A 127,359-nucleotide genomic window follows, 5' to 3' on the forward strand; every position below is an offset into this window, starting at 1 on the left:
GCTAGCCAGGCACATTGGCTCATGACTGTAATCCCAGCTACTTGGGAGGCTGAGGCAGGGGAATCACTTGAGGCCAGGAGTTTGAGACCAGCCTGGGCAACATAGTGAGATTCCCATCTCAAAAAAATTAGCCTGGTGTGATGGTGCATGCCTGTAGTCCCAGCTACTCAGAAGGCTAGGGCAGGAGGATCACTTGAGCACAGGAGTTTGAGGCTGCAGTGAACCCGCATCTCCAAAACACAAAAAGAAAGACAACTTTTTTCTGGGTGGGTAGACTTTCTTCTGAAGCAAAAGACAGGAAAGCACACAAGTCTCAAGGGCTCAGCGGGGTGAGTCCTCCCACCTGTGAAGCCGGCACTTGAGAAACAGAACATCCCCCGGAACTGGGAAGCCCGGGATGCCTGCTCCAGACACAATGATCCCCCCAGGGCACCACCCACCTGGGGCAGGAGTTCGTCTTTTTCACAAGTTTCTTACTAATATTTTAGCAAATACAAAGCAAATATTGGATTCCACACTGCACCCACCACCCCTGCCAGCCCCCAGAGCAGTACCCAGAGCTCACCTGTTCTTGATGGGGCCCCGAAAGGAGGGGTCGTATTTGACTGGCTTCCCTGAGGGACATGGGAAGAGGTGTGGAGAATGAGTCTCTCTCTGCATATCTTGTCCTGCTGAGTCCTCCTAGCCCCGGGATCCTACCCAAGCCTCAGGTGTTTGGAGGGACATGGGCTAGAGCAGGACTGGCAGGAGGGGAAAACTGGGGAGTCGGAAAGGTAGGATCCAGGCCTGGTCAGCAGCTCAGCAGCTCCCTGGGAACTCCACCCAGGCGGCCACGGGGAGGGGAAGGAAGGCCTTTATAGTTTCCGGCTCACATCTCAAGGCAGTCAGTCTGGGAAATGGCCTTGGTCCCCTGCCCTACCCTGGCATGGTTCTCCTGAGTCTCCCTGTAGCTGGGATGTGGGACTCCCAGTGGCTCTCACACCCTCGTTCTCATCCCTCTCTCCTCCGTAATCCCTCCCCAGGGATCACACAGACCCACAGACCCTCAGGGAGGTCATAGTTTCTTCCCACGTCTGTCCCAGGCCCTGCCTTACACTCTGGCTCAAGGCTATGGGGAAAGAAACTGGAGACAAAGGTGTGAACCCCAGCAGGGCCTGGGGAGGGAAGCAGCCCTGTACATCCTCACTCCGGTGGGACCTCAGTCCCCTGGCCACAGTGTGCTCCGGGCTCTGGGCCAGCAGTCAGAGTGACACCTGAGCCCAGCTGCGGAGATTGCAGGCACGTTGAGTTCCTGGTCCTCCCTGAGTACACACACACGGAGGAGGAGGGCCAGGCAGTCAGGGTTCCTTGTGGGCACTGAGGAGGGAGGGCCGAGGGTTGGGCAGGAGTCTGGGAAGGGGCGGGTGGGGTCTGCTCTCCCCAGGTGCCCTGGACTCTGTCCCTCCATGACTTATGGACAATGATTGACCTGAAGCCGCTCCAGGAAGTCTACTTGGGAGTCCTCACTGCCCACTCCCCTATAGCCCTAAGGGATTCAAGCCTCTCCTCGAGAACGACCCTCATGTGGGTTCCTTCCCCTTCAGTGCAGAAACCCAGGGGGGCCTCTGCAGGTGAGTCCCAGCCTTCGCTGCCCATGGGGATCTGGACGCCGGCCCCTAGCTCCTTCTCTCCTCAGAACCCCAGCCCCTTTTCCTCGCAGGTTCTGGAAACAGGCTTCCTGCTGTTTCTCCCCTCAGGCCTCACCCTTCACAGGAACCCCAGGGGCCCTGTCCCTATTCCTCAAAGTACTCCAAGACCAGCTCCTGCTCCTAGCTCCTCACAGAGACCCCTAGGCAGGACCCCAGCCCCCTTTCCACAAAGACCTTCACCCCAACTCCTCACAGGGATGCCCAGCAGAACCCACTCCCTCTGCTACTTCTCCCGGAGAGCCTGGCAGGTGGAGGCCAGCCCACTCAGGGTCCCCTGACTCCTCAAGGGAGCCGGCAGGCTACAAGCAGCTTTCCCCGTCAGGGACCCAGACTCTAGGCTGAATCTCCTCCTCCTTACAGGGGCCCTAGCCTCACCCAGACTCTGCAGCCCAGGACACTCCCAGCCTCCAGCCCCATTCTGCTCAGGGCCCCAACCTGCCACCTTTCATCTCGGCTTTGTTTCCTAGGGCCCTGCCCTTGGGGACCCAGAGTCCAGGCCTGAAATCTCTCCCTCCTCCCAAGGACCTCAGCCCCAAACCTCGGAAGCACCAACTTCACTCCCCACGGGCTCTCCAGCAACAGCCCCAGCCCCCAAGCCCCATCCTTCTCCCAGGATCCTGACTCCCTCCCTCCATGGCTCCCGGTTCCCGGGCCCTCCCCTCAGGGACACAGGACTCTCCTTAGTTCCTCTCCCTGGAGCCAGCCCTAGCCACCATTCCCATAGCACCCATCCTCCCCTCCCTCCACAGGGTCCTGGGCCTTGCCCGGGTCTCACCATAGGCTTCATCATCCTTGTCCTGCTGTTTTCCCCCCATGGTTCAGTCTCCAGAGTGATTGGAGCCCTGGAGACCTGGCGTCTCACCTGCTGCCTGTCCCGCCCTCCTACACGTCACAGCCCCACCCCCGCCTGTGGTCCCCGACACACTCTAGTTCCTTCTTCTCAACTTTTGCCCAGTGGGTTGGGGAGCTGGAGCCTGGGACTGGGGCTCAGGGCTATTTCCCGGGGGCACTACGGACCACAGTGAATGACCTGGCATGCTCTGATAAGAAAACACTTTATAATCTCACTAACTACCTTAACTGCCATACACTCACAACACGCTTCCGCCAAAGATTAAAGTGTGGAAATCGGACCTGTATTTTTTTTTTTGAGATGGAGTTTCACTCTTGTTGCCCAGGCTGGAGTGCAGTGGCTTGATCTTGGCTCACCACAACCTCTGCCTCCTGGGTTCAGCGGTTCTGCCTCAGCCTCTCGAGTAGCTGGGATTACAGGTGCCCGCCACCACGCCCAGCAAGTTTTTTGTATTTTGAGTATAGATGGGGTTTCACCATGTTGGACAGGACGGTCTTGAACTCCTGACCTCAGGTTTCTCCTGCTTCAGCCTCCTAAAGTGCTGGGATTATAGGCGTGCGCCACTGCGCCTGGGAAATGGGATCTTCATAGCGGGCTCCCACAACCCCCTACCTCCCCGCCCCACACTGGGCAGCCGTCACACCAGCCACACCCATCCAGCCTGCTTCCCATCCTATTCTGGCCCTTGGACCCATATTCCCTCTAGCAGAGTGTGCTTTCTCCCCACCCCAACACAAAAATAGCAGTTTATTACCAAACCCAACATTTATTGAGAACAAAAGGAACCAGCTGGCATAGAGGCCCGACTTCAATTCATCAAACTTCAACTGAGGATGGGAACGGGGGGTGGCCAGCCCTGAAGTTGCCCTCCCAGGGAGGAACCAGCTCTGGGAGGGAGGGGCTGTCAGACCTCCAGGGCCTGGCTGGGATCTCTGGTCAGGAATGTGTGAAGGGGTGGTAGGGAGAAAAGATGGCAGCACCCCCAGGCAAGGGCTGCGAGCAGCTGGTGGCAGAGGAGGCGGCTGAGCTGTGGCCGTCCATGCTGGGGAGGGAGGGTGTGGTCCGTTCTCATGTGTTGACAGGGGGCAGGGAGCTGAGCTCGGGCAGCAGCTCGGGGTGTGGGTCCAGGCGGGCCAGACGGCTCTGCTCCAGGGCAATGGCTTCGGCTGAGTGCTTGCACTTCTCAGAGCCACACTGGCAGGTGAAATATTTGCTTTTGATGTCCCAGAAGCGGTCGCCATAGTCAAACCTGTCAGAGGAAAACAGGAGCTTGTGGGAGCTGGACCCAGCCACCAAGAGCCCACCTGGAAGACCCTGTGGATCCTACTCCCTAAGAGGGACCCCGCACCCAACCTATCTTCTCCAGATGGGATCTCAGCCCTTGTCTGTTCTATGGACTTGCAGCATCAGCACTGCCTGGGGACTTGTTAGAAATGCAGAATCCTGGGTCCCATTCCAAGCCTACTGATTCAGAATCTCGCTGGGAGGCACAGGACCGTTTCACCAAGTCCTCCAGGAGATATTTATGTACACTGAAGTCTGAGAAGCTCTGCACTGCTCCATGCCTGGACACCAGGTACACGCCAGCCTTCAGGTCCCAGGTTTGCTGCATCTCCACCCCCTGGCAGAGCCCCTAGAGACCCCTAGAGTCTCACCCTAGCTCCTCCCCAGTCCGGATGTCTCGGGAACTGAAGAAGGCGATGCGTGGAAATCGCAGGTCTTGGTGCAGCATGAAGACCCGGACGGGAATGATGTTGGGGTCACACAGGTGGTTGATGAAGCGGCTGATGTTGCCATAGTAACGGGCATCAATGCAGTACACCTCTCCATCCTGGGGTGGGGGGACGGCACTCTTCACATCTCCCCCCGCCCTGCTTCCCTGATCGCCCTCCCCACCCACTGACTCCCCAGTACCTCATCCCCAGGTTTCCATTTACTGACTTCCCAGGAGCTCCTGCAAGCCAGCCCTAGGGAGCAGCAGGATAAGGGGGGGTCTCCTGCTCACCTTGTTGTCCAAGTCGAAGAGGTAAGAATCATCCTCTCTCACATCAGCCTCAGCATCAGAGATCAGCTCCCCGACATACCTGTGGGACAGGAACCCACGGTTCTGAAGGTGAGTGTGGGCTATTAGGAGGCGGCTTAGGCCCCATCTCTCCTCACAAGCCTGTGGAATCTGGAATAGGCAGGGCTGGCAGGTGTGGGGAAGGGAAGGCCTGGAGTAGCAGTGGTGGGCAAGTGAAAGGGCAGCATTCCAGCCTTGACAGAGGAAGCCTTCAGTCAGCACAGAGAGACCACAGGCTCTGTGGTTAAGGGGATTAGTGTGTAGGGGCAGTTGGCCTGGGTGGGAAGTTCAGGTTTGGATACAGAGAGGTTTGTGTACTAGGAACCACCCGGCAGGAATGGGCGATATGGGACAGAAGAGGGGCCAGGACTGCAGGAAGAGCCAGAGGTATAGGAGTGGCAAAGAACTCAAGGCATGAGTCAGGGCAAGAGCACCCATATCTGGACACCAGAGGGAGGAGAGGAGCCGGCTATCTAAGGAGGGGTGAGCAGACACTGGGAGATTAAGACACATGGAGAGGACGTGGGGTGGGGAGTGACTGTCAAGGGACAGCTTCAGCAGAGCAGGAAGGGCAAAGGCCGATTTTGCCAGGGACAGGCAGTGAGTGGATGGTGGGGAAACTGAGGCCCAGCAGGAAGGGGCTGCTTGCTAGAGAAGTTGAGAGATGACATGATGGAGAGAAACTGGATGGTCTCTTGAACAGGCAAGTATGGTTAGAGGACTATCTTTTTTAAAGGCCAGAGGACGGTTGGGCGCGGTGGCTCAAGCTTGTAATTCCAGCATTTTGGGAGGCCGAGGCAGGCGGATCATCTGATGTCAGGAGTTCGAGACCAGCCTGACTAACATGGTGAAACCCTGTTTCTACTAAAAATACAAAAAATTAGCCAGGTGTGGTGGCACGTGCCTGTAATACCAGCTACTTGGGAGGCTGAGGCAGAAGAATCGCCGGAACCTGGGGAGGTGGAGACTGCAGTGAGTCAAGATTGTGCCACTGCACTCCAGCTTGGGCAACAAGAGTTGAAACTCCGTCTCAAAAAATAAATAAAATAAAATAAAAAATAAAGGCCAAAGGAGACCAAGGTAAGACTGAGGGTCATGGGATGGGAGCCAAGAGAAAGCGGGGAATTACAGATGCTGGGCAGAGAACTGATGGAGAGGGACAGGCCCCCGAGGAGGTGGACGGAAAGGTAGCTGTTATCACCTCCACTCTACAGACAAGAAAAATGAGGCTCACAGAAGTTAAGTAACTTGGCCAAGGACATCCAGAAGCAGAGAGGGGCTCAAATCCAAGTCTGTTTGTCTCCCAAACTGGCACTTTCTCCAGCTAGGAAGGGCGAGGAGGGGGTAGAGGGGAAGGTAGAGGTGGAGGGAGGGAAGACCTGTGGTCTGGGCAGAGTGGAGGCAGGTGCCATTCTCAGCTGCGGGGATGGGGGTCAGAGGAGGCTGGCTAGAGAGTGGCCAGGTGGAGACATGTGACTCATCAGGGCAGGGGGATGAGAGGGAGGCCTGGCAGTCAGCAGTGGCCATGTATCTCCTTCCCACCAGGTGTCAAGGTGCTCCTGGTGACTTACTCGCAGATGAAGGTCCCCTGTGGGATGGTCTGCAGGGCGCGGACCCCCCAGCCCATTTTGGCTGTTCGGTAGAGCTGTAGCCGCACCCTGGGGGTAGGAGAGAGGGCGCTGTTGGGTGGAGGCCCTGGAAAAGCCCCAGGAGCAGGGAGGAAAGGGTGAGGTGGGGAGAGGGTGGGCTGTGGTGCAGGGCCTCACTTGATACCACTCTGTACCACCCGGTTCTTGCAGTTTCTCCAGCAGGAGCACGCCTGGTTACACTCGAAAATCAGCGGGGGCTCAATCTTGTTAAATTCCTGGAGCAATCGCCCATCCTAGGGTGTGGAGGGGAGGACAGTGGTTTCTCCTTGGGGGCCACCTCAGCTGCCCGCCCAGGAACCCCAAGACTCTACAGAAAAATCCACTGCTGAACCCAACCCAGAGACAGAGAAGATGGGGTTGGGGAGGTCACACAGGCTCTGAGATCCAAGAGCAGGAAATGCAGGAGCATCATCCCTGATTTGCATAGACCTGGGCACACGCCCATCGCTATCCCAGCCATGTCCCAGGATTCCCAGGCCTTGCCCAGTCCTCTCAGTCACTTCCCCCACAGGGTAGGTGAAGGACAAGGTCCCAGGGAGCTGGCCTGTTGGAGGCTGGCTCCTCTGAAGGAGGGGCTGGGTGTCTGTGGCCAAGGCAAGGGGCACGCACCTTGTCATACCAGCACCGGATGCTGAGCTGGCCGCACAGGCAGTTGGAGCTGGAGCAGTCGTCCACACACGTGCAGTGCTGGGGCGAGGAGGCAGGGGTCAGCTCAACCCCACGATGGGTCTGGGTTCCTCTACTCTCGGTGCCCCGACCCCCTAACCACTGTCCTCTCTTTGGGGTCCATGTGTTACCCAGGAAAAGGCTCCCTCCCTGGGGTGGATGCGACCCCACACCAGGGCTCCCTTTCAGCCAACCCTTCCTAGGCCAGGTGCCTCTGTTGGTTTGAAGCTTGTCTAACTATACTTGGCAGCTCTCAGTGTCCTTTTGGGGAGGCCCCGGCCCCCTACTCACCTGCAGGTGGGTGATGTTGCGGTCGATGTTCATGGTGGACGTCTCACAGTTTTCCGAGATGTACTTGTAATCCTCGGGGCAGGACTCCCCGTCCACGCCATTGACACAGGGAATGGGCACGTTCTCATAGCCCCGAGCCACGTCCCTGCAGAAGACGGGGATAAGGTGATGGGAGGCTGGAACAGGGGGTGAGGAGCTACTCCAGGTACAGGGAGACAGTTGGGGAGGTTCCTGGGGCTGGGGGCAGGGGAGTAAGGTTGCCAGGTAAGATGCAGGACAGCCAGTTAACGTGGAATTTTAGATAAAGAAGAAATAGCTTTTTAGTACACTATGTCCCAAAAATTACACAAGACATTCTCGCGCTAAAAAAGTATGCATCTGTGCATCTGAAATTCCAGTTTAACGGGGTGTCTTCTATTTTTACTTGCTATATCTGGCAACCCCAGTGGGGAGGGGGCCTGTGGGTGGTTCTGGGGATTCAGTGGTACATGGGGAGGGGTTGGGGAATGTTGTGAGGATGCAACGGAGCCTGGGGAGGCTGGGTGGGGAGGTGGCCTTGGGTGCAGAGAGGGGCCCGGGGCTCACCGGCAGATGATCTTCTCCGTGCGGATGGCCCGATTTCCCACCCCGAGTCGGAGCTTGCGGTTGAGTTGAAGCGCAAACCACACATCGGAGCGCTCGGGAGTCAGGTCCCATGCTGTGTCCCCCTCCTTGTTCCGCAGCTCAGGGTTGGCCCCACGTGACAGGAATAACCTGAAGAGGGGACAAGATGCCCAATGTGGGGTCTGAGGCTGCAAGAAGTGGGGGCAGGGGCATCAAGGGCGGGGCAGGGGCTCACAGCACGCAGTCATGGTAGCTCTCCCGAGCTGCGATGTGCAGGGGCGTGTCCCCATGGTAGTTGACAGCATGGAGGTCGCAGCGCGCGTTCAGAAGGACTTCGGCGATGGCGGCGCTGCCCGTGAAGGAGGCCCAGTGCAGGCAGATGTTCTCCTCCTGTGGAGATAGGAGGGGAACAGATCAGGTGCAGGCGGCTGGGCCCTTGAATCCAGCCTCCACCTTGCTCAGGGGCCTGGGGCTGCCCTACCTCAACCAAACTCTCACTCACGTTGTCAGTGAGGGTGACGTCGGCGCCCCGCGTCAGTAGCATGCGGATCACCTCGATGTGCTTGTGCTCTGCAGCCCAGATGATGGGCGTCCACCCCCCACTGTCCTGTGGGTGGGAAGGGAGTGAGGGTGGGGGCAGCTGGGCCTGCTCACCAAAGCTGCAAATGGTCAAGACTGGCTATGTGTGTGAATCCCAGCTCCACCATTCACGAGCTGTGGGACCCGGGGTAAGTCACTTAACGTCTCTGGGTCATAGTTTCTTCATCTAAAAAATGGGACTAGTAGTGCCTACTGCCTGATGCCAGAGAGAAAATAAAGTGAGTAATTGTTGTCTTTCCAAAAAACACAGCCAGGAGCTGGTCACGGAGGCGCGTGCCTGTAGTCCCGGCTACTCATGTGACTGAGATGGGAGTGTCGCTTGAGCCCAGGATTTCGAGAATGCAGTGAACTATGACTGTCTGTGAATTGCTACTGTACTTCAGCCTGGGTGACACAGCAAGACTCTGTCTTTTAAAACAAAAAACAAACAAAAATTTCCTAAGTCTGCCCACTCACAAGTCCTAGAAGCAGTGACAACCCAGTAATAATAAAGACTCCGAGGTCCATAGACTGTATTCTCTAAAAAATGTTTCTGGCCGGCGCAGTGGCCAGATTATGCCTGTAATCTCAGCACGTTGGGAGGCGGAGGTGGGTGGATCATGAGGTCAGGAGTTCAAGATCAGCCTGGCCAATATGGTGAAAATCCATCTCTACTAAAAATACAAAAATTAGCTGGGCACGGTGGCTGGCACCTGTAATCCCAGCTACTCAGGAGGCTGAGGCAGGAGAATCACTTGAACCCAGGAGGTGGAGGTTGCAGTGAGCCAAGATCACGCAATTGCACTCCAGCCTGGGCAACAGAGCAAGACTCCATCTCAAAAAAAAAAAAGAAAAGAAAAAAAAAAGTTTCCCATAAAGGAAGCAGAGTTTCTTAGAGAAATGGTGGATGCTGAGTCAGGGGCAGGAAATGTGCTGAAAGGTCAGGATGCTCTCAAAGGCCACTGGGCCACTGGGTCATGTCACGGCCACAGAGGCCTCTTGAAGGGGCTTCTAGATAATGATGGAATAATTCAAAGACTGAGAAGAATGCCAATAAATGACGAAAACACATCCAATGTATGACAACCCGAGAGTTAAAAAAGCCTCACTGGACACTTTCAGGGATGAAGGCAGGAACTGATTATTCTGAAACTTGATCAAGAGAAAGAAGCAAGAAAAAGAAAAGAATGAAGAGAAATACAAATGAGGAAGAAAGCAAGGGGGACAGACACAAGCAGCCTGAGGCAGAGTGAAAGGGCCAGAGGTCAGATGTAGAAAGGGGGCCCAAAGTCTGAGGCCGAGCCAAGGAACTCAGGCACCAGGGAGCCGGAGGGGCTGCGCTGGGTGGGCCACTGACCTGGGCGTTGACATCCACCTGTCCTGTGCTCAGCAGCAGACTGACCATCTCCAAGTTCCCGATTTTGGCTGCGTGGTGGAGGCAGGTGGAGCCGTCCTCCTCCTGAGGGAGACATGGGCAAATGAGTCTCCGGCTGGCACCCCAAACCTGGTCCCTGACTCTGGGGGCCACGCCCTGCTGCCTGCGTGCACACCTTGCTATAGACACAGCCACCACGCTGCACCATGTAACGGGCCACCTCCAGGTGGTTGTTCACCACGGCCTCCATCAGTGGCGTCCGCTGCTGTTTGTCCACTGCGTTTATGTTGGCTCCAGCCTGTGAGGGGGCAGGAGGGCTGGCACCAGGGAGGCATGGGGCAGGGGAGGGGCCTAAGGGCCTGGTGAATGAGGCATGGGGCCGGGCCCGTGCTGACCTGCAGCAGCACATGGCAGATCTCCACGGAGCCCTTCTGGGCGGCTGCATGCAGGGGCGTGCGCTTGCTCTGCTGGTCGCTCTGGAAGTTGGGGTCCAGGTTGTCCACTGCGGGGAGAGCCCGCCACACCGGGAGAGGGAGGGACAAGTGGTAAGCAAGCTAGGGGCAGGTGGCACTTCTTTCAGGAAGGCTTCTCAGAGCCCCAAGTTGGGTCAGGGCCCCTCCTGGCATTCTCTGAGCTTGCCTCCACCACGGCATTTATCAGAATAAGGAGTCAAAGGCATCAGCTCTGCCTGAATTCAAACCCTGCCTTACTTCTCAGTACTGCTGTGCACTGTGCAAGGTCCCTAACCTCCCTGTGTAAGCCAAGGCTAACAAGTATAAGCACTCAGAACAGGACCCAGCACCTACGAGTCACCACCGTCCCCATCGTCGCGGGTTATGTGTGTCTTCTCCCCACCGCACTAAGTCCTTCAGGGCAAGGGCTGTATCCTTCATGACTCCTCCTGGCCCTGTGCCCAGTGCCTGGTATACACATGGAACTTGGTCAAGGTCTGCTGAACGAATAGGTGGCACTCACACAGCATCAGGATCACCTTCTGCAGCTCGCCCTGCTTCACGGACAGGTACAATTGCCGAGGGTGGAAACGGAGCTTCTTCCGCCTGCCAAGGGAGCATGGGAGTGGGGAGAGAAGGGGAGCTCCTCAGATTCCAGCATCAGCCTTGACACTGCTCCTCTGGCCTCAGCCCCAGTCGCTGAACAACTCCCCACTCACCTCTCTGACTCCTGGATGACCAGGGCCTTTTCCAGGGCCTCCCGGCCTGGCCCCAGCGGCAGCCCCACGGCTGAAAGGCAGCCCCCATTGGGCAGGGTCAGGGAGGGCCCTGAGCTGTCGATGGTGTCAGCCAGGGGATCGCAGGGTGGGCGCCGGGGCTCCCCATGCCCTCGCATCCGGGCACTGTGGAATAAGGAGCTCATGTCCAGGAGCAATAGTGATGGGGCAGGGGACAGACAGTAGAGAAGGGGGAGGCCAGTACCTGGGCTGAGAAGTGTCTGCTCTCCCGGGGGCATCCTGGGACAGCGGCGGGGGTGCAGGAGCTGCAGCACCAGCTGGTGGGGTCACCCCATCGCCCCGGGGGATGGTCACCTCTTGAGCTTCAGAAGCATCCTCCCCACAGTGGGGACAGAAGACCATCCCATTTAGCTGAGACACACAGGCCTTGTGGAAGCGGTGGGCCACCCGGAAGTCAGGGTGGCATTCCAGGAAGGTGCCCTGGGGACAGGGAAACGACATGGTCAGGTTGCTGGGGCCCCCTCTGCCATGGGGCATGCTACCTGTCTGCCCCACTGGTCACTCACCGCCGTGCAGAAGTAGCCGCAGCCCGGGCAGCAGTGGTGTTTGACCATGCGGGCACGGTGGGTCTCACAGAGCACCATCAGGGCCACGCGGCTGGATGGCCTCATGGTCTCCCGCTTGAGGATGGCGGCATTGCAGCCTGACAGCTGTGTGCGGTGAGGATGGGTGAGAAGAGAGGGTGAGGCTGGGGCCCGGGACTGGACGCCCTGGCACCTCTCCCACCAGCCCACGGCCCCACCTCTCCGTCCACACTCTCGGTGGCCATGCACTTGTGCCCCGCCCTCTCGCTGATGCGGTCGATTTTGGGTGCCTCCATGCGGCAGCTGCACAGGGGCAACTCCTCAAACCCTCGCTCTGTCTCCAGCGAAGATGTGTCATTGGACACCCCTTGGACGGAGGAAAAGAGGAGCTGAGGGAGGCCCTGAACCTCACCCATTGGGACCCCTGGCGGGTCCTCTCACTCCCTCCCTACCTCACCCCCATGCCCCAGAACCCCTAAAGCCTGGCCATGGACATCCCGGCTCTGGCGTGGTTCCCCTCCTTCCCTTTCCCTCCTGCCCTGAGGTCGCCCCCTAGTGGCTCCCTGTCCCGGCAATTGGCAATTACCAGCGTGGTTGGGGGAGAGGGTCCCCTCGCTGGGCAGCTCCAGGGACCCCAGAGGGACCTCCATGTACTCACTGGGGCCTGAGGAGCCCACACCATTCACTCCTGACACAGAGACAGAGAGAGTGAGAGTGCGAGCTCACAGGTGCCTGGGCGCGTGGGTACATGCAGGTGGACATGCGAGAGCGTGTGTGCGTGCACACACACTGGGGGCTGGGTGGGGGCTGGAGGAGGGCACCCAAAAGCAGCAGAGCCTCCTTACCTCGTGGCTCCTTGGCCCGCGGAGGCTCCCGCTTGCGCCGTTTCCGAGATGGCTTCACCCATGGGCTGTCTTTTCGCCACTTCTTCTTGGCCTTGCGCCGGCCACTGGAACCACTCTGGGAAGGGGAGGAGGAGGAGTTATGAACCGTCACCCCAAGGGGGCCCCCCAACACCTTCAGGACCAGACCTCCAACCCACAGTCTCCCACTCCTCTGGAGATATCAGCCTCCGTCTCTTACCCTATCTGACTGATTCCCTGACTCCTCATCTTCCTCTTCTTCTTCCTCTTCTTCCTCCTCTTCCTCTTCTTCTTCTTCCTCCTCTTCTTCCTCCTCCTCTTCACTTAGTTGTTCAGTTAGAGCTTCAACTTCAGACTGGGAGAGAGGCAGAACAGGACATATCCAATCCCCAGGACTCAGACAATGAGATGGATGAAAAAAACCACCACCACCATTGCCCCCCGCCACTACCCACAGATGGCTGCTGGGGAGGATGAGTGTGGGTATGAGAGGAGACAAAGGTCCACATAAAGAGAGGGTGCATGGACTATTACACAGTAGTGAAAAGGTGCCACAGTTATAGACAGCAATGTACACAGATCTTGGTAATGTGATATTAAGTTAAAAAACAAAAAGCAAGTACCAGAAGATAAACATAGTTTGATCTCCCTTTTATGATGTTCATAAACAGGTAAGACCACCAATGGTTGCTAAAAACACTAGACACGAAGCTCATGAGAAACTTTATATGAAAGGTTCAGGCTGACATCACCTGAACCCACTGGTCAATCTTATCACTAAGAAAAATGAACAGATGAGATGTTCCATGCATCCTGATGTGATGTGGCCAGAAGCACTTGCACCCACTGTCAAGTCTCTTGGCACCTGAAGTCAATTTCGCCTCTAGATCTACCAGTTTACAAGAAATATGGGCAGAGAGGATGTGTCAATCTCCACCCAATCAGCCAACGTCATATAGAATGTGAAAAATTCTATACGACAACTGACCTAGTTTCTTTGACAAATGGCAAGAAAAAAATGCCTTTCTTATTTATTTATTGAGTTTCGCTCTTGTTGCCCAGGCTGCAGTGCAATAGTGTGATCTCAGCTCACTGCAACCTCCACCTCTGGGTTCAAGCAATTGTCCTGCCTCAGCCTCCCGAGTAGCTGGGATTACAGATGTCTGCGACCACACCCAGCTAATTTTTGTATTTTTATTAGAGATGGGTTTTCACCATGTTGGCCAGGCTGGTCTCAAACTCCTGACCTCAGGTGATCCACCTGCCTCCCAAAGTGCCGGGATTACAAGTGTGAGCCACCACGCCTGGGCAGAAAATTTTTTTTTTTGAAGATAGGGAAACCAGGCAGGTGTAGTGGCTCATGCTTGTAATCCCAGTGCTTTGGGAGGCCGAGGTGGGCAGATCACAAGACCAGGAGTTTGAGACCAGCTTGGCCAACGTAGTGAAATCCCATCTCTACTAAAAATACAAAAAATGAGCTAGGTGTAGTGGCGGGTGCCTGTAATTCCAGCTACTTGGGAGACTGAGACAGGAGAATTGCTTGAACTCAGGAGGTGGAGCTTGCAGTGAGCCAAGATCGTGCCACTGTACTCCAGCCTGGGCAACAATGTGAGACTCCATCTCAAAAAACAAAAACAAACAAACAAAAAGAAGATGGGGAAACCTAAATACCAAGAGAGACCTAAGATAATTTTTTTTTTTTTGAGACAGTGTTTTGCTCGTTGCCCAGGCTGGAGTGCAATGGCACGATCTTGGCTCACTTGCAACCTCCGCCTTCCAGGTTCAAGTGATTCTCCTGCCTCAGCATCCTGAATAGCCGGGATTACAGGCATGCACCACCATGCCCGGCTAATTTTGTATTTTTTTCAGTAGAGACGGGGTTTCTCCATGTTGGTCAGGCTGGTCTCAAACTCCTGACCTCACGTGATCTGTCCGCCTCAGCCTCCCAAAGTGCTGGGATTACAGGTGTGAGCCACTGCGCCCAGCCGACCTAAGATAAATGTTAATCAAATCAAGGTGCGGGCCTTATTTGGATCTTGACAAAAACCCATTTATGAGAGCTGAGGAAATGTGAAGACTGACAGGATATTTGATGGTATTAAGAAATCAGTAAATTTTTTTTTTTTTTTTTTTTTTGAGACGGAGTCTTGCTCTGTCGCCCAGGCTGGAGTACAGTGGCCGGATCTCAGGCCCACTGCAGCCCCCGCCCCCCGGGTTTACGCCATTCTCCTGCCTCAGCCTCCCGAGTAGCTGGGACTACAGGCGCCCGCCACCTCGCCCGGCTAGATTTTTTTTTGTATTTTTTAGTAGAGACGGGGTTTCACCATGTTAGCCAGGATGGTCTCGATCTCCTGACCTCGTGATCCGCCCGTCTCGGCCTCCCAAAGTGCTGGGATTACAGGCTTGAGCCACCGCGCCCGGCCAAAATCAGTAAATTTTTTTATGGGTGAAAACAGTAGTGTAGCCATGTTGAACGACAAAAAGAGTCCTTATATTTACATATATATGGAAATACGTTTAGGTAAAATGATATGAGGTCTGGGACTTGCTTTAAAATAACCTAGTAGGTGTGTGTGTTGGGAGAGGTACAGATGGGTCAAAATGGGCTGTGTACTGATAATGGCTGGAGCTGTGTGATGGGTACACGGGGATTTCCTATTCTACTCTTTTGATAATGCTTGCAAGTTTTCATGATAAAACGTTAAATAAAAGGCAAAACTAGACAGACTAAACATTCTACTGTGTAGGCAAACACATAAAACCAAAGAGCAACGAATAAGCAAATAAATGATAATTGAATGCTTTTGAATTTTATATAAACAGCATAATGTATGTTAAAAAAAGTGCTTTCTGGTCATTTCCTTTTTTGTTTTCTTTTTTTAAACAGTACATGTCTGTTAAATGATCACTTCATTAGCTGATAAAAAAAATAGTAAATCCAATGTGCAGGGTGGTGGTCACCTTTGTGGATGAAATGGGCAGAGCGTACACTGAAAATGAGTTGCAGCTGGGCATGGTGGCTCACGCCTGTAATCCCAGCACTCTGGGAGGCCGAGGTGGGTGGATCAACTAAAGTCAGGAGTTAAGAGACCAGCCTGGCCCACATGGGGAAACCCCGTCTCTACTAAAAATACAAAAATTATCCGGGCGTGGTGGCAGGTGCCTGTAATCCCAGCGACTTGGGAGGCTGAGGCAGGAGAATCGCTTTAACCCTGGAGACAGAGGTTGCAGTGAGCCCAGATTGTGATACTCCACTCCAGCCTGGGAGACAGAGCGAGACTCCGTCTCCCCCTCCCAAAAAAGAGTTACAGACAGCATGGGGCAATGACTTAGTGGATATTCAGCAGGTAAAAAGGACAGAAAGGAGAAAAACAGGGAAGAAGGAAGACTGGACAGTAAACCCCAGCCCTGGGGGAGCACTGGCGGGGAGGGCGGACCAGCTCTGCCTCACCTTGCTGTCGGAGTCCACGCGCTCATCCACAGAGTAGGAATCATAGTAGAGACTGAAGTCATCACCCACCACCGTCTCCCACTCCTCCAGGGACCCGGGGTCCCCTTTTGCCAGGGTCACTTCTGAACGCCGGGCAGAACCTAACTCCTCCGACTGGAAAAAGATCAGAAAAATTGAGGCCACTGACACCCTGCCCATTTCTATTGAGGATGGGATGCAGACCCACTTCTGAGCCTCCCTCAGAGCAGCCCCCCAGGGGTAGAGGCTCTGCCTCTGCTGCTCACCAGGCCACCTCCTGAGGTCAGCTTCCTCCTTTTGACCACATCTGGAAGAAGAGAGAATGGTGTGGGGTCTATCACTGAAACCTTCAGAACAGGCCACATCAAGCCACCGGGGGTGGGGGATAGGACTGACCTGAGGTCACCTTTCCCAGTGAGTGGACGTCGTCACTCATGCGGAAATGCTGTACTTCAGGGGGCCGCTTCTCAGGGACCGGGGGCTGTGGGCCGAGAGGGAGCACACTGAGGATCAGAGAGCACCTACAGTTTTGCCGGGGTTAGCCTGGAGCCCCAGGCGGGGGTGGGGTAGTGAGCCACACCTCCAAATGCCATGGGAGGCTCCAGTAGCCACAAAGTGGCAACCATGGGTGCTATTTCCTCAGAGGAAGAGTGGTAAGCACACTAACACTCACTTACCTCTGCAACTGTGCAGAGCAGGCCCTTCTCCATTTTACAGATGAGAAAACAAAGCTGAACAAAGTTAAAAGGACTTTTATACGTGGCCATGTACACAGTAGGACTACTCACAACAGCTGAGTGCGAAGCAACGCAAGTGCCACTGACAGATGAATGGCTAAGCAAAATGTGGCATTTATACGCAATGGAATGACATTCAGCCATTAAAAGGAAAGATGTACTTTTTTTAAGAGATAAGGTCTCATTATGTTACCCAGGCTGGAGTGCAGTGGCATGACCGTGGCTCACTTCGGCCTCGAACTGGGCTGAAGCCATCCTCCTGCCTCCGCTTCCCGGGAAGCTGGGATTACAGGCACATGTCACAATGCCCAACTAATGTCTTCTTAATTTTTTTTCGGTAGAAAAGAGGTCTTGCCATTTTGCCCAGGCTGGTCTTGAACTCCTGGTGTCAAGCAATCCTCCCCGGAAAGTACAGGCTTACAGGTGTGAGTCACTGGGCCTGGCCTTTGAAAAATTCTTTTAAACCGCTTTTAGAGATGGGCTCTTGGTATGCTGCCCAGGTGAAAGGAAAGAAATTCTGACATGCTACAACATAGATGAACCTTAAGGACATTATGCTAAGTGAAATAAGCCAGTCACAAAAGGATAAATACTGTATGATTATACTTAGATGAGGTACTTAGTCAAATTTACAGAGAAAGAAAGGACAATGGTCCTTGCCAAGGGCTAGGGGGTGGAGGGAATGGAGAACTACTTTTTAATGGATACAGAGTTTCAGTTTTACAAGATGAGTTATGGTGACTGATGATTGCACATGATAGAAGTATTTAATACCATTAAATTATACACTTAAAAATGTTTTTTATTTTATTTTTTAATTTTTAGATGGAGTCTTACTCTGTCGCCCATGCTGGAGTGCAGTGGCGCGATCTCAGCTCACTGCAGCCTCCATCTCCCAGGTTTAAGCATTTCTCTCACCTTTGCCTCCCGAGTAGCTGGAACTACAGGAACACGCCACCACGCCCTGCTAATTTTTGTATTTTTTTTTAGACGGAGTTTTGCTCTTGTTGTCCAGGCTGGAGTGCAATGGCAGGATCTCGGCTAACTACAACCTCCGCCTCCTGGGTTCAACCGATTCTCCTGCCTCAGCCTCCCAAGTAGCAGGGGGTTACAGTCATGTACCACCATGCTCGGCTAATTTTGTATTTTTAACAGAGATGGGGTTTCACCATGTCTGTCAGGCTGGTCTCGAACTCCTGACCTCAGGTGATCCACCTGCCTTGGCCTCCCAAAGTGCTGGAATTACAGGCGTGAGCCACCCCGCCTGGCCTAATTTTTGTATTTTTAGTAGAGACAGGGCTTCACTATGTTGGCCAGGCTGGTCTTGAACTCCTGATCTCAGGTGATCCTCCCACCTCGGCCTCCAAAGTGCTGGGATTAGAGGTGTGAGCCACTGCACATGGCCTAAAAATGTTTTTTAGATGGTAAATTTTATGTGACACTAGTCCCCTCTTATCCAGTTTATCAGCAGTGATGGTGGCATATTGTTAGAATTGTGCTATTTTATTTTGAGTCTCGCTCTGTTGCCCAGGTTGAACTGCAGTGGCGTGATCTTGGCTCACTGCAAGTGATTCTCCTGCCTCAGCCTCTTGAGTAGCTGGGATTACAGGTGCACACCACCATGCCTGGCTAATTTATTATTATCATTATTATTTTAGTTAGAGACAGGGTTTGGCCATGTTGACCAGGCTGGTCTCGAACTCCTGACCTCAAGTGATTGCTGGCCTTGGCCTCTGAAAGTGTTGAGATTATAGGCAAGTCACGCCCAGCCTATTGTTATAATCATGCTATTATGTTGTTATTGTTGTTAACCTCTCACTGTACCTAATTTATAAATTCAGTTTTTCTTTTCTTCCCTATTTTTTACAAAATGAACTGCAACTATAAAAATTAACGTTTATCATAGTGAGAAAGGAAAAGTAGCTCATAGCAATCTGTGCTATGTGAAGCAGGCAAAATTTATCTGGCTCAGAGAGAAGTGAGTATGGAACGTTAGGGCCCATGCCTGGAGGCAACTGCTTAAAGGCATTTTGTACCTGACTAGGGTGCTGCTTCACCCATTATCTTCATGTGCATAGTATCTGTGAGACAAAGAACAATGTATAGCAGATCTATAGCTTGTTATTCTAATGTAAACTTCTGGTAAACAATTTAGGAACTGCCTCTTCTTTTCCTTTATGTTTTATATTTTCAATATTTTTTAAAATTTTTATTATTATTATTTTTTCTTTTTGTGGCTCCTTCCAGAGCAGGGCTAACTCCTAGGCAGTGTGCCCAGAGTCAGCCTGTTTTGTTTTCAATATCTTCATGTCATCCAATCTTCTTTTCCTTTAAAAACCTACTTGTGGGCTGGTTGTGGTGGCTTGCACCTGTAATCCCAGCACTTTGTGAGGCCAAGGCAGGAAGATTGCTGAAGCCCAGCAGTTTGAGACCAGCCTAGGCAACATAGTGAAACTGTCTTCAAAACCAAAACACAACAAACAAACAAACAAACAAACAAAAAACCCTATTTGTAACTGCTGCTAATCAGAGTGTATTTTCTTTTTTTTTTTTTTTTTTTTTTCTGAGACGGAGTCTTGCTCTGTCGCCTGGGCTGGAGTACAGTGGCCGGATCTCAGCTCACTGCAAGCTCCGCCTCCCGGGTTCACGCCATTCTCCTGCCTCAGCCTCCCGAGTAGCTGGGACTACAGGCGCCCGCCACCTCGCCCGGCTAGTTTTTTTGTATTTTTTAGTAGAGACGGGGTTTCACAGTGTTAGCCAGGATGGTCTCGGTCTCCTGACCTCGTGATCCGCCCATCTCGGCCTCCCAAAGTGCTGGGATTACAGGCTTGAGCCACCGCGCCCGGCCCAGAGTGTATTTTCAGGGCAACTTGAATCTTTGCTCCTGAAGGCTGTCCTCAAAACCTGCTCAAATATATACTACTTAATGTTAAGTTTGCCTCAGTTTTTTCTTTAGGTCAACAATTGGTATGACCCAGTAACCCTAGAACTTGGTCATAAATCTTCCGGGCCTCTGGGGCCCTTGCCACTTCCCTCCTCTATTATTTCTGTGGCCCTCATCTCCTTTCCCACTGGGATTCCCAGGAAAAACTTTACAAATAGAGCAATGACAGTTGAGTTCCCCAAGGGCTTGCTTTGAGGTAGAAACGAAGAGTGGTTTGAAATTCCCTTACCTTGTCATTATCATAAGAGTAATTAAGACATTAACTATATAATTGACTCTTTAACATCAAACTCTCACCACCCAAGAATGTAAACTGCAGGAAGAGAGGAACCTGTCTGTTGGTTCACAGATTAAGCACAGCCTAATATTTGATACACAGTAGCCCCTTGTTTAAATATGTGAATGAGTAAATAGAGTAGAAGCCTTAAGTGAAACTGTAAAAGAGCTCACCAAAGGTTTATGGTTGATTATCCCATCTCTCCCATCCCACTCACCTGTCCATTTCCTGGTTTGGACATGGTTTTGCGGGCTCGGTGGACCTTGGGCTGTCCCTCTGGGCTAGTGGTGGCTGGAGGGGGTTCAGGCCCCGCTGCTGCAGCTCCCTGGGCTCCCGGCATACTCAGCAGCCTCATAGCCAAACTCTGGACAGATGGAGGTGATTTTCCCGCCCCTGTCATTGACATCTTGGCCCGGCTAGGACACGAACCCCCCTTGCTGGGGGAAGAGGGGAATGACTTTGTGGCATGGCCTAAAAAACAGGCAAGCAGAAGGCAAGATAAGAAGGAAGGCAGAGTCAGAAATTTCCCACCCACCCCCCAGGCTACCCAGCCTCTCACCCAGCAGGATCCGGCCCCCATGGAGGTCCCCATCTCCCTCAAGATTCTCGGATTCATCCCCAATGAGTGGTGTAGCCCCTACAGGGGTGTCAGCCCCCTCATCGCCAACAGTGACAGTGACAGAGGCTGGAGATGAGGGGCCAGCAGGCTCCAGGGAGTCGGGGGTGGCCTTGGGCAGGGTCTCTTCACTACGAGGGGTGTCCCCCAAAGAGCCATGAACTGTAGAGGAAGAGAAAAAGTTCAGAGCTAAGGGCTCCGGAGATCCTGTGTTTAGGGAAGGTGACGGTCCAATTGGGGCCCGTTTTAGCTGCACTCACCTCTCTCGGTGGCTCCTCTGGTTTCCTTCTCCAGCAGCAGCGCCCCCATCTCAGCGGGGGCCTCCCCCTGGGAGGGGAGACAAGGGACAGGAGGGCTGGTCAGCCCAGTAGAGAGTTGGGGGGTCCAGGATGCCTGGGCCCTGGGAAGAGAGAGTAGGCTCCGGGGCCTACCTCTTCCTCTATGGGGCCCCCCCCTTCCGCGGCCTCGGCTGCCCGGAGGGGCCGCACGACCCCTCCCCCGGGCCCGCATCAACCCCCTCCCTCTCGGTAGACCCCGCATCTCTGGGGCCGAGAGAAGAGGAGGGGGAGGGGGCGGGGCCTCCGTGCCCCGGCCCCGCCCCCTCCTCCCGGCTGCACGCGCCGCTCCCCCTTTGTCCCCCAGGCCGCGGGGACCCCGGGCACCAACCCCTCCAGCACCCGCTGCCCCCCAGCCCGGTGGACGGCCCCTCGTGCCCCTCACGCGTGCTCCTGGGGCCCCGGCGCCCGCCGCCCACTCAGGGGCAGCCGGCGGCTGCACGCGCGCCTCCGTGCCCACTCCCCCCACCTCCCACCCCCTGGTCCCCTCATCCGCCCCCGGTGCTGGCCCCCCGGATTGCTGGACGTCCCGCCCGGGCCCCCCGGCCCCGTTGCCCCCCCGGAGCATTGCACGGGCGCGCGCTTCCCCCGGGCGCGCGCGCGGGCATGCACCCGCCTCTCCCCCTCCCCTTCCGCACCTCGGCGGCCGCCGCCGCTGCAGCTCCCGCCGCCGCCGCCATCGCCGCTTGCGCGGGGGGCCGAGCCGGCGCGCGGCCGCCCCGGGTCACGTGGGCGAGGGAGGGAGGGCGAGGAGGAGCCTTAAAGGAGCCGCTACACGCTTTCTGGCCATTTTCCCCTGACAGCGGCTTCGGAGATGGCTGTGACTGTCCTAAGCTGGGAGCTGCAAGGGAGAATTCCTGTCATTCCTGGCCTCAGCTCTGCAGGGACCGAGGGCGAGGCACGCCTGGGCCCAGGTGTGGCGTCTCTGTCCCCATCTGGTTTTAGGTAACAAGCGGAGCTTCTGAACCTCCCGGCTCTCTGCAGCGGCTGTATTTCCTCTGGCCTGCTTGGGCTTTTCCCGCCTCTGGTTGCTTTTCTGCCTTTCTAGTTTTGGGGTTACCAGATAGAAGGCTCGGCCTCAGTTTTGGCCTCGCCTTTCTAACGAGCAAGAAGAGGGCGATAGGGACGCGGAGGACACCTTTGTTCTTGGCTGCTTCTAGCATATTGCTTCTTCTCCCCTGGAGCAGCGTGCCCTTTTGAAAACCTGTGGCTAAATGTCTCTTCTGTTTATATCAGGCGTGTTACACCTCCACACGCATTAGGGATCCAGGTAAGCCCAGCGGCCCGAACGTCATTACTGACTGGTGACACTGCAGTAAGTAAACCTTTTTTGCCCAACACTTCATAAGCACAGTCAGGTGCTCCGTGGGTCATAGCCTAGCGGACACTTTAAGTATAAATGAGGTACACCAAGATAGACAACCTCGATAGCTGTATTTAGGGTACCATCCTTTTAGGTATTACGTTTTGGTCGAGTTAGAAAATATCTGTATGATTTCACACGCAGTGTTTGACACAGGCAGGTGGGGTACCTGAGGCCAATTCAAGGCCTTCTGGGAACTGTAGTTCTCTTTGGTTAACTATTCCAGTGCTTTCTGGGAATTGTAGTTTTCCCTGCACCTTAATCCAAACTTACCTGTTTTTTTTTTTTTTTTTTTTTTTTTACTTTCCTGAAGACATGAACCATTTACCCCAGACAAAATATGACCAACACAGACTCCTGCTTACAATTTCCGTGGGCAGGTTGGCCACCTGTAGCTCATCCCTAGCACTGATCTAAGTCCCTCAAATAGAGTTCATGTGCATCCCCATGACTGCCATCACTTGTACCGTGAAGTACCTGGCTAAGTGTTGAGATTGCAGAACTGGTGGAAGGCTGGGGGCAGGGACTTGGGGGAGTCCCTGACCAGAGGAGCTCACTTGTCACACTCGTCTCCTATGTTTAGGGCTGGGCTCCTTCAGGCAAGGGACATGCATGAGTTGTGACCTCTAGGTATTAAGAATGCAGCGTCACAGGGAGAGGCTGTCTAGGGCAGGATAGTCATGTACAGGCAGTTGCCAGAGTGTAAAGAAAAAAAAGTTTTTTGTTTTTTTTTTGTTTTTTATTTTGTGGAAAACAAAAGCAGAAAAACTAAAACCCCAAACTCCAGAAAAAATCCTAAAAAATATGTTTTTTCTTAAAAAATACTGTATGTCTCTACTCCTCTCCCTCCCTCCCAACAGCCCTTCTTGTGTTCTTTCTTTTCTAAGTGCCCTACCCCCCCACCCCCATGACTATCCATTGTTCTTGCTATTGTACCACTTCCCAATATCTACCCAGGATGCGCACCCCATGTTCTCTTACCTGGCGTCTTACTTTGTTCTCCCTCAAATTTCAGCAAGCCTCATACTCGCAGTCCCATTTCCCCAGCATGCAAGAACTATCTCCCCCTTCCTTTTCTGGGACTCAATAATCTTTTCCCCTTACCACTCCCTCACCCCAGGTCTATTCTAAGCAGGAGCATGTCCTCCTGCCAAATTCCCTCCCTGTACCCACCCACCCACCCTTCTTATCTCGAGAAATGTCAGAACCTTTCCCTGGGCAGCCTTAGCCAGAAGTAAAACATTTTTGTCTTCCCTTGTTCTATAGGACCCTTTTCCCTCCCTCCACATACACATGCACCTGTAAGAGAAGGAAATCTTTCTCTGGGACCCTGTATTTCCCTGGCCTACTCCAAGAACTCTGTCCCCAGCTCCAGCTTCTTGCACTCTGAGGAGCAACAGTCTTCTCTCCAAGGAATCATCTTCCCTCTCTCAGGATGTGTGCATCTGCTCAGCCTCCTACTCTTACCTTTCTGCCCCAGATCCCCCACCCCCCAATTCTCCTGGGCCAAAGAGCCCTTTTCCCACCCAGCCCAGGGACCCCAGCCTCCTGGCCTCCACGCCTGCGCGGCTAGCGGATGAGGACGTTGATCTCGGCCACACTGGCCTCCAGCACGTTCTCGGCCGTGGTCTTGCCGTGTTGCTCCTTGAGGTGCCGCCTAATGGCAGGCTTGTGGGCGAAGCGCACGTCGCAGTAGGAACAGCGGTAGGGCCGCGCTCCCGAGTGCAGGTTGAGGTGGTCGTGCAGGGTGGACTTCTGTGTGAAGCACTTGCCGCAGATTCCGCACGAGTGTGACTTGACACCACGATGCACGTTCATGTGGCGGTTGAGGTTGCTGCTGTGGTTGAACTGCTTGCCACAGCGAGGGCACATGAAGATGAAGTGCTGCGCCCGCATGTGGAAGACCAGCTTCTCCACGCCCTGGAACACTTCCGGGCACTTGGTGCATTTGATGTTCTTTAAGGGGTTTCCACCCGAGAATCCCCCAGGCAGGGGTCCCCGGCTGCCCCCCGCCCCCAGGCTGCCCCCCGCCCCCCGGGCAGCCATGGCCACCGCTGCTGCTTCCACCAGGCCCGAGGTGGCCCCCACGCTGGCCCGGCCTCCAGGAATCAACAGCAGGCCCTCCCCTTCTGCGTCCTCAGACAGGCTATAGCAGGCCTTCACCACACCCTGTGGTGGGGCTACAGTGCTGGGGGGCACGCTGCTCTGGGCCAGCTCCCCAAGGTGGCCACCCACGGAGCCTCCAATGCCCAGACCCCCTCCCAGGCCTCCAGGGGGTTTGAGCCGGTGTGCCACCTCCAGGGCCGACTCCACCTTGACGATGCAGATGTCAGACACGTCCTCATCCTCATCCTCATCCTCTTCCTCCGCTTTCAGCTCCAAGTCCTCATCCAGTGGGAACTCCAGCTTCACTGGCCGCAGGAGTGGAGGGGGTAGAGGAGGTGGGGGTGGGGGCTTCGGGGCTGGCTTTGGGGTCCTGGCTGGAGGGAGGAGGGACTTGGTGGCGCTGACGCTGCTCACAAGGCTAGCCTCACTGACCCCATCCTCTTTGAGGCCTATTTTGGGCTCAATGAACTGGCTGAGAGCATTCCGGCATTTCTCCACCACGTGCTCCATCTGTAGGTAGGAGGCGGCTGTCAGGTAGTTGACGATGTCCCTAACAGCGAATTCCAGGGCGCCCGTGTAGCAGGAGAGGAGCAGGTCAGCCACGATGCGTGCACTGTGCATCAGGGAGACCTGCAGCTCCGAGCTGGGGTTCAGCAGGAACTGGTCCCGCAGGAACGGTGAGCAGGCGGCCAAGATGACCTTGTGGCCTCGAAACTTGAGGCTGTCAGCCACAATGGTCACGTCGCAGAACCGCTCCTCTGCTCGGAGCTGGTTCATGTTCCGTAGCGTAGCGGCCTCGTGGCCAGGCAGCTGGAAGCGCAGGACTTCCACCCCAGAGGCCATTGTGGCGGGGGTGGGCAACCCTGGTTGGGAAGGAAACCGGTCAGAGACAAAGGTCTGTGGTTCTCCGAAGCCAAGGCTCCAGGACCCTCGCCCCCATTCTTGCCCAGCCCCCCGGCATCCGATCTCCCGGTCTTCAGATCTCTTCCTCAGTTTCCCCAACCCTGGGGAGGCGCTGTCCCTCTGAGAGGAGGGAGGCGTGGTTCTCGGGGGCGGGGCAGCGGCGTCCACACCCCCCAGCCCAGCAGCCCGCTAGGATGGGGCGAGCCCGCGCGCCCACGGTGGAAGGACGGAGAAAAGGGGGGGCAGAGGCCTGGGGCTCTGGACGCCGAGGTGGCCCCGGTTGTAGACTCTTCTCACCCCGCCCCCTTTACCGGCTGCCTCATTCCTCCGCCCCCCCTTACACGTTTGCACGCGCTTTTCACGTCCTCCCCCCGCTGCCTGCACGCACCGTGCACGCCCTGCCCCCACGCTCAGAGCTCCGTGGCACGCCCCCCCAGCCCCACGACCCTGAGTGCACGCTCCTCTCACCTGGCCCGGTTCCGCGCGCTGTTTTTTTAATCCCCTATTTTCCCCACCCCCCCGGGCCGGCAGCGCCCCCCACACACGGGCAGGGCCTGGGCAGCGCGCAGGCGCGGGGGTGCACGGGGTGCGCGCGCGGGGCCGGCTCCGCGTGGGCGTAAGGGGGGAGGGGCGGGGGCGGCTCGTGCCGTGTGTTCCAGGCCCCGCGCGCGCGGCGGCGGCTTCGGCTAGGACTCGGGGAGGAGGAAGAGGGGAGGGAATTAAAGGAGCAGGATCCCCCCTTCCCGACCCCCCTTTCTTCACCAGCACCCCCACGCGGTTAAAGGGCCGGACGGCCTTGCCTCCTCTTTGGCCGGGATTATTTGTCCGCCAGAGCGGAAATACGTTCCACACCCCCCTCTTTCTCGCTCCCCCTCCTCTGTGCCTCCAGGCCCCGCGACCAGTCTGCGCGTGCGTGCCAAGTGCCGCGCGGAGGCCCGCTCACTCGGGCCCGCCTCCCAATTCCGGCTGCCCATGGCGCTACCCGCTCCGCGTCCCCGCGCGCCCCGCCTGCGCCGCATCCCGCAGCGCGCGCGCGCACCCGTTCTCTAGGCTGCCGGCGCTGCCACCTGCTCCCGGGGTGGTGCGTCTCCGGTCCAGCTGTGCAGAGCGCTGCCCTCGGTGCATCAGCGGCACCTCTCTGGGGCCCAACCGACCTGTGGCTAACAGAGCTGTTGGTAGTTATTGCCCACGCCTGCCTCCGCTGCTGAGTGTGTTCACAGTTGCTCCAGCCACATTTCCAGGCTTTTCCAACTCTTGTAAAGCTAGTAACCGCCTCAGCCCTTCAGGCCTGAAATATGAATTCACTTGCCACAAAACCAGACGATCCAGTGCCCTCAACTCTCCTTAACTCCATGTCAGTCCTTTAAAATCACACCCGCGCTCCCCTCCATTCTCAGGATTAATCCCAACCTCTTGCCAAGACAGTCGCCCTCCACTTGTGCTATCCGTGACCTTGCCCATTTCACCTTTAGTATATAATTAACCCTAGGACTAATTTTAATGATGTGATTTATGTTAGTTTGATTCTACTCTAATCTTCCACTGCACCGTCCCCCTTATTCCTCACCTCTCCTCCAAACTGACAAGGTCCAGCTCTACACAAAACTTCCCTTCAATACTGCGCCCGGGTCTTCTCTTTCTCTTGTCTCTTTCCGACTAAGTTACAGTCTCCACAGCTTCAGCGACAGCACTTAGGCGCATCTTGAAGGCTGTTCCTCTCCCTTCCCCTTCTCACCTGATACTTACACTCACTTCCGTACCTATCCAAGTCTGTGTGAAGATGCCACTGTTTCCTGCCAATTGGATTTCTTTTTTACGTCCTTCAGGAGAATAGTGAGTTTTCCTTACGTTTCAATTCTGATGAAGTTTCTTATAATGTGTTCAATATCTGGTTTCCCCATGAGACTATAAACTTCTTGGTTGCAGGAATTATGTTGTGGGTTATGTTTTGCAAAAAAAAAAAAAAAAAAAAAAAAAAAATCAAGCAATAGGGCGGGTGTGGTGGCTCACACCTGTAATCCCAGCACTGTGGGAGGCCAAGGCAGGTGGATCATTTGAGGTCGGGAGTTCGAGACCAGCCTGGCCAACATGGTGAAACCCTGTCTCTACTAAATATACAAAAATTAGCCGGACGCGGTGGCAGGTGCCTGTAATCCCAGCTACTGGGGAGGCTGAGGCAGGAGAATCGCTTGAACCTGGGAGGTGGAGGTTTCAGTGAGCCTAGATTGCGCCATTGCACTCCAGCCTGGGCGACAGAGCAAGACTGCTCGAAACAAAACAAAACAAAAAACCAAAAAAGGTCATGCAGTAAATGATTGTTGAAGTAATTCCTTTGGCTCAGCCAGCATCCACCCATAAAAAGTTTGTGCTTGAGCTGAAACTGAATTCTGGAACTCAAGGGATGCTGTTTGGCAGGAGGGCGGAGGCAGCGTAGACGGCGTTTAGGTGGTACCTTGACTCTGCCTTTTTCTTTTAAATTATCTGATTTTTATGCCCGTACCCAGTTCCCTCTATGGAATCTAAGAGTCTGTTCTAAACTGCTGTCTTTGTAGTTAGGCCATGTAGATTTGAGGAAGAACACATGATTTTGTGTCAGACGCACCTAGGCTTAAAGCCACATTCCTAGGAGTTTCTGAGCCTACTCTGGCTCAGAAGGCTGCCAGATTCACAAATCATTTTTAAAAACTAAAGCCATATTCCTGTACTAACTGAGGCCCATTGGGCAAGTTACTTAATTCTCTTAATCACAGTGTCCTTATCTTTGTCTCCCCCTCCCATCCTTAGCTCATCCGAAAGCATTTTTATCTTGAAGGCCCTGATCCCTTACAGGGCTAGTGTGAGGTTTAAATAGCCTGGCATGCAGTAGATGCTGAGTAAACAATAGCTCTGTTCCTCTTTTCCTAATTTGGGAGACGGACTATGAAATTTTCAAAAGAATTTTCATTATTTATTTAGCTGGAGTTTTGCTCTTGTCACCTGGGCTGGAGTGCAATGGCATGATCTTGGCTCACTGCAACCTCCGCCTCCCAGGTTCAAGCGATTCTCCTGCCTCAGCCTCCCAAGTAGCTGGGATTACAGGCACCCACCACCATACCCAGCTTATTTTCGTATTTTTAGTAGAGACCAGGTTTCACCATGTTGGCCAGACTGGTCTCGAACTCCTAACCTCGGGTGATCTGCCTGGCTCAGCCTCCCAAAGTGTTGGGATTACAGGCATGAGCCACTGCGCCTGACCCAAAATAACATTAAAACTTCTGTTTTTCTCTCTCATCTCTTCTTTTCTGCATTGCCAAACTTCTCAGAAGAATAGTTCACATTTCATTGAGAACAGAAATACATAAAGCTGTCAAGTTAAGAATTAGGGTTGGTAAAATTTTGTTTCCTATCCCTTTCTTGCTACTTTTCATTTCTGGGAATGTGGATGGGACAGGGAGCCTAATCTCAGTCCATGGATTAAGACAGGTAGTCCTTGGTGGCAGGTGGAGTTGAGAGCCAATGAATCCTTCAAGTGTCCAGCCCACCCAGTTACAGCTCTGCATAAAGACAAGCAGAGGTGCACAAGCTGTCATTTAGATCCTTGTCCCTTCTTCACCAACTTCTGCCAGTATAAAACCAGGGGCTCTCCTGTCCTTAGCTTGCAGTACCAAATGCCTTGGTGTGGTGTCAAGAACAGATACATTTAGGAGATACATGTAGGATTCTTGGGTCAGGCTCATTCCTATAATCCCAGCACTTTGGGAGGCTGAGGCAGGAGGATCCCTTGAGCCCAGGAGTTTGAGACCGGTCTGGGCAACATAGCAAGACCCCATCTCTACAAATAATAAGAAAATTAGGAGGGCATGATGGTGTGTATATGCTTGTGATCCCAGCTACACGAGAGGCTGAGGTGGGAGGACTGCTTAAGCCCAGGCAGTTGAGGCTGCAGTGAACCATGATAGTGCCACTGTGATCCAGCCTGGGCAACAGAGTGAGACCCTGTCCCCTGTCTTTTTTTTTTTTTTTTTTTTTTTGAGACAGAGTCTCGCTCTGTCGCCTGGGCTGGAGTGCAGTGGCCGGATCTCAGCTCACTGCAAGCTCCACCTCCCGGGTTTACACCATTCTCCTGCCTCAGCCTCCCGAGTAGCTGGGACTACAGGCGCCCGCCACCTCGCCCAGCTAGTTTTTTGTATTTTTTAGTAGAGACAGAGTTTCACCGTGTTAGCCAGGATGGTCTCGATCTTCTGACCTCGTGACCCGCCCATCTTGGCCTCCCAAAGTGCTGGGATTACAGGCTTGAACCACCGCGCCCGGCCGACCCTGTCTTTAAAAAAATAAAAAATTAGGATTCTTAGTGAACTTTAGAAATAAAATCTGGGCTGGGCACTGTGGCTCATGCCTGTAATCCCAGCACTTTGGGAGGTTGAGGTGGGAGGATCACTTGAGGCCAGGAGTTTGAGACTGGCCTGGGCAACAAAGCGAGACACCTGTCTCGAAAATAATAAAATAACAAATAAAAGCAAATACATTTTTAAAAGGAAACAAAATTTGACTAGGGATGCAAAGAACAACTAGGAGACAGAAGGTCCAGGTTGCAGTCCATCTTCAGGTCATCAAGGCTCCCCAGGTTTCAGTATTCTCTTTAACAAAATGGAGGGATTACTCTCTGAAGTATTTGCCAGTCCTGTGAGTCCATAACAGCTTACTTTGAAAAGGGGTGTGTATGTTTGTGGGCGTGTCTGAGAGAAGCTAGTTCACAGCTTAGAGCACTACCCTTGGCTACTCATAGAGGTAAGGAGTGGCCTTGGTAATCCAAAACCGTAGCAAACATCAGACATTTCTCTGAGACATTTAAAGTATTTTAGGCTGTGGGCTTAGTTTTTACAACGATGCTTAGCACGCACTAGAATAACCATATTCCCTGAGTAACCTATAGGAAAGGAAGAGGTAAGTCAGTCTGGACTTTTAAATCCATAGGCTGATGAAACCGTCTTGCATTACAACAAAACCTCCAACTTCTTTCTCTTTCTCCTTTGATCTGCACTCAGCTCTGCCCTCAGGGCAGGAACCCTGGTGAAAACTGCAGGAAGTTTTGGCAATGTTGGGAGGGACTCACTGCTTGGGGAAAGAAGCCATGTGAAAACAAAGTGCCCGCACCACTACCATCCATTTGCAAAACCACCTTTTCTGAACTCCCATCCATCCCCTTGACTGATCCTCAATGCTGGCTCCTCCTTCCTCGGAGCTCATTATCCCTAGCTCTTCGGAGCCCTCTCCCAGCCTCAACCTGCCCCCAGACAAGCTCTTCCCTCCCTCTTCTACCTCAGAGGGAATTTACTCCCTGCAGCCCACCACCTTTGCCATCGTCCAAGTCCTCCACACACCCTTGTTGACTCTGCCCAGCTCCAGGTCTGTCTGGGGAAATGGAGGCAGATTCTCCCAGCACCTTGTGAATTCCAGACAGAAAAAGACTCTTCCACTTCTCACCAAACATTGTATCCTCTGAGCCTCACCAAGTCTGCTCTGCTACCCTCTGTCATCCTTGCTGCTTGAGCAACTGATTTTCCGGCCTGTGATACCTGGACCAGGTTGTCCTCCCCAGGCCTGCCTGTGTCCCTGCAAATGACCTAATCCATATCCCAAGTTTCTAAAAAAATTGTTCATTTTATTTTATTTTTTTCATAGAGTCATTCGTGAGAGCAGAAATACAAAAAGCTGTCAAGTTAGGAATTAGAGTTTGTAGGACTGGGTGCAGTGGCTCACACCTGTAATCACAGCACTTTGGGAGGCTGACGTGGCTGGATCATTTGAGGTCAGAAGTTCGAGAACAGCCTGGCCAACGTGGTGAAACCCAGTCTCTACTAAAAATACAAAAATAAAAAATAAAAAAATTAGCTGGGCGTGGTGGTGCATGCCTGTAATCCCAGCTACTCAGGAGGCTGAGGCAGGAGAATCGCTTGAACCTGGGAGGTGGAGGTTGTAGTGAGTTGAGATCACGCCACTGCACTCCAGCCTCGGCAATAAGAGTGAAACTCCGTCTTAAAAAAAAAAAAAGGAAAGAAATAGAGTTTGTAAAATTTTGTTTACAAACTCAAAATTCAAAGTTCAAAATTCAAAATGTAGTTTTGTTCAAAATTCAAAAAGTATAAGTACAATTCGAAATTCAAATTGTAAAGTTTTGTTCAAAATTTAAAATGTATAAGAGGGTATAAGGGTGGGTGTGGTGGCTCATACCTGTAAACTCAGCACTTCTGGGAAGCCAAGGGAAGAGGATAACTTGAAACCAGCCTGGGCAACAAGGCAAAACGCAGTCTCAGCAAAAAAAAAAAAAAAAAAAAAAGCTGCGGGAAGTGGTGCAGCCTGTGGTCACAGCTATTGGAGAGGCTGAGGTGGGAGGACTGCTTCAGCCCGGGGAGGAGAAGGCTGCATTGAGCCTTGTTCGTACTGCTGCACTCCAGCTTGGGTGACAGTGCAAGACCCTGTTAAAAAAAATGTGATTTCTGGCCGGGCGCGGTGGCTCAAGCCTGTAATCCTAGCACCTTGGGAGGCCGAGACGGGTGGATCACAAGGTCAGGAGATCGAGACCACCCTGGCTAATATGGTGAAACCCCGTCTCTACTAAAGAATACAAAAAACTAGCCGGGCGACGAGGCGGGCGCCTGTAGTCCCAGCTACTTGGGAGGCGGAGGCAGGAGAATGGCCTAAACCCGGGAGGCGGAGCTTGCAGTGAGCTGAGATCCGGCCACCGCACTCCAGCCTGGGCGACAGAGCCAGACTCCGTCTCCTAAAAAAAAAAAAAAAAAAAATGTGATTTCTATTGCTTAGGCTGGAGTACAGTGGTGCAAGCCAGGCTCACTGCGGCCTCGACTTCCCTGGGCAATTTTTTTTTTTTTTTTTTAGATGGAGTCTTGCTCTGTCGCCAGGCTGGGGTACAGTGGCACAATCTCGGCTCACTGCAACCTCCATCTCCAAGGTTCAAGCGATTCTCCTGCCTCAGCCTCCGGAGTAGCTGGGACTACAGGCGCACACAACCACTCCCGGCTAATTTTTTTTTTTTTTTTTTTTTTGAGATGGAGTTGTGCTCCTGTTGCCCAGGCTGGAGTGCAGTGGCGTGATCTCAGCTCACTGTAACCTCTGCCTCCCAGGTTCAAGCAATTCTTCTGCCTCAGCCTCCTGAGTAGCTAGGATTACAGGCGTCTGCCACCACGCCCAGCTAATTTTTTGTATTTTTAGTACAGACGGGGTTTCATCATGTTGGCGAGGCTGGTCTCAAACTCCTGACCTCATGATCCGCCCACCTCGGCCTCCCAAAGTGCTGAGATTACAGGCGTGAGCCAATGCAACCAGCCTTTTTTTTTTTTTTTTTTAATTAAAAGTGGCAAGACTGGGTCTTTCCATGTTGCCCAGGTTGATCTTGAATTCTTGGGTTCAAGTGATACTCCTGCCTTGGCCTCCGAAAGTGTTGAGACTACAGGCATGAGCCACCATGCTTGGCCCAAATAAATCTTTTATAAAAGTTAGAGTCAATGGATACAGCAAATTTCATTGTTGTCTTATTTTAAGAAATTGTTGGCCGGGCGCGGTGACTCACTCCTGTAATCCCAGCACTTTGGGAGGCTGAGGTGGGTGGATCACCTGAGGTCAGCAGTTCGAGGCCAGCCATGGTGAAACCCGATCTCTACAAAAACACAAAAATTAGCTGGATGTGGTGGGGATGCCTGTAATCCCATCTACTCAGGAGGCTGAGGCAGAAGAATCGCTTGAACACGGGAGATGGAGGTTGTAATGAGCCGAGATTGCACCACTGCATTCCAGCCTGGGCGACAGAGTGAGATTTCATCTCAAAAAAAAAAAAAAAAAAAAAAAAATTGTTCCAGACATCCCAACCTTCAGCAACCACCACCCTAATCAGTCAGTAGCTATTGATATCAAGATAAAATCCTCCACGAGCAAAAATATTACAACTCACTGAAGACTCAGAAGACTGTTAGCATTTTTTAGCAATAAAGTATTTTAAAATTAAGATTACATACATTGTTTTTAGACATATGCTATTGCACACTGAATAGACTACAGTACAGTGTAAATATAACTTTTGTGCAAAAAGTTGTTGATATGACTGACTTTATTGAGGTGATCTGGAACCAAGCCCAAAATATCTCTGAGGTATGACCGTGTATGCTTCATTTGCTTATTGTAGTAGTTTCAGTATCTATGCAGTTGTAGATGTTCCCAGACAGTTTAGTTTTGTCTGTTTGACCATCACACAGATGAATCACACTGTACATGTTCTGGGGCTGGCCTTTTCACTCAACATTATGGTTTTATTGACTTGTGTAGCTGTAATTCATTCATTGTTTTTTAATTGATGCTTATAATACTAGAATTTGTTTGTATACCAATTTTCAGTTCTTTTGGGTATATACCTAGGAGTGGAACTGCTGGATTATGTGACAATTATGTGTTAAATTTTAAATTTTTATTTTTATTATTTTTTAGACAGGGTCTCTGTTGACCAGACTGGAATCCAGTAGTGTGATCTTGGCTCACTGCAACCTCCGCCTCCCAGGCTCAAGCAATCCTTCAGCCTTAGCCTCCCGAGTAGCTAGGACTACAAGTGTGCACGGCCATGCCTGGCTAATTTTTGTATTTTTGTAGAAGCAGGGTTTCACCATGTTGCCCAGGCTGGTTTGAAACTCCTGAGCTCAAGGTATCCGCCTGCCTTGGCTTCCCAAAGTGTTGAGATTATAGGCGTTAGCAATGGCACCTGCCCCCGACCTTTTTTTTTTTTTTCGTAGAGATGAAGTCTTGCTGTGTTTCCCAGGCTGGTCTCGAACTCCTAGGCTCAAGCGATCCTCCACCCTTAGCTTCCCAAATTCCTCTCAGCCTGGGATCACAGGCATGAGCCACTGTGTCCACCCTATATGTTAAACCTTTCGAGGAACTGCCAAACTGTTTTCCACAGCAGCTGCACCATTTTATGTTCCCACCAGGACACTGTACACAAGCTTCAATTTCTCCATATCCTTGGCAACAGTTGTTATTTTCTGTTTTTTTTTTTTTTTTTAATAGACATTCTAGTTGATATGAAGTCGTACTCATTATAGTTTTATTTTCTTTCTTTCTTTATTTTTTTTTTTTTTGAGGCGGAGTCTCGCTCTGTCGCCCAGGCTGGAGTGCTGTGGCGCGATCTCGGCTCACTGCAAGCTCCACCTCCTGGGTTCACGCCATTCTCCTGCCTCAGCCTCCCGAGTATAGCTGGGACTACAGGCCCCTGCCACCACGACCAGCTAATTTTTTGTATTTTTAGTAGAGATGGGGTTTCACCGTGTTAGCCAGGATGATCTCGATCTCCTGACCTTGTGATCCACCCACCTCGGCCTCCGAAAGTGCCGGGATTACAAGCGTGAGCCACCGCGCCCGGCCTATAGTTTTATTTTCATTTACTTAATGACTAATGATGTTGAGCATCTTTTCATGTCCTTGTTGACCATTTGTGTGTCTTCTCTGGAGAAATATCTATTCAAGTTCTTTGCTCATTTTTTTTTTTTTTTTGACAGGGTCTTATTCTGTTGCCCAGGCTGGAATGCACAATCATGACTCACTGCAGCCTTGACCTCCCCGGCCACAGATGATCCTCCCACCTCCGCCTCTAGAGTAGCTAGGACTACAGGAACACACCATCACGTCCAGCTAATTTTTGTTATTTTTTGTAGAGACAGGGTTTTGCCATGTTGCTCAGGCTTAGAAGGCTTTAAAGCACGAAATACATTACATTAGGATAATGTCTTGGGGGTAGAAATAGAAGTATGAAAATAAGAATTTAGAAGAAATAGAACAATGTGAAATTTCTGACTGTTAAAGAAGATTGCAATAACATACTTTAAAAGTGAATCATGGGCCCAGCATGGTGGCTCATGTCTATAATCCCAGCACTTTGGGAGGCCAAGGCAGGTGAATCATTTGAGGTCAGGAGTTCAAGACCAGCCTGGCCAACATGGTGAAACCCCCGTCTCTACTAAAAATACAAAAATTAGCGGGGCATGGTGGCGTGTGCCTGTAATCCCAGCTACTCGGGAGGCTGAGGCAGGAGAATCTCTTGAACCTGGGAGGCAGAGGTTGCAGTGAGCCGAGATCGTGCCACTGCACTCCAGCCTGGGCGACAGAGCAAGACTCCGTCTTAAAAATAAAATAAAAAATAAATAAATAAAATGAATTGGGCTGGGTGTGGTGGCTCATGTCTGTAATCCCAGCACTTTGGGAGGCCGAAGTGGGTAGATCACCTGAAGTCAGGAGTTCAAGACCAGCCTGAGCAACAAGGTGAAACCCTGTCTCTACTAAAAATACAAAAATTAGCCAGACGTGGTGGCAGGCGCCTGTAATCCCAGCTACTTGGGAGGCTGAGGCAGGAGAATCGCTTGAACCTGGGAGGCAGAGGTTGCGGTGAGCTAAAACGGCACAACTGCACTCCAGCCTAGGAGATGGAGCGAGACTGTTGTCTCAAAAAATAAACAAATAAATAAAATAAAATGAATCATGAAGGGAATGATTAAAAAGTGAAATAATACTTTTTAAAAAAGATCCATGTTTACAACACACTGGAAATGGCATTCTTTTGCAACTAAACATTTGGGGAAAGTTTTAGATAGCAGCATAAAAACATGCAAGGGGGGCCGGGCGCGGTGGCTGAAGCCTGTAATCCCAGCACTTTGGGAGGCCGAGGTGGGCGAATCACGAGGTCAGGAGATCGAGACCATCCTGGCTAACACGGTGAAACCCCGTCTCTACTAAAAAAATACAAAAAACAGGCCGGGCGCGGTGGCTCAAGCCTGTAATCCTAGCGCTTTGGGAGGCCGAGACGGGCGGATCACAAAGTCAGGAGATCGAGACCACCCTGGCTAATACGGTGAAACCCCGTCTCTACTAAAGAATACAAAAAACTAGCCGGGCGACGAGGCGGGCGCCTGTAGTCCCAGCTACTTGGGAGGCAGAGGCAGGAGAATGGCGTAAACCTGGGAGGCGGAGCTTGCAGTGAGCTGAGATCCGGCCACCGCACTCCAGCCTGGGCGACAGAGCCAGACTCCGTCTCAAAACAAACAAACAAACAAACAAAACATGCAAGGGGTACATAATTTGCAAAATTCTTTTAACGTGAGCAAGAGGGTTTAAAGATTAAATGCTTCTCGAAATCAGCATCCACATGAGTCATCTGGAGTTTTAATTTGGAGTCTGAGTCAGTAGGTCTGGGTGGAGCCTGAGATTCTGCCTTTCTTTCTTTTTTTTTTTTTTGAGAGAGTCTCGCTCTGTTGCCCAGGCTGGAGTGCAGTGGCACACTGCAGCCTCCGCCTCCCGGGTTCAAGCAATTCTCTTGCCTCAGTCTCCCAAGTAGCTGGGACTACAGGCATGCACCACCACGCCTGGCTAATTTTTGTATTTTTAGTAGAGATTAGGTTTCACCATGTTGGCCAGGCTGGTCTCGAACTCCTGACCTCAGGTGATCTGCCCACCTCAGCCTCCCAAAGTGCTGAGATTACAGGCATGAGCCACTATGCCCGCCCCCCCCCCCCTTTTTTTTTCCAATTTGAGACTAGGTCTTACTATGTTGCCGAGACTGGTCTTGAACTCCTGGGCTCAAGCGATCCGCCCACTGCAGTCTCTCAAAGTGCTGGGATTACAGGCGTGAGCCACCGTGCCCGGCCAGATTCTGCATTTCTACAAGCTCCTGCTGATGCTGATGCTGTCGGTCTGTGGACCACAGTCTGAGTAGCAAGTATCCACATATTCCTAAGAGTGGAGTTGCTGGATGTTGAGGTCTGCACCTGTTTAGCTTCCCTGCTAATGCCAAACTATTTTCTGAAGCAGTTGTACACCAGCCATGAGACTGCTGCTTCTTGGGAAAAAAGATTTAACGGCTTCAAATCTAATGGATATTATTCAGTGCTCATCTCACTTGAGCTTTCTTTAGTCTGTGACATACTTGACCACACTGTTTGATCCACTACTTTTCCCTGGTTTCCATGACACTCCTGTATCCAGGCTCCCTTCCTTCTATAATTTCAGTCGGTTCTATAAACCCTCACTCCTTTCCTGTCTTGACCTTTTCCTCTGTTGATGCCTTTGGCCTTCTTGGCCTTTATCTCATTCTCTCTGGGTGGTACCATGTGCTCTTTATAGATTGGTTACCAGGCCGGGCGCAGTGGCTCATGCCTGTAATTCCAGCACTTTGGGAGGCTGAGGCAGGTGGATCGCCTTTGGGAGGGTTCGAGACCAGTGTGGCCAACATGGTGAAATCCTGTCTCTACTAAAAATACAAAAACTTAACCAGGTGTGATGGTGTGTGCCTGTAATCCCAGCTACTCAGGAGGCTGAGGCAGGAGAATTGCCTGAACCTGGGAGTCAGAGGCTGCAGTGAGCCGAGATAGTGTCACTACACTTCAACCTGAGTGACAGAGCGAGACTCCATCTCAAAAAAAAAAAAAAAAAAAAAAAGAGAGAGATTGGTTACCACATTGATGACTCTATGATGGTTAATTTTTTTTTTTTTTTGAGATGGAGTCTCGCTCTGTCACCCAGGCTGGAGTGCAGTGGCGCGATCTGGGCTCACTGCAAGCTCCGCCTGCCGGGTTCATTCCATTCTCCTGCCCCAGCCTCCCGAGTATCTGGGACTACAGGCGCCCACCACCACACCCGGCTATTTTTTGTATTTTTAGTAGAGACGGGGTCTCACCGTGTTAGCCAGGATGGTCTCGATCTCCTGACCTCATGATCTACCCGCCTCGGCCTCCCAAAGTTCTGGGATTACAGGCATGAGCCACCGCGCCCGGCCTGATGGTTAATTTTATGTATGAGGCCAAGGGCAGTGGCTCACGCCTATAATCCCAGCAGTTCAGGAGGGCAAGGTGGGAGGATTACTTGAGCCCAGGATTTCAAGACCACTCTGGGTAAGATGGTGAAACCCTATTTCTACAAAAAAAAAAAAAAAAAAAAAAAAAGATGTATCAATTTTCAAGGTTATGGTGCCCTTGGGCACTATATATATTATCTTAATGAGATAGACTCTCACTATGTTCTCCAGGCTGGGCGCGAACTCTCAGGCTCAAGTGATCCTCCTGCCTCGGCCTCCTGGGTATCTGGGACTAAGAGCATGCCACCATGCCTGACCGAAGTCTGGCTACTTCGATGAAGGCATTTTGTAGATAACATTGACATCTTGGCCAGGCACAGTGGCTCACGCCTGTAATTGCAGCACTTTGAGAGGCCAAGGTGGGCGGATCACCTGAGGTCAGGAGTTCGCAACCAGCCTGGCCAACATGGTGAACCACTATCTCTACTAAAAATACAAAAATTAGCCGGGCGTGGTGGTGAGTGCCCGTAATCCCAGCTACTTGGGAGGCTGAGGCACAAGAATCATTTGAACCTGAAAGGCAGATGTTACAGTGAGCCGAGATTGCACCATTGCACTCCCGTCTGGGCAAGTCTGGGCAACAAGAGCAAAACTCCGTCACAAAAAAATAAAACAAAATGAAACAAAGGCATTGACATCTATACTCAGTTGACTTTAAGTAAAGTAGGTTACTTTTTTTTTTTTTTTTTTTGAGACAGAGTCTCATTCTATCACCCAGGCTAGAATGTAGTGGCATGATCTCGGCTCACTGCAACCTCTACCTCCTGGGTATAAGCGATTCTTTTGCCTCAGGCTCCCGTGTAGCTGGGACTACAGGCACGTGTCACTGCACCCAGCTAATTTTTCTATTTTTAGTAGAGACAGGATTTCACTATGTTGACCAGGCTGGTCTCAAACTCGTGACCTCAGATGATCCACCCACCTTGGCCTCCCAAAGTGCTGGAATTACAGGTGTGAGTCACTGTGCCCAGCCCGTTTTTTTTGTTTGTTTGTTTGTTTGTTTTTTTTATGGAATCTCACTCTATCACCCAGGCTGGAGTGCAGTGGCACGATCTCCGCTCACTGCAACCTCCGATCCAACTCCCTGGTTCAAGTGATTCTCCTGCCTCAGCCTCCCAAGTAGCTGCAATTACAGGCACATGCCACCGCGCCCAGCTAAGTTTTGTATTCACCGTGTTTCACCATGTTGGCCAGGATGGTCTCAATCTCCTGACCTTGTGATCTGCCCACCTCAGCCTCTCAAAGTGCTGGGATTACAGGCATAAGCCACTATGCCCAGCCAGGATATTACTCTTAATAATGTGGCCTAAAGAGCAAAGACTAAGGTTTCCCAGAGAAGGAATTCTGCCTCAAGACTGTCACATAGAAATCCTGCCTGAGTTTCCAGCCTGCTGGCCTGTTGTTTGAATTTTGGACTTGGCTGGCTCCTGCAATGGCATGAGCCAATTCCTTAAAATCCATCTTGTTGTGTGTGTATATCCTGTTGGTTCTGTTTCTCTGGACAATCCTGACTGATGCAGACTCCCATATTCTATGCCCAGCCAGAGCTGTGCCTCCTGTTTCCAGTCTGGAATTCCCATCTTCTCCAGGTGTTCTAAAGGTACTTAAGACACAGTATGTCCTGGACAGAATTTGTTCTTTTTCTCCTCAAACTTGTTTCTCTTCCTACAGTCACAAGTAGTGGTGCCACCATCAATCCTATCACATAAGCTAACACTTGAGATTCAACATAGACTCCCTTCCCCCTTCATCCCTCCTATATACTTGGCCAGCAAATCCTTTACCCATCAATTTAATAAACATATGAGTACCTATTATGTTCCACCAGTGAGTTCCAAACTGGTGGCAAAAGGAGAGTAAGACACATTTCCTCCCCTCAAGAAGACTGTAGTTCGCTGGTCACAGTGGCTCACGCCTGTAATCCCAGCACTTTGGGAGGCTGAGGCAGGTGGATCATGAGGTCAGGAGTTCGAGACCAGCCTGGCCAATATGGTGAAACCCCATCTCTACTAAAAATACAAAAATTAGCCGGGCGTGGTGGCATATGCCTGTAGTCCCAGCTACTCAGGAGGCTGAGGCAGAAGAATTGCTTGAACCTAGGAGGCAGAGGTTGCAGTGAGCTGAGATTGTGCCACTGCACTCCAGCCTGGGCAACAAAGCAAGACTCCATCTCAAAAAAAAAAAAAAAAAAAAAAGAAGAAGAAGAAGACTACAGTTAATGAACAAGCAATCGGCCAGGCGCAGTGGCTCATGCCTGTAATCCCAGCACTATGGGAGACTGAGACGGGTGGATCACGAGTTCAGGAGATTGAGACCATCCTGGCTAACATGGTGCAACCCCGTCTCTACTAAAAATACAAAAATATTAGCCGGGTGTGGTGGCGGGCACCTGTAGTCCCAGTTACTCGAGAGGCTGAGGCAGGAGAATGGTGTGAACCCAGGAGGTAGAGCTTGCAATGAGCCGAGATCATGCCACTGCACTCCAGCCTGGACAACTGAGTGAGGCTCTGTCTCAAAAAAAAAAAAAAAAAATTAACAAGCAATCATGGTGCAATGTGATAAGACACCCGGGTGTTCTGAGAGTCCAGACGAGGGCTCAGGGGCCCCGCGGTCTATGCCTCAACATTGGTGCTGGCTTTCCCTTCCCCATTTCTGTGCTTGCTTTTAGCCCCTGGTGTCTTGCCAGGACTCTAAAAGTCTCTTAACTGGTCTTCCAGCCCCTACATGCTGATTCCAGAATAATATTTCTGAAATGCAAATCAAATCATATCACTTCCTTACCCAAAATTCCATATAGCAAATCGCCATATACACTGTAAATGCTGTTTCCTCCATAGGACATTCTCTCCTTCCTCCCTGGTCTAGTGTCATTGTGGCCTCCCTTCCCTCCCCAAGCCCTGAAAGGTCCTGAACTCCTTGCAGTTCCTTTAATGTGCTCTGGGGTTTTGTTGCTCACCCGGACGCTTGCCTCTCTTCCTTGTCAGGTAAACACTCATCTTTTAAGGCTATCTCAAGTTCCCTGATGAAACCTTTCTGAGCCTCTAGAGAGACCTAATATTCCCCTATTTGTGTCCCTGTGAACTTTATATGGACTCCTATCTCAGCTTGTATCAGTCAGGATGGCTGCGTCATGCTGCAGTAACAACCCTGGAATCTCAGTAGCTTAACACAACAGTTTTATTTCTCACTGTTGCTGTCTGGTGGGTCAGTAGGAGCGGTGTTGGAGTCTCTGATCATCATAGTCACTCAGGCATCCAGATCACAGGAAGCTCCATCAAAAGAGGGTGCTGGAGTGTCTTGTGTGACATTGGCAGTTAAATACTTGTGCCTGACAGTAACAACACATGTGACTTCTGCTCTTATTTCACTGGCCAAAGCAAGCCAGTTAGGCCTCTTGCAGTGGCCTAACCTCAAGAGGGCTGAGAAATTCCATCCTATCATGTGCCTGGAAGGCAGAAAACGGGAAAATTCGTGAAGAGCCTCAACGGCTGCCTCAACTCAGTGTAGTGCTGACTGGCTCGCATATCTCTCTCCCACTGGACAGTGGGGGAACCAAACGTGTCACAGGGTCCCTGCCCTTTGGGAGTTTGTGATCCAGGAATGTGGAGAGACCAGTATATCGATGGATTATAACTCTGTTAATGTTACAGTCTGGGTTTGCTGGCATGGAAGGAGTTTGTGGAAGAAGGGCAGTAGTTTATAGGGAGAGGAGGATGGAAAGGGATGATCTTAATTTTGGTGACCTTGAAAGCAGAGCTTGAGACAGGACTTGGCCATAGGTAGTTAATTTAGGTGATCCCAGAAAGCAGAAGCCAGGCTATAGGGAGTGTGAGATCCTGAAGAAGGAAAGGCCAGCTTAAGAGAATGATGTTGGTCAGGTGCAGTGGCTCACACCTGTAATCCCAGCACTTTGGGAGGCTGAGTGGGTGGATCACCTGCAGTCAGGAGTTCAAGACCAGCCTGGCCAACATGATGAAACCCCGTCTCTACTAAAAATACAAAAATTAGCCTGGCATGTGTCATGTGCCTGTAATCCTAGCTATTTGGGAGGCTGAGGCAGAAGAATTGCTTGAACCTGGGAGGCGGAGGTTGTAGTGAGCAGAGATTGCATCAATGCACTCCAGCCTGGGAAACAGAGTGAGACTCCGTCTCAAAAAAGTGATGTCACTGTTGTGTGCAGTGTGGTTCGATTCCACCAGGCCCTCCTGAGGAGAGAGCTGAATGTCTCCAGATGTTTTCCACTTGAAGGACAGAAGGCAGGAGCATCTGTCTACTGCTTCCCACTCTGTAATGGTTACAGGTTGACTCTGGGGCATTAGTTCCCTGCCTTTTTTTTTTTTTTTTTCTCTGAGATGGTGTTTTTTCTTTTTGTTTTTTTTTTTTGAGTCGGAGTCTCGCTCTGTTGCCGGGGCTGGAGTGCAGTGGCCGGATCTCAGCTCACTGCAAGCTCCGCCTCCCGGGTTTACACCATTCTCCTGCCTCAGCCTCCGGAGTAGCTGGGACTACAGGTGCCCGCCACCTCACCCGGCTAGATTTTTGTATTTTTTAGTAGAGACGGGGTTTCACCATGTTAGCCAGGATGGTCTCGATCTCCTGACCTCGTGATCCGCCCGTCTCGGCCTCCCAAAGTGCTGGGATTACAGGCTTGAGCCACTGCGCCCGGCCCTGAGATGGTGTTTTGCTCTTTTTGCCCAGGCTGGAGTGCAATAGCACGATCTCGGCTCACTGCAACCTCCACCTCCCAGGTTCAAGCGATTCTGGTGCCTCAACCTCCTGAGTAGCAGGGATTACAGGTGCCTGCCACCATGCCCAGCTAATGTTTGTATTTTTAGTAGAGACAGGGTTTCAACATGTTGGCCAGGCTGGTCTTGAACTCCTGACCTCAGGTGATCCACCCACCTTGGCCTCCCAAAGTGCTGGGATTACAGGCCATGAGCCACTGCACCCAGCCAAAAGAAGAATTTTAAAACAATATCACCATAATACCATGATCACATCTAACAAAATTAACCACATTCCGTGATATCTGCAATGCGGTTTATGTTCACATTTCCCTGATTGTCTCAGAGATACCTTTTTTTGTTCGTTAGACTCAGGTAAGCAAGGGTCACGCATTGCATTTGGTTAACATGCCTCCAAAGTTGTTCAATCCATTACAATTCCTCTTCCATTTTTGCATGACAATTATTTGTGGTAGAAGTCAGATCTTTTGTTATTCCACATACTTTAAAAATGGAAACAGGCTGGGTGCGGTGGCTTGTGTCTGTAAATCCCAGCACTTTGGGAAGCCGAGGTGGGCAGATCACTTGAGGTCAAAAGTTTGAGACCACCCTGGCTAACATGGTGAAACCCTGTCTCTACTAAAAATACAAAAATTAGCCGGGCATGGTGGCGGGTGCCTTTAATCCCAGCTAGTCACGGGGCTGAGGCACGAGAATCGCTTGGACCCGGGAGGTGGAGGTTGTAGTGAGCCGAGATGGCGCCACTGTACTCCAGCCTGGGTGACAGGGCGAGACTCCATCTCAAAAAGAAAAAAAGGCCGGGCGCGGTCGTCTCCAAAAAAAAAAAAAAAAAAAAAAAAAAAAAGGCTTGGTGCAGTGGCTCACGTCTGTAATCCCAGCACTTTGGGAGGCCAAAGCAGGTGGATTACCTAAGGTCATGAGTTCGAGACCAGCCTGGCAAACATGGTGAAACCTCGAAACCTCGTCTCTACTAAAAATACAAAAATCAGCCGTTGCACTGGTGGGTCCCTGTAATTCCAGCTACTTGGGAGGCTAAGGCAGGAGAATTGCTTGAACCCGGGAGGCGGAGGTTGCAGTGAGCCAAGATCACACCACTGCACTCCAGCCTGGGTAACAGAGTGAGACTGTCTCAGAAAAAAAAAAAAAGAAAAAAGAAAAAATTTATGATACAGAGAACAATGAGATGTTTTATAAATTTGTAGTTCAAAAGAAACATTCTATTTTGGTAAAAGCCAAGACGTGAAAGATAAATAGTTTTGCAGCCATAAAAAATTAAACCATGTCCTTTGCAGCAGCATGGATGGAGCAGGAGGACAAAATCCTAAATGAAGTAGCACAGGAACAGAAAACCAAATGCCTAATGTTCTCACTTTTAAGTGTGAGCTAAATATTGAGCACATATGGACATAAATATAGGAACAATAGACACTGAAGACTACTAGAAGCAGGAGAGAGGGAGGGAGTGTGGGTTAAAAAATTACCTAATGGGTTCTATGACTACCTAGGTGCAATATACTCATGTAACAAACCTGCACCTGTACCCCCTGTATCTAAACTAAAAGTTGAAATTTTAAAAAAAGAAAAAAAGGCCTGGTGTGGTGGTTTATGCTTCTAATCCCAGAGGCTGAGGTAGGCGGATCACCTGAGGCCAGGAGTTGGAGACCAGCTTGGCCAATGTGGTGAAACCTCATCTCTACTAAAATTGCAAAAATTAGCCAGGTGTGATGTCAGCCGTCTGTAATCCCAGGTACTTGGGAGGCTGAGGCAGGAAAATTGCTTGAGCAAGGGAGGCAGAGGTTGCAGTGAGCCGAGATGGTGCCATTGCACTCCAGCCTAGGTGACACAGAGAGATTCTATTTTTAAAAAAGGGCAAGAAAATGCGCTCTTATGCAAGTGAGAAATGTTCTGAAAAAAGAAAAAAAGAGAAATATTTTAAATGAAAAATTTGGACTTTTCCGTAAAAAAATTTTTAATGAATTCCCAGCACTTTGGGAGGCCTAGGTTGGGGGGTTGCTTGAGGCTAGGAGTTCAAGACTAGCCTGGACAACACAGCAAGACCTCATCTCTAATTAAACTAAACAATTAAAAAAAAACTTAGCCTGGCATGGTGGCACATGCCTGTAATCTCAGCTACTCAGGAGGCTGAGGCGGGAGGACTGTGAAAGCCCAGGAGTTTGAGGCTGCCGTGAGCTATGATCAGGTCACTGCACTCCAGCCTGGGCAACAAAACAAGACCCCATCTCAGAAAAAAAATATTCCTGGAGGCCAGGCACAGTGGCTCACACTAGTAATCCTAACACTTTGGGAGACTGAGGCAGGAGGATCACTTGAAGCTAGGAGTTTGAGGCCAGCCTGGGCAACACACTGAGACCCTGTCTTTACAAAAATAAATGAATGAATAAATTAGCTGGGCATGGTGATGCATGCTTGTTGTCCCAGCTTCTTGGCAGGCTGAGGTGGGAGGATCATGTGAGCCCAGGAGTTCGTGGTTACAGTGAGCTGTGATTGCACCACTAAACTCCAGCCTGGGTGACAGAGTGAGACCCTGTCTTTAACTTAAAAAAAAAAAAAAAAAAATCCTGCCGGGAGCAGTGGCTCATGCTTGTAATCTCAGGACTTTGGGAGGCTGAGGTGGGTGGATCATGAGGTCAGGAGTTCAAGACTAGCCTGGCCAAGATGGTGAAACCCCGTGTCTACTAAAAATAGAAAAAAAAAATGAGCTGGGCATGATGGCAGTTGCCTGTAATCCCAGCTACTCTGGAGGCTTGAACCCGGGAGGCAGAGGTTGCAGTGGGCCAAGATCACGCCACTGCCCTCCAGCTTGGGCGACAGAGCAAGACTCCATCTCAAAAAAAAAAAAAAAAAAAAAAAAAAAATTCCTCAAAGGAATGGGTGGTATGCAGACATTAACCCAGACCGTCTATGAACTGAAGCTGATGGATACATACATGAAGATTCATTTTACTATTCTCTCTACTTTACAATATCTTTGAAATTTTACAAAATAAAACCTAATCTGCAGAGAGATTGTATTAGGGTCTCTTGTTAATAGTCCAGTAGGGTGTTTCTTTCTTTCTTTTTTTTTTTGGAGATGGAGTTTTGCTCTTGTTGCCGAGGCTGGAGTGCAGTGGCGCAATCTTGGCTCACTGCAACCTCTGCCTCCCAGGTTCAAGCAATTCTCCTGCCTCAGCCTCCTGAGTAGCTGGGATTACAGGCACCTGCCAACATGCCTGGCTAATTTTTGTATTTTTAGTAGAGACAGGGGTTTCACCATGTTGGTCAGGCTGGTCTTGAACTCCTGACCTCAGCTGATCCGCCTGCCTCGGCCTCCCAAAGTGCTGGGATTACAGGTGTGAGCCACTGGGCCTGGCCTTGAATACGTATCATATGTACCCAATGAAAAGTACAAGCAGTAATAAAGGGGATTTGGTGAAAATTAAGTTGCCTTCTTTACCTCCCACCCCATTTTCCATCCCCCATTTCTCTCCAGAGGCAACTCTCCTATTCAGTTTTCTGTAAACTTTTCCAGAGAAATTATATACACATAGAGAGCATATGTGGCTACTATCCTCTTTTCCCCCTTTTTTTGCATAAATGGTGGCATCCCATACATACAGTTCTGAATGTCTATCTAGTTTAAAAGTGTATATTATGTTACATATATATCTGGAGACATTCAGCTCTGTGCACACAGATAAGCCTTTAAGCTTGCAGAGACTGCACAGTATTCAGTTGTCCCCATACCACAATGTGCTGTGTCTGTCCCCTATTAATGGATGTGGGTTGTTTCCAAACATTTGCTCTTGGTAACAGTGAATGCTAAAGCAAATATCCTGGCACCTTTTACACCTGTAGGGTAGCTGATCTTCTCCTTTTGATGGTCCTAATTCTCGGAAGTAACCTTAAGGGGAGTGTATTTTGCTGTTGGTTCTGTGGATGACAGGTGACAAAACAGGGTGAGTAAGGCTATGAAATAGCTAGTGAATTTGCCAAGCCAAACCTGAGGTTCCAGGCTGTCTTAAGTCAAAGCCTGAATTCCTCATACCACACTGGGGCTGGGGCCAGAGACGAGGCAGGAGGAGCTCTTCTTGGGTATAACCTTTCATTTGTGTTGGGCAGGAAAGCAAGGCATGAACGTGTGTCTTTCTACCTGGCAAGTTCCCTCTTCACCCCTTGGCAGCACTGGAGGAGTGAGGGCAGGAGGCTTCTCCCACGTGAGCCCTGGGCTATCCTTTTGGCAAGAGGGGACTGGTACCCAGAACTGGGAAGGGGATGAATATCTCCCCACTCCCCAGTATATAGGAAAACATTACAGAGGAATTTTCAATGAAAGGGCGGAGGAGGCTAGTGAGGTCCCCACTTCCACCAATGCTAAGCCCAGAGCTGGGGTTGGGGTGGTGAGGACAGAAGCCAGGGCAGTTTAGCCATAGGCCACCCCTCCCCCTGGCCCATCCCCAGCTGACCCTTGAGCACCCGAGTTGTGTTTACCACCCTCTCACCTGGGTTCCCCAGGGCAGTCTCCCCAGTGGGTAGCAAGAAATGGGTGATAACATGCACCACACCCCACACCAGCCCAAGGATAGTGGAGACCTCAGAGGGATGAGGTAAGAGCTGCGGTGTGGGCAGACAGACACCCTGGTACACCCCAGGCCTGTGAGTCTTTAGAGGTTGAGTTTTTGTCTGAAAGAGATACAGCACCTACAGAAGGTGAGGGACAGGTCTTCTGTTTCTTGGGAGGCCCTACCCCACCCCTTAGTTCCTCGTTCCATTCTCAGGAATTGTTTGTGCAATGGATGGACAAGGACAGGAGGTTCAGTGTCTAACCCAGTGTCTGGGCCTGCACGATGGCCTCTGAGGCCCGGGGCCCTGGAAGAGCCTGGGCATAAGGAGGAGCCCCATGGGGCAGGGCATAACCCTTTCTGAGGCTCTAAGGGTGATATATGTGGAGATTCCTCAAGATCACAATTGGGCAACCACTTCAAAGTTAGTAGGCAGTGCCTGCTAGGATGGGGGATGGTGTGTGTACCGAGGAACCTAGCAGAGGCCTTTGTGTGGAAATGGGTGGGGTCTGACCCAATGTAAATATTTTTATTAGAAAAGAAATGGATGGGCCGGGCGCGGTGGCTCAAGCCTGTAATCCCAGCACTTTGGGAGGCGGAGACGGGCGGATCACGAGGTCAGGAGATCGAAACCATCCTGGCTAACACAGTGAAACCCCGTCTCTACTAAAAAATACAAAAAACTAGCCAGACGAGGTGGCGAGCGCCTGTAGTCCCAGCTACTCGGGAGGCTGAGGCAGTAGAATGGCGTGAACCCGGGAGGCGGAGTTTGCAGTGAGCTGAGATCCGGCCACTGCACTCCAGTCTGGGCGACAGAGCGAGACTCTGCCTCAAAAAAAAAAAAAAAAAAAAAAAAAAAAGAAATGGATGAGAAACCAAGCCAATTCTGTTGCTGACCTGAAAGATGCTATTTACTTGGAGTGGAAATAGGATGGGGGAGGGCATTGGCTTTGACCTTACTTGTATAGCTCATTGTTTCAAAAAAACCTCCTGGATCCTTCCTCTGGGGAGCTTCAGACAAGAGCACAAGTAACTAGAAGGTGGGAAGTGGCATGGACAGGTCTTGTAGAAGTCTGGAAGATGAGGGATTTGAGAAGGATGGAGAAGAAGGTGTTGCGGGAGAGGTGGTGCCAAGAGGAAAAGATCCTAGGGGAGAGAAGGCTCCAGGGATGCTCAAGGAGCTCCCAGCAGTCACTAAAGAGAAGATGCGAGGAAGAGGCACTACCACATGGTGGCTACAAATATGGACCCAGGAGCCATGCTGCCTGGGTTTGAATCCTGGCTCTGCTGCTTAGTCCCTGTATGAACCTGGGACAGCTCACTCAACCTTTCTGTGCCTCAGTTCCCTCATTTGTAAAGTGGGAGTAACAACAGAACCTGTGTCATAAGCTTGTTGTGAGGATTAAGTGAGCACCTACATTTAAGACTTAAAAATAGTGTCTGGCACGATGTCCTGTTAATACGAAGTCTTCCTTCCCCAGAAGCAGACCTGGAGATGAGGGTTCCAGTGCACATAGTGCATTCTGGAGGTGATCGCAGGAAACATGAGTAGTGGAGTGTGATAGAGAAGGAAGGCAGTCAATGAGGGTGTGTTATCGGGCAAATTTACCATTGTGGGTGAGTGGAGGCCAATCCCACTCAGGAACCCTGGAGTGGAACAGAGTTATCCCATGGTCCAGGGTGAGGGAGCCTGGTATTTATACCAATCAGTCATTGGTTGAAGACCTTAATTCTCTGTCATTTCCAGCTTTCTGTGCACAGATAGTGCAGGACACCAAAAACAATCCTTGGGTAGAGACAGAGATGCTGCAGCTGCAAGTCAGTGGAGCACCCCAGTGATAAGGCCCAAGGGATATGGTGGGGCAAGGACAGATCCACTATAACCACCAAGAGGCTTGCAGAGCAATATTGAATCCCCAGCTAGAGTCACACGTTAAGGCTGTGAACCAGGCCAAGTCAGCCTAGTTTTCCAATTTGGGGGTTGACCTGCAGTTGCCATAGAAGGTTGAGGGGTGGCAGATCTAGGATGACAGTGAAGTCCATGTCCAAGTGACCAGACTGGATAAGGAGTAGACTGGCCACTAGAGTGGGATAGGCCTGTGCTATCTGCCACATTTCCTCAGAAATTTTCAGCTGCAAGGTGCTGAGCTCTCCAGGGGAGAAGAAGGCATCCTGAGAGGCCATCACAGCATCATTTCTGATTTTTAAACTCTGATTAGGGGGCCTGGCACAGTGGCTCACACCTGTAATTCCAGTACCTTGGGAGGCTGAGGCAGGTGGATCACCTGAGGTCAGGAGTTTGAGACCAGCCTGGCCAACATGGTGAAACCCCATCTCTACCAAAAATGCAAAAATTAGCTGGGCATGGTAGCACATGCCTGTTATCCCAGCTACTCGGGAGGCTGAGGCAGGAGAATCCCTTGAAGCCAGGAGGTGGAGGTTGCAGTGAGCCGAGATCGTACTGCTTCACTCCAGCCTGGGCAACAAAGCAAGACTTCGTCTCAAAACAAACAAATATAAAAACCCAACTCTGACTAGGGGATGAAGTACAGAATTGGGGTATTGGATTTTTCTCTTTGGAATTGTACCCCTGGAAGCAGATATTAGAACCTAGAATTGATAAGAAGAAATTTGGACAAGATGGAAGAAGCCGGCAGGAGAGGCACCCGTCTGTTTATTCAGATATTATTCATCTCCTTCCCTCTACCTGGAGTGAAAACGTGGTTACATTTGCTGGGCTTTTGAATGGTACAAGAAATAGAGAAGCCAAGATCGCCCTCATCTGGTGGGGTCTACTGAAAAGCTAATCGGGAGCGCCGAGGGGGATAAACGTCTGTGTCTTTAGCCCTGCAGGTCAGGTCATAGTCCTTCCACATTCGACTGGGCCTCCTGGAGAGCTGACAGTGGACTGTAACTGAGTTTTTGCCAGTGGAATATGAGTAGAAGGGTGGGGTGGGAGGCAGACTTGATGGAGACCCTGTTTCAACCATGCAGACAAGGACAGTTTCCAAAGGCATGAACCACAGATGGAAGGAACCTGGACGCCTGAAGGAGGCTGATGAGCAGCTCTGCCAGCCAGGGTCACACACGCCATCTCAGCCTTGTCTGCTTACCCTGAGGCTCTTATGTGAAAGGCTGCAAAATTCTATCTTATTTGAGTGACTGTATTTCAGGGTCTCTTTATTACAGAAGTTTAACTTGTATCCTAATAAACACACTTCTCTGAGTGTTGCCTTTGGCTCTCACATTGATTTCTCGCTAGGTAAGACATCGTCTGGCTTTGTTATAACCAAGCTAGAATAACAGCAGTTTAAATGGTCTGAGCATAAGTGGTCCAGGTCAATCCTATTAGCTCTAGAGGCTAGGAGAGCAGGGCCTCTTTAATTTGTTTCTTTATCATCATCCACATGTGACTTCCATTTTGTGATCTAGGTGGCTGTTCCAAAGTCCACCATTCCGTCCACATTCCAGCTGGTGGGAAGGGAGAAGACAAATTGAGGAGTAAACACTTCTCCTTAAGAATCTACTCCGTGGGCCCAGAAAACTTGGGAGTTTTATTACTTAAGCAGGAAGAGAGAATGAATTCTGCCACACTGTGCCAAATTGATTTAAGTCAACAAATACTGGGAGAAACTGTTGAAAGAAAGGCGCTTTGTTTTGAAGGCAGCTGTTACATATTAGTTTGATGGCTCTAAAAGGCACGCAAAGTTTAGTGATTTGAATGTTCAGTCAGGTTAGGCTTCATTGTGTTCTGGTAACCAACAACCTAGAAATATTTGTTGCCCTAGCAGGGCTTACGAAATCTAGCCATCAATCCCTCCTATTCTGATGTGCCTGCCCCTTTGCAGTGTGACTTTGCCATTCCTCCTATCAAGAGGTAAATTCTAGGCCCCCAGCCTTAAATCTGGGCTGACCTTGTGATTTGCTTTGACAAATAGAATGTGGCAGAAGTGATATTATGTGACTTTTGGGGCTAGGCCTCAAGAGACCTTGCAGTTTATGTTTTGGATTCCTCAGAAATTGCCCTGAGACTGCCATGCTATGATGGCTAGGGATAAAAGACCCTGAGGAGGAAGGGCCAGCTGTCCTGCTGTCCACTGAACTCAGCCCCTAGCTGACTGCCGCTGCATGGAAGACCAGCAGAGGAACCGTCTGGCCAATATGAGAAAGAATAAATCATTTTTAAATTTCCTACACATTGGGTGGTACTTTTTTTCCTGCATTAGTAGAAATGCAATGAATTAAACTAACAAAGGTTTATTTTTTGGTCATATTACTTATCCACTGAGAGTCAGCTGGGTATTGCCTTTTTTTTTTTTTTTTTTTTTAGACAGTCTCCCTGTGTCACCCAGGCTGAAGTGCAGTGGCGTGATCTCGGTTCACTGCAATCTCTGCCTCCCAGGTTCAAACGATTCTCCTGCTTCAGCCTCCTGAGCAGCTGGGATTACAGGTGTATGCCACCACACCCAGCTAATTTTTGTATTTTTAGTAGAGATGGGGTTTTACCATGTTGGTCAGGCTGGTCCCCAACTCCTGAACTCAGGCGATCCGCCTGCCTTGGCCTCCCAAAGTGCTGGGATTACAGGTGTGAGCCACTGCACCCGGCTGGTACTGTGCTTTCGATATCACCCAGGGATCTTGGCTGGTGGAACAGCCACCATCTCAAACATTACTATACAGAGGGGAAGAGCAGGGTGAAGACTGCATTGAGCTTCCATCAGGAAGTGATACATATTACTTGTACTCACATCTTATTGGCTAAAACAAGTGGCTGGGGGAAATTCTATCCTACCATGTGACTGAAAGAAGACAAGGCCACAATATTTGTGAGCATCCTTAAGTACCCCCACCTTTAAGATAGTTTATTTCTCTCTTGTAACAATCTAAGTGGCTGTGCAGGGCTGGTATGACATCAACACTGTGTCAGATACCCAGGCTCCTCTGTCTGTTTGCTCTGTCATCTCCAGCATGTTGCCCTCATCTTCCTGGTGGAAGACGGATCTCCACTAGGTTTATATTCCATGAAAAGAAAAGGCACACTGCCTTTTTATTTGAGGGACATAACTTGGAAGTTACATACATAAGTTCTACTAACATTCCATTGGCTGGAGCCAAGTCACCTGGTTACCTAGCTGCAAGGGAAGCTAGGAAATATGGTCTTTAGCTGGGTGACTGTGTGTGCCCCCTAACCATCTCTTACTGTGGAAGGAGGGAGAAAAGATATTTGAGATGCAGGGGAGGCACCAGCAGCTCTGCCACAGCAGCCGCTTTGGAGTCCCTAACACCAGGGTGTCCTGATCTTCATGCACTCAGCCCTGTCCAAGGGGAGTCCCACTTTGTGTACATGTGTTTCTGAGGACTCTTTGTTTTGTTTTTGTTTTTTGATACAGAGTCTTGCTCTTGTCACCCAGACTGGAGTGCAGTGGCATGATCTCTGCTCACTGCAACCTCTGCCTCCTGGGTTCAAGTGATTCTCCTGCCTCAGCCTCCCAAGTAGCTGGGATTACAGGTGCCTGCCACCACACCTGGCTAATTTTTTTGTATTTTTGGTAGAGATGGGGTTTCACCATGTTGGCCAGGCTGGTCTCAAACTCCTGACCTCATGATCCACCCGCCTCAGCCTCCCAAAGTGCTGGGATTACAGGCATGAGTCACCATGCCTGGTCTTATTTATTTATTTTTTTTCTTTTTGAGATGTAGTCTTGCTCTGTTGCCCAGGCTGGAGTGCAGTGGCACAATCTTGGCTCACTGCAACCTCCACCTTCTGGGTTCAATCAGTTCTCTAAGGACTCACTTGTAAATCAAAAGGGTTTTTACGAACTTAAATGATCACTTCAGAGAGGTTTCATCTTCTTTTTTTAATTGATGTTATTTATTTTTACCCTACATTGTTCAAAAGGTACTGAAAAGACTTCTGTGGGTCAGGGAGACTAACACACTAGCTTCAAGTTTCTTTGCTTTCTGCATTTCATACAAGTGTAGGTTATGATTTAAAGGCACATCCCAGCACCCCCAAAACTTTTATTCCTTTGAGTAACCAACCCCAAATGTATTTACTTTGCCAGTTGGGAATTTCATCTACTAGACTTTCCGTAAAAATGTTGTAAACATTTTTCCTGTCTCCAAAACTAAGTGTTGATTTCATTCCCCCCCACCCCCAGATTCTCTCTGGGGAAGGATTGTAGGGAATAAAAGTATTGTCAATCTTCCTATTTATCAAGAAGTTCTAAAAAAATTAGTTTCATCCCCCCTTGGACATTTATGTTCAAGAAGACAGAACTGTTCTAGGCTCTCAGAAAGTAAAACCCACTTGGTAAAACCCAAAATAACACTAAAACTTTACTTAAATAAAATATTTTGCAATATTTTGGATGGTTTGTGGGATTGTGTGCTTTAGACTATTCACACAAGAGCAAGGTGCATGTGTGCACACACGAGCGCAAATATGTGTTTGCCTGCGTGTTTGTGAGCATGCGTGTCTGGTGCACATGTGCACACATGGATGGGTGGAGCATGGGGGCAGTACACAAAGCCTGTGGGGGAGATCTATGGACTCTATAGGTATATTAGCATCAGGGAGACAGGGCAAAGGTTCCACCCTTCAGCTCAGTCCCCAATCCCTGCTTATTATTTCCCTAACAGAAGACCATCCCCCTTGCCACTTCCTGGGTTTTCTTCTCTGGCAGCAATGAAGCAGCTGCTGAGCCAGCTCTGGTTTTCGGGAAGTCAGATGACCTTTTCCCTCCCGCGGCTCTCTGCCTCTCGCTGTCCCTAGGGAGGACACCATGGACCCACTGATGGTTCTTTTTTGCCTGCTGTTCCTGTACCCAGGTAGGAGGCAGGGAAGGGGGAACCTCAGGGTCCTGTGTGTGAGGCTGGTGCTCCCAGCTTGAGTTCCCACGTGTGAAACAGAGTCTCTTTTGCTTTCCTTTTCTCCTCTGTGTCTTCCTTCTTTCTCCATTGCTGTCTCCTTGTTCCCACGCCTCCAGGTCCGGCAGACTCGGCTACCTCCTGCCCTCAGAATGTGAATATCTCTGGTGGCACCTTCACCCTCAGCCATGGCTGGGCCCCTGGGAGCCTTCTCATCTACTCCTGTCCCCAGGGCCTGTACCCATCCCCAGCATCACGGCTGTGCAAGAGCAGCGGACAGTGGCAGACCCCAAGAGCCACCCGGTCTCTGACTAAGGCGGTCTGCAAACGTGAGGCTCCCTGTGGGCTTTGCTCAGGGTGCCACACCAGGGGCCACCCCAGAACTTTTGTTTCGGAGTTGCTCAGGGTGGGACTTAACCTGACTAGATGGCGAAGTTGCTTTTGCAGAGGGCTTTTCAAAATATCCAGAAAATGTCAATTGCCAGTAGCAAGGAATTGGGAACAGGTTTTGATGGAGACTGTGGGGTACTAAAGCCGGGGATGACTTTTTATGTACAACTGACTGTCTAGTAGTGACCATTCAGAATGGAAGCTGAATGGTGCTGGAGTCCTCTAGACATCTGAGGATCCCAAGGGGAGTGTCTGGGGAGGCCATGGCCCTCAGGGGGCTGAGGGAAGTGGTCATTTATCAATCGATTCACTTAGACTCTGTGAAATTGGCAATATTCAATGAGTTGCCAAAAACAGCAATTTCACATGCTGCAACCTAATATATCAGTGTTTTGACAGCCAGTTGGCCATTCCCATGCATTCCGGTATAAAATCACCTGCTTAATCCCCAGCCCAGGTGTTATCCATCCAGCCCTATTTTCCCCACCCACTTCCTCTCTCTCCAGCTGTGCGCTGTCCAGCCCCTGTCTCCTTTGAGAATGGCATTTATACCCCACGGCTGGGGTCCTACCCAGTGGGTGGCAATGTGAGCTTCGAGTGTGAGGATGGTTTCATATTGCGGGGCTCGCCTGTGCGTCAGTGTCGCCCCAACGGCATGTGGGATGGAGAAACAGCTGTGTGTGATAATGGGGGTGAGTGCTCTGGCTGATGGGCTACACGGGGGCTGGGGTCTCCTGGGGAACCCTGGGGCCCCATGTGCATCCAGGAAGCCTCTGTGGGGATAGGAGTCTGTTGTTCAGTGTGCCATAATAATATTCCTGGATTCTGGTAAATTGACGTCTACAGGTCACACATCACAAGTCTGCAAGGGCCAGGCCCCAGGCAGCTGGTGCTAAGCCTCAGATGTAGCATAAAGCCTCCACACACTGTGCCCGGCTTTTCTAAATGCCTCAAAGCAACACTTCATATTCAGGCCCCACAAATTATTGTAGGAAAGATATGCTGGGAGACAGTCAAGTACTATGCTTTAATGCCTTGCCTTTAAAGCCAGGTTTGGATTCCAAGCCCTGCTCTGACTTTGACAGACTTTGAGAAGGTTATTTAACTTTTCTAAGCCTCAGTTTTCCCATCTGTAAAACGAGGATAGTGAGTGCTGACCTCATGGGGTTGCCATCTGGATTAAATGAGTTAACATTAGTAAGCATACACAACAGCCCCTGGAGTGCGGTGGCTCACGCCTGTAATCCCAGCACTTTGGGAGGCCAAGGTGGGTGGATCACAAGGTCAGGATTTCGAGACCAGCCTGGCCAACACGGTGAAACCCCGTCTCTACTAAAAATAAAAAAATTAGCCGGGTGTGGTGGCACACGCCTGTAATACTAGCTACTCAGGAGGCTGAGGCAGGAGAATCGTTTGAACCAGGAGGTGGAGGTTGCAGTGAGCCAAGATCACATCATTGTACTCCAGCCTGGGTGACAGAGTAAGACTCTGTCTCAAAAAAAAAAAAAAAAAAAAAAAAAGTGCTGGGCGTGGAGCCTCATGTCTGTAATCCCAGCACTTTGGGAGGCCGAGGTGAGTGGATCACCTGAGGTCAGGAGTTTGAGACCAGCCTGGTCAATATGGTGAAACCACATCTATACTAAAAATACAAAAAATTAGCTGGGCGTGGTTAATCCCAACTACTCGGGAGGCTGAGGCAGGAGAGTCACTTGAACTTGGGAGGCGGAGGTTGCAGTGAGCCTAGATCGTGCCACTGCACTCCAGCCTGGGTGACAGAGTGAGACTCTGTCTCAAAACAAACAAACAAACAAGCAAACAAAACCAAGAAAAACAGCCCTGGAATCTGATAAACGCCATGTACACTTTTTTTTTTTTTTTGAGACGGAGTCTCGCTCTTGTTGCCCAGGCTGGAGTGCAGTGGTGCAATCTCGGCTCACTGCAACATCTGCCTCCCAGGTTCAAGTGATTCTCCTGCCTCAACCTCCCAAGTAGCTGGGATTACAGGCATGTGTCACCACGCCTCGGTAATTGTGTATTTTTAGTAGAGACAGGGTTTCTCCATGTTGGCCAGGCTGGTCTCAAACTCTTGACCTCAGGGGATTCTGCCCACCTTGGCCTCTCAAAGTGCTGGGATTACAGGCGTGAGCCAGGGCACCTGGCCTTGTTTTTGTTTCTTTAAGAGACAGGATCTGGCCGGTCGCGGGGGCTCACGCCTGTAATCCCAGCACTTTGGGAGGCTGAGGTGGGCGGATCACAAGGTCAGGAGATTGGCATCATCCTGGCTGACATGGTGAAACCCCGTCTCTACTAAAAATACAAAAAATTGACCAGGCATGGTGGCAGGCGCCTGTACTCCCAGCTTCTCGGGAGGCTGAGGCAGGAGAATGGCATGAACCCGGGAGGCGGAGCTTGCAGTGAGCAGAGATTGCGCCACTGCACTCCAGCCTGGGCGACAGAGCAGGACTTTGTCTCAAAAAAAAAAAAAAAAAAAAAAAAGAGACGGGATCTTGCTGTGTTGCCCAGGCTGGCTTCAAACTCTTGAGCTCAAGTGATCTTCCTACCTCAGCCTCCTGAGTAGCTGGGAATGCAGGCATGTGCTACCACACCTGGCCATAATAATTTTTTTTTTTAGACAGAGTTTTGCTCTTATTGCTCAGACTGGAGTGCAATGGTGCAATCTTGGCTCACTGCAAACTCTGCCTCTGGGTTCAAGCAATTCTCCTGCCTCAGCCTCTCGAGTAGCTGGGACTACAGACATGCGCCACCACGCCCAGCTAATTTTGTATTTTTAGTAGAGATGAGGTTTCTCCATGTTGGTCAGGCTGGTCTTGAACTCCCGACCTCAGGTGATCCTCTCACCTCAGCCTCCCAAAGTGCTGGAATTACAGGCATGAGCCACCACGCCTGGCCCATAAGCACTTTTATCATGGTTATTGCTGCCGCTGTGAATGGTGAGGGGCTCTGCTTGGCAGAAGTAGGGCTCCTAGGATTTCCTGGAGCAGCATTTGCCTGTGGGTTTGGGAGCTTCTTGGATCATGTCCTCAGCACATCATACAGAAGACACAGAGTCCACAAGATAGCAGGACCACCTTCATCTAGTGGTCCAGACCATGGCCCCCCACTCATGCCCTTGGGTCTTTGCCAAATGGCCATTTATTCAGACGTGACTCTAACTTATTTTAAAATTGAGGCGTAATTTACCTATTGTAAAATGTACAAATCTTAAATATTAGGCTCAACAATTTGTTACACATGCACCCACTCATCTAATCATCACCCAAGACAGAGAATGAGGTTCCCTCTTGTCCCCTCCCACAAGGTAATGGCTCTTCCGACCTCTGTCTCCATGGACTAGTTACCTTGTGCTTACATTTCCTGTAAATGGAATCATGCAGGATGTGGTCTGTTGCTTCTGGCATCCCTTGTTCTACATTCTGCCTGTGAGATTTATCCAGGCTGTTGTGTGTATCAGTACTTTGTTCTTTTTTATTGCTGTGTAGTATTCCATTATATGGATATATTACAATTTATCCATTCCCCTCTTGATGGACATTTGGGTTATTTTCAGTTTGGGGCCATTAGGAGTAAAGCTCTAGGAACATTCTTGCATGTGATTTTGGTACATGTATGCACTTGCTTCTCTTGAGTAAATGATCTAAATGTGGAATTGTCACATCAGAGGCTGGCATATTTTTAGTTGTAGTAGAGGCTGAGAAAGTTTCACCCACATACATGCCAGCAAGGTAACAGAGTTCCAGTCACTCCGCATCCTCTCCAACACTTGGAATTACGGGTCGTTTCAGTGTTAGCCGTTTTGATGGGTGTGTAGGGATGCCTCACTATGGTTTATGAAATACAAATGTTCCCTGAGGGAGTGGAGGGACCATCAGCTGACTTCTTCCCTGGGTCTCTGGGGGCTCTGGGACAGACACGGGTGCATCCCTGGGTTGGAACTGGGAAGCTTCTGCCGGCAACTGAGGCGGCTGAGGAGGCAGAGCCTGATGGGAGGGGCGGCTCACCTCTGCCTTCCTTTGTTCGCTCGCAGCTGGCCACTGCCCCAACCCAGGCATTTCGCTGGGCGCGGTGCGGACAGGCTCCCGCTTTGGTCACGGGGACAAGGTCCGCTATCGCTGCTCCTCGAATCTTGTGCTCACGGGGTCTGCGGAGCGGGAGTGCCAGGGCAACGGGGTCTGGAGTGGAACAGAGCCCATCTGCCGCCGTGAGTAGCTGCCCTACCCTCCTGAGACTCCCCAGCACACCCGGCCACTGCCCTGGCTGACCCCTGTGTGGCTCCCCCCACAGAGCCCTACTCTTATGACTTCCCTGAGGACGTCGCCCCTGCCCTGGGCACCTCCTTCTCCCACATGCTTGGGGCCACCAATCCCACCCAGAGGACAAAGGGTGAGTGTTTGAGGTGGGGTTTCTGGTTGAGCAGGGTGCTGGATCTGGGCTGGAGCAAGGGAGGGTGCGAGCTTCCTGGAGGCCAGGAGCCTTGGTGGGCTCAGCCACTGGAAGGGAGGGAGGCAGAGAAGCTGGACCCGCTTGGCAAGAGCGCAGGAAGGAGGTGGGGATCTCAATCCTCCCCTTCCACATTTCTCCAGAAAGCCTGGGCCGTAAAATCCAAATCCAGCGCTCTGGGCACCTGAACCTCTACCTGCTCCTGGACTCTTCGCAGAGTGTGTCGGAAAATGACTTTCTCATCTTCAAGGAGAGCGCCTCCCTCATGGTGGACAGGGTCAGGAATCAGGAGCCTGCCTGCAGCAGAGGCCTTCCTGCGCTCACTATCTCTCTCTGTCTCCTTCCCCTCCTCAGAGCCCCACTCACAGCCCACCTCCTCCTGGAAGCCTTCTCAGATTATACTCATGCCATGTAGGAATCATGAATTCAATTTATACAACCATCATTTTTATTCCACAAGCACTGTTAGGACACTGTGCTGGGGGCTGGGGAACAGCAAACATGGAAAGCCTGAGGTCTTGCTTTCCAGGAATTCATCATCTAGAACAGTGGTTGGTCTCCACAGAAAGGTAGCGAGATAACACACAGGAGTGAAGAGAAAAATACTGGTGCCCCTGTGGAATAATTTAAATCAGATTAATAATTTAACATTTAATAATTTCCTCTTAAAACTTCAACATTATGGCCGGGCACGGTGGCTCAAGCCTGTAATCCCAGCACTTTGGGAGGCCAGGATGGGCAGATCATGAGGTCAGGAGATCGAGACCATCCTGGCTAACACGGAAACCCCGTCTCTACTAAAAAATACAAAAAACTAGCCGGGCGAGGTGGCAGGCGCCTGTAGTCCCAGCTACTCTGGAGGCTGAGGCAGGAGAATGGCGTAAACCCGGGAGGCGGAGCTTGCAGTGAGCTGAGACCCGGCCACTACACTCTAGCCTGGGCGACAGAGCGAGACTCCGTCTCAAAAAAAAAAAAAAAAAAAAAAAAACTTCAACATTTTGTGCAGGCTTTAAAATGTGTGTGATAGACCAGGTGTGGTGGCTAGTGCCTGTAATCCCAACACTTTGGGAGGCCGAGGCAGGTGGATCACTTGAGGTCAGGAGTTTGAGATCAGCCTGACCAACATGGTGAAACCCCGTCTATACTAAAAATACAAAATTAGCCATGTGTGATGGTGCACGCCTGTAACCCAGCTACTTGGGAGGCTGAGGCAGGAGAATCGCTTGGATCCGGGAGGTGGAGTTGCAGTGAACTGAAATCGTGCCATTGCACTCCAGCCTGGGCAACTAGAGCGAAACTCCGTCTCAAAAAAAATAAAATAAAATAAATAAAATATGTGTGATAGAAGTTTGGAAGCCACTGGTTTAAGTTCCTCACCAGAACTTTGTTTTGTAATTATGCTTTTCACAATACTTCATGTAATATTATAAATGATTTTCCCCTCCCACCTACATTTTAAAGAGGGCAGTTTCTGTGCTCTCTTGGGACTCAAAATTAAGTAACTTGTTGCACTGTGAGGCAGCAACACATACAAGTTCGAGCAGTGACTGAGAGTCATGTGACAGGTTCAGATCCCACTTCCACCTCCTCCTCATGATGTGATTGGGGAAGGGGCATGAGGCACCATGCCTCAATTTCCTTGTCCATAAAATAGGGGCCATCATGCCCCCTCACAGGGTTGAGTGAAGATTAAATGAGGAGAGAGTCTGTCAAAGAGAAAGATGCTCAACAGAGGTTACTTTTTTTTTTTTTTTTGAGATAGTCTTTCTCTGTCACCCAGGTTGGAGTACAGTGGCATGATCTTGGCTCACTGCAACCTCTGCCTCCGGGTTCAAGTGATTCTCCTGCCTCAGCCTCCTGAGTAGCTGGGGCTACAGGTGCCTGCCACCATACCAGGCTAATTTTTGTATTTTTAGTAGAGATGGGGTTTTGCCATGTTGGTCAGGCTGGTCTCAAACCCCTGACTCAGGTGATCCACCTGCCTAAAGTGTTGGGATTCAGGCATGAGCTACCGCACCTGGCCCATAGCTTCTTCCTAACAGCCATTTCCTAGTGTCTCCACTGGTCCTAGCCTCTGTTGGTCTCACTCCAGTTTCTCTGCTTCCTCCAGAGCTCTTTGCTTGCTCTCTTACCATCTCCCCTTTGACTTCAGGGCCCTTTACACTGCCTCTCACTTGCCCCACACAGATCTTCAGCTTTGAGATCAATGTGAGTGTTGCCATTATCACCTTTGCCTCAGAGCCCAAAGTCCTCATGTCTGTCCTGAACGTCAACTCCCGGGATATAACTGAGGTGATCAGCAGCCTGGAAAATGCCAACTACAAAGGTACGGGTGTCATCACATGATGGTGATGGGAGAGGCGAAGATGGACCCTCTCAGGGCCTGCAAACAAATTCTGGATGAGTTAGAAAGAGTGTGAGGCCTCTTGGTGGCACCTAAGTCCCACAAGTCTGGGGTAGTTTCAACGTCCAGGGTTATGATGGGGGAGCCCAGCTGTCCCCAGCTCATAGCTCATTCTAAGGTGCTGCAGGTCCAAAGACACTGTGCAGGTCTTCAATTCCTTCCAGTTGCCAAAACCACACTGTCTGGTTTGCATGGCTGCACGTTGCCATCTTCCCATGTCATCAGCCACCCATACACCATGTAAAGTTGCCTGCTGGCACTTAGCAAATGGCTGAAGCCTCTCAAGGTTTTGGAAACCTCATCTTTGAATCTTGGGACTTTAGTGTGGTCTTGGATTGGGGTTATGCAATGAATATTTCCTTTTTTTTTGAGATGGAGTCTCGCACTGTCACCCAGGCTTGAGTGCAGTGGCACGATCTCGGCTCACTGCAACCTCTGCCTCCCGGGTTCAAGTGATTCTCCTGCCTCAGCCTCCCGAGCAGCTGAGATTTCAGGCACCTGCCACCACGCCTGGCTAACTTTTTGTATTTTTAGTAGAGACGGGGTTTCACTGTGTTGGTCAGGCTGGTCTCGTGATCCTGACTTTGTGATCCGCCCACCTCAGCCTCCCAAAGTGCTGGGATTACAGGTGTGAGCCACCTTGCCCGGCCCTATGCAATGAAAATCTCTAAGGTGGAAAGGCTTTTCATGTTTGAACAAGCAAAGATGCCAAATCTCTATCTGAATGGCAAATGTCTGAGTTTATCAGAGCAATTGATAAATTGCATTTCCAGGCCGGGTGTGGTGGCTCATGCCTGTAATCCCAGCACTTTGGGAGGCTGAGATGGGCAGATCACTTGAGGTCAGGAAACCAGCTTGGCCAACATGGTGAAACCCCATCTCTACTAAAAATACAAACAATTAGCTGGGCATGGTGGCCAGTGCCTATAATCTCAGCTACTTGGGAGGCTGAGGCACGAGAATCGCTTCAACTGGGGAGGCGGAGGTTGCAGTGAGCCAAGATCACGCCACTACACTCCAGCCTGGGTGGCAGAGCGAGACTCTGTCTCAAAAAGAAAAAAAAAAGAAAAAAAATTGCATTTCCAATAATTGGGGAAATAGAGTGATCCCCTACCCCTTGGTGGTAGGTGGGACGTTTCTAAGAGAGTCCTTCCTTTTGGCATATTCCAGATCATGAAAATGGAACTGGGACTAACACCTATGCAGCCCTAAACAGTGTCTATCTCATGATGAACAATCAAATGCGACTCCTTGGCATGGAAACGATGGCCTGGCAGGAAATCCGGCATGCCATCATCCTTCTGACAGACGGTGGGTATCCTGGTCTCTGAGTGTGTCTGAAATAGTGGAAGGGGCAACAATATGGGGTCAGAAGCCCTGAGTTCTGATTCTCCCTCTGCCTGACACTTTGGGCCCTGGTTTTTTGTTTTTAGAGATGGGGCCATGCTCTGTTGCCCAGCTGGTCTCAAACTCCTGGCTTCAAGCAATTCTCCTGCCTCAGCCTCCCAAAGTGCTGAGATTACAGGTATGAGCCACCACACCTGGCCCAGTTTCTTATTTATAAAATAGGGCTGGGTGTGGTCAGCACTTTGGGAGGCCAAAGTGGGTGGATCACTTGAGGTCAGGAGTTTGAGATCAGAGGGGTCAACATGGTGAAACCCCGTCTGTACTAACAATAAAAAACCATTAGCTGGGCGTGGTGGCACAAGCCTGTAATCCAAGTTACTTGGGAGGCTGACGCAGGAGAATCGCTTGAACCCGGGAGGCAGAGGTTGCAGTGAGCCAAGATCATGCCACTGCACTCCAGCCTGGACAACAGACCGAGACCCTCCATTGTCTCAAAATAAAATAAAATTAAAAAACAAATAGAATTAATGTTGATGATGATGACTGTAACCACAACGACAGCAACGATGATCATGATAGCTGTCCTCCTTTCCTTACACAATTTTTATGGAAAGCTATTTAAGTTGCCTGTGTGAAAGTGCTTTGTGTTAGCTCTTGTTACCATCTGGGAGGTAACTTGGAGATAGGTGAGGAAACGTGGCTCTCAAGCAGGAATGTCGAGGGGCACGGATGCAAGGAACAGTCTGTAGTGGATCTGGCCTTGTCATTTGCCTCTTAATATTATCTAAATTACACAGTTCCTCCAGGACTTAGTTTATAAAATGAGGATACCGACTCTTCCTGGGGTTTCATGAGAATTAAATGAGATAAAGTATAGGAAGCACCTGGTCCAGTACCTGGAATGTAGAAAATTTCAGTAAAACTATATATACATATATTTATATTTATATATTTATATATTATATATATATATATATATTTTGAGACAGGGTTTCACTCTGTTACCCAGGCTGGACTACAGTGGTATGATCTTGGCTCACTGCAACCTCTGCCTCCCGGGCTCAAGCAATTATCGTGCCTCAGCCTCCAGAGTAGCTGGGACTACAGGTGTTTGTTATACGCCTGGCTAATATATTTTTTTTTTTTTTTTTGAGATGGAGTTTCACTCTTGTTGCCCAGGCTGGAGTGCAATGGCGTGATCTTGGCTCACTGCAACCTCCACCTCCCGGGTTCAAGTGATTCTCCTGCCTCAGCCTCTGGAGTAGCTGGGGTTACAGGCATGTGCCACCACACCTGGCTAATTTTGTATTTTTAGTATAGGCACGGTTTCTCCATGTTGGTCAAGCTGGTCTCAAACTCCCGACCTCAGGTGACCGCCTGCCTCGGCCTCCCAAAGCGATGGGATTACACGCATGAGTCACCGTGCCCGGCCACACCTCGCTAATTTTTTGCAGTTTTAGTAGAGACAGGGTTTTGCCATATTGCCCAGGCTGCTCTCGAACTCCTGAGCTCAGGCAATCCACCTGTTTCGGTCTCCCAAAGTGCTAGGATTACAGGCGTGAGTCACCATGCCCAGTCTAAAAGTATACTTTGAAGCTCTTATAGGCAGTGTAAGTGTCGAGGTTCCCAGGCTAAATGTTTTCCTACTCTTCCAGGGCCCTGGGAAATCCTGATATTACCTAGAAGAAGTCTTTATTCTCTTTGTTCTAGGAAAGTCCAATATGGGTGGCTCTCCCAAAACAGCTGTTGACCAAATCAGAGAGATCCTGAATATCAACCAGAAGAGGAATGACTATCTGGGTGAGCCCCTGCCACTGCCACCACATTTGTGCTGCTCCTGCAGAAGTCATGATATCTTCAGCCAGGGATCCCAGCATCTTAGCTCCGGTCCAGAGCCACATGGTTTTATTTCTGTGTTGTTCTGTACAAAGGCAACTGAGTATCATGTTGAAGAGTCTGGAGTCAAACTACTGCCCATGGTCTCAACCTTATCTCCTTCTTCCTTCTTCCTTCTTCCTTCTTCCTTCTTCTTCTTCTTTTTTAGACAGTGTCTCACTGTCACTCAGGGTCTATCCCTGGAAAGATATCCACCCATGCTGGCCCAGAAGCTGGTCCAGAAAGTAAAGATGTCCACCCATGGAGTGCAGTGGTGCAATCATAGCTCACTGCAACCTTAAACTCCTGGGCTCAAGCGATCCTCTCAACTCAGCCTCCCAAAGTGCTAGGATTACAGGTATGAGCCACTATGCTCAGCCCATCTTTACAAATTGTTTAAAATTAATTTTTAATTTTTTGTTTTGAGACAGAATCTTGCTGTGTTGCCCAGGCTGGAGTGCAGTGACTGGATCTCAACTCACTGCAACCTCCACCTCCTGGCTTCAAGCAATTCTACTGCCTCAGCCTCCAGACTAGCTGGGATTTCAGGTGTGTGCCACCATGCCCGGCTCATTTTTGTATTTTTAGTAGAGGCGGAGTTTCACCATATTGGCCAGTCTGGTCTCAAACCCCTGGCCTCAAGTGATCTGCCTGCCTTGGCCTCCCAAGATGTTGGGATTATAGACAGGCGTGAGCCACTGTGCCCAGCCAATTTTTAATTTTTTAATTATTATTATTTCTATTTATTTATTTATTTTTGAGACGGAGTCTCGCTCTGTGGCCCAGGCTGGAGTGCAGTGGTGCAATCTCGGCTCACTGCAAGCTCTGCCTCCTGGGTTCACGCCATTCTCCTGCCTCAGCCTCCCGAGTAGCTGGGACTACAGGCGCCTGCCACCATGCCCAGCTAATTTTTTTTTTTTGTATTTTTAGTAGAGACAGGGTTTCACCATGTCAGCCAGGATGGTCTGGATCTCCTGACCTCGTGATCCGCCTGCTTCGGCCTCCCAAAGTGCTGGGATTACAGGTGTGAGCCACCGCACCCGGCCTTTATTATTATTATTATTATTGTTATTGTTATTTTTTTTTTCCGAGACAGAGTCTCGCTCTGTCGCCCAGGCAGGAGTGCGGTGGCCGGATCTCGGCTCACTGCAAGCTCCGCCTCCCGGGTTTACACCATTCTCCTGCCTCAGCCTCCCGAGTAGCTGGGACTACAGGCGCCCGCCACCTTGCCCGGCTAGTTTTTGTATTTTTTTAATAGAGACGGGGTTTCACCGGGTTAGCCAGGATGGTCTCGATCTCCTGACCTCGTGATCTGCCCATCTCGGCCTCCCAAAGTGCTGGGATTACAGGCTTGAGCCACCGCGCCCGGCCCCGGCCTTTATTATTTTTAATCAACAGCTTTAGACAGAGAATATTGGTTTCATCTTCAGTGGGCTGTGGCCATGGGCAGTTTCTTCATCTGCGAAAGGGGAATAGTACTAGGACCCAGCTCACAAGCTGACAGGGGAAGATGCTCAGAGAAACACTGCCTGCCTGGCACAGAAAAATGCCCAGCATATGTTAGCCATGACTACGACTGTCGTCGTTATCATCATCATCATCATCATCATCATCATCAGTATCTCATGTTTCAGGAAACTTTCCAGGAAGAAGAGACCTCAATTCCCTCTAGGGAATGCCCCTGGTGGTTTCTCTTTCAGCAGCACAGCTGGCTAAGGCTTTGGCAGTTGCAGCCTCTAAAGGAACAATTCTTCAGGTTCAGACTAAACACAAATTGCACTGACCTTTGATCAGAAAGTAATTTCAGAGAGAGATGCTCAGACAGGGAGGGCAACCGGTTTTGAGCCCCAACATTTCATCTTCCCCTTAGCTCCTCTCCTTTCCATTCACACTGCTCCCTCCCAGCTCACCTGGCCCTGGGGGTAAGCTGATTCCTCTTTAAAACTCCTGCCCAAGAAAGACAAAATTTAAAGCCACTCCCTTCCTCCTTAGCATCACTGGCCAAGGTTACATCACTGGGCCAAATGCTACAAAAACATTTTATTGAAAATAAGTAGGAAACCAAATGAAAATAGTCAAAGAAAATGCACAAGGCATGATCATTGTCTAGCTCCAACTGTAACTGTTTCTCTCTGGGCCATTGCCAGATTGCCTCCTGGATGAAGATCTCTTGGTCTACCTAAGCACCTTGCTTTTACACACAACGCAGGGCTCTCTGAGAGCAAAAATGCGCCACAAGGGTTGCAAAGGCTGAGAGAGGAGCAGACTCTGTGATCTGCCTGAGGGCAGCTCCAACTGGCGCCACAGTCAGAGAACAGGCGCGGCCTGCTGCGTGGGTCCAGGGCCTCCAGTGGGAGGACTTGGCTTTAGGCCCTTCTCCCAGATGCTACCTTTTACAGAGGAAGACCACATCTGAGGTTTTGTTTCCATGTTATGTTCTGAGTTCTTTCTATTCATTCAGTCATTTAAAAATACTCACCAAAGTACGACAAACCTGGGTAGCTTAGAACACAGAATTTCTTTTTCTTACAGTTCTGGAGGTTAGAAGTCTGAAATCAAGGTGTTGCAGGGCCATGCTTCCTTGGAAGGCTCTTGGGAAGAATTCTTTCCTGTCTTTTCTGGCTGCCGTTGGCTCCAACCATGCCTTGGCTTATGGCAGCATAAACCCATTCTCTGCCTCTGTCTTCAACTCGCCTTCTTTTCTGTGTGCACCTCTGTGTCGTTACATGCTATTCTCTTATGTAGATAGGAGACCCACTGCCTGTGTCTTTGTGTCCAAATTCCCTTCTTCTTCTTTTTTTGTTCATTTGTTTGAGACAGTCTCGCTCTGTCACCCAGGAGCCCAGGCTGCAGTGCAGTGGCGGGATCCCAGCTCACTGTAACCTCTGCCTCCTGGGTTCAAGAGATTCTTATGCCTCAGTCTCCCAAGAAGCTGGGATTACAGGCATGTGCCACCATGCCCGGCTAATTTTTGTATTTTTAGTAGAGACATGGTCTTGCCATGTTGGCTAGACTGGTCTTGAACTCCTGGCCTCAAGCGATCTGCCTGCCTTAGCCTCAAAAACTGCTGGGATTACAGGCATGAGTCACTACCATGGCCAGCCAAATCACTTTTTTTTTTTTTTTTTTTTTTTTTTGGGATGGCGTCTTGCTCCGTTGCCCAGGCTGGAGTGCAGTGGTGCAATCTCGCCTCACTGCAACCTCTGCCTCCCAGGTTCAAGCGATTCTCCTGCCTCAGCCTCCTGAGTAGCTGGGGTTACAGGCATGTGCCAGCATGCCCGGCTAATCTTTGTATTTTTAGTAGAGACAGGGTTTCACCATGTTGGTCAGGCTGGTCTCGAACTCCTGATCTCGTGATCTGCCTGCCTCAGCCTCCCAAAGTGCTGGGATTACAGGTGTAAGCCACCGCGCCTGGCTCTCTTCTTCTTCCTCTTCCTCCTCCGCTTCCTCCTCTGCTTCCTCTCCCTCTCCCTCTCCTTCTCCTTCTTAGATGAAGTTTCGCTCTTGTTGCCCAGGCTGGAGTGTAATGGCACAATTGATCTCGGCTCGCAGCAACCACCGCCTCCTGGTGATTGCAGGTGTGAGCCACCAGCCTGGCCCCGGCTTACTTCTTCTTATTTTTATTATTATTATTTTTAGTGGAGACAGGGTTTCACCGTGTTATCCAGGATGATCTTGATCTCCTGACCTCGTGATCCGCCCACCTCGGCCTCCCAAAGTGCTGGGATTACAGGCGTGAGCCACTGCGCCTGGCCTGGCTTACCTCTTCTTATAAGGACCCCAGTCATTGGACTAGAGCTCACCCTAATCCAGTATGACTTAATCTTAACTTGATTACATCTGCAAATACCCTTTTCCCAAATAAGGTCATAGATACTAAGGGTTAGGACTTGAACACATCTTTCTGGGGGACACAATTCTACCATTATAGGCAATAAACAGGATAAGAAAACCATAGAACCCAGCAGGTGGTAGGTGACACAAGCTAAGAGGTCTTGTCATGTTGCCCAGGCTGGTCTCAAACTTCTGGCTTCAAGGGATCCTCCCACCTTACCTCCCAAAGTGAGGGTGAAGGTTTGTCTGGGGCATTGCAATTTTAGACAGGAAGACCAGGGAAGGCCTCACTGAGAAGGTGACATTTGAGCCAAGACTTAAAAAGGTACGAAAGTGAGCTATGTGGAAGTCTCAGGGAGGAGTGAACTAGGCAGAGGCATAGCTGGGACCAAGGGCCTGAGGTGTGACTACGCCTAAGGATTTGATAAACTTCAAAGAGGCTGTGTGCTACAGGAGAGTGAAGGGCAGGGAGTGGCAGGAAATGAGGGCAGACAGGTAGCAGTGGGGAGGACGCAGGGGTCCAGCTTATGTAGGTCTTGGTTGGACACAGTGAGTTTCAGATGACAGCCTCCTGTCTCATGGGGTAGCCCCAAAGCCACAGGATTCTGGTGATTTCCTTCTTCCCCAACAGACATCTATGCCATTGGGGTGGGCAAGCTGGATGTGGACTGGAGAGAACTGAATGAGCTGGGGTCCAAGAAGGATGGTGAGAGGCATGCCTTCATTCTGCAGGACACAAAGGCTCTGCACCAGGTCTTTGAACATATGCTGGGTGAGTGAGCTTTGCCCTCCCTGGTGTGGGGAGGATGGTGAGGGGCCCGTCAGAAGCCCATGTTGGGAACCTAGACACAGTGCCCTTCATTTGCTTCCTTCCTCATCTGATCCTCACACCCACAGATGTCTCCAAGCTCACAGACACCATCTGCGGGGTGGGGAACATGTCAGCAAACGCCTCTGACCAAGAGAGGACACCCTGGCATGTCACTATTAAGGTACCAGGAAGGAGGGGCGGGACTTGGATTCCAGAGGTGAAAGTGGCCATGGGCCAGAGATACTGCAATCCCTGAAGATCACCTGTTCCCCCTGTAGCCCAAGAGCCAAGAGACCTGCCGGGGGGCCCTCATCTCCGACCAATGGGTCCTGACAGCAGCTCACTGCTTCCGCGATGGCAAGGACCACTCCCTCTGGAGGGTCAACGTGGGTAAGGCAAGGGATGCACCAGGCTCCCGATCCTGAAGCCACAGATCCCACCACCTGACTCAGCCTCTGGCCCCTGCAGGAGCCCTGGTCTAGCCTAATCTGGCATATCATTTCCAGGAGACCCCAAATCCCAGTGGGGCAAAGAATTCCTTATTGAGAAGGCGGTGATTTCCCCAGGATTTGATGTCTTTGCCAAAAAGAACCAGGGAATCCTGGAGTTCTATGGTGATGACATCGCCCTGCTGAAGCTGGCCCAAAAAGTAAAGATGTCCACCCATGCCAGGTGCCTGGAGTCTGGGATGGGAGGGTGCCCTCCAGGGGAGAGTGCTCTGGAGAGCCCTGGAAGAGATACTGGGGACAGGCTGGTGTGACCCTTGCTCTTCTCCCCAGGCCCATCTGCCTTCCCTGCACCATGGAGGCCAATCTGGCTCTGCGGAGACCTCAAGGCAGCACCTGTAGGGACCATGGTGAGTGCTGGGACTTATGGTGCTTGAGAGCCGGGGCCGGGGTTTAGGGGTGATAACAAGGACTAGGCTGCAGTCCCCAAGCCAGGAATCTTGATTCTGGGTAAAAGGATCAGCACCAATATCCCCTTCTCTTGACTATAGAGAATGAACTGCTGAACAAACAGAGTGTTCCTGCTCATTTTGTCGCCTTGAATGGGAGTAAACTGAACATTAACCTTAAGATGGGATTGGAGGTGAGGGTCTCAGGTTGGGGATGCTGGGATCCTCCTGTGACAGCTCGCAGAATCTCTCTCTTCCTTCTCCAGCTCTGGCTGCTTTCTCTCTCTGATGTGGGTCACCCCTCCTCCCAAGTCTCACAAACCTGCTAGGTGTCCCTGAGTCTGCTTATTCTTTTGATGTTGTTGAGATGGAGTCTTGCTCTGTGTCCCACACTGGAGTGCAGTGGCATGATTTTGGCTCACTGCGACTTCTGCCTCCCGGATTCAAGTGATTCTCCTACCTCAGCCTCCCAAGTAGCTGGGATTACAGGTGCTTGCCACCACACCCAGCTAATTTTTGTATTTTTAGTAGAGACGGGATTCCGCTATGTTGGCCAGGATGGTCTTGAACTCCTGACCTCAAGTGATTCGCCCACCTCAGCCTCCCAAAGTGCTGGGATTACAGGTGTGAGCCATTGCACCCAGTCAGGTCTGCTTATTCTTCCCTTCTCTCTGGTTCCACCCCTACCGCAGTGGACAAGCTGTGCTGAGGTCGTCTCCCAAGAAAAAACTATGTTCCCCAACTTGACAGATGTCAGGGAGGTGGTGACAGACCAGTTTCTATGCAGTGGGACCCAGGAGGATGAGAGTCCCTGCAAGGGTGAGTCCCTCACCATGCCTGGATTCCCAAAGGGGAAGGCCACCTGTCTCTGTGGCCAGCATGCATGCCAGAACACCAGTCCACTGCCCTGTATGACCCTGTCTCCTATCACCTTTTGCTGGCAGGAGAATCTGGGGGAGCAGTTTTCCTTGAGCGGAGATTCAGGTTTTTTCAGGTGAGAAGGTGGAAGCTTGCAGGACCCAGGGGTTACAGGATGTCAGCCTTGTTGGGGGGATGAGGGAGGCCTTTGAGGGATCTAGGGAGGTTGGGGCTTACAGCTGGAGCTGTGGCAGCCTCCCAGCCAGTTCTCTCCTTTTCTCCAGGTGGGTCTGGTGAGCTGGGGTCTTTACAACCCCTGCCTTGGCTCTGCTGACAAAAACTCCCGCAAAAGGGCCCCTCGTAGCAAGGTCCCGCCGCCACGAGACTTTCACATCAATCTTTTCCGCATGCAGCCCTGGCTGAGGCAGCACCTGGGGGATGTTCTGAATTTTTTACCCCTTTAGTCATGGCCACTGAGCCCTCTGCTGTCCTGCTAGAATCTGTCCCCCCTCCATCTTCTACCTCTGAATGCCCACCCTTAGACCCTGTGACCCATGCTGTCTCCTAGTTGAGTAAATCCGGGTCTCTAGGATGCCAGAGGCAGCGCACACAAGCTGGGAAATCCTCAGGGCTCCTACCAGCGGGACTGCCTCGCTGCCCCACCTCCCGCTCCTTGGCCTGTCCCCAAATTTCTCCCCTGCTTGACTTGACTCATGCTCATTTCACTTTCATATGGAATTTCCCAGTTATGAAATTAATAAAAATCAGTGGTTTCCACATCTGTCTGTGCCTCTATCTGGAGGCCAGGTAGGGCTGGCCTGGGGGGAAGGGGAGGCCAGAATGACTCCAAGAGCCACAGGAAGGCAGGTCAGAGACCCCACTGGACAAACAGTGGCTGGACTCTGCACCATAACACACAAGCAACAGGGAGTGAGCTGGATCCTTATTTCTGGTCCCTAAGTGGGTGGTCTGGGCTTGTTGGGGAGGAGCTGAGGCCAGAGAGGAGGTACTGAAGGGAAGAGTCCTGGACCTTGGGCAGCAAAGGGTGGGACTTCTGCAGTTTCTGTTTCCTTGACTGGCAGCTCAGCGGGGCCCTCCCGCTTGGATGTTCCGGGAAAGTGATGTGGGTAGGACAGGCGGGGCAAGCTGCAGGTGCCAGAACACAGATTGCATAAAAGGCTGGGAGCTGGTGGGGGGCAGGGGAAGGGAATGTGACCAGGTCTAGGTCTGGAGTTTCAGCTTGGACACTGAGCCAAGCAGACAAGCAAAACAAGCCAGGACACGCCATCCTGCCCCAGGCCCAGCTTCTCTCCTGCCTTCTAACGCCATGGGGAGCAATCTCAGCCCCCAGCTCTGCCTGATGCCCTTCATCTTGGGCCTCTTGTCTGGAGGTAAGTGAGGGTAACCTTCCCTTCCTGCTGTCCCCAACATCCCTCCTTGGCCTTTCGGGGCCAGGCTTCATCAGCCTTTCTCTTCAGGTGTGACCACCACTCCATTGTCTTTGGCCCGGCCTCAAGGATCCTGCTCTCTGGAGGGGGTAGAGATCAAAGGTGGCTCCTTCCAACTTCTCCAAGAGGGCCAGGCACTGGAGTACGTGTGTCCTTCTGGCTTCTACCCGTACCCCGTGCAGACACGTACCTGCAGATCCACGGGGTCCTGGAGCACCATGCAGACTCAAGATCAAAAGACTGTCAAGAAGGCAGAGTGCAGAGGTTTGAGGGCAATGAGTGTGGGCAGTGGCCTAAGGGAGAAACAGGGCAGGTGGCAGCAAGGTCAGGACTAGGATGAGACTAGGCAGGGTGACAAGGTGGGCTGACCAGGAGTAGGAGCAGTTTTAGGGTTGTAGAGGGAAAGGAAGGAAAAAAAAGAGGAGTTAACCTTTAGTAAGCATTTACCCTGGGCTTCCACGCAGCCCTGGAAGTCAAGAGAACACTCAGCAATGGGGAGGGGGGAGCCGCGGAAACCCCTATGGGTTGAAGGGTAGGTAAGATGCAGCTTCTGCGGGACTGGGAATGCTCTGTTTCTCAGTGACCTGGTCTCTGAGACCAGGAGGGATACACCTGAGGCAGCCTTTCCCTCTTGATGACTTCTACTTGTCTCCCCTTCTCAAAGCAATCCACTGTCCAAGACCACAGGACTTCGAGAACGGGGAATACAGGCCCCGGTCTCCCTACTACAATGTGAGTGATGAGATCTCTTTCCACTGCTATGACGGTTACACTCTCCGGGGCTCTGCCAATCGCACCTGCCAAGTGAATGGCCGGTGGAGTGGGCAGACAGCGATCTGTGACAACGGAGGTGAGAAGCATCCTCTCCCCCCACATTGCTGTCTCCCTGACAGAGCCTAGCCTGAGGAGTGGGCACTTGCCCCTGGACACTGTTAACTCTTGCTCTCTACCTTGCCCGCGGGGCCTCAGGCTTCAGCGCTTACCTCCATGTCTCATGCCTCTGCAGCGGGGTACTGCTCCAACCCAGGCATCCCCATTGGCACAAGGAAGGTGGGCAGCCGGTACCGCCTTGAAGACAGCGTCACCTACCACTGCAGCCGGGGGCTTACCCTGCGTGGCTCCCAGCGGCGAACGTGTCAGGAAGGTGGCTCTTGGAGCGGGACGGAGCCTTCCTGCCAAGGTGACCCTTGACCTGTACCCCCAGGTCAGATCCTGATCTTGCATCCTACTGTATTCTCTCCCCACCTCAACCCTGCTCTTTCCTCACTTCTTTTAAACCTCCCTCTAGAACTGTCTCACTTCTGAGCCTTTTCTACCCTGGAAACCCACAATCCCCCATCTCTTTGGTCACTGTGTCCCTGACACTCCCAGACATTTGACCTCATTTCTGACTCTCCCAGACTCCTTCACGTACGACACCCCTCAAGAGGTGGCCGAAGCTTTCCTGTCTTCCCTGACGGAGACCATAGAAGGAGTTGATGCCGAGGATGGGCACAGCCCAGGTTTGAAGGCAGAGAGGGGAGGCAGGGCAGGGAACTGGGGAAAAACGGAGAAGGGACAAGAGAATAGTTCATGCTGAAGCCTGAGTCACTATCCTGGCACCCAGGGGAACAACAGAAGCGGAAGATCGTCCTAGACCCTTCAGGCTCCATGAACATCTACCTGGTGCTAGATGGATCAGACAGCATTGGGGCCAGCAACTTCACAGGAGCCAAAAAGTGTCTAGTCAACTTAATTGAGAAGGTGGAGTCCTCCTATCCCTGAACTTGGGGGAATGGAATCTCGCTGATCTTCCAAGACTGGCTCCCTGATCATTACAGCCCTTCTGAACCGCAGGGCCCCAGGAAAGTCTCCAGGTTCTATTCTGTCCTCCTTCCCTTGTACTTGATTCCTCCATGAACCTCAGCGCTTGAGCCTCTTCCTAAGAGCCTCCCTGTCCCAGCAACGTTGCTGAAGTCTCCCAATCACAGTATTCTTTCAATGCCATGGCGCCTTGTTCTCCTCACCCACAGGTGGCAAGTTATGGTGTGAAGCCAAGATATGGTCTAGTGACATATGCCACATACCCCAGAATTTGGGTCAAAGTGTCTGACCGAGACAGCAGTAATGCAGACTGGGTCACGAAGAGGCTCAATGAAATCAATTATGAAGGTCAGAGGTTAGGGAATGGTGGGAGGTTCACTTTGGGGTCAGGAGGTTCAGGAGTGTTGTCTGGAGGGGGTCATGAGACTACCTTGAGGGCAACAGGGGGACCACTTTGTAGTCAAAGGTTGAACAGCAGGGTCATTGGGCAATGGAGGTTAGTGGGAACCTGCTGAGGGCTGGAAGGGCCACTTTGTGGTCAAAGGGAAGTCCGTGTGATGATGATTAACTTAAAAAGTTGAAAGATGTGAGACTTCAGTTGCAGATTGGTCTCTGGGGTTAAAAGATGGCTTGGAAGACCAGGTGAGGTGATGCTCTCTTCCCTCTCCACAGACCACAAGTTGAAGTCAGGGACTAACACCAAGAGGGCCCTCCAGGCAGTGTACAGCATGATGAGTTGGCCAGAGGACATCCCTCCTGAAGGCTGGAACCGCACCCGCCATGTTATCATCCTCATGACCGATGGTCAGAAGGGACCTCTCTCCTGTCCCAGCCTCCCCACCTTCTCAGACCAGCATGCGGCCCTTAAGTCCACTTGTAACACTATACCCATGGTTGGGGCCCTGAATGTGACTCATAGCTGGCTGTTCATCTCCCCTGTGACCCTTTATAAGGAATTCTTCCTAAAGCCCTGTGATCAACTACCTCTAACCCTTCCTCAACTTACTCACCCTGCCACGTGTATCACTGCCTCTAGCCAATTTATCTTATCTCCTACCCTCATGGTCCCGTCTCTTCTGCAGGATTGCACAACATGGGTGGTGACCCAATTACTGTCATTGATGAGATCCGGGACTTGTTATACATCGGCAAGGATCGCAAAAACCCAAGGGAGGATTATCTGGGTGAGTAACCTGCCTAGGACCCAGCACCCTACTTCCTCAGGGCTCGGACCCTCATCCTTCCTTTTTCTCCCTCAGATATCTATGTGTTTGGGGTTGGACCTTTGGTGGACGAAGTGAACATCAATGCTTTGGCTTCCAAGAAAGACGGTGAGAAACATGTATTCAAAGTCAAGGATATGGAAGACCTGGAAAACGTTTTCTTCCAAATGATTGGTAGGCAGATACAAGGGAATAAAGAACGCAACTCTCCTCAGGTTCCCCTGAAGTAATTCATTCTTCCTCTACCCCTGAAGCTCTAGTTGCCTAGAAAGCCTTCTTCATTCCTCCTTCTCTACCTCAGTATCACTATTTTTGTTTCCTGGCACTGTTTACTTCTTAACCTTAGAATCACAGAGCTCTAAGCACTTCAGAGATCTTTCTATAGTCCTATATTTGACACATGTGGAAACAGAGGCCAAAGGAGGTCAAGGGGCAGCAAGCTAGCAACAGGGTTGGGCTTGAAAACAGCCAGGCCTCTGATAGCTTGATCCCAAGTTCTTTCCCTTTCCACTCCACCATAGCAGTTTTCTCCTAACATGAGGAAACAAATACCTGTGGCCTTTCCTTTTCTCCTTTTGGGCCTCTGCTCCCCATAGACTCCTACCCAAAGGCTGCTGCCGTTTGGGAATGAAGTGTTCCGAGTTTTCAGCACATTCTCCTTCTCTGCCAGATGAAAGCCAGTCTCTGAGTCTCTGTGGCATGGTTTGGGAACACAGGACGGGTACCGATTACCACAAGCAACCATGGCAGGCCAAGATCTCAGTCACTGTAAGCACAGAATCCCAGTAGTGAGGACTTGGGGGAGGTGAGGTCAAGGTGAAATGGGAGTAGGGGAAGGGCAAAATGGCCGTAAGAGATGGTGGTTTGTGAAAGTTGAATTTTCCCTTTCTACTGTTCTGTTCCCAGCGTCCTTCGAAGGGACATGAGAGCTGTATGGGGGCTGTGGTGTCTGAGTACTTTGTGCTGACAGCAGCACATTGTTTTACTGTGGACGACAAGGAACACTCGATCAAGGTCAGCGTGGGTAAGGATGCAACTGAAGGTCCCGGGCACCCTCCAGGCAACACCTTCCACTTTCTACAGATCCCACACTCCACTCATCTGCGATGCAGCCCCATCCCTTGCACCCCAGACCAGTCAGGGATGGGGAAGACTTGAAGTTAGGAATGACATGGGGCCAGAGGCAAGAAGCTGCCCACAAAGAGGTGGTACCTATTCTCCTACTTCAGGAGAGAAGAAGCGGGACCTGGAGATAGAAAAAGTCCTATTTCACCCCAACTACAACATTAGTGGGAAAAAAGAAGCAGGAATTCCTGAATTTTATGACTATGACGTTGCCCTGATCAAGCTCAAGAATAAGTTGAATTATGACCCGACTATCAGGTGAGAGCATCCAGATCCCTGAGGAAAGGCTGGAGGACTGGGGTGAGGAGCAGGCCTAATTTGCTGTTCTTTCTCCCTGTCCTTTATAGGCCCATTTGTCTCCCCTGCACCGAGGGAACAACTCGAGCTTTGAGGCTTCCTCCAACTACCACTTGCCAGCAACAGAGTAAGACATACTAGGGGAGAGAGTAAGGATGAGATCCCGAGACAAGTGAGGCATGAGAGGGAGGTGCAATAGGAAGAGACGATGCCTGGCCCAGAACCTAGCACTAGGAAGGGCTTAGGGGACATCTGCTGAGTGACAAAGTCAATAGGGAGATGACAGTGGTGGGAGCAGCTGAAGTGATGCAGTCTATTTGTCCAGAGGAAGAACTGCTCCCTGCACAGGATATCAAAGCTCTGTTTGTGTCTGAGGAGAAGAAGAAGCTGACTCGGAAGGAGGTCTACATCAAGAATGGGGATAAGGTGAGAAATGGGCATCCTAAGGAGGCACTCTAGGCCCTAATCCTTCCTAAGCCACCTCTGTTCATTACCTTTCTCCATGCTTCCCACCTCCCCTACAGAAAGGCAGCTGTGAGAGAGATGCTCAATATGCCCCAGGCTATGACAAAGTCAAGGACATCTCGGAGGTGGTCACCCCTCGGTTCCTTTGTACTGGAGGAGTGAGTCCCTATGCTGACCCCAATACTTGCAGAGGTGAGAGAACGCTCTCCGGTTGTGTTGCAAGTGCCCGAGGGCCAGGAGTCCTTTTCCCTACAGCTTCTCCTCTCCTTGCAGGTGATTCTGGCGGCCCCTTGATAGTTCACAAGAGAAGTCGTTTCATTCAAGTGAGTCCTCCCTTTCCTATCTGGGGAGATGCCAAGTGCTCAGCATGGGCCCCAAAGCAGGAAAGCTCAATGCATGTGGCTAGTAATTCAAGGTGGGCAGAGCCTGCCTCACCTTAGGACTGCATGTCTGGCCTGTGTGTGTCAAGAATGAGGCTGAGCTGGGTCCCTAGCCTGATTCCTTTAGGTCAGCTAAGACACAATTAGGAACAGTCATGCTTCCAGGATTAGGAATTCTACTGAATGATCCATGGCACCCCACTGCCTCTGCAGGTTGGTGTAATCAGCTGGGGAGTAGTGGATGTCTGCAAAAACCAGAAGCGGCAAAAGCAGGTACCTGCTCACGCCCGAGACTTTCACGTCAACCTCTTCCAAGTGCTGCCCTGGCTGAAGGAGAAACTCCAAGATGAGGATTTGGGTTTTCTATAAGGGGTTTCCTGCTGGACAGGGGCGGGGGATTGAATTAAAACAGCTGCGACAACACTTGTGTTCCAGATCCTTTTGGGGCAAGGGAGTGGGGAACAGGCATTGGCCATGTTGTTACACTGAGATCAAACCTGACACCCGTTTTTAAAGGCTTAACCCCAATCCCAAGTGCTGAAAAACCAGAGGCTGAGGGAGATGTGTAAGCTTCCACCTCAGTGTTTTACTGAGACCAGCATTGGGGCATATGAGGCACAAGGAATCCAGCTCTGTTCCCTAGAAGCCATCCACAAGGTTTTCCTTGTAGACGTCATCACTGTAGACAATCTGGGTCCTCTTGTCCCGGTGGCAACCCTTAGGGCTGTTCTGGACAGCTAGGGAGGGAGGAGAGGAACAGTTAAGGTCTAAAGGAGATCATACATCAGACCCTGAGGCTGACTCTTGACCACCTCAGTCCTGGCCGCTGGCCCCTGGAAACCCAGTTTCCATGCTGCCCTCTGGTGGCCAGGATGGCCTGTCTTCCTTAGCTCCTTTGTGCCAACCCATGGCCAAGGAGAGTGTAAGTGGACATTTTGATGAATGTTTTGTTCTTAGAAAAATCCCAAATGTCATTGTTGAGACATATAAATGACATTAACCCACTACTTATAGTCAGTATGTCAGAAGCTAAAAACTAGAAAATCTCTGTAGCCCTTTATTGACATGCTGGTCAACTCTAGTTCCTTTGTTTTGCCTGAAAGGCCACTGTTGCCCTGAGTCCTTCTTTCTGCTCACTCCTTTCCCAGGAAAATCTACTTTCAGGTAAATGGGTTACTCATACTAAGGAATGCTACTAGCTCCACCAGAACTCATGCAGTGTGTAGCTCTGGCCCTCACCATTGTCTCTCAAGCCTCTAGCTGTTTCTTCCCCTTCCTCTTTTCCTCCCTCCACCAGACATGTTACTCTCTTCACCCCATCCAAAGATTCCATCCCCACCACCCTTGAGCTAGAGAGAATCTCTCCCACCCACTTCCCATCCTGTGATCTCTGTATCTTGACACTGCTGGCTACTCCCTCTTTCTCAAAGCATGTGTCCTTTCGCTTCAGTGGCCCAGGCCCCTCTGGTCCTGCTCCCAGCCCTCTGACCCCTCCTCCTGTCTCCTTTGCTAACGTTAGGCTCAACGTTAGCCTAACATGTCAGGAGAGCTGGAGACATGTGGGGGGTGAGGTGGACAGTCCTGTTTCCTAACATAGTCCCTGAGTATTCCTCAAATCTAGTCCTGGGTCTTTTTTTTTTCTCCAAAATCAGTATCCCTGATGATCCTACTGTTTGGCAGCCACCCTGTGACGCAGATGACTTAATCTACGTTTTCATTCCTTACCTCACACCTGAGTTCCAGACCCCTGATTTCGAATACTTACGAAATTCACTCTACTCCATCTCAAAATGAACAAGCCCCATGAAACACTCGTCTTTCTCACCAATTTCACTCCAGCTCCCATTTTCTTCCCTGTTCCAGTCGCTGCTTTGGAAGCTGTTCTCAATCCTTTTCTCTCCTTTCTTTACCTCTAAGTAACAGAGGATCTGAAATTTTCCTTCCCATTCCCACAGCCTCTGCACACACTCTGACCTCGATAATCTCTAGGAAACCCAAGGATGTGTGGGGGAACCAAAAAGAGTGTGCTGTAGGGGAGACGATGGGAAAGAAAATCCCATTCTTACCGAGGGAGCCCCAGACAGACTTGCCAGTAGCGGCATCCAGCATGGGCTGTTTCCGGGCTATGTTGACTTTGAGCTGTACAGACTCCACCTGGGTCCCGTTGAGCTAAAGCAGAAGAGGGGAGGCAGAGGATGGGGAGGAAAACATTACAAATAAACCAAAGAAGCTATTCCAGGAGTTGCTATCCTAGGAGTAGACTGAATAAAGAATCTGAGAATGTTAAGTTTTTCTGTGCAAATAGGGAGAGACTTCCTTTATCAAGAGGAACCAACTTCTTCCTGGCATGTAGTATTTTGATGAGAACACATGAGAACAGCGGAAGCAATGGGAAGAACAGATGTGCGAAGTTCCAACCTCAGCAACGGCCTGATCTGCCGACTCCATCTTTTCATAGGTGACGAAGGCACAGCTGAGATAAGAAAAAACAGGGTCAGTGGAGAGCCAAGGGGCTCTTCTGGACCCAACGAAACCCAGTGATCACAGGTGGCTGCTGGGAAGGCAGCTTCCTCCCTCAAGTCTCACACCCCAGGATTCGCCCAGGACTTCTCATCATGCCCTGTTGTCATCCTTACTTTCTGGGTGGGTCCATGGAGAGGTCAATGATGTTTCCAAAAGGAGAGAAGGCCCCACGGAGAAGGGTAGGCGTCATGTCTTCTCCGTATACATAGAGAGTATTCCCTTTCCTAGGGGCTCGCCGTTCAGGGAAGGAGTCCGACCCTTTGGGAGCAGGAATCACAGTCACAAGACATAGTCCGTCCCACACTTCACTTAGTAGGACCCACATAAACCTCAGTTAAGGTCACCTTGACCTCCAGCCAAGATCACTCACTGCGGAAAGGACCCTCTCGGTCTCGGTCTCGATCCCGCTCCCGCTCCCGATCCCTGTCCCGTTCCCGGTCTCGATCTCGATCTCGATCTCGATCCCGATCCCGATCCCTGTCCCGCTCTCGGTCTCTGTCTCGATCCCGGTCTCGATCCCGCTCCCGATCTCGGTCTCTGTCCCGGTTCCTCTCATGGCTGCGGTCCCGGCTGCGGCTCCGGGGAGGGGAGGCTGAGGAGTGGGCACCACTGCGTTCTTCATAGCCCCAGTCAAAGCTTCGAGGGGGACCATCACCAGCCCCTGGGCCCTCTGCCTCTTCTCCATCTGGCCCTAGTTCTCGAAGTCGATCACTAGAAGACACAAAGCTGGGGAGAAGCAGACTGAAGATCAAAGTGGGGGTTTGACCTTCTCCCCTCAGACCCTGTGGAGACTCAATATTCCCTCAATAGCACAGCTCCTACAGCCCAAACCTCCCAAGGACTCAGGCAATCAACCCCGCCAAGTGGGCCCAGTCTTATCTCTACTCTCTAACCTCTCATACAGAGATTTCCTCTGGGGACGTCTAGATGACTGTAAAAGAGACCAAGAACAGTTAAGATGATTCCCAGTTGCTAACATGTGGTCCAAAATTAGTTAGTTTCTCATGTTCCTCCATTCCCAACCCCTCAGGGACAGAAATTAGGAGCCTTTACCTCTTGCAGGTCATCATCAGCAGATATGCTCCTCTGGAACGGCTGGAAAGTGGGGACTGGTCCCTTCTCGGGGTCCTGGAGAGGTGAGAGACCTACCTCAGTGTGGAGCAGGAGGTTGCCCAACCATGGAACAGAGGTGTTCCTCTTCCCTCACCCTCTTCTAGATTTCCTCTGATCTCTTCTTTCCTTTTAATACTATTTACATTTCTTATTTGACTATGTGGTTTTATTTATTTATTTTTTGAGACAGGGTCTTGCTCTGTTGTCCAGGTTGGAGTGCAATGGTGCAATCATAGCTTGCTGCAGCCTTGACCTCCCAGGCTCAAGCAATCCTTCCACCTTAGCCTCCCTAGTAGCTGAGACTAGAGATGCGCTTTACCATGCTTGGCTAATTTCTGTATTTTTTTTTTTTTTTTTTTGTAGAGATAGGGTTTCACTATGTTGCCAAGGCTGGTCTCAAATTCCTGGGCTCAAGCAATCCTCCTACCTCGGCCTCCTAAAGTGCTGAAATTATAGGAATGAGCCACTGCCACACCTGCCAATGCAGCTTTTTTGTTTTGTTTTGAGACAGAGTCTTGCTCTGTCGCCCAGGCTGGAGTGCAGTTGTGTGATCTCCACTCACTGCAACCTGTGCCTCCTGGGTTCAAGCGATTCTCTGGCCTCAGACTCCTCAGTAACTGGGACTATAGGCGTGTATCACCGTGCCCTGCGAATTTTTGTATGTTTAGTAGAGACGGGTTTCACCATGTTGGCCAGGTTGGTCTCAAACTCCTAACCTCAAGTGATCTACCCACCTTGGCCTCCCAAAGTGCTGGGATTATAGGCATGAGCCACCACGCCCGGCTGATACTTTTTATAAGTGACTTGATATGTTATGTATTGTTTATTTGAACCTCTCTTGAATCTGATAACATTTTCTGCCCTTTCCATCCCTTAGAGTGACATATTCCAAGAGCTCCAATCCAAGGTGGATTAGAACTACAGAATTTGTAAAATGGAGAATTCAGGAGTCATCTAGCTTTTTCATTTTATATTTGAGAGGCGAAACTCAGAATGGTACAGCAATTTGCCAGTGCTTGAGTATGCATATTTTTCCCCAAACCCAACTTGGAGGGATGCCCTCTAAACAATCCTTCTGTTTGTGCTCACCTTTAACTTCCCCTCAAGGGTCCGAGAACGCTTGAAGCCTGAGTTCTTGGTCTCAGCCTTGATGGCACTGATGGCTCCTGACTTCACCAGCTGCTTTGCCTGCTCTGTTGCTGTGGCTGTGTCCACGACAGGCTGCTCTGATAGTGCTGGAGTGATAAGGGGAAGAGGCATTATGTTGACCAGGCCATGATGAAAGTCAGCCCCATGTTGCCCACTTCCAGTCCATCCCCATTTCCCCTGTCACTCACAGCGTTTGACACCGCCTTGGCTGGTTGTACTGCTGCTACTTTGCTTCTTCAGAGCCAGCAATGCCTTTTTCTGGGAACAAGGGTGAGAGGAGAGAGGTCAGTGAGGGCCAGCCCCTAGCCGGTTCCTCTCCCAAGGCCCCTGGGCACATCACTCCAGGGATCATCTTTCTTGATGCCCTCAGAATGGTGCATTGATGTGCTCTGCCTCTTGCTTCTGGTCCCCTAGATCATGTATGATGCTGGAAATTCCTAATCTAACCAAATCATGGAACCCAGAGGTTTTCCAGAGTGTTACATTTTTGAGGTTGAAGACAGAATTTGATCATGGACTAGAATCTTAGGATATAAGCTGCAAGTAAGTATAAGTCTATGTGCCTTTCCTGGAGGCTTCATCCATCTATTTCCTGCATATTGAAAGAGGTCCAGACATGACTTTGTAACAGGGATATCCAGGAGGCTAACGCATTGTTCCTACCCTCAAGAAGCTTATAGTCTGAGAAATAAAAATAAATTGAGTGAGTTAGCAATACGATAAGAGGTGCAGATTATTCATAGCTGAAAGCTAGTAAGATCTTCTGACGTTTAATGGCTATTAAACTAGGCCCTCCCCCGTATCTCTGCACGACACAGAGAGGAGAAGGGTATTTTAGAAAAAGAAGACAGGATGGGAACATGCAGAGGTAAGAACGCTTTGGGAATGCATGTTTTGGGAGTAGTGAATAGTTCTACTTTACTAGACAAGGCTGCCAAACTAAGGTTTTGGGGCTTTGTTATATAGACAATGTGAAGCCATTTATGGTTTTTGAGAAACAGAGGGAGCAGAATTTTGTGTTTTCAATGGATCGTTTGCCCAAGAGTGAAGAAGACTGTTAAAAAAAAAAGACTGAGAAATTTGTTGAGAGACTATTACAATGGCCCATGTGAATGTCAATAAAGCCCTGCTTGGGGGAATACACAATGAAGAATAAACAGGAAAAATTGCTTCAAAAGAAGAAACAAGAAGACTTGGCAAATGCTTGACTATGCAAATAGCGCAGAAGTCAGAGATGAGATTTTGAGTCCAAACACGTGGCAGAATTGGTGTAGTCAATCTTATTTGGAAGAGCAAGAATAGAAAGATGATAGCTTCAACTTTGGATATCTGAAGTTTTTCAGTATGACATTGGATAGAACTGGAAAAACAAACTTGGGGATCATCAGCTCCTAGGTGGTACTAAAAGCCATTGGAAAGGAAGACAATCCCATGGCCGATTGCATAGAAAAGACAGAAGGTCCACACCAGGGCTTGGGAAAGTCCACCTCTCGAAGCTACGCTGTGAGGTGGGTGATATGTCTCTAGATATGGGCCAGAAAAACTTCCCCATTCGCTCACACTCACCCCAGATCTTCTCAGAGTGCAGAGTCTGTGAAAGGTTAGGCCATGCCCACACACAGTCCCTCACCTTTTTCTTGAGTTTGTTGAATTTCTTCTGCAGAGCCTCCTCTTCCTCGCTCAGTCCGGGGGGTATCACCAACATGGTGGCTCCTGGTTCAGGGGCAGGGCCCAAGACATCTTTCTCCCCTGTTACCACCCGGGGTTCACACGCCGTCCACACTGTACCCAACTCCACCCCTTCAGGTCTGCCTACTCTTGCCTTTGGCTTTCCCTACTCCTTGCTTAAACCAGGATGCTGTCCAAGCTCCCGCTGGTCGGGATCATCCAGCATTCCCTCCTGTCTCCAGGGATCACAGACACCAGCACCTCGAGGAACCATGTGGCTCAGGGAGGGACAAACACCCACTCCGTCGGCAAGACGATGGCACCCGACCCCCCTACCCTCGCTGGGGTAAGGACAGCCGCGGGGTTCGAACGGCAGAGAAGGCGGTGGAGCCAGCGTAGCGCCCTCAGAGCAACTCAAAGAGGAAGAAGAGAGAAACGGCTATGAAAAAAGGGGCCGAAAAGTGAGGAGCAGAGGGCCTTACCTGAGGGGGCGGCAACCGCGGGCCCCACGGTCTCGGCCGCGCCCGCGCTGGCCGCTGATAGCGGGCTCACAACGATGACGTACGAAGGGCGGAAAACGCGGTAACCAAGGCTGCCCCAGGCACGCACTTCCGCCCGGCCTTCCACCGGTCCAGGTCTGCCCCTCCGCAGCGATAGTTCACGCTCTCGGCCGGGCCGTGCCGGAAGTTGTCTCTACTTCCGCCCGTTCCGGGGCGGGGCTTACCTCGCAGGGACTACTTGCAGCATTTCCGGGCTGCTCGGCAGCCGCTGTGGCTCTAGAATGATGGAGACAGAGCGACTCGGTGAGGGGGAGGGGAGTGAAATGGAACGGAGTAGCAGACATGGAATGACCTTTGACCCTTGACTTTTGACTTTTCCCCGTAGTGCTACCTCCTCCAGATCCCCTGGACCTACCCCTTCGGGCCGTGGAGCTCGGATGCACGGGTCGCTGGGAGCTGCTGAACTTGCCTGGAGCTCCAGAGAGCAGCGTGAGTGACTTTTGACCCTAACCTACCTTTGACCCTCATTGAGTCTAAACCTCCTTCACCCTCCTCATAGTAGGTTCTAGGTTAACCTTGTTCATCTGTGCCTGTACTCCTGTCCATCCCAGCCTGAACGGGTGTTGGACGGATTCCAGCCCAGTGTACTTGCAGTCCATGTGAAGATAGCAGAGAGTCCTGGGGATGTTTTTGCTTTAAGAACTACTCTTTCTGCATGGAGCTCCCTTCTGTCTCCAAGCACCAGGGCACTTGGTGACTGAGATGCTAGGCTTTGAGCCTCCAACTCTTCATCCTTAGGTCTGGGATCCCTTTTTCTAAAATCAGTGAGTCTCAAATTTCATGTGCTTCATGACTAGCAGGGGAGCTTTTTAAAAATGCAGATTTCTAGGTCCAGCCTCCATGTTTCTGAAATCCAAAATCTGCCCCAGGTAATTCAGTAGCGGGTAGTTTTTGACAAGCCTGATTGTCCTAGTCTGTTTGACACATCTACCATTTCTGATCTGAACACAAATCCCATCACCTCTTTTGTCTGCATTTTACCCTCTTTCCTTACCTAATGCCTCTTATCTTGCTCTTGTTTCAGCTTCCCCATGGCCTCCCTCCCTGTGCCCCAGATCTGCAGCAAGAAGCAGAACAGTTGTTTCTGTCATCCCCAGCCTGGCTGCCTCTGCATGGTGTGGAGCACTCAGCCCGGTGAGGAGTCTGGAGGGGCTTAGACTAGGGTGATGGGTTCCTGAAGGAAGCTGGGGCAGAGGAAGAAAAAAGACCCAAAAGTTGCTTTTTTCCTCTCCAGAAAATGGCAGAGGAAGACGGATCCCTGGTCTCTTTTGGCTGTCCTGGGAGCCCCAGTCCCGTCTGACCTACAGGCCCAAAGACACCCAACCACAGGCCAGATACTGGGTTACAAAGAGGTAGGAGGTCAGGGGTCAGAAGAAACAGAGTTGGGGAGAAGGGGAGGTGGTCGGAGACAAGCTCGGCCTCATTGGGGCTCTGATCTCTTGCTTTAGGTCTTGCTGGAGAACACAAATCTCTCGGCCACAACCTCCTTGTCTCTTCGCCGGCCTCCAGGGCCAGCCTCCCAGTCCTTATGGGGAAATCCAACTCAGTATCCCTTCTGGCCAGGTGACTCTTGTGGAGATGGGATGGTAGAAGAGGGTGTCCTTAATCTCCAGGGAAGGGTTCCCCACCTATCTCGTATTATCCTCATCGCATGAATTCCTGTCTGTCCTGTCTCTTCCCAGGGGGGATGGATGAACCCACCATAACAGATCTGAACACATGGGAGGAGGCTGAGGAGGAGATAGACTTTGAGAAAGGTAAGGTAGGGCTCTGAGTCTGAGCCCTGAGGAGGAAGAGCCCAGCCTATCACTGGGCTACTGCTCGCCCTCCCATACCTCTGAGAAAATTAGAAAAAGATATCCTGTCCATAACAACCTTTACTGTCATCTGTTGGGAAAGTGTCATAGCAAACATCGCCATCTACAGCATCTGTCCTGTAAATGGTATCTTTTAGATTTATATAATGTACACAATTTGTTCACCAGTGTGCAGTGACCCTGATCCCATGTCCCTGTCCTATAGATCTTCTTACTATTCCACCTGGTTTCAAGAAAGGCATGGACTTTGCACCAAAAGGTTCGTTTTGGTTTTTGAGTGGGGTGTAGGAGAAATCATGTCCTTCTCCTAAGGAACAGAGATGTCAGCATGACGAGGCTGACCTTGTTGCCTTGCTCCTCAGATCGTCCAACTCCAGCGCCTGGACTGCTAAGCCTTAGCTATCTGTTGGAGCCTCTGGATTTGGGTGGGGGTGACGAGGATGAGAATGAGGCAGTGGGACAGCCAGGAGGTTCCAGAAGGGATGCTGTTTCAGCCTCTCCCTGCAGTACTCCCCTGGCCCGAGCAAGCAGTTTGGAGGACCTAGTGTTGAAGGTTGGTGGTTCTGCATAGTGGAGGCAAGAAAGAGCCTTGCCACCAGGATGTGGGCTGGCTAGGATGGGTCTGAGGGGAAGAAAGGGACATCTTTTGGGAGGAGTGGTAATCGAGAGCCCTCTGGTTGTATCTTTATCACCCCTACCCCTGACTCTTCCAGGAAGCGTCCACAGCTGTATCCGCCCCAGAAGCCCCAGAGCCTCCACCTCAGGAGCAGTGGGCCATACCTGTGGATGCCACCTCCCCCGTTGGTGATTTCTATCGCCTCATTCCCCAGCCAGCCTTCCAGGTACTTTGGCCCCATCTTCACATGCTCCTCTACCTCTTGCTGGGTCACACTCCCAACCGACCCCTTGTCTCCTCTATCCGTCAGAGGTCAGATCCATCCCAGGCCAGTCTTGGTCCTTAGTCCTAGCCTCGGCTGGCTCTGGCCTTCACCCCCCTGCCCTGTGTGCTCCATGAGCAGGAGGCAGGAAGGCCCTGCCCCTTTCTTCAGCTCCTGTCTATTTCTCTCTCCCATAGTGGGCATTTGAGCCAGATGTGTTTCAGAAACAGGCCATCCTGCACTTGGAGCGGCATGACTCTGTCTTTGTTGCAGCTCACACATCTGCAGGAAAAACAGTTGTGGCTGAATATGCCATTGCCCTGGCCCAGAAACACATGACACGGTACGAGTTCCTTTGCCAACCTCCCCCTTCACCAGCCAGCCCCATTTTCTCCTGCAGCCTTTGAAAATCCCATCTCTTCCCCCACCTCTCTAACTCATCCTTTAAGTGAGAGGTTCAGGGGTGAGACTGAGACAAGAGCCTAGAGAGAAATGAAAAGGCATGGTGGGGAGAAAGGTTAGAAGAATGACCTGGGTTAGTTTAGGAAGGGGTTGGGGACAGAATTGTTCTGGGGTTATATCATGAAAGAGAATGTAAGGGCAGTTTGGGTGAAGAAGAGGAGCAACTAAGCTTCTGGGGCATGCTTCTGTGAGAGTTCCATGTGGGAGAGGAGGCGTGGGCCATGAGTCTGCAGAGGGACTGGCTAACTTCATGTTCTTTCCCCAGCACCATCTACACTTCGCCCATCAAGGCCCTGAGCAACCAGAAGTTCCGGGACTTTCGAAACACGTTTGGGGATGTGGGGTTGCTCACTGGGGATGTGCAGCTGCACCCAGAGGCCTCCTGCCTCATCATGACCACAGAGATCCTTCGGTGAGAGATAGACACTCAATACAGGGGAGTTTTGGCTGGGAAGAAGTGACTGTTGTGGAGAGTGTGCTGTCTGAAGAGGGGATGGAGACGAGCCACTGGGGAGTCAATCCTTGGCCTCTTCTCCCCAGCTCCATGCTGTACAGTGGCTCAGATGTTATTCGGGACCTGGAGTGGGTCATCTTTGATGAGGTTCACTATATCAACGATGCCGAGGTAAGGGCCTCGGGCTCCCCAGATGCCGGCAGTCCTTTCCTTTGGGACCAGTTGAGCGCCTCCCTTATTCTACACACTCAGGGCACCTTCCTGCTTTCTTTACCCCCATACGGAATCCCATGCCTCTTTAGGGGCAGAAGGGCAGCCCCTGCCCTCCTGTGATCTCTCTTCCCTCTCTGTGCCCAGCGTGGGGTCGTGTGGGAGGAGGTGCTCATCATGCTCCCTGACCACGTTTCTATCATCCTTCTGAGTGCCACCGTCCCCAACGCCCTTGAGTTTGCTGACTGGATCGGGTGAGACGTGTGTCCTGGGTTGCCTGGTTGAAGGGGGCTACAGTACTCCTTGATTGGGGTGGGAGGACTAAGTCTACCACAGCAAGGAGAGTGGTCAGGCCTTAGGGGTGACGCTGGGGAACATGTCCCACCTGGTGGCTGTGGGATCCCCTTTGGGTCTAGATTACTTTGCATGTTGAAATGGAATGGGATGTTGGGGGATAGCCTTCCATTTTGGGTCTCAGGAAAGACTGGGTAAAGTTGGAGGGGTAGGCAAGGGGGTGGGGATGTGGGTTCCTTTCCACACTCCCATCCCTGACTTGCTACCCTCTCCTTCCTTCAGGCGACTGAAGCGTCGTCAGATCTATGTAATTAGCACTGTAACCCGCCCCGTGCCCCTGGAGCACTATCTTTTCACAGGGAACAGCTCCAAGACCCAGGGGGAGCTCTTTTTGTTGCTGGACTCCCGAGGAGCCTTCCATACAAAAGGGTGAGCCCCGAGAAGGGGGAAAGAATTAGGGCTGGGCCCCTAGCTGGACATGACGGCTACCCCTCCCTGTGCCCCAGGTACTATGCAGCTGTGGAGGCCAAGAAGGAGAGAATGAGCAAACATGCCCAGACCTTTGGAGCCAAGCAGCCCACACATCAGGGGGGCCCTGCACAGGTGAGAACTGGGAGGGTTTTGTACCTGCCAGCACCCATTTTTCCTCCCATCTTTTTTTTTCGTTGTTCCCCAGGGGTTTTGACTTGAGCTTTGAGCACTGCCCCAGTTAACACTAGCTCACCTCTCGTTGGTTCAGGAACTCAACCTCTGCCCCTTCCCCTTCCTTCTCCAGGACCGCGGAGTGTACCTGTCCCTCCTGGCCTCCCTCCGCACACGGGCCCAGTTGCCTGTGGTGGTGTTCACCTTCTCCCGGGGCCGCTGTGATGAGCAGGCCTCAGGCCTCACCTCCCTTGACCTCACCACCAGTTCAGAGAAGAGTGAGATCCACCTGTTCCTGCAGCGCTGCCTTGCTCGCCTCCGTGGCTCTGATCGCCAGCTGCCCCAGGTGCATCTGTGTGTGGATGTGTGTGTGCATGTACACATTTAGCAGACTGGTAGGGATAGGGTGTTCTGAGACTCCATCCCTGACCATGGGCCTCCTCCCACCAAAGGTCCTGCACATGTCAGAGCTCCTGAATCGTGGCCTGGGTGTGCACCATAGCGGCATCCTGCCCATCCTCAAGGAGATCGTGGAGATGCTCTTCAGCCGTGGCCTGGTCAAGGTGCATGTGCTGGTGGGAAGGGGACTCCTTGGTGCTTGTTACCTGCTTAGGGGCTGCCCAGAGGGCAGAGGGGCAGAGGTCTAGGCAGGCCAGTGCTGTGGTTAAGAACCTGGGCTCTGGATCCAGACTACCTGGGTTTGAATCCCAGGTCCACCGTGTATTCATAGTATCATCCTGGACAAATTACTTAACCTTCCTGAATTTCAGGTTTCTCATCTTAAAATGGGGATGCATAAGATATGAACACGTAGGTCTCAGAAAAGAAACCCAGGAAGCTAGCAAGCACTTGAAAAGTTATTAGTAATCAGAAATATACAAATTGAAGTACTCACAAGATACGACTTTATAGCTATTAGACTGGTAAAATTTAGGAAACTAGTTAATGCCGAGTGTTGCCAGAGTTGTAGGAAGTTGCAGAGTTCTGGGAATCCTTGTACAGGATGCCTAGCCAGTTTGGAATGCACCCTGGCACTATTTAGACAAAATAACTATATTGGCCAGGCATGGTGGCTCACACCTGTAATCCCAGCACTTTGGGAGGCTGAGGTGGGTGGATCACGGGGTCAAGAGATTGAGACCATCCTGGCCAACGTGGTGAAACCCTGTCTCTACTAAAAATACAAAAATTAGCTGGGCACGGTGGCGCGCGCCTGTAGTCCCAGCTACTCGGGAGGCTGAGGCAGGAGAATTGCTTGAACCCAGGAGATGGAGGTTGCAGTGAGCCGAGATCACGCCGTTGCACTCCAGCCTGGCGACAGAGTGAGACTCCATCTTAAAACAAAAACAAACAAATAAACAAAAGGTATATTGTATTCTGAGCCTGTATTTCATTCCTGGGTATATATCACCAAGAAATTCTCACCGTGGTCTGAGAGAGAACATTTACACCCTTCCTTTGTTTGTGGTGGCAGGGTGTTGGTAGTGCCAGGGTGCCTTCACTGGGAGAGAGGGAGTTAGTGTGGGGGAGGCACTCGTGAGTGTTCTGCAGCAGTTGGAAGCAGTGACCACAGGAACATGGACAGATGTCGAAACACTAGGTGGAGAAAAAGAAGCAACAAAAAATCAGATATTAACCACTTTTTATATGAATTATAAACTACAAGCTCACAAAAGAAGACATGTTCTATAAGATCATATTTATATACAAATATTTGTTGGATACGTTGGAATGATTGCAGTCAGGGATGGGAATGGGATATGGGGGTAAAAGGAAAGAAATAGAAATAAGTAGCTACATAAGTAAAATGAGGAAAACAATAGTACCAACCCCATAGATTTGCCTGGAGAGTTCGATGAGATCCCATAAGTAACAACTGGGCTGGTGCCTTGTGCCTACAAAGTAAGGTGGGCTTGGCCAGGGCTGGGGACGTGTGTATGTAGAGCCTTTGCTGATCCTTTCTGTTCTCCTCTGTCCCAGGTCTTGTTTGCCACAGAGACCTTTGCCATGGGAGTAAACATGCCGGCTCGTACAGTAGTGTTTGACTCCATGCGCAAGCACGATGGCTCCACCTTCCGGGACCTGCTCCCTGGGGAGTATGTGCAGATGGCAGGCCGGGCAGGGCGGAGGGGCCTGGACCCCACAGGCACCGTTATCCTGCTCTGCAAGGGCCGAGTGCCCGAGATGGCAGACCTGCACCGCATGATGATGGTGAGTGACCCAGCATCCTGGGCAGGGCCCCAACTCCACGACCTTGCTGGATTCTGTCTTCCATTCTCCTCTCCTCTGACTTGTTCTTTTTCTTCTTTTTTTTTGGAGACAGGGTCACCTAGGCTGGAGTGCAGTGGCACAGTCTTGGACCACTGCCATCTCTGCCTCCCAGGCTCAAGTGATCCTCCCATCTCAGCCTCCCAAGTAGCTGGGATTCCAGGCACATGCACCATGCCTGGCGAATTTTTTGTTTTTTTTCCCTATTTTTTGTAGAGATGAGGTTTTGCTATGTTGCCCAGGTTGGTCTTGAACTCCTGGGCTCAAGCAATCTGTCTGCCTCAGCTTCCCAAAGTGCTGGGACTATAGGTGTGAGCCACAGCGCCCAGCTTCCTCTGACTTTTTGGTTTGCCTTGGAGAAGCCGAGGTAAGAGTGAGCTAATCCAAGGATGAGATTGAAGCCCATCTCTTCCAGTTTTCTCCCCTGTGAATACGGAGCTAGATGGGGCCTTTGAGTCTATTTATTTCAGTTTGCTCCCTTATGTTACAGAGGAGGTGAGCAAGTGGTTTGTCAAAGGCCCCATGGTTGTAGAGCTGGGACCAGGTCTGATGGGAGTAGGCCCAGTCCAGAAGACTGGCTGGGGTGCAGTAGGTCCCATCCTGATCTCACTGACTTCTCTGACCTGACTCCAGGGGAAGCCATCCCAGCTGCAGTCCCAGTTCCGCCTCACGTACACTATGATCCTCAACTTGCTGCGGGTGGATGCCCTCAGGGTGGAGGACATGATGAAAAGGAGCTTCTCCGAGTTTCCCTCCCGCAAGGACAGCAAGGTAGGGAGCCTGGGTAACCAGTATGTGGAGCAGGAGGTTGGACAAAGCCAGGCTGGGAATAGGTAGGCATCCAGGGGCCAGTGTGTTGAGGGTTGGGGGTGTGGCAGACTGGGCGTGGAGACTCCCCTTTTGCAGCTTCCGCCTGCTTCCACCCAAGGCCCATGAACAAGCCCTGGCCGAACTGACCAAGAGGTTGGGGGCTTTGGAGGAGCCTGACATGACTGGCCAACTGGTCGACCTGCCTGAATATTACAGCTGGGGGGAGGAGCTGACAGAGACCCAGCACATGATTCAGGTGAGCAAGTGTGAGTGCTGAGGAGGTGATAGGAGAAGGGAGGAGGAGATCGTGTCACTCTGGGTGCTATTAAACTTAGTCCAAGTGTCTGTCCCTGTGATGCCTCCTCCCATCTGTGCTTTGTGTGCGTCCCTGCTCTTCAGCGACGCATCATGGAGTCTGTGAACGGGTTGAAGTCTCTCTCAGCAGGAAGGGTGGTGGTTGTGAAGAATCAGGAGCATCACAACGCACTGGGAGTGATCCTACAGGTGAGGGTGATGGGAATTTGGACTCCAGAGGGTGGGAGGGAGCAAGCCGTCTCCATTTTCCCCACTTGGCCAGGGCAGGTTGCATCACCACAGGGTCCTCATTTTCCTGTTGCCCTCCTTTTCACCCTCTCCCTTCCCATCACCACATCATGCTCACTCCTTCCTCCCACCACCCCAAGAAGTCTGCTCTGATTGCTTGACTTGGTCGCCCCTCTCTACTGGTGAGCTCTGCATGGTTGCTTCCTGATTCATGCCCAAGGGTGGGTGTCTGGTCCCTGCCTTTGATGTCTACTCCTCACACCCCGCTCTCCTGGCCTCTCTGACCACCCCCAGGTCTCCTCGAACTCCACCAGCAGAGTATTCACAACCCTGGTCTTGTGTGATAAGCCCTTGTGCCAGGACCCACAGGACAGGGCGCCGGCCACTCCAGAGGTGCCCTATCCAGATGACCTCGTGGGAGTCAAGCTGTTCCTGCCTGAAGGTGAGAGTGTGGCAGATGCCTGTTTTCTGCCAGCAGTATAAGCAGGATGCCTGGGTCCATGGCAAGGTCTGCCCTGCTCTCCCTTTTTCACAGGGCCTTGTGACCACACCGTGGTCAAGCTCCAGCCAGGCGATATGGCTGCCATCACCACCAAAGTGCTCCGGGTGAATGGGGAGAAGATCTTGGAGGACTTCAGCAAGAGGCAGCAGCCAAAATTCAAGTCAGAGATGCTAGGGAGGCCCTTTTCCTCCAGAGGGGCATGTAGAAGCGGGGAGGGGCAGTGGTCTGGTTTTCCCCAGCCTGAGGGAGACCATGAAGTGGTGGGGTTGTAGTGAGGGGGCTCCTCCAGCCTAAGGGAGGCTGTGAAGTGGGGGTTGTAGTAAGAGGGCTCCCACAGCCTGAGGGGGGCTTCTGTGGGAGAGAAGATCTTACCCCAGATCTTTTTTTTGTTGTTGAGATGGAGTCTCGCTCTGTCACCCAGGCTGGACTGCAGTGGCCGGATCTCAGCTCACTGCAAGCTCCACCTCCCGGGTTTATGCAATTCTCCTGCCTCAGCCTCCCAAGTAGCTGGGACTACAGGCGCCCGCCACCTCGCCCGGCTAGTTTTTTTTTGTATTTTTTTAGTAGAGACGGGGTTTCACTGTGTTAGGCAGGGTGGTCTCGATCTCCTGACCTCGTGATCCGCCCGTCTCGGCCTCCCAAAGTGCTGGGATTACAGGCTTGAGCCACCGCGCCCGGCCATCCCAGATCTTAAGATCTGCTCCCTCTTCAGGAAGGATCCTCCCCTTGCAGCCGTGACCACTGCTGTCCAGGAACTACTGCGTCTGGCTCAGGCTCACCCAGCTGGACCCCCCACCCTTGACCCTGTCAATGACCTGCAGCTCAAAGATGTTTCAGTTGTAGAGGGTGGGCTCCGGGCCCGGAAGCTGGAGGAGCTGATCCGGGGGGCTCAGTGTGTACACAGCCCCCGTTTTCCTGCCCAGGTAGGACCCTGGGTGCTAACTCCCGAGCTGGGAGTAGGGGCTTTTCCTCTGTGGTTCCCTGTAGACTGACCACCCCCATCTCAGCCCTTGTCTTCAGTCCACCCCTGCTAAGGGGCAAGGAGAAGGCTGACGGGTGGCTCTCTGCAGTACCTGAAGCTGCGGGAGCGAATGCAGATACAGAAGGAGATGGAGCGGCTGCGCTTCCTACTGTCAGATCAGTCACTGCTGCTGCTTCCTGAGTACCACCAGCGAGTAGAGGTGGGCGGGGCAGTGGTTGGGGCAGGGGGGCTAGGGGATAGCAGGGTGTCCATTGCCCACTCTTTTTCTTGCAGGTGCTCCGAACCCTGGGTTACGTGGACGAGGCAGGCACCGTGAAGCTGGCAGGGCGGGTGGCTTGTGCCATGAGCAGCCATGAGTTGCTCCTCACTGAGCTCATGTTTGACAATGCACTAAGCACCCTGCGGCCTGAGGAGATTGCTGCCTTGCTCTCTGGCCTGGTCTGCCAGAGCCCTGGGGATGCTGGGGATCAGCTCCCAAACACCCTCAAGCAGGTAGGGGATATCACCCCTTTCTCCCTGCCAGGGCTGTGGCATTCCTGACCTCCACCCTCAGGTAGTCCCCCAGGTGACCCCCTGCTGCCCTGTAAGTGCCCCGAGGATGGGAATGGCTGCCTCCTTGATCTGGTCCTTCCCTCTCCTGGAGCAGGAAGGCAGGCCTTAATCTCTCCTTCTTCCCCGCAGGGAATAGAACGTGTCCGGGCTGTGGCCAAGCGGATTGGTGAGGTCCAGGTGGCTTGTGGCCTGAACCAGACGGTGGAGGAATTTGTGGGCGAGCTGAATTTTGGGCTGGTCGAGGTTGTATATGAGTGGGCCCGGGGCATGGTGAGTACCTGAGGTTTGGGATTTTGCAGACGGCTGGCTGAGGTGAGCCTGCCCAGGGTGAGCACATCCAGTTCTCACCCCGCTTTCCCCACAGCCCTTCTCCGAGTTGGCAGGGCTCTCAGGGACCCCCGAGGGCCTGGTGGTCCGCTGCATTCAGCGCCTGGCTGAGATGTGTCGCTCACTGCGGGGGGCAGCCCGCCTAGTAGGAGAGCCTGTGCTGGGTGCCAAGGTGGAGACAGCAGCTACCTTGCTACGGCGGGACATCGTATTTGCGGCCAGCCTCTACACCCAGTGAATGCCCCATGTAAAAATGTGGTGATAAAACAGCAAACCACTGTGTGTGCTTGTGTTGTTGGGCAGGGATGACTCCGCTAAGAAGACAGCAGAACCTCTTAGAAATATGCTTTTATTCTCTGTACACAGAGATATGACTGCCCCCCTCTAAACATCACTATTTGGGGGAGGGAGTCTTGGGGGGTGATGGGAAGTCCTGAGTCATGGCTTCCACGTACCATATAGGCAGGAAGGCATAGGGTGCATCTCGGTGTACAGACACGGTGACTGGGCCACCAGGCTCCCAAGAGAAGAGGTGAACGAGCCTGGGGGGCAGATGGAGGAATCAGTTGAGGACCAGAGGCTGGATCCTGGGATCCAGAGAAGATGGACAGAGCCGAATGCCTCACCTGGGGTCATCCTGGACCACCGTGCTCTGGGCAAAGCTAAGGAAGGCGGCACAGAAGTTCATGCACACAGAGGGATTCCAGCCGTCACGGTCATTCTGGAGCAGGCAGAGGAGACAGAAGATTGGCAGTGGGGGTGGTGGGACGAGGGGAAGGCAGGCTGCTGCCCTGGACGCTAGACCTGTGGTCTTGGTGTTTGGGGATGCGGGTGGGAGCTGCAGCATCATTCCCTTACCCTGACATAGTCAAACATCTTCATGGTAGGAAAGGTCTTGAGGGAAGAGACAAAACCCTCTGGGTTACGGAAGCCAGCAACAACATTCGGGACCCCTGGGAGGAATGACTGAGCCCACCATTTCAGGAGCTTGTGTCTGTCAGGAAAAGCAAGGGGTCAGTGGGACCCCTCGTCCACCCTCCATTCTGCCTTCACCCTCCTCCCCAAGTCCCTTTCCCAGCCTTCAAGTCTAAGCTCTCGCCCTGCCCACCCCTATCCTGAACCTGTAGAAGCTCCTCCATTGGCCAGGGCTGTGCATCTCCTTGGAGGTCTTGAGCTCCACATAGCAGGTGGGGGGCTGTGTGGATGGGGTCTGGGGGTCTGTGCAGTCTACCTCCCCTGAGAAGAGCAGAGGGTGGCTTCCCAGGCGGCTGCGTAGCACAGAGCAGAAGGCCACGTTGGTGTTAACCTCCCCAGAGGGGTCTGGGGAGCTTCCAGGTTTGTCTGCACAAGGAGAGAAGCAGCAGCAGGGGTGGGGGGCTCTCAGTCTCTGGGAAGGGGAAGGGGGCTATGAAGCAGAGGCAACTCACCTGCACACATGTACTGCTCAAATTTGTATCCCATGTACATAAGCTCCCGGAGGAGCGGTGGCCGAGCAAGCCTCTGGGCCCGGGCGCTCGGCGTCTCCACCTCACTCAGGTATAGTGTTCCCTGGAACCGAGAGGCTGCCAGCTGCCAACCCTCCTGCCGCTCATACGGTGTCGTCAGCAATTTTGTCAGGTGCCCCCGCCACGTCACTATGGCCTCTGCCAGCCAGCCTGGACCCCTGAGAGGCAGGAGTTACAGGCTGAAGGTCTGACACAAGCATTAGTGAGATGTTCCCCTCGAAGAATAGTCTGTTTCTTCTAAGGACTGATTCTCACCCCGGCTGTGGCTCTCCTAATTTTAGAGGGTAGGTACGGGTCTCCAGATACACTGCCTGCCACGCTTTGCTCACCCCTCCAACCGGCCTCGGTGTTCCAGGAGCCAGCACAGCAGGTGGTCCAGCCTTTCTTGGACCTCCTCGTCCCGGGGCTGGTATCGATCCGGGTATCCGTCTCTGAGGTCAAAGTTGGGGCCTGGACCGTTAGTGGGGGGTGGGCTATAGTAGCGCAGGGCTCGGGCATCTCCATGGTACTGGCGTTGAGCATCCAGGGAGAAGCAGCCCAGTTCCGAAGGGCGCCGGTAGAAAGGAAAGGGCCCAGAGTAGAGGGCAGGGTCTGTGGGCAGAGAAGGTGCTGGACGGGGTAGTTTGTTCCGAGGCTCAGCTACCTCTGTCTTCTCAGCTCCTCTCTTGGTGCCCCTGGGATCCATGAGGTCCTAAGGGAAGCAGGGGGACAGAGTTTTCATTTTACAGAGGAGGCCTGGAGAAGGATGACTGGTTTAGGACTGGTTTAAGCGAGCCACCTGATCGCCAGGTTCTGGCCTTGAAACATTCAGGCCCCTCAGACGCCACAGCGGCCAAGCTCTCCTCCTGCCTTTTTCCTTGCCCTTCACCCACCCTCCCTCCAGGTCTTCCAAATGCAGTGAGGTTAGGAAGGACGCCTGCGCTCAGATCAAGAATCCAGTTACCTCAAAGCTCCCCAGCTTCCACCTCCGCAGGGCTATGACGTCATGGCAGGCACACCAGAGGCCGAAGGATGCAAAAGTGGTTTTTCTGCTTTCGATGATGCAATCATTCAGCGACAGTGGCGGGCAAACCCCTCCTGGGGCGGGGGAGGTGTGCGCTTTACCAAGGAGGTTGATCCCAACGTGGCCACCGGCGCCCCTCAACACCGCCCAGGAGTCCCCAGGCGTGCGTGCCCTTGGAGGGAGCCAATCCGCGGTCGGCGTGGGGCCCTGCCTGGCGGACGTGGTGCGGGTATCTGCGTCGCCACCGCCCCTCCCAACACTGACTGGCCTGAGGGATGACAAGTTGACGCCCTCTTCGTCATCACCTGGTCTAGGAGGGACGCCCGGGGAGACCGTACGTCACTGTTCTGCGCCGGAAGACCCTATTTTCAGGTTCTCTTCCCTCCATTCCTACCTCTTCCCCGGTACCATAAAATCCCGGGATATGAGCCGAAAGAGGCATCACCTGGTCCCGGAGACCTTTGGAGTTAAGAGGCGGCGGAAGCGAGGGCTTGTGGAGTCGGATCCTCTTCGTGGCGAGCCAGGTAACCATGGCAACCTCTGGGGGCGGGGCTAAAGACCCCGGTTGGGTGGGGCCTCGCTTCCGGTAGCCGAGAGTTTTGTTAGAACCGCGTCTCCGCCCCAGTTCCCTGTCTCTGACTCGGTTTCTCGGTCCAGGGTCGGCGCGCGCGGCTCTCTCAGAGCTCATGCAGCTGTTCCCGCGAGGTCTGTTTGAGGACGCTCTGCCGCCCATCGTGCTGAGGAGCCAGGTGTACAGCCTTGTGCCTGACAGGACCGTGGCCGACCGGCAGCTGGTGAGGGGCGTCGGTGCGACCGCCGGAGGCCCCTTTCCCGACTCCTAAAATTTCTTGTCCCTCAGTCACTCCGCCAGCTGTTCAGCAAGCATTAGGCCTTTCAGGGGAGGGCACTATTCCGGGCACTGGGGTGCCACAGAGATCCTGTTAAATGGGCCGCAGGCAGTACAGGGCATTTCAATCATGGAGGGAGAAGAACGAGGCGTTTGGGGAAACCGAGTCATGGGGCATGGTACGAACATAGAGCACTGGGAGTGCAGGCAGACGTCAGATCATGACAGGCCTTGTACATCAGTGTTGTTTTCATCTTACACTGAGGCGATGGGCTGGTAGAGAATGTCATAGAGAGAGGGAATGGTGTATTGGAGGTAGTGGATGAGGCAGGGAGGTCAGCTAAGAAGATACTGCATCTGAGAAGTGGTGAAGGCCTAAATTAGGTCAGTGCAGTACGGAGGGAGAGGAGAGTGAGGAAGAGGGAGGAGTCCAGGACAACTCAGACTTTCCAGATGTGGCTGGTGGTATTAGGAGCACATTTAGTTGTTGGACTACAAATAATGTGTTTAATTTTGTACAAGTTGAGTTGATGGTGCATGTGGAGCATCCAAAGACAAACGTATTAGACAAGTGGATATTAGAGTTGGAGATAATTCCGGGCCAGTGATAATAGAATTACAAGTCATGGAGGTGTGAATAGCAAGTGGTTAATTCTGTGGATGTGGTGAGATCCAGTAGGAAGAGTGGGTAGAGGAGTGATTTCTAACCTTTTTATAATCTTTAGGAGGTGATAAAAGCTATGGCTATTTCTCTCCAGAAAAATGCACGTATGCCACATATACATAGGATGTATGTACAGTTAGGGGGGAAATATTTCACTAATCTTCTGAGGTCCATGGTTAAGGACTCCAAGTTTGAGTGGAAGTTGATAGGGTCAAATCCACAATGCTGGGAAACACTGTCATTGAAGGCAGTGTTACTGAATGTATGAGCTGAGTTATGCCTGTGTCAAAATTACATGGGCTGCTTATTTAAAAAATACAGGTTCCTGGGACTCATCCAAGGTTAATGAGTTACAATCTCTTGGGGTGGGATTTGGGACTCTACACTTTTGAACTGCCTCAAGTCCTTTTTAAGTGTGCCTTAAAATTTGAGATCCACTGACATAAAGGGAAAGCAGAAGAAGAGGAATCTGTGACAGAGGCAGAGAGGGAATTGCCTGAGTTCAGAGGAACCCAGAGGCCGGAGTGGTGGCTCACGCCTGTAATCCCAGCACTTTGGGAGGCCGAGGTGAGTGGATCTCTTGAGCTCATGAGTTTGAGACCAGCATGGGCAACATGACAAAACCCCATCTCTACAAAAATACAAAAATTCGCCAGGTGTGGTGGTATGCGCCTGGGGAGGCTAAGGTGGGAGGATTGCTTCAGCTGGGGAGGCGGAGATTGCAGTGAGCTGAAATAGCACCACTGCACCCCAGTCTGGGTGATAGAGCTAGACCTTGTCTCAAAAAAAAAAAAAAAAAAAAGTAACCCAGGAAGAAGCCTATTGTAAAAGTAAAGAGATTTTTGAGAAAGTGAAGTAGTTGGCAGTATTAGAACCTGTAATTCAAGACAGTGGTCTAAGAAGAGAGAAGAGGTAAAGTAAAATATAAACTGAAATCTAGGCTGAGTGTGGTGGCTCATGCCTGTAATCCCACCACTTTGGGAGGCTGAGGCAGGAGTATAGCTTGAAACCAAAAGTTTGAGACCAGCCTGGGCAACAAAGTGAGACCCCGTCTTTACTAAATAACTGAGACCCCATCTCTACTAAATAAATAAAATAAATTGAAACACAAAAATTCTTAGCTGAGCATGGTGGTATGCACCTGTTGTTCTAGCTGTTTGGAAAGTTGAGGCAGAAGGATTGCTTGAGCCCAAGAATTTGAGGCTGCAGTGAGCTATGATTGCACGACTGCACTTCAGCCTGGGTTTCAGAGTGAGACCCTGTCTCTAAAAAAAAATGAAAACACAACCAAAAAAAACCCAGAACTGAAATCTGTCCATTGGATTTAGCAGGTAGAAGGTTAATAGTGATCTTTCAAGAAAAGAGGGAAGAAAAGGAAGGCAGTCTGGCTCTCCCTTGAGGTGAGCTAGTCTCCCTCACTATGTCTCCTGTGAGGAAGCATGCCAGATGAAACCACTCCTTAAGAAGTGTTTGTTGTTTTTAATATATTGGTGTTAGCTTTTATTTTTAAAAACCTTTAAAAGTTGCCAAATGAAAATATAAACATATATAATTTAAATGATGTTTATAAAGCAGATACCCATCTAGCTATTCCCTAGGTCAAACTATAGAACATGGCCAGTATCCCACATATATTCCTCTCTGATCAAAATGTCTCTGATCAGAGTGTCCCTGGGAGGTGACTGCTATGGTCATTGTTCCCTTGGTTTTCCTTTTTTTTTTTTTTGAAGTGGAGTCTCATTCTGTTGCCCAGGCTGAAGTGCAGTGGCACGATCTCAACTCACTGCAACCTCTGCCTTCCGGGTTCAAGCACTTCTCCTGCCTCACCCTCTGGAGTAGCTGGGACTACAGGCACATGCCACCATGCCCAGCTAATTTTGGTATTTTTAGTAGAGACAGGGTTTCATCATAATGGCCATGATGGTCTCGATCTCCTGACCTCTTGATCCGCCCCCCTTGGCCTCCCAAAGTGCTGGGATTACAGGCATAAGCCACTGCGCCCGGCCACATTTTGTATTTTTAATAGGTATGGGATTTCACCATGTTGGCCAGGCTGGTCTCAAACTTTCCTGACCTCAAATGATCCGCCTGCCTTGGCCTCCCAAAATGCTATTTTTTTGTTTGTTTGTTTGTGTTGTTTTTTTTTGTCTTTTTGATAAATCCCCTATTACTTGTCTTTTGGGGTTTCTTTATTGTCTCTTTGAGTTTTGTTTCTTTATGCACCTAGTTACTTTTGAAAATGTTCTGGGCAGATTTGCCTAGATTAATAAATGCACTCCATGTTCCAATTACTTTTTTTTTTGAGACAGTGTCTCACCCTGTCACCCAGGCTGGAGTGCAGTGGCACGATCTTGGCTCACTGCAACCTCCGCCTCCTGAGTGCAAGTGATTCTCCTGCCTCAGCCTCCCAAGTAGCTGGCGTTACAGGCACCTGACACCACACCCAGCTAATTTTTGTATTTTTAATGGAGACTGGGTTTCATCATGTTGGCCAGGCTGGTCTTGAACTTCTGACCTCAAATGATCACCCTGAGCCTCCCAAAGTGCTAGGATTACAGGCATGAGCTACCGTGCCCAGCCCCAGTTATTTTTATTTTTATTTTTTGAGATGGAGTCTCATTCTGTCATCCAGGCTGGAGTGCAGTGGCATGATCTTGGCTCACAGCAACTTTTGGGTTCAAGCAATTCTCCTGTCTCAGCCTGCGGAGTAGCTGGGACTACACGTGCACACCACCACACCCAGCTAATTTTTGTATTTTTAGTAGGGTTTTGCCATATTGGTCAGGCTGATACTGAACTCTTGACCTCAGGTGATGCACCCCCTCCCCACCTCCCAAAGTGCTGGGATTACAGGTGTGAGCCATCTCACCCGGCCTACTTAGATGTTATATTAGTGGTAATTCCTGTTATCTTGTGAGCTCTTTAGTGTCTAAACAATTTTTTTTAAGAGACAGAGTCTCACTGTGTTGCCCAGTTGCAATCCTAGCTTACTACAGCCTCAAACTCCTGGGTCAGGTGATCCTCTTGCCTCAATCTACCGAGTACTAGGACTACAGGTCTCTGCCAGCACGCCTGGCTAAGTTTTTACATTTTTTGTAGAGATGGGGGTCTCACTGTGTTGCCCAGACTGGTCTTGAACTCCTGTCCTCAATTGATCCTGCTACCTCAGCCTCCCAAAATGCTGGATTACAGGCATGAGCCACTGTACCTGGTCTTAAACAATTTTTAAATAACATTTTATCCAGCATTTGTGTTAATTTTCAACAGGTGTATTAGTTCTTGCTGTATTCTCGTAAACAGAAGTCCTGGTTCATTTTTATTTGTTTTAAACATTGAATCCCATACTCCTCCCCACCTTACCCCACCCAGAATTTTCCTGTTAATGTTTTGAAGCCAGAGCCTGCAACTTAGTCATTATTTTATCTTAGTGTCTGGTCTTAGAAAATTATATTGACTGTTTGACAGACCATAGATAAGGCAGGTGGATGAGAGAGTGGGTAGCTAGTTGGAAAAGGCTGCTTGGTCATTTACCTGATTATCTTCTCACACAGTTTTTTCTTTACTAAGAGAAATTTGCCCCAATATTGGCAAAATCTCCCTGCCTGAGAGTGCCCAGAGTATAGCAGAGTATCTTACCCTGATACCCCTCTTTTCACTCTCTTCTCTGTGGAGACAGAAGGAGCTTCAAGAGCAGGGGGAGATCAGAATTGTCCAGCTGGGCTTCGACTTGGATGCCCATGGAATTATCTTCACTGAGGACTACAGGACCAGAGTATGTGACTATGTGTGTCAGGGGTGCCAGGGGCAGGGAACAGGTTGGGGGAGATAGGGAAGTTGGGAAACAGAAATAAAAACAAAAGAAAGAATTTCTCTGCCCCCACATCCCATGGAGAGGGCACAGGGCTAAGTAAGTAGTAATATGAGGGAGAGAGACAGGAGGTAAAGAGGAAGGAGCGAGAGGGTAAAGAGTGGGGAGAGAAGGGAGAGGAGGAGGAGGGGGAGGAGGAGGAAGGGTATGAGAGGTGGAAGGATCTGAGCAGGAGGTAAGACAGGAAGAGAAATGCTGTCCTAGGGGTGGAGAGTGAGGGTGGGGACAGACCATGCTTCTCATCTCTGCTTCTAGGTCCTCAAGGCCTGTGATGGCCGACCGTATGCTGGGGCAGTGCAGAAATTTCTAGCTTCAGTACTTCCAGCCTGTGGGGACCTTAGTTTCCAGCAGGACCAAATGACACAGACCTTTGGCTTCAGGGACTCAGAAATCACGTGAGACTTGTGGAACCAACAAAGTCAGGCATCTGACGCCTCCCTGGCTCCCTCCAGTTCCATGCAGCCTGTCCTTTTGCTTTTTTGGTGAACCTGCCAGAAAAGCTGCCAAAAGGCTGACTCTTCTTTTTAATAAAATGACCCAAGTTTTTATTCCTCCCCACAAGAGAGGAGACCTATCTTACCTGGGGCCTTAGAAAGAGCCCTGGAACAGAATTCAGTCCTTGGTGGCTTATCAAAAGCACTCAGGGACCTGGCAGGAACCGTAAAAGCTTGATGTTAATCATACTAGGACTAAGAGAATAGAGAATGATAGGAGTTGGGATACCCCTAAACATTCACATTAAAACAAAAAAAAACCCAAAGCTAAAAAACAACTGGGCAGGAGCTAAAGAAAAATATAATTTTGAGAGGCTCTATCTGCCTCAGGCCTCCTACTTTGTAACCCATGGAATATGTGAAAGTATTTGAAGAGCTGTAGCACCAGTCTCACATGGGCAGACACACTCTCAGAGAGATGTGGTGGAGCCTTGGCGTGGTTTACCTAGGTAATGGCAGGAGCACAGAAGACCCTGATTCCTCTCCTCAGTCCTGAGACTGAATGTGTGTCAGGACATGTGGTCAGGGAAGAGAAGCTATTTAAATGAATGAGTAATAGTAGCAGGAAAAGAGAGTGGAGGGAGGGCAGTCCACGTAGGGGTCCTGGAACAAGCAACTGCACCAACAGAGGCAGTTGGTGCAAGACACAACCACCCCAGGTTGGGGTGTTGTTATACACTTTCTCTTGTGTGGTTGCCCATGTTTCTCGAGACTTGTGTAAATATTAATGGATGAGGAGGGCAGGTTGTTCTCAGAGCCCAAATCTCATCTCTGCTGGCTTCCCACTGCCCTCAGGCATCTGGTGAATGCCGGAGTCCTCACTGTCCGAGATGCTGGGAGCTGGTGGCTAGCTGTGCCTGGAGCTGGGAGATTCATCAAGTACTTTGTTAAAGGTATCCCATCTGCAGCTCAGACCTGCAGCCCCTCACCTTTTGGTGACTCCTCAGGCCTCTACGCCTTATTCACCTTTCCCTTCTCCTGTGCCACTTCTCCAGGGCGCCAGGCTGTCCTTGGCATGGTCCGGAAGTCCAAGTACCGGGAGCTGCTCCTATCAGAGCTCCTGGGCCGGCGGGCTCCTGCCGTTGTACGGCTTGGTCTCAGCTACCATGTGCATGACCTCATTGGGGCCCAGCTAGTGGACTGGTGAGTCTTGCCCTGGCCTCTGGCAGATGACGGAGCAATGACCCAAGGTCGGATTTCCTCCCAGCTCATGCTTAGTTCCCTAGTGAAGGCCAGTGGATCTCATTCTCTGGAACCCGGGAATACCCCTTCCCAAGTTCTAAGCTCTCCTCACAACTTGAGCCTAGGTGTTTGGCTCCAGCCTTGTCTTTCTCCTGCACAGCATCTCTACCACTTCTGGAACCCTCCTCCGCCTGCCAGAGACATGAAGATTCTGCTCATCATTGCTCAGCTCCCCAGAGTGGGCCTGGAGGGGACTGGAATTGCTACATGATGGTGGCTGAAACAGGGTCACCTTGGGAAGGCTTGGGAGCCAGGATGCGTGTTGGGCTCTCGTGTATGCAAAGGGTCAGATGTGGCTGCTGCTGTTTGCCTGGGCTCTGACCCGGTGGTGGGGTTTGAGCAGTGCTTCTCTGCCCTTTCATGGAAAGTGGAACCAGAAATGGTGCCAAGGCTGTGGCTGTTCCCTTTTGTGTAAAATGGTGCTGTTATTACTCTGTCTTGAAATAGGAAGGTGGGATTTCTGGGGAGGCTGGTGAAGGAGGGCAGGGTTCTTTTCCCTACGTGTCATGTTAAAATTGCCAAATAAAGTACTTCTGCCTGTGGTATTTTCTGGATGTCCTTTATTTACTGTGACGTGTGTTTGGGTGCCTTGTTTAGGGGTAGAGGTGAAGTCTGAGCTTTGCCTCGTTCAGAGAGGAAAGGGGTCAGGGGTTCACCAGACCACTCTGCCTGTGGAGTGGTACGGGTGTACCTAATCTCCTAAACCCTGGAATTTCTGTTAGGGCCTAAAAAAGCAAAAGCCTAGTATTGTTCAATTTGTGTTGGAATGAAAGTAAGAGACAAGTGTCTTAGAAACCTGTCACTGTTTTGTGAGGGCCTTTAAATATCCTGCACTCGTGGGCCATGTTGGGCCCTTGTACGGCCATGTACACATGAGCTCGTGTGAACCTATACCCTGATACAGATACACCTGGTAGGGGAAGGTGCTCAGGCACTGGAATGAGGGGTTAACAGGGAAGGACAGGGTTATTTGTGGGCCAAGATTCAGAGATTCCCCTGGAGACCCAGGTGTCCGGGGCGCCCCCACAACACTGGGCCTGAGGCCAGTTGCATTTCTTGGCTGTCACGTGGTTTCCCAGCTTAGCTGGGCTGGGGGAGGAGCAAGGTCCAGAGTCAACTCTGCCCCAAGCCCTAGCTTGGCCAGAAGGTAGCAGAGGGACAGACGGATCTAACCCCTCTTGCATCCTCCAGCCATGAGGCTCCTCTGGGGGCTGATCTGGGCATCCAGCTTCTTCACCTTATCTCTACAGAAGCCCAGGTCCTGGAGGCGGGATGTTGGGCGCTTGGATTGGGGCAGGGCTGGCAACAGGACCCGATTCAGGAGTGAGGGAGAGCAGGGTTGGAGGGTCAGAGCGAAGTCTGACTGCTGATCCTGTCTGCTCTCCCCAGGTTGCTCTTGTTCTCTCCTTCTGTGGTTCATCTGGGGGTCCCCCTATCGGTGGGGGTGCAGCTCCAGGATGTGCCCCGAGGACAGGTAGTGAAAGGATCAGTGTTCCTGCGAAACCCATCTCATAATAACGTCCCCTGCTCCCCAAAGGTGGACTTCACCCTTAGCTCAGAAAGAGACTTCGCACTCCTCAGTCTCCAGGTAACTAGACCCCACGCCCTCCTGCTGCTTGTGGGGGCCTCCCGCCCTGTTCCCCTCTGTCTTGTAAGTGTCTTCATCTTCCCACCGGCCTCCTCCCCTCCTGTCTTCCCACCCTCGCATTCTCCTTCTATGTTTCTCCCTTGGTCTCTGTCCTTTTTGGCCAGCTCTCTCTTGCTCTGTGACCCGCTCCGTCTCCCTCTCCTGACAGGTGCCCTTGAAAGATGTGAAGAGCTGTGGCCTCCATCAACTCCTCAGAGGCCCTGAGGTCCAGCTGGTGGCCCAGTCACCATGGATAAAGGACTCTCTGTCCAGAAAGACAAACATCCAGGGTGTCAACCTGCTCTTCTCCTCTCGCCGGGGGCACCTCTTTTTGCAGACGGACCAGCCCATTTACAACCCTGGCCAGCGGGGTGAGTCTCAGCCCCAGGGCCTCAACATTGAACCCCCTCCAAGCCCTGTCAGGACGAGTTTGGTGTCCCCTAAGTGAGATAACCTGAAAGAAAGTGCCACATGGGAGGGCTGCTTAGGAAATACTTGTCCCCCACTCCCTCTGTGGAGTTGGACCCACTCTCCCCTTGCACATGGATCCCTGCTCACCTCTGTCCCCCTCCTCTCCCAGTTCGGTACCGGGTCTTTGCTCTGGATCAAAAGATGCGCCCGAGCACTGACGCCATCACAGTCACGGTGGAGGTGAGTCCCCGACCTCTGGCCTTCCTGATCCTGGCCACTGATGTGACCTCCTGCCTGTGACCACTTCTCCCCTTGCAGAACTCTCACGGCCTCCGCGTGCGGAAGAAGGAGGTGTACCTGCCCTCGTCCATCTTCCAGGATGACTTTGTGATCCCAGACATCTCAGAGTGAGCTCTCCCAATGTGGGGGCTGTCCCCAAGCTACACCACCCCAATTCCTGTTAGGCTCTCCACCTCCCACACAGAGGCACGTCCCGGGATGCCCTGGCCCTCAGCCTCCTGAGCCTCTGGTTAACCCCCACAGTCCTCTTCCCAGGGAAGCAGGCCTCTGGCTCTCCGTGCCCCATTGCACAGATGGGCTGAGCGCCTTCCTTGTCCATTCTCAGGCCAGGGACCTGGAAGATCTCAGCCCGATTCTCAGATGGCCTGGAATCCAACAGCAGCACCCAGTTTGAGGTGAAGAAATATGGTGAGAGCTGGAAACTGGAGGGACAGGCAACTGCTTTCCTGAAGGAAATAAGGGTGGGAGGAAACACAGTGGGTGCAGCTCAGGGCAGGGAGACATGGGTGCCACAGCCCTGGGTGGAGGGGAGTCTTTGAGCTAGAGTCTGACCTGCCTATCCCTTCACCCTGGGTCAGTCCTTCCCAACTTTGAGGTGAAGATCACCCCTGGAAAGCCCTACATCCTAACGGTGCCAGGCCATCTTGATGAAATCCAGTTAGACATCCAGGCCAGGTAATACCTCCCTCCCCACCTCTGCCCGCCAGCACTGGGTCCTACTCCCTACTCAGTATGAATGGGCTCCTGCTTCCCTGCCCTCAGGCCATTATTCCCCCCAGCCCTTGGCCCGCCCTCTTCTCTCTGTCATGACAGGTACATCTATGGGAAGCCAGTGCAGGGGGTGGCGTATGTGCGCTTTGGGCTCCTAGATGAGGATGGTAAGAAGACTTTCCTTCGGGGGCTGGAGAGTCAGACCAAGGTAGGAAGGAGAATAGGGGCTGGGGAGGGGAAGGGGCAAGGGAGGTGAGACTCAGTCTCACCCTATGTCCTGTTTCTTTCTGTGCCCCAGCTGGTGAATGGACAGAGCCACATTTCCCTCTCAAAGGCAGAGTTCCAGGATGCCCTGGGGAAGCTGAATATGAGCATTACTGACCTCCAGGGGCTGCGCCTCTACGTTGCTGCAGCCATCATTGAGTCTCCAGGTGAGTGACTTTCCCTCATGGTAACCCCAGACCTCGCCTCTGACCTCTGAGCTAACCCTCTGTCCTCCAGCACCAACACCACGCCACTTCTCCCACCTCGTCTCAGACTCAAAACCAGGAAATACCCAGGAGACCTGGTCTCTCTCCAACTCTGTCTCTGTGACTCGGCCCTTTTCTCTGGCTCAATTTATTTATTTATTTGCTTGTTCTGCTCATTCATTCACTCCTCCAGTGGACATGTGTTGTTCAATGTCCTGTGCTGGGCCTCAGCATGCACAGACAGGAATACGGCGGCCTGTGCCCTAGGAGCTCACTGACTTGTGGGAGGGAACCACTCAAGCCACTCTCCACTTATCCTCCTGTCCTTCTCTTCTTGGGCTCTGTCCCCACCTCTCTCTCTCCTTTGTCTTGCAGGTGGGGAGATGGAGGAGGCAGAGCTCACATCCTGGTCTTTTGTGTCATCTCCCTTCTCCTTGGATCTTAGCAAGACCAAGCGACACCTTGTGCCTGGGGCCCCCTTCCTGCTGCAGGTTTCTTCCAGAGGGGAAGGATGAGTAGGGAGGGGGTGGTAGTTAGGAGGGCTCAGGGTCTGACCACTCTCTTTTGCCTGCCCTCTTTTACCTGCCTAGGCCTTGGTCCGTGAGAGATCAGGCTCCCCAGCGTCTGGCATTCCTGTCAAAGTTTCTGCCACGGTGTCTTCTCCTGGGTCTGTTCCTGAAGTCCGTGACATTCAACAGAACACAGATGGAAGCGGCCAAGTCAGCATTCCAATCGTTATCCCTCAGACCGTCTCAGAGCTGCAGCTCTCGGTAGGACTCCTCGGACCCCTGGGAGATGGTGGGGGAAGGGGAGGAGGGTGAGCTGGGGTCCCGAGGATCCATGGCTTGACATGGGAAAGTGGGGTGCCTGGCTCTGAGCTACTACCCTATTCGCACCTGCCCCTCTCTCCAGGTATCTGCAGGCTCCCCCTATCCAGCCATAGCCAGGCTCACTGTGGCAGCCCCACCTTCAGGAGGCCCTGGGTTTCTGTCTATTGAGCGGCCGGATTCTCGACCTCCTCGTGTTGGGGACACTCTGAACCTGAACTTGCGAGCCGTGGGCAGTGGAGCCACCTTTTCTCATTACTACTACATGGTGTGCATGAGCTGGGAAGTCGAGGAGGGCTGGGGTGCAGGGAAGAGCCCTCTGGGTGGGGCTGCGGGGTTCAAGGCTGGGGCCATTCCATGAAGAGGCAACCACTCTTGTCCCTCCCCTTCTTGGCCCAGATCCTATCCCGAGGGCAGATTATGTTCATGAATCGAGAGCCCAAGAGGACCCTGACCTCGGTCTCCGTGTTTGTGGACCATCACCTGGCACCCTCCTTCTACTTTGTGGCCTTCTACTACCATGGAGACCACCCAGTGGCCAACTCCCTGCGAGTGGATGTCCAGGCTGGGGCCTGCGAGGGCAAGGTGACTGGGATCAGGCGAGATGGCACTTGTGCTGAGGGGGTTGAGGACAGGGTGATTGCCAACAGGGCATGGATTTAGCTTGGGGGGGCAGTGACGATACTGGGACTGAAGGAAGCTCTCTCACTCTGACCACCCCCGCCTTTGGCCCCTGCCAGCTGGAGCTCAGCATGGACGGTGCCAAGGAATACCGGAACGGGGAGTCCGTGAAGCTCCACTTAGAAACTGACTCCCCAGCCCTGGTGGCGCTGGGAGCCTTGGACACAGCTCTGTATGCTGCAGGCAGCAAGTCCCACAAGCCCCTCAACATGGGCAAGGTTTGTCCAGACCCTCTCCCCAGCCCTCCCACCCCTCCATGGCTCATCCCCCTGCTGCCCTGAGCCCTGGGCTCAGCCCTGGGATCCCACTGGGGCTCCCCACAGACTCTTCCGCACTTGGTCCTGTGGTCTCCATCTCCTCGCTCTGTATCCTTTCCTGTCCCTCCATGCACTGCCCTCTCACCTGTGCCGAGTGCTTGGTCCTGCCCCATCAGCCATGCTTGGCTCCTAGCATTCCTGCCTCTTCTTGCAGGTCTTTGAAGTTATGAACAGCTATGATCTCGGCTGTGGTCCTGGGGGTGGGGACAGTGCCCTTCAGGTGTTCCAGGCAGCGGGCCTGGCCTTTTCTGATGGACACCAATGGACCTTCTCCAGAAAGAGTGAGAACAGAGAAGGAAGGGGAGTGGGTGGCAGGAAGATAAGGAAGGAGGAAGGGCCCGAGGGGGCCAGGTAGGAAGAGTCGGGGCGGGAAGGGCTGGGCAGGGGAAGGCGGGGAGGGGAGGAGGCTGAGTGCCTGACGGCTGGACTGCAGCCTTGCTCTCTACCAGCACTGGGCTGTCCCGAGGAGAAGACAACCCGGAAAAAGAGAAACGTAAACTTCCAAAAGGCGATTAATGAGAAATGTGAGTTGTGGGTGCCTAGGCAGCAGCTTGGGCTCTCCACGTGGGATCAAGGTTGGGGGTCTGCCTCTGCCCCTCGCCTCCTTGCTGAACCAATGTGTGGTATTTGGGGCCAGAGATCCGAATTCCGGGATTACAAGTGGAAGGGTGGGCATCTCTCTCCACCAGCCTCTCTTATGTTGCTGGTCTCAAGGGGTCTGAGCGGGGGCTGAGGTGTATGTCCCTTTCATCCTCTCGTGCTCACCCCCACCTGGCCCTGCAGTGGGTCAGTATGCTTCCCCAACAGCCAAGCGCTGCTGCCAGGATGGGATGACACGTCTGCCCATGACGCGTTCCTGCGAGCAGCGGGCAGCCCGAGTGCAGCAGCCGGACTGCCGGGAGCCCTTCCTGTCCTGCTGCCAATTTGCTGAGAGTCTGCGCAAGAAGAACAGGACCAGGGGCCAGGTGGGCCTCCAACGAGGTGAGGGGCTGGGTGGGGCTAGGGCACAGGTGGCGGTGCTTGGAAAGGCAGAACGGCCCCCTCCTCACTCCCGTCCACCGTGGTCCCCCAGCCCTGGAGATCCTGCAGGAGGAGGACCTGATTGATGAGGATGACATTCCCGTGCGCAGCTTCTTCCCAGAGAACTGGCTCTGGAGAGTGGAAACAGTGGACCGCTTTCAAATGTGAGAGTGTTTGCCGGCCCAGCCTTGTCTCTGCGCTGTGTCTGGGGGCCAGCCCAGGGTGTGACGGAGCTTCTCTGCCTTTCCCTACGCAGATTGACACTGTGGCTCCCCGACTCTCTGACCACGTGGGAGATCCACGGCCTGAGCCTGTCCAAAACCAAAGGTGAGGTGACCTTGTCTGGGCCTCAGGTGACCCCGCTTCCATTTCCCTCTACCCCAGCTCCCTGTTCCCTTTGCTCTTAGTGTAGGAAGAGGGTCCGGTGATCTGGGGAGACCTGTGCCAGCGTGCAGCTGGCGAAGGCCAGAGGTCAGAGGCAGACTGAGACAGAGCTGGGTCACCCGCCCCTCCGTCCTGCGGCCCTGAAGCTTTGATGGCCCCTCTGATCACTGCCCTTCCACCCACACTTCCCTTCCCTCAGGCCTATGTGTGGCCACCCCAGTCCAGCTGCGGGTGTTCCGCGAGTTCCACCTGCACCTCCGCCTGCCCGTGTCTGTCCGCCGCTTTGAGCAGCTGGAGCTGCGGCCTGTCCTCTATAACTACCTGGATAGAAACCTGACTGTGAGGTCCCGAGGGAGCCTGAGCATACAGGGGTTGGGGAGCCAGGGTCCAGTGAGGGGTGGGGAGCCTAACCGGGCCGGGACTCTGGCCATCCTCGTTTTCCTGCCCTCAGGTGAGCGTCCACGTGTCCCCAGTGGAGGGACTGTGCCTGGCTGGGGGCGGAGGGCTGGCCCAGCAGGTGCTGGTGCCTGCGGGCTCTGCCCGGCCTGTCGCCTTCTCTGTGGTGCCCACAGCAGCTGCCGCCGTGTCCCTGAAGGTGGTGGCTCGAGGGTCCTTCGAATTCCCTGTGGGAGATGCCGTGTCTAAGGTTCTGCAGATTGAGGTGAATGGAGCACCCCTGAATACAAGTCCCTGGCCCCCCAGCTTTGTCCTCCACCCTCAGCACTCTCTCTGCTGGCCAGGCCAGGGGCCCAACACCCAAATCAATGCCTTGGTCTATTCACATCTACAATTCTGATCCAACTCTGTCCCTGGAGTTGAAACTCAAAGTCCTGGGGGAGTCTGCACTGGCAGGGCAGGCTGCAGTCCTGTGTGACCCCACAACCATGTTTTCCCTGAGCCAGAAGGAAGGGGCCATCCATACAGAGGAGCTGGTCTATGAACTCAACCCCCTGGGTGAGTGGCCCTCTACCTCCAGCCATCGGTTTCCTAAGTGGGTACAGGTGGTGGGGGATGTGGACAGCAGGACAGGCTGCCAACTTCCCCCATTTCCCCAGACCACCGAGGCCGGACCTTGGAAATTCCTGGCAACTCTGATCCCAATATGATCCCTGATGGGGACTTTAACAGCTACGTGAGGGTCACAGGTGGGAGCGCCCTTTAGACCCTTCCCAGTGGCCACCTTCAGATTCATGTGAGACCTATGGATCCCTGCTTGGTCCGACTCCCGGTGAGCCTCTGACGCGGAGCCTCAGACCTCCACCCTCTCCCTCCCATGTAGCCTCAGATCCATTGGACACTTTGGGCTCTGAGGGGGCCTTGTCCCCAGGAGGCGTGGCCTCCCTCTTGAAGCTTCCTCAAGGCTGTGGGGAGCAAACCATGATCTACTTGGCTCCGACACTGGCTGCTTCCCGCTACCTGGACAAGACAGAGCAGTGGAGCGCACTGCCCCCCGAGACCAAGGACCACGCTGTGGATCTGATCCAGAAAGGTTCTGGGTGTGGGGGCAAGCAGGAGGGGGGCCAGGAAAGGACAGTTACTGGAAGATGGACAGCCCAGGAGGCTACAGAGGGAAAGAAAGGGGGCCCCTGATGGGGATGGGGAGCACGGCCTTGGGTTCAAACAGCAGAAGGGTGAGTGTCACCTGAGCGGCCTCCTCTCCTCTCCAAGGCTACATGCGCATCCAGCAGTTTCGGAAGGCGGATGGTTCCTATGCGGCTTGGTTGTCACGGGGCAGCAGCACCTGGTGAGGTTGGGAGAAGGGTTCCAGGGCTCTGAGGGGGTCAGGGCCTGGGCAGGGGCGGGACAGAGCTGGTGCAATGGGAGGGTGAATAACCAGGCACCTGGGGCGTGGGCGTAGCCATAAGCAAGTCCTTATCCCCAATCCTCCTTCCTCCCTCCAGGCTCACAGCCTTTGTGTTGAAGGTCCTGAGTTTGGCCCAGGAGCAGGTAGGAGGCTCACCTGAGAAACTGCAGGAGACGTCTAAGTGGCTTCTGTCCCAGCAGCAGGCTGATGGCTCGTTCCAGGACCCCTTTCCAGTGATACACAGGAACATGCAGGTGCGGGCCTGCTGGGGTGGCCCGAGGGGCACCTGTAGGAGGAGTCTCTTTGCTTCTTCCCCCTCCTGTTTGACATCTTCTTTTCTCCCCTCACTAGGGGGGTTTGGTGGGCAGTGATGAGACTGTGGCACTCACAGCCTTTGTGACCATCGCCCTGCATCATGGGCTGGCCGTCTTCCAGGACGAGGGTGCAGAGGAATTTAAGCAGAGAGTGGTAAGGACAGTGGCGTTTCTGCCCTCCGCTGGCCCCCAGTTCTCCCTCTGTTTCCGCAGGAACCCAGGAGTCCAGGCCCCAGCCCTTCGTCCCGTTTTCTTCCAGGAAACCTCCATCTCAAAGGCAAACTCATTTTTGGGGGAGAAAGCGAGTGCCGGGCTCCTGGGTGCCCACGCAGCCGCCATCACGGCCTATGCCCTGACACTGACCAAGGCCCCCGGGGACCTGCGGGGTGTTGCCCACAACAACCTCATGGCAATGGCCCAGGAGACTGGAGGTGAGGGACAAGGGGCTCCTGGCAGTGAACCTGAGTCCCAGGGGACCTTAGGATCCCTGAGTGTGCCCAGAGGGAGAGGATGGATGAAGACTCAGAGGAGTAATCAAGGTGTAAGCAGGGGTGTGTTGGGGGAGAATCAGGAGAGTCCAGGAGGCAGTGACTAAGGGCCAAGGGACCAGGCTCTTCTCCCTGCCCTCCTATTTACTTGTGGTTTCCCTTCCCTTCCAGATAACCTGTACTGGGGCTCAGTCACTGGTTCTCAGAGCAATGCCGTGTCGCCCACCCCGGCTCCTCGCAACCCGGCCGACCCCATGCCCCAGGCTCCAGCCCTGTGGATTGAAACCACAGCCTACGCCCTGCTGCACCTCCTGCTTCACGAGGGCAAAGCGGAGATGGCAGACCAGACTGCAGCCTGGCTCACCCGTCAGGGCAGCTTCCAAGGGGGATTCCGCAGTACCCAAGTAGGGGCCGCCCCCGGGCTCTGGGGGTGGGTAGTCCTGAGAACAAGCGCTTGAGTCCTGACCCAACCTCCCTAGGACACGGTGATTGCCCTGGATGCCCTGTCTGCCTACTGGATTGCCTCCCACACCAGCGAGGAGAGGGGACTCAATGTGACTCTCAGCTCCACAGGCCGCAGTGGGTTCACGTCCCATGCGCTACAGCTGAACAACCGCCAGATTCGCGGCCTGGAGGAGGAGCTGCAGGTGAACCACTCCCTCGCTGGGTAGCCAGGACACCTGGGCCTCGTGGCCAGGTCAGAAGCCGTCCCCACCCTCCCGTCCGTGGAATCCCCGCAGCACTTCTTCCTGGGGTCCCTGGGGGAAGACTGACTTCCTGTCGGTGTGACCTGGAGCTCTGAGCTTCAGTTTTCTCACTTGTAGAGTAACATATGCAGAGTTTACCCTACAGGGTTGTTAGAAGGCTGAAGTGAGATAATTCACGTGCTAGTATAGACTTTGTGGAAATGTGAGGTGGGGAGAGGAGGTGGGGCTGTTTTGAGGAAGGAGACGAGTTATTGGAGCTGCAAAAATAGGTTTGCTTGTGCCCCTCTAACATGGCCTTCCCTTTCCTGTTGCTGAAAGTTTTCCTTGGGCAGCAAGATCAATGTGAAGGTGGGAGGAAACAGCAAAGGAACCCTGAAGGTGAGGGCCCGGGAAGGGGCAGGGCCGGGCACTGGCGGAGGAGACGGGTGTAAAGTGAGAGGCCTGTGGGCAGAGGCGCATGGTCCGGGGAAGGAGGCAGACACCTCAGGGTTGGCGTCCCGTGCTTCCGTCCTGGGTGTTCTTCCCCCTGCTTGCTCTCCCCATCTCTGGGTACCTGTTGTTTCCTTTACCTGCCTCAGTGCTGATGGCCCCGGATCCCACTCCTCAGCCCAGGCCTCTTCCCTCAGCCACAGGCCCCACTTGTCCCACTCCCGCAGCACCTCAGACGAGGCGTGTCCCAAAGCCCTTCTTCACTGTGTGTCTCTTGTCTGGCTGATGGGAACCCCTGCCAGCCAGGAGCCCGGCCACTACTCCAGAGGCCGTGTTAGTGGCCCCTCTCCCAAGCCTGTCCTTATGTCCCTAGTGACTCCTCCTCTGCTCCCCTGCTGCCTGTGGCCCTTGGTGCTTGCATCCTAGATTCTGTGCTAACACAGCCTTCTCCCTACCTGGAACTTCTCTTTAACTCCCCTGTCTGCTCGGCTGTCCACACGGCAGTGACACTGACCTTCCAAAAGCCCCAGCCAGATCAGCCTTGGGGAAAAGTCACACCCCCTGCCCGTGGCTCACATGGCTGGGCCTCTGCCCACCTCTCCGGCCAGACAGATCCTGTCTACACAGATCCCCGTGCCTTTCCTGTCCTTCCCTGCTGCTTGGCCCACAGGACAAACTCTTTCTCCTCCTTCAAGCCTTGGCCAGAAGCCTTTCCTGAGCTTTTCAGTCCAGCCTCTTCCCAGCACAGTCTAGAGTGTTGGCCTCTGGGGGCAGGGGCCTGCTTCTTTACCTTTCTGTCTCACCCGGCGCCTGTGGCAAATCTGGTGCCACTCCTGTGTGTGGCCTGTTCAGTGACGGGGATGAAAAGGGGCTGAAGGCCTCAAATCCCATAGCCCGGGGAGATGCCCTTAGGTATGGCACCAGAGAGGTCTGTGGCCTCAAATGTCCTGCGTCCTCTCCCTGTCCCTTGCTGAGCCAGGTCCTTCGTATCTACAATGTCCTGGACATGAAGAACACGACCTGCCAGGACCTGCAGATAGAAGTGACAGTCAAAGGCCACGTCGAGTACACGAGTGAGTGTGTGGCTTGGGAGGCCTCGGGGCCTGGCAGGGGCTGGTGCAGGGAGCCAGGTGGCCATCCCAGCCCTCTTCACAATGCTTCCCCGTGCAGTGGAAGCAAACGAGGACTATGAGGACTATGAGTATGATGAGCTTCCAGCCAGGGACGACCCAGGTGCCCCTCTGCAGCCCGTGACACCCCTGCAGCTGTTTGAGGGTCGGAGGAACCGCCGCAGGAGGGAGGCGCCCAAGGTGGTGGAGGAGCAGGAGTCCAGGGTCCACTACACCGTGTGCATCTGGTGGGCGCCGGGAGCTGCCCTGGGCCAGGGGAGGGAGGGCAGGACCCAGGCTGGGGCTGGGCTTCTGGAACCCGTGGAGGTAGAACCTGGACGACAGGTCACATCTCTCCACAGGCGGAACGGCAAGGTGGGGCTGTCTGGCATGGCCATCGCGGACATCACCCTCCTGAGTGGATTCCACGCCCTGCGTGCTGACCTAGAGAAGGTGTGGTCAGACCCCAGGGCAACCCCCTCTACCCCGGTGCTGAGCCCTGTCATGTGCAGGGCCTGTGACCTGTGACCACCTCTCCTTTTCCACAGCTGACCTCCCTCTCTGACCGTTACGTGAGTCACTTTGAGACCGAGGGGCCCCACGTCCTGCTGTATTTTGACTCGGTGAGTGGGGAGAGGTGACGCAGGAAGGGACTCGATGGCACCGGGTGTACTGAGTGTGCGTTAGGAGATTTCTCAGGAGATAGCTGTGTCAGCGGCCGGTGCTCTTGGGGACTTGATGTCATCAGCGAGAAGGAGGAGGATGTGAGCCCGTGAGACACAGAAGAGTAAGGGGCAGACCTGCAGGTGGCAGGGGCCAGTGCCAGTCAGCGGGGACCCTCGGGGCTTGAGAGGGATGCTTCGTAAAGCCGGTTTTATTCAGCTTGAGGGGCTGCCTTTGTTTTTTTTTGAACTTCCTTTTTTTTTTTTAATATTAAAGTGTATTTTCTTTTGCAAAGTGATGGTGGTCATAGATGACAGCTGTATTTGTCTTTTCACGGCCTTATTTGGCTAAAATAGTTATCAATCTTCTTATGGCCTTCAAAACATTTTTATTTCTTTCTTTCTTTATTAAAGACAGGGTCTCGCTCTGTCGCCCAGGCTGGACTTGAACTCCTGGCCTCAAGCGATCCTCTGGCCTAGGCCTTTCAAAGTACTGGGTTTACAGGCCAGAGCCACCTTGCCCGACCTTCAAAAATGTTTTTTGAACATTTACTGTAACCTCTGGGAGAAAATGTGAGAAAGGCGTGGTGGCTTTCATTAACCAGATGTTTGTAGGTCAGGGAGACCCCTACCCAGTGTGTGCGGAGGGGCCAGCCCCCATCAGCTGGGGAAGCCTGGCTGCCACATCTGGGTTGAACTCAATGGAAAACACAGAGCCAGCAAGATTCCCGGATGGGGAGCTGACGGCGCGGCAGCCCAGCTCAGGAGAGACACTGGCACGGCACCATGTGGACTGGGCCCGCGTGGGCGTGAGGAGGGTCAGGCCTGGGACCTGAGTCGGGGGGTCAGGCAGGATGACAGAACCTGCAGTTAGGTGATGGCAAATAAAGGAGGACCCAGTTGTATCCATGAGAAAGATGAGCTGTCCGGAGGGTGAGTGGGTTTGGGGGCAGGCAGAGTGCCTTGGAGAACTTACAGGTCCTGCCAAAACCCTCATGCAGAGATGGAGCTACAAGTTCAGTTTGGGAATCATCAGCCTGGAGTGGTTTAGTGGAAGGCAGGGAGTGCTTGAGGCCCCCACAGGGGAGCACTGAGGAAGCAAGTTCCGAAGGAGGGAATGTAAGAAATGACCAGCTCAGAACCAAGGGTGTTCCAGAAGCTAACCCGTAGCTTAGGGACAGTCTCACAGAGAGCATGTCCATGATGCAAGACTCTGCTGCGGGCCTGGGGCCGTGAAGACTGGCGCAAGGTCACCCTCTGGGAAGTGAAGTCACCAGAGACCTTGCGGAGCAGCTTTGAGAGTTGTCTGAGTAGGAAGGTAACAGAATGTGAAGGACACTGGAGAGAAGGCCAACAGGAAGCAAACAAGAACAGGCCAAGGAAATCCAATATGGGTGCTGCAGGGCCCAGGGAGTGGGTCCCTCATCTCTCCTCCCCACGCTGGGCCAGGTCCCCACCTCCCGGGAGTGCGTGGGCTTTGAGGCTGTGCAGGAAGTTCCCGTGGGGCTGGTGCAGCCGGCCAGCGCAGCCCTGTACGACTACTACAACCCGGGTGAGCACTGCGGGGCACCCTGGAGTTCGGGAGAGCTGTGGCATAGGTGCCCTCCTGTGGGACAGTGGACACTGGGGTAGTGTGGGGGGCAGAAAGCGCTGGGGCTCCCTGGGACTGAGGAGGCAGAACAGAGGGACCCGTGCCCTAACTCCTCTCTGTTCTCCAGAGCGCAGATGTTCTGTGTTTTACGGGGCACCAAGTAAGAGCAGACTCCTGGCCACCTTGTGTTCTGCTGAAGTCTGCCAGTGTGCTGAGGGTGAGACTGAGGGCCTGGGGCGGGGCAGTGGAGGTGGGATGGCCGGGGACCCCCCCCACTGTCTGATGGGGCCCCCGACTTCAGGGAAGTGCCCTCGCCAGCGTCGCGCCCTGGAGCGGGGTCTGCAGGACGAGGATGGCTACAGGATGAAGTTTGCCTGCTACTACCCCCGTGTGGAGTACGGTCAGTCTTCCCACCGAGGCCCTGGCCTGCCCCTCCCTCGGGGACTGGCTGTTTTGGTCTCTCTGGGTGTAGCCTGCCCCTCGTACAGGTCATGGATGCAGCCTGTTTGCTCTGACACCAACTTCCTGCTCTCTCAGCCTCAAAGTGACTCATCTTTCTCCCTTCTCCTAACCCCCTCTTAGGCTTCCAGGTTAAGGTTCTCCGAGAAGACAGCAGAGCAGCTTTCCGCCTCTTTGAGACCAAGATCACCCAAGTCCTGCACTTCAGTATGAAGGAACAGGGAGAGGCGGGCAGGGCTGGTGGGAGACAGGGAGGCTGAGGTCTGGCTGAGGACCTGACCATCTGGAAGGGTGAAAATCCCCTCGGCGTGTCAGAAGCCCTGGGCTTGGCCATAAATAGGGAGGCAGTGGCACCACTCCGTGGGGGCGGCGAAGGTGGAATGAGAGGAGCTACACAGAGCTGCTGGCCTGGGCTCGCCCTGCACCTTCTCTTCCCCTCTGACCACTTTTGTGCACGTCATCCCCGCAGCCAAGGATGTCAAGGCCACTGTTAATCAGATGCGCAACTTCCTGGTTCGAGCCTCTTGCCGCCTTCGCTTGGAACCTGGGAAAGAATATTTGATCATGGGTCTGGATGGGGCCACCTATGACCTCGAGGGACAGTGAGTCATCTGATCCCCTCAGTCTCTTGCCCTCCCCATGCCTCGCCACCTAGGCCTTGCCCTTCGGAAGCCAGATGCCTGTGCTCTCTGTTCCCAACTGCCATCCTCCTGAGCCCTGCTGACTGCCCCTTTGCCCCCTGCAGCCCCCAGTACCTGCTGGACTCGAATAGCTGGATTGAGGAGATGCCTTCTGAACGCCTGTGCCGGAGCACCCGCCAGCGGGCAGCCTGCGCACAGCTCAACGACTTCCTCCAGGAGTATGGCACTCAGGGGTGCCAAGTGTGAGGGCTGCCCTCCCGCCTGCCCCGGGAGGAACCTGAGCCTGGGAACCAGGAAGCTGGAAGCACTGCTGTCTCCGCTTTCCTGAACACAGCCTGGGACCAGGGCATATTAAAGGTTTTTGGCAGCAAAGCGTCAGTGTGTGTTGCTAGGGCCGAGAGCAGTGCCCCTCCGCATTCCAGTTCTGGGGCAGGCCAGGTGGACATAACCTCAGACCCTCTGAGCCCTGATGACCCTTGGGCTGTCCAGCTCTGTCAGACCCTCCCTGATGACCCGCTAGGAGTTTAGTGCTTCACAGGACCACCCCGAGCAGAACTGGGACCCAAGCGCCTGACCCCCAAGGACCAGAGTCCATGCCAAGGCCACCCTTCAGCTTCCAAGGCCCTCCACTGCCCGGGTGTCACCAGTCACCACGGCCTCAGACAGGGCTTGTGCTCAGCTGACACCTCTGACACAGCTCTTCTGCCTCCTGAGCTGTCGTCCAGCCACACCTCCCCGACTCTGTCCTCGTGCTGCTGGTGGTTCAGAGGTCTGTGGATTTTGGCTGAGTTTCGGGCCGTGGAAAGCCTCGTGACGCTTCGTTCTGTTATCAGTGGCGTGAGGTGACGTTCCCGGAGTTGTGCGATCCTCAGGTCCAGTAGTGTCTTTTTCCGGTTACTGGTTTCAAACAAGCCAAAAGTCTGACTGTGCTGTTTGTGAATCCTCTGAGGAAGCTGCTGTTCTCTATCAGGACAACCCGCTCCCAGTGGTTAATGTGGGTTCTTTTCTATTTCCTAGGTGTCTCAGCTGGTTTGAGAAATAAAGGGAAAGAGTACAAGAGAGAGAAATTTAAAGCTGGGTGTCCAGGGGAGACATCACGTGTCTGCAGGATCCATGATGTTCCCCGAGCTGTAAAACCAGCAAGTTTTTAATTAGCGATTTCAAAAGGGGCGGGAGTGCACGAATAGTGTGTGGGTCACAGAGATCACATGCTTCACAAGGTAATAAAATATCACAAAGCAAGTGGAGGCAGGGCGAGATCACAGGACCACAGGATGTGGCAAAATTAAAATTGGTAATGAAGTTTCGGGCACGCATTGTCATTGATAACATCTTATCAGGAGGCAGGGTTTGAGAGCAGACAACCTGTCTGACCACAATTTATTAGGCAGGAATTTCCTTGTCCTAAATAAGCCTGGGATTGCTACAGGAGACTGAGGCTTATTTCATCCCTTCAGCTTCGACCATAAAAGGTGGTCGTCTTAGGGGGGCCATCTATAGACCTACTCTCAGGGTGCATTCTCTTTCTCAGGGATGTTCCTTGCTGAGAAAAAGAATTCAGCGATATTTCTCCTATGTGCAATTTGAAAGAAGAGAAATATGGCTCTGTTCCATCCTGCTCACCGGCAGTCAAGTTTAAAGTTACCTCCCTTGTTCCCTGAACGTCACTGTCATCCTGTTCTTCTTTCAAGGTGCCCAGATTTCATATTGGTCAAACACACATGCTCTTCACATATTGTTCAAAACAGTTTGTGCAGTTAACACAATCATCACAGGGTCCTGAGGCGGCATATATCCTCCTCAGCTTACGAAGAAGATGACGGCATTCAGAGATTAAAGTAAAGACAGGCATAGGAAATCATAAGAGTATTGATTAGGGAAGTGATAAGTGTCCATGAAATCTTCACAATTTATGTTTAGAGACTGCAGTAAAGACAGGCATAAAAATTATAAAAGTATTAATTTGGGGAACTAATAAATGTCCATGAAATCTTCACAATTTATGTTCTTCTGCCGCGGCTTCAGCCGGTCCCTCTGTTTGGGGTCCCTGACTTCCTGCAACAGTTCTCCTGGGGTCTACCCTCCGCACCCTGCATGCCTGACTTTCCCCCATTTGGTGGCACACCTGGGGTCTTCAGAGATGACTCCGAAATCTGTCCCAAGAAGATTGCTGAGTCCATTTCTGTAGAGATCATGCCAGTTCAGCAGCCTGCCATCCAGTCATTCAACAGAAATTTGGGAAACTTTCACTTCACGCCCTGTGCCAGGTGCCACAGAGACAGCTACTCACTGCAGGGCTCATCGCTGGGGAGACAGATAAGCGGACGGGCAGTCCCCAACCGCTGTGAAAGATGTGATGCCAGGGAGCAGTGCGGTCCTGTGCGGCATCTAACCAAGTCAGGGGCATTGCCGGGCAGGGACAGGGAAGGCTCCTGGAGCAGGTGGCCTCCAAGTGGGGCTCTGAAGGCTGAGAAGGAGCCAGGCAAAGAGCAGGGGTAGGTGAGGGCATCTGGCGCAGAAGGAGAATATACAAAGGCCCGGAGGCCGGGGGCAGGACAGGGTACCTTTGGGGACATTGCATGTAATTGACCACATTTGGAGTTTGGATTTGAAAGTGGTGGAAGAGATGGAGATGGTGAGACAAGCAGTAAGCACGCCAGCCGTCCAGGTGAGCTCCTTTCCGATGAGCGCTCTCTTATCCCATGTAACTTTGAGAAGTTGGGACCTTTCCCACTGGGGCAGAGGTTTCCTGAGGCTCTCGCATACATGGCCCTATGGTTGCCCATCGGATCTTTCTCCCAATAGCTGGTCAGCATGGTGGTGGCATACGCCCATTTTCCAGAGCCAGGGATTCAGTTGCAGGAAGACATGGCCTGTCTGGGAGGTCAACATGAAGAAGGCAGTAGCTGTCATTGCCCAACCCCAGAAATCCCAATCCTGTTTCCTCCGTCTCCGTCCCGATCATGGATTCAGCAGCAGTGAGCTCAGCTCACCAACATAGGGGGTGGCACAGCCAGGATCCTGACTCCGGCTCCGCAGCAGCACAGTCTGGAAAAGCTCTGAGGGGAGAGAGATCCCCACTGTTCCCTGGGTCTGGCTACAGAGCCAGAAATGGGGGGAAAGGCATGGGCCTGGCTCGCCTCTGACCGCTCACGTACCACCCAGGAGGCCCTGGCCTCTCACTGAACCCTGCCACTCCTCTTCGGTATGGCCTCTTCCCAAACCCCCAAACTGCCTCCTTACCCCCAAAAGTGGTCTCTGAGTGTCACAGTTCAATGTGACCCCCACCCCTTATGGCTTCAGTTCCCCAAATAGGGCTGGACCCCTGATCCTGATCCAGCTGTGGCTATCCAGCCCCTTCCTGGGGACTTTGGACTTTGAGGGGGGCATGCCCAGGTGTGCTGGGAATCCACACTCTCCCTGGCTGGACCTAGAACCTGTGGACTCTAGTCCCGAGGGCAGTCGTGTTCCGCCTGTGCCTGGAAACACAAGAAACTTGACTGCAGAGAGAAGAAAGAGGAGACAGAAACAGCGCGAGGAAACTGCCCGTCTCTGGAGCTTTTTCTGTTCCTTGGCTTTCTAAGGCCAGTGGGGTCCCCTCCCCTGCTTTCTCATTCCCGAGTTCTGTGAAATTCCCCAATCCTTACTTTTTATCTCAAACCAGTTCAAGGTGGTCTGTTTTCCTTTCGACCAAAGAAAGGTGCTCCTGGTGGCTAAAGGTACATATTCTACAGCTAGATTTCCAGGCCGGAATCCTGCCCTCCACAACATGCGAACGACACCCGTGTTGCATGTAGAGCATGTCTGTGAAGAATTGAGTTAGTGCCCGCAAAGTGCTCAGAACAGTGTGTGGTACATGCGAGTACTCCGCGGCGGGAAACCACCTCCTTCTTGGTCTTCTGGGCACTGTTGAGAGTGAAAGGAGGCACTAATGGCAATCACACTGTATACACTGGAATGCCCCAGGCAAACCAGGCTTTAACGGTATTACTCTATCCGTAGGTTAAACTAACAAAAAGCCCACACAGATCACATTTCGTTCTTCAGGCGATTCAGGAAGGCATACTAGGCAGGGACTGCCATTTTCTCTCTGAGACAAACATCATGCCGGTAAACTGGCCCACGGTGGGGCGGCCGAGGGAGAGGGCCCAGGTGGGGGCGGACACCCTTGCCTGCACACTTGATGTGGAGCCAGAAAGCTGACTCTGGCTGCAGGAAAAAGGTCAGGGCTGCATTTCCCTTCCTTGCTTCTTGATGGATGATCCATTTTTTGAAATATGGATGTCCCAAGGCCAATGAGACCGGTGCCATTCCAGTAAAGGGCCACTCTGTGGGCGGGACGGTGGGAAGGGACCCGAAGGTGGGGTCAAGGGAGGCCCCAAAACAGTCTACACAGCAGGAGGCATGGCCGGGGCTCTAGAGCTATAAGTGGCATCTCAGGGCCCTGACGGGCGTCTCGCCATGCTGTTCCTGGGGCTGCTGCTGCTGCTGCCCCTGCTGGCTGGCGCCCGCCTGCTGTGGAACTGCTGGAAGCTCAGGAGCCTCCACCTCCCGCCTCTTGTCCCGGGCTTCCTGCACCTGCTGCAGCCCGACCTCCCCATCTATCTACTTGGCCTGACTCAGAAATTCGGGCCCATCTATAGGCTCCACCTTGGGCTGCAAGGTGAGAGCCTGTTCTCGCTCTGGCCCTCACCGTAGGAGGGGGCGGAGGGGGCGGGCAGGGTCCCCTCTCTCCGCTGATGCTGCTTTGGCTCTCCCCCAGACGTGGTGGTGCTGAACTCCAAGAGGACCATTGAGGAAGCCATGGTCAAAAAGTGGGCAGACTTTGCTGGCAGACCTGAGCCACTTACCTGTAAGGGCTGGGGGAATTTTTCTTTCTTAAAAAAAATTTTTTTTTTTAGAAATGGGGTCGGTCTTGGTATGTTGCCCAGGCTGGTCTTGAATTCCTGATCTCAAGTGATCCTCCTACCTCAGCCTCAAGTGGGAGCCACCTTTGGGGGCTCCCCCAATCCAGGTCCCTGGAGGCTGTTGGGGGGCATATCTTGGGGGGAGGAAACAGGGGTTGGGGAGGCAGAAGAAGGTCAGGCCCTTGGCCTCCTTGGCCAGTTCCCACCCTCCAGCCCCCAACTCCTCCTGCAGACAAGCTGGTGTCTAAGAACTACCCGGATCTGTCCTTGGGAGACTACTCTCTGCTCTGGAAAGCCCACAAGAAGCTCACCCGCTCAGCCCTGCTGCTGGGCATCCGTGACTCCATGGAGCCCGTGGTGGAGCAGCTGACCCAGGAGTTCTGCGAGGTAAGGCTGGGCTCCTGAGGCCACCTTGGGTCAGCCTCGCCTCTCGCAGTCGCTCCTGCCCTGCCCGCTGCACACCGGCCTGCTGAGCTCCCGTTCCTTCTCCACAGCGCATGAGAGCCCAGGCCGGAACCCCTGTGGCCATTGAGGAGGAATTTTCTCTCCTCACCTGCAGCATCATCTGTCACCTCACCTTCGGAGACAAGATCAAGGTGCCTCACAGCCCCTCCGGCCACCCCCAGCCCCTCCCTGAGCCTCTCCTTGTCCTGAACTGAAAGCACGCCCTCCTTTTCTGGCAGGAGGACAACTTAGTGCCTGCCTATTACAAATGTATCCAGGAGGTGTTAAAAACCTGGAGCCACTGGTCCATCCAAATTGTGGACGTGATTCCCTTTCTCAGGGTAAGAACCTGGAGCCTAGACACCCCTGGGTCGTTGGGAGAGGCTGGGGTGGAGGGAGAAGCTTCTTCCCACAGTTACATTCTCATGCTTCCCGCCACAGTTCTTCCCCAATCCAGGTCTCCGGAGACTGAAGCAGGCCATAGAGAAGAGGGACCACATCGTGGAGAAGCAGCTGAGGCAGCACAAGGTGGGGACTGTGCGTGGACGGCCTCCCCTCGGCCCACAGCCAGTGATGCTCCCGGACTCAGCATTGCTACTAGGGGGGTTCTTTTGCATGCCCCAGTTATGGGCCTGTTGCCACTCTGTACTCCTCTCCCCAGGCCAGCCGCTCAGCCCGCTCCTTTCACCCTCTGCAGGAGAGCTTGGTGGCAGGACAGTGGAGGGACATGATGGACTACATGCTCCAAGGGGTGGCGCAGCCAAGCATGGAAGAGGGCTCTGGACAGCTCCTGGAAGGGCACGTGCACATGGCTGCAGTGGACCTCCTCATCGGTGGCACTGAGACCACTGCAAACACTCTCTCCTGGGCCGTGGTTTTTTTACTTCACCACCCTGAGGTGCGCCCTGGTGACAAGAAAAGGCTCCTCCCCAGCAGCCTGGCCAGGGCGGTAGGCACCCTCACTCAGCTCCGAGCACTGTGCGGCTGGGCTGTGCTTGCCCAGAGGGGCCGCGGTCTCCTCACTCAGGCTCACTGGGTTGCTGAGGGAATGGCTGGAGGCTGGGCAGCTGTGGGCTGCTGTGGCAGGACTCCACCCGATCATTCCCCAGATTCAGCAGCGACTGCAGGAGGAGCTAGACCACGAACTGGGCCCCGGTGCCTCCAGCTCCCAGGTCCCCTACAAGGACCGCGCACGGCTGCCCTTGCTCAATGCCACCATCGCCGAGGTGCTGCGCCTGCGGCCCGTTGTGCCCCTGGCCCTGCCCCACCGCACCACACGGCCCAGCAGGTGACTCCCGAGGGTTGGGATGAGTGAGGAAAGCCCGATCCCAGCGAGGTCCTGGCCAGCCGCTAACTCCAGCCCCCTTCAGCATCTGCGGCTATGACATCCCTGAGGGCACAGTCATCATCCCGAACCTCCAAGGCGCCCACCTGGATGAGACGGTCTGGGAGAGGCCACATGAGTTCTGGCCTGGTATGTGGGGGGCCGGGGCATGCCGTAAAGAGGTGGTGGAGGCTGGTCCCCACAGCTGCTGAACGCCTCCCACCCACCTGTCCACCCACCCGCAGATCGCTTCCTGGAGCCAGGCAAGAACTCCAGAGCGCTGGCCTTTGGCTGTGGGGCGCGTGTGTGCCTGGGAGAGCCCTTGGCGCGCCTGGAGCTCTTCGTGGTGCTGACCCGACTGCTGCAGACCTTCACGTTGCTGCCCCCTGGGGACGCCCTGCCCTCCCTGCAGCCCCTGCCCCACTGCAGTGTCATCCTCAAGATGCAGCCTTTCCAAGTGCGGCTGCAGCCCCGGGGCACGGGGGCCCACCACCCGAGCCAAAGCCAGTGATGGGGCAGGATCGATGCCAGCCGGGTGC

At 52.4% G+C, this 127,359-nt stretch overlaps 10 protein-coding genes across 24 annotated transcripts in view; 5 read left to right on the plus strand and 5 right to left on the minus strand.

Annotated features, from left to right (window-relative positions):
- Window positions 1-2,503, minus strand: part of SLC44A4 (solute carrier family 44 member 4) — a 17,383-nt gene extending 14,880 nt beyond the window's left edge. For both annotated transcript variants that reach the window (XM_023188843.1, XM_023188842.1), the window contains exons 1-2: window positions 2,464-2,503; window positions 566-614 (exon numbers count right to left, since the gene is read on the minus strand). In XM_023188843.1, coding sequence (XP_023044611.1) covers window positions 566-614; window positions 2,464-2,503 — 89 coding nt within the window. The remainder of the gene's footprint in view (window positions 1-565; window positions 615-2,463) is intronic.
- A 784-nt stretch (window positions 2,504-3,287) lies between these two features.
- On the minus strand, window positions 3,288-21,492 carry EHMT2 (euchromatic histone lysine methyltransferase 2). 7 transcript variants are annotated; one of them, XM_023188839.2, is made up of 28 exons: window positions 21,419-21,492; window positions 20,706-20,772; window positions 20,389-20,607; window positions 20,047-20,300; window positions 16,268-16,352; window positions 16,138-16,178; window positions 15,854-16,006; window positions 12,623-12,757; window positions 12,385-12,499; window positions 12,126-12,227; window positions 11,758-11,906; window positions 11,522-11,665; window positions 11,200-11,435; window positions 10,938-11,120; window positions 10,742-10,824; window positions 10,162-10,268; window positions 9,942-10,064; window positions 9,749-9,850; window positions 8,294-8,419; window positions 8,048-8,202; window positions 7,795-7,962; window positions 7,210-7,354; window positions 6,862-6,939; window positions 6,370-6,485; window positions 6,175-6,261; window positions 4,547-4,625; window positions 4,197-4,372; window positions 3,288-3,790 (listed from the first exon to the last, which is right to left on the minus strand). In XM_023188839.2, exons 1-28 carry the CDS (start codon window positions 21,458-21,460, stop codon window positions 3,610-3,612), a joined length of 3,651 nt encoding a protein of 1,216 aa, XP_023044607.1. In that variant the 5' UTR covers window positions 21,461-21,492; the 3' UTR covers window positions 3,288-3,609. The 7 variants fall into 7 exon arrangements, with proteins under 7 accessions (XP_023044607.1, XP_023044608.1, XP_023044601.1 ...); XM_023188840.2 differs by having other exon boundaries at window positions 8,315-8,419; window positions 21,419-21,475; XM_023188833.2 differs by lacking the exon at window positions 21,419-21,492 and having other exon boundaries at window positions 20,706-21,022.
- A 1,909-nt stretch (window positions 21,493-23,401) lies between these two features.
- On the minus strand, window positions 23,402-26,027 carry ZBTB12 (zinc finger and BTB domain containing 12). Its single transcript, XM_023188882.3, has 2 exons — window positions 25,621-26,027; window positions 23,402-25,112 (listed from the first exon to the last, which is right to left on the minus strand). The coding sequence occupies exon 2, from the start codon at window positions 25,090-25,092 to the stop codon at window positions 23,713-23,715; it is 1,380 nt and encodes a 459-aa protein (XP_023044650.1). The 5' UTR covers window positions 25,093-25,112; window positions 25,621-26,027; the 3' UTR covers window positions 23,402-23,712.
- A 27,994-nt stretch (window positions 26,028-54,021) lies between these two features.
- LOC111523926 (complement C2) lies at window positions 54,022-78,239 on the plus strand. Of its 4 annotated transcripts, XR_004228963.1 has the most exons (23): window positions 54,022-54,164; window positions 54,323-54,532; window positions 55,100-55,285; window positions 58,639-58,812; window positions 58,896-58,994; window positions 59,195-59,328; window positions 61,239-61,377; window positions 62,626-62,766; window positions 64,513-64,602; window positions 69,143-69,283; window positions 69,409-69,503; window positions 69,601-69,712; window positions 69,829-69,994; window positions 70,102-70,178; window positions 70,320-70,411; window positions 70,910-71,036; window positions 71,162-71,211; window positions 72,374-72,466; window positions 72,554-72,787; window positions 73,188-73,373; window positions 73,530-73,703; window positions 73,924-74,025; window positions 74,130-74,270. XR_004228963.1 is itself a non-coding variant. In XM_023188881.2 (20 exons), the coding sequence occupies exons 3-20, from the start codon at window positions 72,403-72,405 to the stop codon at window positions 78,183-78,185; spliced, it is 2,295 nt and encodes a 764-aa protein (XP_023044649.1). In that variant the 5' UTR covers window positions 70,955-71,036; window positions 71,162-71,211; window positions 72,374-72,402; the 3' UTR covers window positions 78,186-78,239. The 4 variants fall into 4 exon arrangements, 3 of the variants coding, with proteins under 3 accessions (XP_031791529.1, XP_026303908.1, XP_023044649.1); XM_023188881.2 differs by lacking the exons at window positions 54,022-54,164; window positions 54,323-54,532; window positions 55,100-55,285; ... (10 more) ...; window positions 70,102-70,178; window positions 70,320-70,411 and adding exons at window positions 74,536-74,674; window positions 74,999-75,130; window positions 75,409-75,510; ... (7 more) ...; window positions 77,710-77,759; window positions 78,030-78,239 and having other exon boundaries at window positions 70,955-71,036; window positions 74,130-74,266; XM_031935669.1 differs by lacking the exons at window positions 73,188-73,373; window positions 73,530-73,703; window positions 73,924-74,025; window positions 74,130-74,270 and having other exon boundaries at window positions 72,554-73,042.
- Window position 78,240: 1 nt separating this feature from the next.
- Window positions 78,241-84,962, minus strand: NELFE (negative elongation factor complex member E). 2 transcript variants are annotated; one of them, XM_023188884.3, is made up of 11 exons: window positions 84,752-84,962; window positions 84,232-84,314; window positions 82,790-82,859; window positions 82,542-82,687; window positions 81,393-81,467; window positions 81,233-81,270; window positions 80,710-81,065; window positions 80,453-80,597; window positions 80,235-80,289; window positions 79,883-79,985; window positions 78,241-78,553 (listed from the first exon to the last, which is right to left on the minus strand). In XM_023188884.3, exons 2-11 carry the CDS (start codon window positions 84,304-84,306, stop codon window positions 78,456-78,458), a joined length of 1,161 nt encoding a protein of 386 aa, XP_023044652.1. In that variant the 5' UTR covers window positions 84,307-84,314; window positions 84,752-84,962; the 3' UTR covers window positions 78,241-78,455. The 2 variants fall into 2 exon arrangements, with proteins under 2 accessions (XP_023044652.1, XP_026303909.1); XM_026448124.2 differs by having other exon boundaries at window positions 84,232-84,350; window positions 84,752-84,932.
- Window positions 84,943-95,848, plus strand: SKIV2L (Ski2 like RNA helicase). The gene is made up of 28 exons (XM_023188880.3): window positions 84,943-85,072; window positions 85,155-85,258; window positions 85,854-85,963; window positions 86,064-86,181; window positions 86,278-86,392; window positions 86,512-86,586; window positions 86,852-86,905; window positions 87,009-87,199; window positions 87,360-87,488; window positions 87,722-87,867; window positions 88,252-88,398; window positions 88,527-88,611; window positions 88,798-88,904; window positions 89,227-89,373; window positions 89,451-89,547; window positions 89,720-89,932; window positions 90,039-90,149; window positions 91,567-91,797; window positions 92,488-92,625; window positions 92,783-92,920; window positions 93,064-93,168; window positions 93,502-93,649; window positions 93,743-93,869; window positions 94,422-94,632; window positions 94,780-94,890; window positions 94,965-95,183; window positions 95,373-95,513; window positions 95,608-95,848. The coding sequence occupies exons 1-28, from the start codon at window positions 85,051-85,053 to the stop codon at window positions 95,806-95,808; spliced, it is 3,741 nt and encodes a 1,246-aa protein (XP_023044648.2). The 5' UTR covers window positions 84,943-85,050; the 3' UTR covers window positions 95,809-95,848.
- A 52-nt stretch (window positions 95,849-95,900) lies between these two features.
- Window positions 95,901-98,378, minus strand: DXO (decapping exoribonuclease). The gene is made up of 7 exons (XM_023188883.3): window positions 98,019-98,378; window positions 97,405-97,766; window positions 96,998-97,233; window positions 96,692-96,911; window positions 96,429-96,564; window positions 96,197-96,291; window positions 95,901-96,112 (listed from the first exon to the last, which is right to left on the minus strand). Exons 2-7 carry the CDS (start codon window positions 97,758-97,760, stop codon window positions 95,965-95,967), a joined length of 1,191 nt encoding a protein of 396 aa, XP_023044651.1. The 5' UTR covers window positions 97,761-97,766; window positions 98,019-98,378; the 3' UTR covers window positions 95,901-95,964.
- STK19 (serine/threonine kinase 19) lies at window positions 97,937-105,738 on the plus strand. Its single transcript, XM_023188847.2, has 7 exons — window positions 97,937-98,602; window positions 98,736-98,872; window positions 103,266-103,361; window positions 103,713-103,852; window positions 104,747-104,844; window positions 104,947-105,094; window positions 105,294-105,738. Exons 1-7 carry the CDS (start codon window positions 98,053-98,055, stop codon window positions 105,337-105,339), a joined length of 1,215 nt encoding a protein of 404 aa, XP_023044615.2. The 5' UTR covers window positions 97,937-98,052; the 3' UTR covers window positions 105,340-105,738.
- A 602-nt stretch (window positions 105,739-106,340) lies between these two features.
- On the plus strand, window positions 106,341-120,527 carry LOC111531048 (complement C4-B). Its single transcript, XM_026448122.1, has 41 exons — window positions 106,341-106,451; window positions 106,583-106,781; window positions 106,990-107,191; window positions 107,401-107,471; window positions 107,550-107,638; window positions 107,857-107,939; window positions 108,110-108,206; window positions 108,345-108,450; window positions 108,541-108,673; window positions 109,088-109,203; window positions 109,303-109,482; window positions 109,625-109,807; window positions 109,939-110,124; window positions 110,280-110,438; window positions 110,692-110,818; window positions 110,987-111,061; window positions 111,321-111,518; window positions 111,610-111,721; window positions 111,814-111,884; window positions 112,141-112,280; window positions 112,393-112,602; window positions 112,844-112,895; window positions 112,997-113,086; window positions 113,221-113,430; window positions 113,610-113,685; window positions 113,843-113,999; window positions 114,097-114,213; window positions 114,319-114,490; window positions 114,719-114,951; window positions 115,027-115,194; window positions 115,573-115,632; window positions 116,663-116,756; window positions 116,854-117,040; window positions 117,155-117,245; window positions 117,341-117,415; window positions 118,904-119,006; window positions 119,173-119,262; window positions 119,347-119,445; window positions 119,628-119,711; window positions 119,974-120,106; window positions 120,250-120,527. Exons 1-41 carry the CDS (start codon window positions 106,387-106,389, stop codon window positions 120,389-120,391), a joined length of 5,235 nt encoding a protein of 1,744 aa, XP_026303907.1. The 5' UTR covers window positions 106,341-106,386; the 3' UTR covers window positions 120,392-120,527.
- Window positions 120,528-124,489: 3,962 nt separating this feature from the next.
- Window positions 124,490-127,357, plus strand: LOC111526288 (steroid 21-hydroxylase). 4 transcript variants are annotated; one of them, XM_031935670.1, is made up of 10 exons: window positions 124,490-124,808; window positions 124,908-124,997; window positions 125,266-125,439; window positions 125,547-125,648; window positions 125,736-125,837; window positions 125,938-126,024; window positions 126,194-126,394; window positions 126,606-126,784; window positions 126,867-126,970; window positions 127,066-127,357. In XM_031935670.1, the coding sequence occupies exons 3-10, from the start codon at window positions 125,398-125,400 to the stop codon at window positions 127,329-127,331; spliced, it is 1,083 nt and encodes a 360-aa protein (XP_031791530.1). In that variant the 5' UTR covers window positions 124,490-124,808; window positions 124,908-124,997; window positions 125,266-125,397; the 3' UTR covers window positions 127,332-127,357. The 4 variants fall into 4 exon arrangements, with proteins under 4 accessions (XP_031791530.1, XP_031791531.1, XP_026303910.1 ...); XM_026448125.1 differs by having other exon boundaries at window positions 124,511-124,808; window positions 125,285-125,439; XM_031935671.1 differs by lacking the exon at window positions 124,908-124,997.
- Window positions 127,358-127,359: the final 2 nt, after the last annotated feature.

Source organism: Piliocolobus tephrosceles, chromosome 5 (assembly GCF_002776525.5).
Source record: "Piliocolobus tephrosceles isolate RC106 chromosome 5, ASM277652v3, whole genome shotgun sequence".
Classification (NCBI taxonomy): domain Eukaryota; kingdom Metazoa; phylum Chordata; class Mammalia; order Primates; family Cercopithecidae; genus Piliocolobus; species Piliocolobus tephrosceles.

Bases quoted from the DNA above. Each gene is read 5' to 3' on its own strand.
- LOC111526288 (XM_026448125.1), top strand. From the start codon at position 124,607: ATGCTGTTCCTGGGGCTGCTGCTGCTGCTGCCCCTGCTGGCTGGCGCC. The intron at 125,649-125,735 runs GTGCCTCACAGC...CTTTTCTGGCAG, and splicing joins CCTTCGGAGACAAGATCAAG to GAGGACAACTTAGTGCCTGC. The intron at 126,785-126,866 runs GTGACTCCCGAG...AGCCCCCTTCAG, and splicing joins CGCACCACACGGCCCAGCAG to CATCTGCGGCTATGACATCC.
- STK19 (XM_023188847.2), top strand. From the start codon at position 98,053: ATGACGTCATGGCAGGCACACCAGAGGCCGAAGGATGCAAAAGTGGTT. The intron at 98,603-98,735 runs GTAACCATGGCA...TTCTCGGTCCAG, and splicing joins TCCTCTTCGTGGCGAGCCAG to GGTCGGCGCGCGCGGCTCTC. The intron at 98,873-103,265 runs GTGAGGGGCGTC...CTGTGGAGACAG, and splicing joins CCGTGGCCGACCGGCAGCTG to AAGGAGCTTCAAGAGCAGGG.
- DXO (XM_023188883.3), bottom strand. From the start codon at position 97,760: ATGGATCCCAGGGGCACCAAGAGAGGAGCTGAGAAGACAGAGGTAGCT. The intron at 96,565-96,691 runs GTTCAGGATAGG...TTTTCCTGACAG, and splicing joins CAATGGAGGAGCTTCTACAG to ACACAAGCTCCTGAAATGGT. The intron at 96,292-96,428 runs GTAAGGGAATGA...TGCCTGCTCCAG, and splicing joins AGATGTTTGACTATGTCAGG to AATGACCGTGACGGCTGGAA.
- NELFE (XM_023188884.3), bottom strand. From the start codon at position 84,306: ATGTTGGTGATACCCCCCGGACTGAGCGAGGAAGAGGAGGCTCTGCAG. The intron at 82,860-84,231 runs GTGAGGGACTGT...CCTTGTTCCCAG, and splicing joins TCAACAAACTCAAGAAAAAG to AAAAAGGCATTGCTGGCTCT. The intron at 82,688-82,789 runs GTGAGTGACAGG...TTATCACTCCAG, and splicing joins CCAAGGCGGTGTCAAACGCT to CACTATCAGAGCAGCCTGTC.
- SKIV2L (XM_023188880.3), top strand. From the start codon at position 85,051: ATGATGGAGACAGAGCGACTCG. The intron at 87,200-87,359 runs GTTGGTGGTTCT...TGACTCTTCCAG, and splicing joins TGGAGGACCTAGTGTTGAAG to GAAGCGTCCACAGCTGTATC. The intron at 87,489-87,721 runs GTACTTTGGCCC...TCTCTCCCATAG, and splicing joins TTCCCCAGCCAGCCTTCCAG to TGGGCATTTGAGCCAGATGT.
- LOC111531048 (XM_026448122.1), top strand. From the start codon at position 106,387: ATGAGGCTCCTCTGGGGGCTGATCTGGGCATCCAGCTTCTTCACCTTA. The intron at 107,192-107,400 runs GTGAGTCTCAGC...CTCCTCTCCCAG, and splicing joins TTACAACCCTGGCCAGCGGG to TTCGGTACCGGGTCTTTGCT. The intron at 111,062-111,320 runs GTGAGTTGTGGG...CTGGCCCTGCAG, and splicing joins AAAGGCGATTAATGAGAAAT to TGGGTCAGTATGCTTCCCCA.
- ZBTB12 (XM_023188882.3), bottom strand. From the start codon at position 25,092: ATGGCCTCTGGGGTGGAAGTCCTGCGCTTCCAGCTGCCTGGCCACGAG.
- LOC111523926 (XM_023188881.2), top strand. From the start codon at position 72,403: ATGGGGAGCAATCTCAGCCCCCAGCTCTGCCTGATGCCCTTCATCTTG. The intron at 74,026-74,129 runs GTTTGAAGGCAG...CCTGGCACCCAG, and splicing joins CGAGGATGGGCACAGCCCAG to GGGAACAACAGAAGCGGAAG. The intron at 75,724-76,219 runs GTAGGCAGATAC...CTTCTCTGCCAG, and splicing joins CGTTTTCTTCCAAATGATTG to ATGAAAGCCAGTCTCTGAGT.
- EHMT2 (XM_023188833.2), bottom strand. From the start codon at position 20,985: ATGCGGGGTCTACCGAGAGGGAGGGGGTTGATGCGGGCCCGGGGGAGG. The intron at 16,007-16,137 runs GTGAGCAGCAGA...ATCTTTTTCCAG, and splicing joins TGACCTCAGGAGGTGGCCTG to TCGGAGGAGTTAGGTTCTGC. The intron at 9,851-9,941 runs GTGTGCACGCAG...TGTCTCCCTCAG, and splicing joins GTGGCTGTGTCTATAGCAAG to GAGGAGGACGGCTCCACCTG.